The sequence below is a fragment of the Athene noctua genome, chromosome 1 (genome assembly GCF_965140245.1).
Source record: "Athene noctua chromosome 1, bAthNoc1.hap1.1, whole genome shotgun sequence".
Classification (NCBI taxonomy): Eukaryota; Metazoa; Chordata; class Aves; order Strigiformes; family Strigidae; genus Athene; species Athene noctua.
In genome coordinates this window covers 103949033-104070928 of record NC_134037.1, presented here as the reverse complement: position 1 = coordinate 104070928, position 121896 = coordinate 103949033, and the positions used below count along the sequence as shown (strand labels likewise).

The 121896-nt window shown below is 45.0% G+C and overlaps 5 protein-coding genes across 14 annotated transcripts; 2 read left to right on the top strand and 3 right to left on the bottom strand.

Annotated features, from left to right (window-relative positions):
* Positions 1-233: 233 nt before the first annotated feature.
* VASH2 (vasohibin 2) lies at positions 234-36980 on the bottom strand. Of its 3 annotated transcripts, none has more exons than XM_074897190.1 (7): positions 36387-36975; positions 31033-31121; positions 28659-28715; positions 19089-19163; positions 10739-11120; positions 8766-8881; positions 234-2725 (listed from the first exon to the last, which is right to left on the bottom strand). In XM_074897190.1, exons 1-7 carry the CDS (start codon positions 36681-36683, stop codon positions 2656-2658), a joined length of 1086 nt encoding a protein of 361 aa, XP_074753291.1. In that variant the 5' UTR covers positions 36684-36975; the 3' UTR covers positions 234-2655. The 3 variants fall into 3 exon arrangements, with proteins under 3 accessions (XP_074753291.1, XP_074753290.1, XP_074753289.1); XM_074897189.1 differs by lacking the exon at positions 36387-36975 and adding an exon at positions 31556-31637; XM_074897188.1 differs by lacking the exons at positions 19089-19163; positions 28659-28715 and having other exon boundaries at positions 36387-36980.
* An 8493-nt stretch (positions 36981-45473) lies between these two features.
* On the bottom strand, positions 45474-61732 carry FLVCR1 (FLVCR choline and heme transporter 1). 2 transcript variants are annotated; one of them, XR_012632918.1, is made up of 11 exons: positions 60966-61732; positions 57545-57689; positions 56909-57049; positions 56529-56596; positions 56181-56284; positions 54924-55034; positions 53853-53958; positions 53521-53632; positions 52769-52836; positions 49702-51365; positions 45474-48515 (listed from the first exon to the last, which is right to left on the bottom strand). XR_012632918.1 is itself a non-coding variant. In XM_074897187.1 (10 exons), the coding sequence occupies exons 1-10, from the start codon at positions 61614-61616 to the stop codon at positions 51303-51305; spliced, it is 1569 nt and encodes a 522-aa protein (XP_074753288.1). In that variant the 5' UTR covers positions 61617-61732; the 3' UTR covers positions 45474-51302. The 2 variants fall into 2 exon arrangements, 1 of the variants encoding a protein (XP_074753288.1); XM_074897187.1 differs by having other exon boundaries at positions 45474-51365.
* Positions 61733-80372: 18640 nt separating this feature from the next.
* Positions 80373-86882, bottom strand: TATDN3 (TatD DNase domain containing 3). 5 transcript variants are annotated; one of them, XM_074897184.1, is made up of 10 exons: positions 86695-86814; positions 86568-86600; positions 86397-86470; positions 86148-86232; positions 85417-85479; positions 84203-84312; positions 83741-83796; positions 83415-83527; positions 82162-82242; positions 80376-81809 (listed from the first exon to the last, which is right to left on the bottom strand). In XM_074897184.1, the coding sequence occupies exons 1-10, from the start codon at positions 86770-86772 to the stop codon at positions 81666-81668; spliced, it is 837 nt and encodes a 278-aa protein (XP_074753285.1). In that variant the 5' UTR covers positions 86773-86814; the 3' UTR covers positions 80376-81665. The 5 variants fall into 5 exon arrangements, with proteins under 5 accessions (XP_074753283.1, XP_074753280.1, XP_074753281.1 ...); XM_074897182.1 differs by lacking the exon at positions 86568-86600 and having other exon boundaries at positions 80373-81809; positions 82162-82236; positions 86148-86520; positions 86695-86882; XM_074897179.1 differs by lacking the exon at positions 86568-86600 and having other exon boundaries at positions 80374-81809; positions 86148-86520; positions 86695-86882.
* Positions 86856-99053, top strand: NSL1 (NSL1 component of MIS12 kinetochore complex). 2 transcript variants are annotated; one of them, XM_074897186.1, is made up of 6 exons: positions 86856-87067; positions 87328-87412; positions 91456-91586; positions 94074-94128; positions 96885-96952; positions 97567-99053. In XM_074897186.1, the coding sequence occupies exons 1-6, from the start codon at positions 86858-86860 to the stop codon at positions 97843-97845; spliced, it is 828 nt and encodes a 275-aa protein (XP_074753287.1). In that variant the 5' UTR covers positions 86856-86857; the 3' UTR covers positions 97846-99053. The 2 variants fall into 2 exon arrangements, with proteins under 2 accessions (XP_074753287.1, XP_074753286.1); XM_074897185.1 differs by having other exon boundaries at positions 86856-87076.
* Positions 99054-103241: 4188 nt separating this feature from the next.
* BATF3 (basic leucine zipper ATF-like transcription factor 3) lies at positions 103242-107239 on the top strand. 2 transcript variants are annotated; one of them, XM_074926138.1, is made up of 3 exons: positions 103242-103366; positions 104050-104073; positions 106623-107239. In XM_074926138.1, exons 1-3 carry the CDS (start codon positions 103289-103291, stop codon positions 106806-106808), a joined length of 288 nt encoding a protein of 95 aa, XP_074782239.1. In that variant the 5' UTR covers positions 103242-103288; the 3' UTR covers positions 106809-107239. The 2 variants fall into 2 exon arrangements, with proteins under 2 accessions (XP_074782239.1, XP_074782229.1); XM_074926128.1 differs by having other exon boundaries at positions 104050-104154.
* The last annotated feature ends 14657 nt before the right edge of the window (positions 107240-121896 follow it).

Genomic DNA, 121896 nt, shown 5'->3' with positions numbered 1-121896 from the left:
GGTTTAGAGACTTGTTTCAGTTTGTCTTTAGGTAACCATTAATGTGTTACATACAGGGTAGGTTTAAGGTCTTTACAATCAATCAGTGATTTCTTTGTAGAATAATAATGAGGTAGGTATTTAACAATCTTTTTAAAAAATCTGCTTTAGTTTGTTTAGTTTGATTTTAGAAAGGGCTTAGACCTTTTCTGGAATAGAACAACAAAAAAAAAGGACTCCAAGTCATTAAAAAAAAAAGACTACCATGATATTTTATTGAAGTTTCATGCTGTGCATAAACATACAAGTGATTAAAAAAACAGAACACCATGCATGTTTTCTACACTAATTGACCACTCTGCAGTAAGTTAGAAGAGTTACTAAGAACCACACTTAAAACAAATGCCATCATAAGCAAGTTTCAAGAGAATATTTCAGCTGAACTTCAAAACAAGAACCATTTGTCACACACCTCTACAGCATTAAGAAGTTGCAGTATACGTTAGAGGTTAAGAGACAGTAACACTAATTGTGCTGGACAATGGTAAAAACTGTATACCAACCACCATTACTTGAGCTGAAGTAACCCATGGTTTCATAGAAAAAACTTGCAACATATCAGATAACCTTGTGCTATAGGATACAGCTGATCAAAGTAAGCTTTTCACATCATTTTACCCATGAGAAATCTAAGGAATACATGAAAAAAATTGTTCAGGTCACAACACACTGAGCAGCACAAAAAACTTTAAAACCAAAACTCTGTAGCTGATGTCAAATTACACAAGAATTTCTACCAAAAGAGTGTTACCCTCTCTTCAATTTCAGTCCTGAACAACAAAAAAATTCCTACTGCAAACACAGGAGTGGGAAAGTTTGCAGAAAGAGGGATGGGGAAAGCCTCCTTGTAATTGATACGGTAATCTTATATAAAGAAGTGTAATACATTTGAATAGTCTTCTTTAGACCTTCTGAAGTTTAATCAGTAGAAAGCCTTTTACTGTTTGTAGAAGGTTGCTGGGTCTCAGTGTTGTCTTCCTGTCCTAGGTAGGTGAGATTCATTGCTCAAAAAAGTCAATGAGGTCTGTGTACAAGCAATCATCTCCTTCCATATCCATTCAGTTGCTGGTTGATATAAGTGTTCTAGGAGCTTAAATCATTCAGTTCAAGTAAGCATTATTGTCACTGTCTTACAATCTCCTGTATTCATTGAAATCCCAAAAAAGTAATGGCCCCAGAGAGGAGGTACACAAGGCCCATGGCAGTATCATCTATAAGCACAGCACAAAGGGTAGAGGCTGGACTTGTACAATAATCCAGTTTCTGTTTAGGCACCTAATGAAATATGTTCAACAATGCAGCACTCAAATGCTTCCAGAGAACTTCACTAATGCGAGTGGCGGACTCCAATGAAAGTCTTACCGCATCACTTGAGAACGCTGCTGTCCATCACAGGTCCTTAGCTAAGCCTTAGAACAGGACTGAGTAGGGAGGAAGCACACAAGCTTGATTTTCAGCTATTTCAGACATACAGGCTTCCTTATTCAGGTATAACTAAGCAGGTGCTACTACAACACATACAGGAAAAACTCCCTACAGCAGCATGGCAGAAGGTTAACTTCAGCCTGCGATGTCTGATCTTAATATAAGATGTCAAGGCATGATCATCTGAGACTGCTCAGCCTTTCAAAGACAAGGTTCAAAGTTACACACAAATGCTGAAAGAAAAGTATATAGACTCAGGTTAGCAATTCTGAAATTTTTTTTCCATTACTCCAGGAACATATATGAGAAAAACAGACCAATAGGTGAACACTTGTCTCTACAAAATGGCAATCTCTACATTTTGTGCTTCAGCAGTGTAGTCCGGAAAGACTAAAAGCTTGTGACAAAGTATAAAAAAAATTACGAAAGTTTAAAAATCCATTATTCATCAATTATCATCATTTTAAAAAACCAAAACCTCATATCTTGCCTAATAACATGTCAATGTTTAAGAATACATTTGCATATTACTATTCCTTAACATCTTTCAGCAACATGCACAAAATAATACAGGTGGCAGTAAAACATCCAGTGCTGTTTTAATACTACCAGAAATGCTGGGAAACAGTACAAATTAGTTACAAAACAATAATACTGACAGTTTTGCATATCTATTAAGTTTAGTGAGGTAATGTTGATACTTTAAAAACTCACGCCACTTCTGCACTGCTTGTTTTTATTGCTGAATTAAATATTAATGCTGAATATGTTGGGGGTTTTTTTAACTGCACTGCACCCTAGCACATCTTAACACTAAGAATATTATTTCTTAGTTATCCCAATGCTACTACCCTGCACAATGCCCAAATTCAATTAATATTTGTACAGGGAAATTATATTTGAAGAAACTCTCACACCACTGGAGTCACCTGCTACATGATGGAGGGAAAAACACACGTGTCCTGACAAACCTAATTTTAGGTTCTCTTCACTGATGCCTTTTCTGTAAATTGAAATAAAATAAATACTGCCACCAAAACCAAATTCCCCCTCTTCTATTTCCTAGGTAAAACTTTTCTTGTAAGAGTCCACAAGTTAATAAATAGTCCCATTCCTTTTTCCTTCCAACGGAGTGCAGGTAAAGTGCAGCGGGAAGCACCAGGGAAGCCCTCTGTCCGGTGTATGGCTTTGTTAGATGCGGAGCTGGTAGCCTACCTCGTTGAGCGTAGCCAGCTCTCCTTTCTTGTCCACCACCGCAGGCCTGCAAGCAAAGGAGGGAAGAGGGCACTGCTCACCAGCAGTCCCACACTGCTGTGCCGGAGCGGAGAGAGCAGTTGTCAAATTGGGAACAGTTTACTTCAAAATAGGACTGGTTAGATCTAATTTTCTCATCATAAGCACAATCCTGCATATCTGTCACACAAGCTAGTGTGACCAAGCTCCTCATGTGGGTTGCCTCTGAAGCCAAGCACCAGCGAAAAACAAATTGTCCTATCCTGGGGTCTGTGATCTGAGCCTGGGAGCACACACACACACCCCCCTCCTGACTTGAGAGAGGGCCTAAATGAGTAGCTAAGACTAGACATATCCTTCCCATGATCTACCGCAGAGCAAGACTCTGGCCTTCATAATAAAGTGGAAACAGCTGTTTGTTTGTGAGAGCAAACAGGCAAGGCCTCTCACATGGCCACAGCATGTTTGTCCCTGAACCTGCCCTCTCCCCCTGGCTAGGCCTGTATGAAGGGCTAGAGCCCCCCAACTAGAAAACACAAGATAAACTCCCTTCAGTCTCCAGGCATCTTACATTCCAATACAGTCCAGCAGTTCACTAGAGGAACCACACATACACATATGCTGTTAGGTCATTTAAGTGTATCAACAACCTGAACAAAATGAAACCTTGAGACTGGACAATCCGTCTCCCCCTGTTTAGCAAGAATGAAAGAGCTTCTGCAACAAAGTAGTCAAACCAAAACAATCCTGGGGATTTATAGTCTGTGGAAGTATCTAACCTGAATTTAGTTCAGGCTCTTACCTGTTTTCCCACTAAGGTGATGTTTACTTTTCTAAAGAAAGATATTGTTTAAAATACACATTTCTCCTCGTAGATGCTGCAGCATGTCTGCCTCACTGCAAAAACACAGCCAAAGCCCAAGTAGTACAATATAAAGCTGGTAATGGCTCCAGTGCTTTCCTACAGCTCCTCAGACCTGATTTCCAGCTCTTTTGCTTAATTCTTCATTCGTTATGCAGCAGATGCGACCTGTGATGTGGCCACACCAGGATGGCACTTACCTGGTCATCACACACTGCCTGCCCATTCCTGCCGACGCGGCCCTGGGCAGGCAGCACGGCCAGCGGAGAGGCAGCACGGAGCAGGCAGGCTGTGAGGCCAGGGAAAGCCCGGCCCTGCCTGTGCCACGCTGCTGGGTGCAGGCACCCATCTAAGGGATGTACCGCTGCAGCCCCAGGAGGCGGGGATGTATAGCTTACACATACACACAGCCTCAGAAACATATCTGGATTCTTTGATTGAGTGATTTTTTTTTTTTTTTTTTTTTTTTTTAAAGCAGAGCTGCTAACACCAGATCTCTGCTGAGAATTTGCACAGCCTCTGAGAGTTGGTGACATTGCTATGGATACCTGATGCTCTTCTACCTCGTCACACATTGAATGCAACCTCTTTGTTTGCCATTTATCCAAGCACCTCTATTAATAACCCCATCATCCTCTTTCCAGTACTGCCTGCACCCTGCCTCGTGTTCGTTTGTAAGTACTTCACAGGAGTGAAGAAGTCTTCACTGGTCTCTGTTACTTGCAGGAAGGGATCATGCCTGAAGAAATCATTGTAAGATGGTTTGGATTTTTCCACTTTTATTTCTTCAGAGCAGATGGGATTTGACTAGCCAGAAAACAAGACACAAGCTGCATCCCTCAGAGCTTGCGTAGGAGTTGGAGACCAGCATGAAGTTTCCAGTGTCCTTCCTTCCTCCCTCACTCCCTCAAATTTAGGGATCCCTCTTCCCTTCCCACCCTTTTCTTCCTCCCTCCCTTCCTTTAATCAGAGCCAGAATATGGTTTTAATTAAAGCATGCCTGAATGGTTCTACATTCCCTGATTATCCAAGAGAGATGGGGAGTCACAGCACACGCATGGCGACATGCCCGTTTCCACTACTCCATGACAACTCTCTAGCTTGTAGCTACAAACAGAATGTCCTCCATACGGTTTTAGGAAAAGGCAAGGACTTGTTGGAACAGAGGCACCGCAGCCCCTATTCTCCTTGGCTGGCAAATGACCTGACATCAAACATCCCTTCTGAAGCGAGGGAGCCGCGCTGTAGTGGCCCATCAGATTGCAGCTCCTGTCCAAAGTGCCGTGACGATGAACAGATGAATATGCTGTGCATAGGTGCTGGGTACACAGTATTCATTAGATCTGCCTGATTTTTGCACATCCTAGTATAATCCTGCCCCCTTGTATATACTAATATAATGGACTAAGAGAATTTTCCTTTCAACAGTTAAATTAGGCCAGACACAAGGCCAGTGTTACTATGACACAGAGCATGCATGTCTTAAACCTCAGTATGAAAAAGAAACAGATCTAGCCAACTGACACTTAAGAGCAGAGATTGCTTCAGGCTGCCACATGACACTCCCTTCCAAACTCATATCAATTCTCCCAAACGAGCACTTCTGTTGAGGATGAAACAATGCGTTGCCTGTTCCAGCACAGTGGCTTGCAATATACTGCAGCCTCCTCCTCTGGGATTTCAGAAGATAGACAAGTGGACACAGTAAAGCTTCAGACTTACTAGAAAGATTCACACCACCCTGTATCCTCTTTATTCATCCTGCCTGGCCACCCTTAGCAGGATCACACCAGCTGTGGTCTAAGAACACATGGACTGTTACATAGTTCAGTTAATGAGCTGCAATTTAACTACACACCCCTCTCCTAGACTGGCACGTACTGCTTATTGCATTGCCACCCATTCCCTGCAGTGTACCCTGTCTGCCTGGTAGCTGTGTTTCCATGCTAAGACACTATCGTGGCCTTGCTAGCAGCCACCACTGGCATTTACCTAAGAAACTAGTAAGGAATCAGGATGAGAAGTTAACGGCTTGAGGCTGTAAAATGCAATTCAGTCCTTAAGCACCACTTCAGCCTTTGTCCTTCAGAAACAATCCAGCAAAGACACTCCGGTTCACATATTTTTCACTGGGAGATTTCTCCCAGCAGGCCCATATAATTTTATTGTTGACAAAACCCAGGCTGTAATAACAGCTTGTCATCAGCAGGTGAAGCCTCTCAAACGAATGTGTTATTCAGCCCCTGCCAGCTCACACTAGAGCAAAACACTTCTCGCCCCCTCCCCTGCAAGCTCTAAAAAGCTGTAATTACAGCATGTGAGTTAGAGATCCACAAAGAAACAAAACACAATGTTGATAAGCACGGCCATTCTTTAGCTAGGATTTCAGCCTAGCAACCCTGACACACTTTCCTCTTCTATGTATAACACAAAGGCCTCTTACTGCAACTAGGTTCTCAGAGATCCATCAACACACAGAAGAAAATAACCAGTTTCCCCTCTTGTATTTCTCACCCCATCAACCACTGTACATGCTAGTATGTGTCATTCAGCTCATCCCTGATGAGGGGATGCCATTCCCCCTTTAGGTCTCTGAAATGCTGGGGTTTCAACCCCAAGCCCCAAATTAAGGTTGACATATGGGTGATTCCCACAGCCCTTCACAAAGGGGGGGTGAGTTTGCCTTTAGGCTTCCCTCCAGGGTGCGGCCGGCCTGGCAGGGAGAGCCATGAGGTAAATGAGCCCCAGGTGTCGGCATTAAGTAAACAAGGGTCAGGTGTCCCACTTAGGGATAAAAGCTGGGACCACTTGGAGGAAGGGGCAGTGTCTGTCTGTGAGGTGGATGCACTTTGCAGAGGTTCCTGTTGGGGAAGGACCTCCCACCTTCCTGGGACTGGGCTCCAGTCAGGTCTGGCTTTTGTAAATGCGGGCTGTGTAGAGATTCAGGATGTGGCTTCCTTGGTCTTATGTATTTGGCTTGTTGACTCGGTTGTCTCCCATCCCTTCTATGGGAGACTGCATTTCACCATTTATTCCACCCCTTGTTGGTGGTGTGGTGTCGTTGTTGAGGTCAGTGGGATTGATGTCAATTATGTATAATCTGACTTGTTTGTACCCCCAGTGCTCACCCATGTACTGACCCTTTTGTATCAAATACAATTTGGTTATTAGTTCATCTTTATGCTGGCTGTGTCCTTTATGCGAGGCCTAATAATTGGCAAAACAGTCTTAGACACCTCATGTTGCAGAAACCAGATGATCTCAATTTTGGAAATGGAAGGGTTTTATTACCAGAAGGGAATGCCCTACAGCAGCAGACTCCTCTGCAGCACTGCTCCCACTGGGGCAAAAGGCAGAGTCAGTCTTTGAACCACCAGTGCCACAGTACAGAAGCATCATTTTAACATCAAGAACCTAGTTCTTCTCCCTGGCATCACTATTCTAACAGAGATAGCCTTTTGGGTCTGCTCGAGGGCCCTGGACTGCCAAAAGCTTCTTCACTCCCCTTCTCCTTCCAAGCATACTGCCCAGGCTTGCAAGGGGGCTGTGCATGACCCGCAGTGCTGTCACACAGCCACAAGGCATGTGCTGCAAGAACTTCCACCCGCTCTGAGATGTTTCAATGCCTTTTGCCAAAGCGAAAGATGGAGGTCTCGTGTGTGGAGTCTGCTCTCCGTCTCCTGCTCCCTGCATCATGCCATAGCTGGGACCTGGATCTTGTATCATGGTGACCCAGGGTTTATTTCAGAATAACATCTACTTTGCTCTAGGCACAGAGCAACACAGCAGAACCACTGAGCAGGTGGTGAAGCCACTGCAGGGCCACCAGTACTTCACTTGTCTTTCTGTCCTAGAAAAGCAAAGCTGCCAAGGAAGAATCAGCCACTGCAAAGCAGCCACGTGCCCAGCAGCTCTCTCAGGAGACCAGCCCAACTGGCAAGTCTCCAAGCCAAGCAAGACATACATCATCCATTCCAGCAATTGCAGAAGCACTATCAGAAACCCAAAGATGAAACCATCCCTCGAAGCGAATCTAAGAGGTGAAGAAGCCTGGAGCAACTGAGCCCATTACAACTCTAATTATCCATGCACTAAACAAGGAACTCTCAGTGATGAAGCCCAAAGTACAGCATCATAGACTGACTGTGAATTCACATGTAAAAATAAAAGCATGCTGTGAAATCATCTGCTGCTAAAGTATCTTGAAGTTATCTTTAGAAGGTTAGTCTAATGTCTTTGTTAGCTGCTTTAAAATAAATAAATAAGTGCTGAGACAGTAGTCTGGGAGCCTATTTAAAAAGCGATAACCATAAATAAGTGACTAGTCTGGGTTACGTATAGGCTTTCACAGTTGTCAGCTTCCTGGCATGAAACAGTACAGCTAGAACTCAACTCTTCCACATCTAAGGTATGGGAGTGTGAATTGCCAGTGGCTGGAAAAGGCCCAGGATCTGGAAGCTCAGTTTTATCCATTTAGAGGTATTGCATGCAATTAGTCCATCTTTCCCCGCACAGTTCAACTATTAGCTACACACAAGGGAAGTGGTCTGGGTTTTTTTAAACTGATTAAAATCAAAGAATACCATGCAAGTCGTATTTCTGTTTTGGCAAGAAGAGAAAAGGTTTACTTTTTTACTGTCCCTGTAAGTCAGACAGTCCTCAGCAAAACCCACTCTCATCAGAACAGTTCTATACAAAGGCTCATCACAGAGAATCCAGTTTCTGTCTCAGTGACCATGACAGCAGGGCACTCCACTACCAATAGCAGATACATCCTCCCATTTTTAATACCTGTCTGAACACCCTTAAATCCGATCAAACTACCTTCCCTCCTGTACAGGTCCCATGCACGCCAGGCTAGGTTAATTCCTCCAGAAAGTGGACTGTATAGAGACTGAAAAAAGAAAAAGCAAAACCCACACTTCCAATTTCACAGTCATCCAACACCCTGTAGAACTGAAACAAGCAAAGGCCATTGGCACCTCCAAGGACACTACACAGCAGGGCCATGAATGGGGCAGCAGTAAGCACAGCAGTGCCAGGACATCAGCAGTACTGGCAGCTTCTGGAGCCTCTCTAGGAAATGGAGATATCTGGTGCAGTTTTCCTATATACACCAGTGAGCACATATAAGTTTTGTACAGCAGAACGGTATGTCATCACCCTCCATTTCTGACCCGTCAGTGATGGCAGCCGGAATACTCACGATTTGTCTCTTCTGCACACCCGTCTCTGAGGGCTGGCTTGCCTTCGGTGAGGGGACAACGACTTACCCCGTGATCTCTCTTTCATAGGAGAGTGGGCACTTGAGGGTTTCAGAATCTGTGAGAGATGGGGGAGGGAAGGAAAAGGCATTCAATAAAGGCAATAATTCACCAAAAATAAAAATAAAGAGCCTCATACAGCAGTAGGGACAGCACACAAAGAGCCTTCAATCCCTTGGGGCTTATTCAAACTCTGCCCAGGTTAAGAGGAGCCCAAAGCTGTTATCATGTGATAGTTGTTCTGGGGCTCCCTGATAAAATCAGTTGGCATCACCAATTCAGTTCCCAGCTAAATACTGAAAAGAGGTCTCATTCACAGCTCTCTTCAGAGCTGGCAACAGCAAGAGATAAGAAAAACAGCTTTGAGCCTTAGCTGAAGGAAACTCACACAGCTAAATCCCTCTCTCCAGCTTTCCTCTCCACAGAGGTAATTGTCTCCCTGGCTGGCAGTCGAACTCTGTGTCAGTGGGACTTTTCCGTAGGTCTCCAACTTGCCTGCAGTCCCCAGGCCCTCCAAGCTCAGAAGGCCATCAGCACAACACTCCAGGCTATTTTTAAGACTTGATCCTCCAAAGTCAGCCCCCTCACAATGGAAGCCCTCTGAGTCAAGTGGCTCAAATTCCTAATTAACTCAAGGGAAGAGGCAGATGTAGGGTCTTCAGCCTTCAAGGGTTCAGAGCTGTGGTCCCGGCCCTGAGGCACTTACAAGGACTGGACCTAATGTCACAGCTCAGCACACAGACAAGAGCTGGTCGCTCTATCAAAAGCAAATACTAAGTTCAGTGAGTTATCCACCCATAAGGACTTCTACAGCTAGAGCCTGCTTCAGCTGTTTGCTCTCTAGATGGTATTAAAAGTGCATGAATAGAGAAGAGGGGAAAAAAAACCTCACCTCATTACATCTGTAATCAAGCACATGTGCTTAAGGTGACAGTGTGGTACGAGTTGGCACTCAAAACTCCTTGGCAGAGCAGGAGAGGTAGCAGCAGGACATAAGGGCTATGATGACACTGGTGACACTCATTCCAAGGTCAGGGCAAGGGGGCAAGAGCCTCAGCCAAAAAGGCACACAGCTGCTACGCAGGAGCCATTCCTCAGCAGGGCAGGGGACGGGAACCCAGAATAACTTGGATGCGATGCTGCATGCCTCTCCACGAGAGCCAGCCCTATACTTAGCAACACACCTGCTCTGCTCCCACTGTCAGCAGCAGGTTGGAAAGGCACCAAATCCCCTTCCACCGTGACCACAACCAGCTCCTTGCCCACGCCAGCCCCAGAGGCACGGTCAGGGACACCCCTCAGCCCCAAGGGCAGCCAAACCCTCCGGCCTGCCGGCAGCCTGCCGTACCTCCTCATCGTTTCTCTCTGGGCTCTTCAGCCTGACCAACTAGCAGAGAAGCACCAGCCTGTCAGGGACTTGCTCTCCTCATCCTTCCCATGTAGCCTACTTTGCGATTTGGCCGAGGGTGGTGGACATAAGGCAGCGCAGGGCAAGCCCACTGGCATGCCCTGCAAGGAGAAGCAATCATTGACACAGCTGTCCCATGGCATCCCTTGCCATGGTGCAAAGAGTAGAGATCCTGCAACCAAGCCACCCACCCCACCAGCCCCAGCCACCTTCTTCCGCAGTCAGTGAAAAAAGCAAACTGGGCAACAGCTCTTTGATGGTCAGGGTTCTAGTGTTTCCTAGGCTGAAGGGAAGATCCTTGAATCAAAAAATAGCTGTAAGGGCTTGAAAACACACCAAACCCTGTGGGAGAATCACTGAGACAGATATAAGCACACCCCGAGTCCACCTGGTATCACCTTAATCTCAGGTCAGGGTCAGTCTGCTGACATGGAACAAGACCAATCTCTGCAGGATGAGACAAGGTACAGAGCCCTCCAACTCCACCACCCAGGCACATGGACCTACCTTCATCCTCATATCCCTGGCAAACTTTTCCAGCTCCTTCCTGACTTCTGTGCGCATCATTTTGGATACATTGAGGACCAGCTGTTTCCACTCAATGGGCTGAAAGCTGTGCGGCTCATGTGGGACATATAATCCGATTTTTACTTTTTTGACTGTATGCAAGTACTTTTTATAGGAGTCTTCAAATTCAAAGATGAGGTCGCTCAGAGTTCGGTAAGTTAAAGGTTTGTCCATCAGATCTGATCGTCTGCTCATGCCCAGCGAGCCGTAACGGCCGTTGCAGTAAATCCCGAGCACCACATGATGAAAATAGTTCCCTGAGAAGTGGGTTTTAAAGCTGATGGGGAAGCGCTCCACGGAGGGTTGCCCGTTTGTTAAGTATCTGGTGTGCACTGCATTAAGGCAACAACAGCGCTGGGAAGGGAGCATGCACAATTACACCTATAAGACATCTTTAGCAGATTTTTTTAACTGACAGGGCAAGTGCTTTCTTGCAAACACAAATTTATTCTCACTGTGCCCCAGAATCAGTCAATGCTGCCAGAGCCCATTTCAGCGCTTGGAGAATAAGGTGCAATAGTTCAGGCAGGGAAGGGCCTGACTCTTAACCATGCTTGAGAGGGAAGAAGAAAAACCACAACAGTGTTCAGGTCAGCACACCAGAAGAGAGACCACCGTCCCCAGATCTGTGGGAACTCCTCCATTTGATACCAACATCAAACTCCCACAGTCCCAAAAGGGAACAGTGTTTCCCTCTGTTTCATGTTGAAGCTTGATACAACTCAGATTATTGATCTTCCTATTCCCACATCTTCAAACAGTAGGAAAAATCCAGGGTGACAGTCTGCCCTTCCATCTGTAAACTGGCCCTCAGCACAGCCACTCCTCATACAAGAGTGTGTTTGCATGTTACCCTTGTAACGCGTTGCTGATAGGAACCAAGTAAAGCTCCCAGGTGGGTAATTAATTTGATAAGCAGAGACGTGGTCAGGAACAAACACTTTTAAAAAGCAAAACATGTCCCCTGAATCACTGGCTAGCCACTTCAAATGTGCCACATGCAGAGGCAGGGGCCAAGCTCCATAACATCATAGTAGGTGACCTCAGAGGGGAACTATGTGCAGGTCCCGGGTCATCTCCTCAGGAGGCTGCTGGCCCATATGCCAAGGGGAGGAGAGACTGAGATTCCCTCACACAGGCAGGTTTGCGTCAGCACCTACGTTGCACGTGGCTCCCTGCTGCTAATCCCCAGACAGCTGGAACTCACCCTGGCTCCACACGCCGACACCCGGCCCCTGGGTGACAGCAGGCGCCCTTCCCTGCTGCAGCTGAGACCCCCACCCATGCCTGGGGAACAGAGAAGAGATGACCAGAAAAGGCTGCAGCAAGACACTCCAGCCTGGGGTTACTCCAGCCAGAAGCACCTGCTGTAACGCCAGAGCCATCCCCAGAGGCAGACGCAGCCAAGACAGTCAGTCAGCGTGGTGCCACTACAAAATACACTGGCCCAAGGAGCAGCACTGCCTGGATAGCATCAGGGCAGCCTGAGGAACAGAGGAGTGGGGTCAGCTCCCACTGGAGCTGCAGGAACCAGCTCAGACCAGGGTCCTGCTCAGGGGATCTCCAGCATGCCCTCCTCCCCCTATCGCATGCCCAAAAGGGCCTTTAACAGCAGTGAAACAAGAGCCACTGCACAGCTGAGATGTCCTGGGATGTTACTGTGGCAGCCTTCCTCCCCCACCTGCATAGCATGGCTGCTCAACAGCTGCTGGGAAAATGAGAACACAAAAAGCTTTTTGTACCAATATTGTAAAACACAATTAGGGCTCGGTTCTGGTTCTGCTCTCAGCCTGACACCCCACCCCATTACCAGTGCAACTCCCTGGGATGCTGACCCCCTGCCTACACTCCACATTTCACCCCTTGTCTCTACAGGGATGTAAGAAAAGCATCCAGTGGCTCTCATCTGCCTCTAAAGCATTTTCTCAAGGGGATATTTCACCCACCTGATGCTTGTTGAATTTCACACATTCAAACTTTTGCCCTCCAGGTGAACACAGAAATCAGCTAGTAAGAGATTCATGAACTGCCCAGACTCTGAGGTCAAAAGCAAGCAGTTAAACCTCTGTACAAATAAAAAGCAAAAAAAACACACTGGCAAAAATATTTCAGAACAGCCACAGGGAAGCTTTTTGGTTCAAAGTCAAATGTATTTAACTGTGTTCAGTGCTAGATGTCATCAGCTTTAGCAGTCTGGAGAAAATGTATTAGAGGGCATAGGAACAGACAACATTGCAGGCTCAGGTCCTGGTGCACTTCACCTGTACAACAGTAAGTCTGGGCGAGCATGCAAAGCAGAGCACAGAGCGCTGCCACGCACACAACCCCTCGCCCAGCCAAGGCTGCGTGCGCCCACCTCTGCCCATCTGCTGCCCCACCTACAAACACAAACACCCCACAACAACTGCAAAAGCTCACCCCGATATCAACTACACCAACATGGAACAGAAATAGCTGTACTGCCTTCGCTGGTCTCGCTGGATCATTGTCACATTAGGGCCGGCTTCTCCAAGAAAAACCCCACACCACTGGTAGAATTAAAGGTTATAAATACACTGCAAGGTCAGAATGGGGCCCAGCAACTTTATAGCAACGGGAAAACTCAGCCCACACTCACCTCATTTAAAAGGTCACCTTGCTCCAGGCCTTAAAAGGAGCATCCTGTGTACATCAAAGTTACGTTACAATAATTTGTATCCTACAGACAGATTCTTGCAGAAGTCCATTGTATTTATCATTCTGTGTAACTGAAAAAGCAGTATCTTTTATTAACACCTATGAAGCTTTCAAACATCACCACTATTTTTCCCCCTCATTATGAAAGGGTTTTCTCTCTGCTCCCCGAGTGCCTTTCTATTAAGTCCACACAAAGCTTTGGTGGCCACCTGCCACACATACACACTTCTGCCACGAGGTCTCAGAGAAGTTGCAATTTAATCTCATTAAATACTAGGTAGGAGTAAAAGAATCTTTTGAGGATGGAAATTACCCACCATCAAATAACCCAGCAACAACCGCTGCGGAAATTAACCTTTAGGTACAGGTTGCTTCTGCTGAGTGACTAGTTAATGAGAGTCCCCACCCGAGATGAAATACACAGCAAATGGGCTGGAAAGGCACGTCAGATCTTCCCCGCCATCCATGCATCATTATTATTTCTTTTCCTTTCTGCTCTGCCCAAGGAGAGCTGTATTGTGGCAAACAAAAGGCAACGACACAGCAATGCCGCAGCTGTAATCACACTTTTGAGCTGGGACTGTACTGCAGGATGGAGAGTCGGGGAGTAAATTATGTGTCACAATAGAGAAGCAGCACAGAGCAGGAGAGGGCAAAAGCAGCTGTAACGAAAAGCTCAGTGGCCTCCCGATCCCAGGTCTTCGTGTAAATCAAAGCAGCAGAAAAACAGCACTGAGGGCTGCTGATCTCCTTGGAAATCACACAAGAGGGACACTAATCTTCTGGCCTGCCACTTCTTTCCCCAATACCTTTCCTCTTCCCCCACACTCAGAAAATGCACAAGGATGATACCTAGCACTCCACCAGGGCCTCAGGAATGGGTTGGTATGGTATGTCCCCATCACTCCAAGATTCCCAAACCCTGCCCACCCTGACTCTCAGCTCTTCTGCAGCCTCATACTAGTCCTTCAACCTCAATTTCTTCCATCCCACAGAGACACTAATGCCTGCCAGCCAGGGCTACATGTATTAGGCAGCTGATGAATTCTGCTCTTTCCCCAGGAGGCTGATTTTGAAAGAGACAGGTTTGTGTCAAAGGAGTGTGCGAAGAATTAGGCCCAAAGCATACAACATGCTTTGGAGGTGACAGGCCATTGGGGTACACCACTATGGCTCTATTAACAAGTAGGCTTTCTTGTGCACCCCAATACTGCTAGCAGCCTGCAGAAAGGACCACATTTCCCATGCGAGCATGCAGCTCCCTATGGATCTGCAAGTCAACACAAGCACACCGCCCTCTGAGCCACAGGTTGTGGTGCTTCCCATAGTCCCATCGCCTTCACCACCCAGGCTCATGCACAACCTAGCTTGGATACTTGGGAGACATTCAGATGCCAGACTCAAATAGAAGCAAGACTTGGGACACAAAACCTGCACTCTGGCTACCACCTGGACATTTCCTGAGCAGTGTGGCAAATGAGGACTAGCATCCTTAGTTCAAAAGTAAAGGGGAGAATTAGTTAAGGTGTTACCTGAGTCAACCCCTTAGCTTTAAAACTCTGGAGCAGAAAGCATGTGGATGGGTTTTCTTTAAACCTGCACACTCACACAACTCAACAAATACCCTTCTGCAGATTGAAGTTGTGTTCTTTTTTCTCCACCTCCTGGTGAACTCTAATATCAAAAACATCTCACAAAAATCCCAGCATCTTCCCCCCAAGTACAGACCCTTCCCTACATAGATGCCCCCACTGCAGAGCACAGACCAGTTCACAGCCAGAAGAAAGACTTGAAGCCCTTCACCTTGTTTATTTGTCAGCACTGACTTTTAGAAAAAATGTTCTCTCGGGTTTTGTTTTTTTCTTATTAATAAATAATCAGAGCAGGAATGTGTCAGCACTGTGACCCCAGGCTTTGAAAATCTCTGGAAATAAGTCTTAGCAGCTGACAGTACCCACCAGACGGCAGCTAGCTCCCTATGGGTAAGTGAGCTTGGGTTATTTGCCACCAGCAGTTTTCCCACCAGTGCTTGGAACCACAGGACAGGAGGGGACACACTGTGAGGACCTCAGCCCACCTGCGTCTAAACCAGCCTCAACAGGAGTTCAGCTGGGGGAAAAAAAAACCCTGGTGCTTTTGCAAAGCTAAGGGGCAGCAACTGTGCAAGGGGCAGATGAGGAGATAAGTGCCATCTCTGCATCATGCCCCTGCCCTGCAGCACCAACAGTGACTCAGGCCCACAGAGACCCCTGGGGCAGGGGACATGGGTAGACCCCTCCTCCTCGAAGCCCTGAAGGAAAAAAGCCCAAACATAAGACAGTGCACCAAGGCCCGGCAGAGCCATCAGCACCTGAAACAAACCAAGACATGACCAGGTTTCAGACAGAAGCGCCAGCATCAATTTTTTGACCAGAGCAGCCCACCAATACTGATGCCCAAGCAGGTCTAAGCATCCAGCTGTCCCAGCACCCAGACTCACAAGTTCTTCTGCTTCAGCTGCAGGAAGACCCAGCACCACGTCTGACACCTTCTTGGATGTACCTGCCAGGAAGGAGGAGCAGGAAGAAGGAGCCCAGGTCTCCAGCAGTGATAAACATCATCCACCAATTAAATGCACAGAAGGTATAGTGCAGAAGCTATTCAATAATTTCTCCCTCCCAAAGCACTTCTGATTTCCTCTTCCTCCTTTAATGATCTTATTGGACAGGGGAAGATCTAATACACTACATGGGTCTGATCATCACCTCACATGAACTGGGAGAGGCATACTGAAGGCAACAGGAGTGAGTTATGTTCACCTGACACACACGCTCTGCAAGACTCCCTGAGGATGGATGTACCGTGCCACTTCCCTCTCCTCCCTCTGATATTTTGCTTTCCCCATTTTAATAAAGCGAATACAGCACAGATAAAATTTCCTTGACACTTTTGGTGTACTATTCCTGAATACAAGTCATTTGAATCCTCGATCAGAAAGAATGGGCTGAATACACCATTACTCAGCTGATCTACAATTGAACTGTGAAGTGCCCTGGGGAAGACAGCAGAAGGAATGCCTCTGGTTAGGCACTAACATAGTAAGCAGAGATACAAAGTCAGATGAAACAGCTGCACAGAGAAGAGCCGTGCAGATTGCTGCAAAATAATATTGGAAGATCTATACGAGCTTTCAGTCATCTCACAGCTGCTGCTCCCTTGGTGCATGCACACAGGGTAGCTCAGTATTTTAACTCACTGACCTATAAAAACTCTTCAAGATCTAGTGTGAAGGCAATTATGCAAAAGTTAATTCTGCACCAGGAGGGATTACAGAAGCGTTTTATAACAAGTCGCACAGTAAAAGGCAATTGCACGAGCCAACAAGCAGCTCAATTAAAATGACATCTTGCTAAGCTGCTCTGTGCGAGTCGGCCTTTGAATGAAGACTCATGCCAAGGGTCCACTGTAGTGGGCTGTGCTCTTTTCAGTATCCAAGCAACATGGCAAAGCCTGCCGGCACACAAATTAACAGCAGTAACCTTATTTCCAGAGACAGAGAAGGGAACCAGAGGTTAACACACATATGCAAGGATGCTCAGCTCAGGCATATGCGAAGACATCGGTTTGACACTCTGGAGAGGGTAACGAATCTCTTATCTGGTAACTGTCTGACCTCGGAAAGCAAGTCACAGCTGCTGGCCTCACCATGTCCACATCCAGAGGGCAACGCTGAAGATCAAAATCTCCTGCCTGAGAAAAATCAGCAAAACTTCCCCATGTGCTGTTACAAAGATGCCTCCCAAAAACCCACATGGTGTACATGCAGCACGGCACCACAAGGTTCTGCACGAGCACAAGCTTCATACCAGCCACTTCCAAATCACACATATTCAGACAGCCCATTCACTCACCACTGCTACGCTCTTTTTGTATCCACACCTCAGTCAGAATACTTAGATTTTATATTGTGTGGATCTCTTAAACTTCAACACATCTGTTACTACACCACCACCCCAGCAGATAGCCCTGGTTCTCACAGGAGATTTCCAAGACAGCAACTAGAAGTCATAGGAAGACAGGCTTGTCCCATACCCTCCCCTGCCAAAGGCTTTTCAATTAAAATTTTCCATAATCTTTTTTTTTTTTGAAGTAGCAACTAGGGACAGAAAGATTCATCCAAATCTTAAAAGTCCAAAGCAACTTCAGATGACACCAAATGGTATAAACCATAGCTTTCAAGTATTTTGTTTCCCCCACCACTCAAAAAAAAAAGAACAAAAATCAGGTTTGAGGCAAGCAGAAGAAATCCTCTTTTCAAATTAAAATAAAATGGTTGAAACTTCTAGATCAGCAAGAGTACATATAGATTATCATGGTCATCTGTATGCCACTAATCACCCTCCGCTCGTGTGGTATGTGGAATAATCAGTTCAGTGCTAGAAATACAGCACCAGAAGCCACACTGATGCTCTCCAGTACTGCAGAGGAGCATCAACTCCACCTGGGGATTATTTTCCCCACTCCTTTGGTCCCCAAATAGTTTAGGACACAGCCCTGACACAAGGGCAAACACAACAGATCCACTGACACCATTTCTGTTTCTGGGAGGGCATCAGTTTGAGTTTGTTGCTGACATCAAGCCCCCAGGAACCCCCACCCCTCTAGCTGCATGCAGACCCTGCCAGCACGTGCAGGAGAAGCCCCATCAGTCAGAGCCCCCCCATTCAAACTTGGACCTGAAGCCTATCTGGGAGCAGCACCCGGTGTGCCCCACACACCCCCTAGCACAGCAGGGACCGCAGCCAGCAACCGGTCTCACACACCACACACTTCTTCAGCCCACGTCCCACTCCCACTCCACAGCAGCCACCCCTTCTCATGCCAACACCAGGCACTGCTGGCTCCTTCTTCCACGAGAGGGGGCAGCAGTAGCAAGTAAAATGCCGCAGAGACAAGCCAGAAGCTGGTTTGCATCGGGGTTTATTTTGGCTTGGATTTTTGTTTTGTTTTAAATCAAACTTGATCAGCTGTGGCAAGACGTATCTGGCATACAATTGTTCCTGTAACCCTGCCTTGCCCTCCTCTGGTGTTTTAGGATGATGCAGGTTGATGTATCAGTGACAGCACAAGAAGATCAAGAAACAAGTCAGTCTCTGAATATCTTCTTGGAATTTTTTCCGAAATGAATAGGAAGCAAGCATTTGGGTAAAGCTCAAATATTTAACTATAATACACATATGCTTCTGCACAAAGCACAGCTGGGGACTGAGAGACAAAAACTAATGTGACTTCACGTGTAAACATTAGACAAACATAGGACAGAACCTGTGTTCCTCAGGTGTTACCAACAGATACTTATCTGGGCACTTTGGGTCAGATTCTGACATTATGCAGATTACCAGGGCAGGAGGCAAAGAACTCACGGCCAGAGCACCACACTTGTGAGCTGACACATGGCATCCAAACTCCTACTGACAAGCCTAGGCAATTCAGCAACTTGTTCGTTGATCGATACCACGGCACTCTCCGAGCTGTTGGCACTCACCTTTGGCTGTGACCACCTCAAACACCATCCACAAAGGGCAATATATTAAAGTGTCACAGTGGAAAAAGTCACAGGTATGTGAAAGGATACATCCCCAGGATAACTGCTTCAAGGCATTTGATGGGTAAGGACTCCCTGGTCATTTCTTTTGCCGTCTCCATTAACCTAGGACAGAAACAAAAATGTTTTCAGCCCTTTCAGTTGGACCAGTTGACAGGAATCAAAGGGTCCTCTCATACACCAAAAGCCAGGCACCTCCAGTTCTTATCTCAGCAAGCACTGGTGAACTTGATTCTTCCCTTCAGCACCTTGCCAGGGTCCTCTTGACTTCTGGAAAATTACTTTAAAAAAAAGACAAAAAAAGACATCCCACTGCTTTCCAGCCTCTGAAGATGGGTTGGAAGAGGAATGCAGTCCTCTGCTGCTCCCAGCAACTCTATGAACATCACTTCAGACCGTAACACAAAGCCCCACTGAGCCGCAAAAGCTGGCAATCATGCAAGCTCCCACAGCAAGACCAAGTTTAGCATATTTTCAAAATAACCCTGACTCTCCTCTGCAAAAAACAGGGGAGAGAGGATGGTTACATGATCACTGCCTGAAAGCTACAAATACCTCTGTGAGCCTAGAGGCAAGAATTTAATGCCTCTATCGAAGCCTGCTCTGCAGAAAGCTCTACCAGCGCAGACACTTCACACCACTGCAAGCTGAGCTACCATTTTGCTGCTGCTCCCCACCTCCTGTGGACTGGGGAAGTGGTAAAAACTGGAAAACTGCATGCCCAGGATCTTGCAAGTTCACAAAGTTCAGTTACAATTCAGACTCTGTATTTGGAGTAGAATTATCTGACAGGGACTAACTGACAAGAAACGCAACGTAATCTCAGCTCAGCTGAGAAAACTGTCATACCAGATTGACACCACACTACCAACCAACTAGGTATCCTATCCCCTTCCACAAGCAGATCCTGAAATCCTGGAGAGTTTAAAAAAAAAAAACAAACACAAAAAAAAACCCAGAAGGAGATTAATAAAAAGAGTCATATTCAATGACACACCAAAAAAGAAGTTAAAACCAAACCAAAGGATGACTTCTATTCTGAAGTCTTCTCTATCCATATCCCTTCCCTGAGAAGAGCTTTGTAAACAGATCCCTACTCTAAGGAAACACAATATTAAGTGGTTTAAATATTCGTATTAGAGAAGATTATGAAAATATGCATCAGAAACCCTTAGTCTGTTTTTCCCACTTTCTAATTCACCCACCTCATGCATTTTAAACCTTGTATTGAGTACAAATACAGCTTCCACCACTATTACAGCCTGTCACAGCCATTCCATGTCCCATTTATCCAACTTAGAAATTATCTTTTCATTTGTAAACAACCACCCTTTACACTCTGCCTGCAATACAGAAGACAAATTAGAGTTAGCCTGCCTCCTACACGTTCACAATCAGCCACAGAAATCCCACTGCTGGAAGCACAGAGCTGCTCCAGTGAGGGCGCACAATGGGGCCCCTTCATCCCCCACAGTGGCTCCTCAGTGCTGGTCACTGCAGTAGCTGCTACAAAGCCCTGTCTCCATCCAGCAAAGTATTACATGCAGATGATGCATGGGAGGTATCCATGAACAAGATGATCCACTGAATTTCGTATCTTCTAACTTCAGGGGAGTTAAAAAAAAACCTCACAGCTGATTATGAATGCACATCAGAAATGGGAAAAAAGCTCAAGTTGTAAAGCTATTTAGCTTCAAGCCATTTAGTGTGGTGTATGCCTGGTGAACATGGTCCGAGGTTCAGGGCCAGCATCTCCTCCCTAGATCTACATCTACGCTGACTCTGCTTCCAGCTGGCAAACACAGTAACCACACTGGAGCTGCCTCGTCACCACATGCAGCATCAGGTCTCCTAACACCTGCTTTTATAACCTCACTGCTGTCATGATTTCAAGGTGCTGTCAGCATGGAGATAACAATGGCTCCACAGCCAGGGAGGGAGTCTTCAAAGTAATTGGCCTAAATAAATAGTCAAATTACTACTGACTTATGTGTGACAGCAACACTCACACTATTTAAATACTAAGTAGTATTTTAACATGCACTCTGTTTGCAAGCCACATATGCGTTGGTTCTGAAGCACAGCTCTCCAGGATGTTACATGGTTATTAAGGAAAGGCATTTTGCTTAAAAACATGCTGCCTGCTAGTGCACGGGCACCACAGCTGTCCCTTCCAAAGCTAGCGGCAGCCCTTCCTTCCCTTCACATAGCATCACTGGATAGCTGGGCTCAGAAGGGACCCTGGGAAGCCCTCCTGTCCCACCTCCTGCTCAAAGCACCCAAATCCAGGAGCTGTGGCAGGTGCTCAGCGATCACCCTGAACCTGGCAGCTCAGAGGTGGCCACGGCCTCCAGACCGTGACAGCGATGAGGATCTGTGCAAGGGGAGCATCGGTCAGGAGGCATCACCAACAAGAAGCAAACAGGCACCCATCTGCACCCAGAGAGCAGGTCACGCCCTCACACACATCCATCCCACAGTCCTGGGGAATACTCTGCAGTTAGTTTGCTTTTTCTCTACATTTACAGCACAGGCCACAGGGTTTACGTGGATGACCCAGTTCCATAGGCACTAAGAGTTTTTCTCGTGCTTTTAGCAAGTTTGAGATGAAACATGGCTTTGAACCCAGTGTCTGCGTTGGAGGCAGAGCCTTTGGAGAATCCCCAAGCCACCACTCTGTCCCAGGTAGCATAAGCTAAATCTAAATCACTTCTCAATGATAATTTTCCAGCCTACTTTTAACCGGTTTCTCAAAGGCTTGGAAATGCACCAGTTAATCTATCATATACTTAACCCTGCATCTAAGAAGGTCCCCTAATATTTAAACTAAATCTTTCCTTTTTTGCAATTTAAATCAGAAGCTATTTCTGCTGCAGGCGTGGAGACCATTTATTATCTCTGCTCAGACATTTGTATATGCAACAGGCTGTAATCTACCCTCTCCTCTGTAAACATAAGGAAGCAGACACAGATTTATTGCTTTTAATTATTTTTTTTTAAATCCCTCCCTCTCTCATCCCAGAGCTTCCCCCTTAGGTCATGTTTTCTAGACCTTGGGCAATGTTCATTGCTTTCCTTTTGGACTCTCTTCAGTCAAGTTGCATCTCACAGTCCTTCAGCTAAGCCCACCATACCACAATACAAACAGACCAATTTCTTTCTGAATCCATCTTTCAGTATTTATTTGCGACCAACCCAGTGTGCTGTTTTCCCTGTTGACCCACACCAAATGTTTAGAGTTTTTTTGGTTGGTTTATTTTGGGATTTTTTGAAGATCAGCTCCTTCTTTGAAAAACTAGCCTCTCATTCTCCACTGTGTATTCCCACAGCTGGCTATTCCCAAAACCCTCCTCTGCATTTCCTCTAAATTGCCTCCTGTTAGTTCCAGCTGTCTTACCCTTTGAGATCACTCTGAATTCCAATTCCACCTTGCAAAGCCTTGTCACCTTGTCCAGCCTGGACCACAAACAATTAGTCTTATCTATACCATTAATGAAAAAACATTGACCTGGGACAGAGATTACACACCTCAACTGACAAACTCTTGCTAGGCAAGAGCAAGCTATCAGTTAAGTTACACTTTCTAAGTGCTGCTTTTCACCAGGTTGGGTCCCTATGTTAAATAGTTTTATTTATAATCGAGGTCCCTGCCTTACCTGGAGGCTGCCAAAGGCCATACTAAAGCTAAGAGTTGTCCACAACTCCTCCCTGATTGACAAAAGCTCTTACACTCTCATAGAAGGAAATTATCATAAAAAAAAATGTGTCAAACTAAATTTACATCACCTATCACCTACCCTGAAACTGCAGATCAACTTGGAAAGTTCCTAGATTTATCTTTTCCCTTTTTTTTTTAAAAAAAAAAGGCTGGTATCTTTGCCTTCCCCAGTTTCCAATAACAGCACCCATCCTCCCCACAATCTCTAACAGAAATATTAGAGGTTTGGAGGTTGCTTGTCAGTCACCTAAGTGATCTAAGACAAATGACTGAGCATCCAGCTCATCTGAAAATAACTCATTACAAGTGTTCTTTGACTTGTCCTTTACCTATTTTCTTTCACTCCTAATTTCTTACCGTGCTGTCTCAGATGTTAATCATGATCAGAAAGTTTGCACAGTTAAACTTGTGAATGAAGATTTAAAGAATCACGGAATGGTTTGGGTTGGAACGGACCATAATGACCATTCAGTTCCAACCCCCCTGCCATGGGCAGGGACACCTTCCACTAGACCCGGTTGCTCAAAGCCCCATCCAGCCTGGCCTTGGACACTGCCAGGGAGGGGGCAGCCACCACTGCTCTGGGCAACCTGTGCCAGTGTCTCACCACCCTCATAGTAAATAATCTTCCTTATATCTAATCTAAACCTACCCTCTTTCAGTTTAAAACTGCTACCCCTCATCCTATCCCTACACTCCCTGATGAAGAATCCCTCCCCATCTTTCCTGTCGCCCCCTTTAAGTACTGGAAGGCCTCTGTAAGGTCTCCCCAGAGCCTTCTCTTCTCCAGACTGAACAACCCCAACTCTCTCAGCCTGTCCTCACAAGGGAGGTGCTCCAGTCCCCTGATCATCCCCATGTCCCTCCTCTGGACCTGCTCGAGCAGGTCTGTGTCCTTTTCATGTTGGGGCCCCCAGAGCTGGACACAGCACTGCAGGTGGGGTCTCACAAGAGTGGAGCAGAGGGGGAAAATCCCCTCCCTCAACCTGCTGGCCACACTTCTCTTGATGCAGCCCAGGACACAACTGGCTTTCTGGGCTGTGAGAGCACATTGCTGGGTCACAGTCAGTTTTCCATCCACTAATACCCCCAAGTCCTTCTCCAAAGGAAGGGCTGCTCTCAATCCACTCCTTGCCCAGCCTGTATTTGTGCTTGGGATTGCCCTGACCCATGTGCAGAACTTTGCACTTGGCCTTGTTGAACTTCATGAGGTTTGCAGGGTCCCACCTCTCCAGCCTGTCCAGGTCCCTCTGGATAGCACAACCCTGCCCTCCAGCCTGTCGACCGCACCACACAGCTCGGTGTCATCGGTGAACTCACCTGTGCTCAATCCTTCTGTCAGGAAGGTGGAAAAGAATTAAAAAACAGAGTCAAGCATTTCAATTCCCTGTCTGATCAGGATTTGTTTCTGGGATTTTCTTTAAATCTTTCCCTTATCTGAAAAGATTCCACATATATAGCTAATGCAGTACTTCACAGTCTTGTACCACATATCGCTGGGAACCCAAAGCTACCCTTCTCCACAGATTCTAGTCAGCACAGGGGCAGCCCATCTCTTCCAGTAACTCGAGGGAGTCTGCTACAGTCAAGAATAAGTAGCATACAGCTTTCCTCTTTGCGACATTTGCACCACTAGCTGAAGTCTGCCAGGCAGATCTCTATTCCCGACCATAGTGAACACTTCTGCCTCTAACAAATGTAGCCAATGGGAACAGGTTGCATGCTCCTCCCTTGAGATCTAGTACTTGGCAGATGGTGATATTTCCTTTCTAATTCACTCAAATTTCTTTCAGTGTTTTCAGGACCCCAACTGGATTAGCTCCCTTTCTTTCTGCAGTAAGAAAGGGCCTGTAGAGGAGTTGATTTTGCCTCTTTAGGATAATTTCTGTTTAAAATAGCAGTATCTGCAGACATCTTGTGGGAACCATGAATTCCTTTTGCTCCCAGATTTTCCACTCGGGCACCCAACTTCACATACAGGTTAGAAAAAGCTTCAAACCTTTTAGCATGCCCCAAACTGGAAAAATCTCACCAGCTGGCACCCATCACGCTGGAGTCACTTCAGAGATGACCATGCATTAGGAGGAGAGGTTAACCATTACCTTCACCAGAAAGATTCTTACAGACTTCAATAAAATTTATATTAGTGACGTTCCCCAGCATGTTTTCCACAAACGTCTCCTTCCCCAGGCCCCTGTACTTCCATGAGGTCCATAAAATCTCCTTCTCTCAAGTTTTTTTAAGGCTCCTGGCAGTTTTATTCTTCCCAATGAAGCCAAGATAAAAAGAAGATCAAACAGCAGAGCAGCTACTGCTCTCATGAATCTTCTCAAAACCAGTTTGTTTCAATGGCAAAAGCACTTTTACCACATGCTGAACATAGCACCATATATGTAACATTCTCCCTTTGTGCAAGAGAGAAGCAGATGTTCAAATGCTTTCTGTAGTATATTGTCTAGAAATGGTATGAGCCCATTTTTCTTTACAGCCCCATCAGGGTTCCTTAATAACACGGTGTCTTGAAACAGTATTGTTTTCTACACCCCCCCCATTGCTGTTATTTGGTTGCCTCGTTCCCACATGACTGCTTCTATCACACTCTCTTATTGCAATTGATTACCCCTTATATCTGCAGTCACTCCACCTTCACTGAGCAGCTTCTGAGCTGTAATTTCTCAAAGCCCGCTAGAACCTACCCAAACATCAGTTTTGCTTCAGTCATAGATCCCACTGATCAGCTGGCACTTAACTGGAGGGAGCATACAATACCACACCTATCTACTCCCTCCCCAGATACTCTGCGAGGGCAAAGATATTTGTTCCTCATTGTGGCTCATGCCTGCATCCTAGGATAGAAGCTTGCAGAGGGCTTATTGCTCCTTGTAAAGCAAGTAAGAAAAGCCTGTTGGTATTGAATTCACAGTTACAGATGCTACTAGATATCCAGAAATACATTTTTTTCTAAAGCTATTACAATATCTAAGCTTGGAAGTTTAAAAGAATGGCCACTTCAGTTAAAAGCACCATTTTTAATCAGATCAGTTGTACCAACAAAAGCTGTAATATAGGTTTTGCCAGCATAATCCTGTATGGGAAAAGGAAAACCAGCCCTATCGGTGCCTGAAACAGTCATATCACATGCATACACACGTACCATGGATCAGTAGAGCTGAATTCCACAGGGTGCCTTTTACCTACCTAATACAAAAGTACATCAGGAAGCCTATGTGAAGGACACCATCCCGGGTCGGGATAACTGTATTAGCAAAGCACTCCTGCAGTGGATGTACCTACAGATGTAAATCTGGATTTTGTGCAAATACAGCAAACTCAGGCAAAGTTAGACACAGACACATTTTCAGACAGAGTTTGCCAGTACAACAGGAACGCCACACACAGTGTGCAGGATCACATCTCTACCACCCCAACTCACACAGCTATGCCAACAGAAATCTAGCATTTTCAAAAGTGTTATCTGTAGTCTAGACAAATCCACAGGGTGTCTAGCAGTCTAGAATTAAGTTGATAACAGTGACTTTTTCTTAAGAGGGATTATAAATGCTGAATTATAGCAAGCCTGTGTCCCTTAATGTTACAAGTTCCTGTAGATAATTTATGCTCATCTTCCTAAGTGCAGCCACGCATTTTTATTTTCTCATGCATCACACTGATGCTGACAGTAAATCTCAATAATATCTAGTCCTCCCTCCATAATAGAAAAACTCATTAATATGCCCCAGCTGCTTTAGGACACTTTCATATGAATTTATGAATATTCAATTTCCATCTAGTGCTCAGCTTCTTTGTGTCTGGCCACTGCTCTCTTGAAGAGAGGCTGCCAAAGATCTCATAATATTTTCATTAGCTTTGAGCCCTCATATTACGAAATAAGCAGTATGGTTAATATCAATAAATCACAGTTCTGGGAACAGCCTCAACTTTCAAGAGCCAGTGGCAATTGGGAGGCACTCAGCATCTTGCCCGATGAACTTGCAAATACAAACTTTGTCTTGCAGCAAGTAAGGCCTTTCACACCACAGAAACTTGCTCAGATCAGCATTTGTCACCAGACTGGAAGCAGATTTCTTGCAAAGTGGAACACACCTTCCAGGAAAAAACTTGCAGGTGTGGGCGATTTTTCAGCTCTGATGAAAACTAGCCTGGCAGCAGGAGAACAAATGGCCAAGGACAACTGCAAAAGCAGATATCCTCAGCTGGTACAAACAGCCACACACTCCAAATGAAAGAAAGGAGAGCCCTCAGAGACACTTCAACATTACAGGGCCATCAACACGTTATTGCCTTTCTCAGAGTTGGAGAAACCAAGACAGGGCAAGTGCTCGAGCCCCACTGTAGTATGACAGGATCTGGGCAGCTAAGCATGCTCAGAAGAGCTCCACTACTCCTAGCACTCCTGTCCATCAGGTCAAAGAGCAAAGCAGCACAGGTCTTAGGATTTAACACTGTGCAAGTCCAGCATACACCAGGGACAGGCAACTGTGTTGGCAAGCTGGCAGCAGCTGCCCCGAGGGGTTGGACCATTTCCAGGGGCACTCTCCTTAACTCTGCAGAAGTCCTGCCACCACGTATCAAGTCACTCACAGAAATCCTAACAGCAACAGAACAAGGAGAGCAACCAGACATAAGTCCCCAGGCAAACACTAAGGCAGGTAAATAAAGGAAACAGCACCACTTAGGAGAGGATCCAAAGCCATGGGTACATCTCCAGCTGCGAGCACTATATTTGTTCCCTTCCAGGAAAGAGTACCACTCTCACGAGCCAGGAGTCCCATCATCCAGCCCAGGAGGATGCCAACCTTTCAAGTGGTGAGTGCTGAACACAACTCATTCTCATCCTCTGCTTTCTTGGAAAAAAGCAATGGGACAAATTTAAAAATGAGTGACCAGCCTGAAAAACTGGTTTAAGCTTCTGTAAACCCATCTATCATTCAAGGCACAAGATTTCTTCTAAATTAGTTCCACCAGTACAGTGAACATTACACAGAGAAAGGAAGTGGGAAAGATTGCTGTCAACAAGATAAAAATGTGAAGCGCAAAGCCGGGATGGGAACTGGAATTTACAGTGACAGACCATTAGATTAATGACAGACAGCTGGGGAGAGCTAGAGACAGGCCAGTCTACAGGAGTAATTATATTCCGCTTATCTAAATTTCACCCTAAAATAAAAGCATGTTGTCAACATCAGTTTCCACCATAACCTGCTAATTTACTGGGTCCTATTAAAGAGCTGTCCTAACTATGAAGCAGTTCTTACATGCAAGGGATCCCACCTCCCTGTTGCCAGGCTCCCTGTGCACGTTTGTATTTGTATTGCACAATTCATTGTCAACCAGCGCGATGTGCGTCCTCAGTGTGGAAGGAACAGCAAGATGAGCGACAATGGGAAAACCACAGCTCAACTCAAATGGTCCATTGTGATCCTCCAGGGGAAAGGTCTGCACCCAAGACATCGAAATTCCTGCAGCATTTTGCACAGTTGATCTCTTCCTACCATTAGCAAAGGGCATTACAGCACAATCAGAATATCAGGACTTACATAGTTTCCATAAAAACAGCCCAGCCCTCCCAACCCAACATCAATAAGCAAGAATTGAGAGTTTTCCCAGCCCTGTGCATTCAGCTTTGGCCTGCAGCTATGCAGCTCCCACACGGCTGCTGAGCAAGACCAGCCCTTCCACTCATCGGTTCTTGATGGGTCCATTTGCCATCTGGCAGCAAGCTGGGACCCTCCTTGCAAAGGCAGCCATGGCACAGAGGAGACAGCCCTCCCATGTCATGGTGCTACAGTGCTTAAATGCCCAAGGTAATCAGCTGGCATGGTGTAAGACAAGGGTTACAGTCCACTTCCAGAGACACTTACCCGCTTAGAGGTCTGGTTTTTCTAATCTCGAAGAACTGTGTTCCTGTGTGATTGTATCTGAAATTTGTCTGTTAAAGGAAAGTAACTGGAACAGTCAAACAATAAAATAACAAATGATCAAAAGGTGAATTTCAGTTATGATTTCCTGTTGAAACATTAAGCAGGAAAATCCATTGACTCTCAGAGGTTAAACCCTGGCATGTGAAATAAAGCAATTTTTTCACTTGTCTTTTTATATGACATATTAACGCATTAGGTGTAGAGTCAAGCAAAAAGGTTGTTAGTCTAAAATGACACTTAAATTTGGTATTTCAGGGTTATGAATTCTCTTTCCCTCTAAGTCACACTCACTATTGGGTTACAAGTTTGAAAAAAGTCTCCCATTTGGGCAAAAGAAAGCTTTTATAGTCTACCCAAACCTATCAACAACATTCATGGTTTGAAAGAACTTACTTCCCTTCTAAGTTTTTAACTCAGTTGGTCACATAGCTCACATATGACCCGTAACCAAAAATATGTCAGGTGCACCCATTTACACCTAGGAAATAAAAAACATTATCTAAAAGACACAATGCACTTGTAATGGAAATAACCAGCTAAGTGCAACTAAAGAACATTAGTTAACACCATGATCATAGGAGAAAAGTTCATCACAAAGGATGCCAGCAGTCACCCATCAACCAAATCTCAGCGCCACTTGCCGAGGAGTACAAGCTAACATGCAGCAGCAGTATCAAAAGCAGCCTCTTCCAGGCTCCTTGAGCATAGCTGTTCAAGCACTAATGCAGTAAATCAGATCAGGAAACCAACCTGTCCAGTAAAAACAAAATCTCAACAAATCAAAAATTTAAAAAAAAAAAAAAAAAAAAAAAAATCACACCATTTACTTTTGCTTACTTTTGTTCCCCAGCCTAGTTCCCAACACAGCCACGAGAGCATTCACGCCAGCAAAACTGTGGTGCTGATACCTGGGCAGAAACAGGTGACCCTACGGAGGCAAAGGGTACCTTGTGAGGCATAAATAGCACAGCTGCTGGCTGTATAACCATGGTCTAAATAAAAACTCCAGCACACACCAGGATGCTCTGAACTGACTTCAATTAGAGTTCAGAGTTCTCCAGAAATGAGGCTTTGCTTCCCTTCTGCCTTCAAAATCTAATTCATGAGGCCCTTTCAGAGTGCTCTGAACAAAGTATACAGGCTCTTTTAGCAGACCCTATTCCCAAGCCCACTTTGAAGCTTTTCTGAACTCACATCCAAACCCCATGCCTAAGGCCCACTCCTGCTATGCAGCAGAGCGCAGGATTTCAAAACCACTGGGGGCGGGGGGAAGGGAAATACAATTTTTGGAGTTCCATGCAACATGGTCTCCTCTCCAGCACAACCACCCTGAGCAGTGAGCCTCTCGTCCTGCCCAAGCAGCCAACATGCAGACGAGAAATGCGCCATTCCCCTGCAGAGCAGGCTGGCCCCAGCGTCCCTCCCCGCGGCAGCTGCCGCGGCTCCAACCCCTGCTGCCGCCTGATCCCAACCACTACTCCCCAGCAGGCTAACTGTGCATGCTATTTTTGGATGCTCTTCCAGCTGCCACCCATATCCGTTCTTAATCCTTAACAGGACTTTACATTCATTCCTCATCCCCACTGCTTCCCCCCCACACGTACACACACAAAAAGGGAGAGCTTAGAAAAAACAGAGAGAAGAGCAGCATCTGGGACAGCAACCGTCTCCTCTGACATCATCTGTCAGCAATGGAAACAGTCAGGTATTAGGCACGAGGCAGCGACAGGGAAGCTGGGTAGATGTGTACACCTCTGATGAAGCCCCCAAGCAAGGCAGGACATCTGGAAGGGGGCATTCCTTTGGTCAGTTCCTGTGTCACAGGCAAGCCTGCCCACCTCGGGGTCAAGACAGCTGCTTGCCCCCCACCCCAATGACAAGCACTCCCTGCAAGCTGAGCACGCAGGCAGTCAATAGGGAGCCTGCAAGGGCTGCCAGGGCAGAGGAAGAAAAGGTTTGCCACAACATCAGCTCTCCCTTAGGACCTTTATGATGAGGCGCCATATCATTTCCCCAGGCATCACAATCCAATCATAATATCCTCATAAACCAACTTCAAAATAAACATTTCTCCTCCCACCAGTGTCACTTCAGTTTAATTCTTCAGCATCATTTAAAGGTAATTACATCCCCCAGAGGACTGCTGTGACAAGTTCAGTGCTGCAGGTGCTATCACAAATCGTTAGAGGCGTCCTTTTGCCCCCAAATGATCCCAAGCCCTCGTGACCAGCTAGTGCTTCAGTAAAGCCCCTGTTAATTCATGCTGGGCACAAGCCAGCCTTCTCTCTGGAGACCACATGCTGGAGAAGGATACTGCAGCATCTTCATGTAGGTCTGTATTGACTGGAGCCATTCTGGGATCGACATGGAGAGCTTGTAGTTTGGCACTGGCGGCACTGAGGGCTGGACACAAAAAAAGATAAAGAGGTTAGACAGTTACTGGTCCCTGCAGAGCGGATAAGCAATTGACTTGGTCAGCAGTATGCGCTTAGTGCCACACAACACAGCAGCACAGATGGCTTAAACCCCACGTGAACTCAAGCATCAGACAAAGTCATCCCACTGACAACAGGGGCTGCCCATGCACCAGAGCCAGCCCCATCCCTGCTGGCTTAGAGAGCCCAGGGCAGGCCCCACCATGACAAGCTGCTCGTCACAGCCACCGAGGTCCCTCAAACACCACCCTACATGGGCAGGTAGTCCAGCACAGAAGGCCAATGCTTCCCATTTTTCCCCTCCAGCACAAGGCAGTTTGGATGAGCAGAGTCTCAGTCCTGGCTCTGCTGTCTTCCCTCCCCTGAGACGTCATTTCAAGTCTAATTTTTGGTTTCCTCTACCATGAGATAAAGATAAAAGGAGACAAGGATCCCAGGCTGCATGATTTCCCATCTGCTGCGCGTTAGTGGCACACTTGCTGGGCAGGAAGTGAGTGGTACCTAGAAGACCACCTGGGACCCAGATATTTAATGATACTAAGACACTTAAAAGATATAAACTGGCAACATAATGGGATTTTTCCAAAATCCCATAAGACATCTGCTTGTGCCTAAGCATTTTAAGAAGCCAGGCCCTCAATCCACATTTAATCCACACAGCTACGTGGCTCCTGAACCTGTAACCATGCAGGGAAGGGGCACAGCATTGTCCCAAGTCCTCTTACTTTAGGGGCAAGACTGCAAAATATGGAGTCAGTAGATGTTAAAGTGGGCAGCGTGGCTAAAAAGAAGTGAGTACAATTCTCACAAACTAGCACGGGAAAGAGTTTGTTTAAATATTAATGCAGACCCAAATTCAGGAACCAGCAACTTGGGCAGCCAAGACCTAAGGCACAAAGGAAAGTGTGCAGCTTCTGCGGGTCCATGACATTGTTACAATAGTTTAAAGATCATAAAGTGAGATATCACAGCTCTAAATACAGTCAGCAACTACAGCTAAGAAAAGCAAGTTCAGATGGTATGGGGCCATTTCTGCACATGCACCTTCCTCTCTGGTTCCCACCTCCACTGAGATGGAAGGACTGTGTTTACTTTCAGAGGGTAAGCACCGATAATCCCAAGACAACCGAAACCCAGCATTTACTACATGTAGTTAGTTACTACAGTCAAATAGTAAATATCACTCAGAGAAAGGAAAAAACCCAAAATAGAGACTCCTACATTACTGGCACACAGAAACGTATTTTAAGTGGCAAGCAGACAGATGGCCATGCCTCCAACTCGCTGCTGCCATCCCCAGCGCCACATGGGAGACAACCAGCATGCGTGCGTGAGCACATGGGTTTTCTCTCTTAAGTGGGAGGTAAGAGCAAGACTCATTAGCACTTCTTAATTGCAATTTCCACACCTAAGCTCTTCATTAGAGGCAATTTTTCAGTTTCACAAGTTTCTTCTGCCTCCAGCTCCTTTGGTCTGGACAAACTATTCACCTGTCCCTCCTGTCATTAAGGGAGACCTGGACTCAACACACCACATGGGACTTGAGTTTCAGGAGCAGCAAGCACCTGAAAGAGGGAATTAAGGCAGGCCTGTCAAATCCTTCCAGGGTGGTCATTCCTGCTCCGATACAAACACTCCTTTTCTTCAAAAGATAAAGAAACTCTAGGTGCACACATTGCACTTTCATTGCCTTGGCATGTCGTGTTGTGTGAGTCCCTGTGAGTGAGAGGCCTGGGTGCCACAGAGCAGCCGGGGGATAGCACCCCCTTCCCAGTCGTCAATAAAATGGAAGCCTCTACCTTTGCACAGCTGTGGGACAGGACAGCATCCCATAGGGACCACACCAGTGAGGAGGAATGCAGCCCTTGCTGTAACCCACAGCAGCCACCCTCGCCATGGGGGTCAGGTTTGGACCTCCAGGCGAGGTGCTTCCCCATCTCCAAAGTGGAGGATGATCGTGTCAGCCAAAGAGGCACACTCAGGTAAAGAGAACCAGGGCTTCCCCAATGGCTGACGCATATCCCATCACCTGTCTGTTTAAGTTACCTCAGCAGGCCTGCCAAGTCAGGAGGCCCGGGCAACAAGGGAGAAGCAGCCATCCATCTTCCCCCACACCAGACAGCACACTGCTCTCCTTTCCAGTGCTGGATGGGCAGCACACGGCACCATGCTGCCGGTCAGGCCAGAGAGCCACCCGCCACTTCCCACTCCCTCCAAACAAAACCCATGTTTTCCTCCCAGATTCCTGCCACAGCCACAGGAGCACCAACCCTGGACACCCAGCCAGCACAGAGCAGACAACAGGGCTGCATGATACCACAAGCGAAGGAAAGCGCAATGCTGTTGTTGAGGCTGCACCCCTCCAGCTACTGGTGCACATCCCACTGCAGCAGGCAGGAGCCAGCGAGGGTTTGTAGTAGGAGGTCAGAGCAGTCAAGAGAAAATGCAGACACAGCACTACAGACCGTGAATTTATAAAAGGACTGAAATTCAGAGTCCAGTCAGATGAAAGGCCTTGACCTTGTATCAGTATTTCCAAGCAGTGGCAGCTCCACAGACAGCAGAACTGCTGCAGGGTAAGACCTTGTGGCAGAGCTGGAGACCATCATCCTGTCACTGGAAACGTTGTAGTCACAGTTCACCACACGCATCCTGTGTGAAACTCATCTCGCCAGACTCCACTGTGTCTCATTTAATGACCAGAAAGTAATTTTCTTCTAGCTCACCCTGCAAGTATGCAGTTACTTAGCACAGATGAAGCTGGCAGGCTACAGACCTCAAAGGTGGTGAGAGGTTTAATTCATTAAGATCTACAAGTATCTCCAAGATCACAGGCCACATAAAGGACTGCACAGCCCTTCCAACTGGGAGCCCACACCCTTCTCATAGTTCAAGACAAAAGTAAGAGGTGGAGGTTGCAACCAAGGGACCCCTCAGGTTCTGAAACTGCCCTCATCAGAGACAAGCTGGCTTTTTGTGAGGACTCTTCCTCCCAGGAGAGATGCAGCCCTGCACCCCTGCAGTTTGCATTTGTTCCAGTAAGGACAACCTTACCAATACAGTAAGAAGCTACTTACCGCCCTGTGTGTATGATCGCTGAGACTAATACCAAGATGATTAGAGCAATCAAGCAGAGCTTCTTGGGGAGGGGATGAAAACTCTCTCCCATCACTAGGGATTAAGAACAGATCAGATGCAAAAATGGAGCAGTTGCACACAGCACTTGCTCAGCCTCCACCGTCTACCATTGCAAGCGGATTATAAAACATCATCTCACAGCCAAAAGTTTCTCTCATCACTCCTGATCAGTACTACCTAGTCTTCTGCAGAGTGCCACATACACAGCAGCACAAGCCAATTAAAAAAGCTGTACCATCATTTAAGGAACAACTCTCCCCTGGTACTTCTTCTCCCACCCAGAAATCACCATCACAACTTTGTAGGAAAGCAATCTGTTCCTAACCTTCATTTGCTCACCTGAGCTGCATTGGCCTTAATAAGGATCAGGTAGTCCTCAAACTACCCTCTGAGCCTGAGCTCCCCGGCTTAGCCAGCAAGAGCTAGTCAGTCACAGGGGACATGGAGCCCTTCCGCCCTTGAAGTTCTTAATCACTGCAACAGGGAGTTTGCTGCCAGACAGTGCTGGAGGAATGCAGTACAACTCTTCCAGCATCCTCCACTGATCAGCCACTAATAACTAAATCAAATGATTTAGCCAAGCAGATTTCAAAACATTTTTCCTCCTAAACAGCTTCAGCACATGCCACAGCAAGTCAGCCCTGTGCTTTGGCACTGAGGAAGAAGCCACGGGTGATGCTCTCTGGGGCACTCTGACAGGCAGCATGCCGGCACACTGGAGCCATTGGCATGTCTTGCAACAGATGCTTTGTCAGTCACTATGGGTATCACGAGTAAAAGTTACGTGCTTTGGAGCTGGGAAGTAAGGGAAGAAAAACAAGTCCAGCATATACTTTGGCATCTCTTAACACCGAACAGATCTGCAGACTATTTAGACTAGTGTGAGCTGGTCATGCTGCTGGAAGGATAAGTTCTGCCCTCTCCCCGCCCTTGCCCCTACATTTCTCTCTCACGCACTTGTGCAAGTATGAGATGAACCACACCAAGGCACTGCAAACAAACCCAGCATAATCAGATTATTCTTTAGCTGGATCTACTCCCCCATCCTAACAAAAGCTGGTGCCAGCACGAGGGAAGCAGGGGAACAGAGAGAAAGAAGTTGCCCCTTCCGCACTTAGCTGAACTGAACACTGCAGAAGAGAGATGAAAGGCCTTTTCAGACTGCATCTTATTTGACAAGCGCCTTTGCAAGACAGACCTACTCCATATACTTTCAACTCCTCCGTGTACAGAATATTTCCTTTCTACCCCAACGTCAAGCAAAGCATACATATCACTGACAACCTGGACCACAGCAACGCCAACGCCAGCCCAACCACCTCACCCCAGCATGCAGAGGGGTAGGAATCAACGCCGACTTCAGCGGTCAGCTGAGATTAATGCCGCTTGGTGGGAGGAACGAATCAAGCTCAAAGTCTGCCAAAGCCGACAGTGTTAAAGACATTGTGATCAGTAATGCAGCACAGCGGTGAGAAGCCTTGGAACATCAGCAGACAACAACAATTTATTTGCTGGCTGGAGGAAAAAGACTTGGGTCAGGCAGAGCTGTTTGGAGCTTGTAATGAGGAACGTAGGAAACAAAAGCGTTTGGAATCTTTCCACGTACTGGAAATGAAACATCTGAGTTTTAAATCCCTTATTGCATTTCAGGAGCAAGGCTGCGTTTTAGGAAATGCCTGTGTTCCAAAGAGCTGAGCAAAATGTGCTTTAGATTGCACAAAGAGCTTCATTCAGTCCCTGAAGACTTCTTTTAATTCTTGTTTCCCGCTTTTTCCTCCCCAAGACAAAACAATAATTTTCTTTCGACTTGTTTCCCAAGACACCAACTCTACAGCTCCCAACTATCCCGCGGCACACTCCCCCGTACCCCGTTTTGAGTATTTTCAGACAGCAGACGCCCCAGCTGTCGCGGGGGCCAAGAGCATACTCAGGTCGAGGCGTGACGCCCTGCCTGACGCCCTGCCTCCCGCCCGGCCCCGCTGTCCGCTCCCGTCCTCTCGACGCCCGCCGCACCCGGCAGCCGCGGGATGCCCGGGCCGGGGCTCTGCGGCACCCCCGCTTTTTTCACGAGGGGGACACAGGGGCCGCGCCTTACCCGAGCCAGGCGGGCGGCGCTCCGGATGGCCGCCGCCACGGCGCCGCCGTCGGGGTGCACCCGCTCCACGTGCCCCCACATCCGCTCCCAGGTCTGCCCGTCCATGGGGAAGCCGCTCTTGTTCACCAGGAAGAGGGACCCGCCGTCCCGCTGCTCCTCCTCCTCCGAGCCGCCGCCGCTCCCGCTCCCGCAGCCGCCCGCCGCCCGCGGCTGGGCGCTCCGCGACCGGCCCCCCGCCTTGCCGCCCGCCGCCCGGCGGGTGCTCCCGGGGCCGCCGCCCGCCGCCGCGCCCGTCATGGCCCCGCGGCCATGCCCGAGCCCGGGCGCGCCGCGGGGACCGCTGTCGGGAGGTGCCCCGCGGCCTCGCCGCCGCCCGGGCCCTCTCTCTATATATGTTTTATATAGATGTGTGTGTGTGTGTATTACGTGCGTGCGGAGGGGGCTGGGCGCGGGAACGGCCCCCTCCCTAGCGGCAGGGGCCCGCCCGCCCCACGGCACGGCAGCTCGCTCGTCCCGGGCGCCCCGGCCGGGCCCCGCTCGCCACGGCCCCGGCGCTGGGGGCGCGCCCCGCGCCGCGCTCCATGCCGCCGCGTTACCACGCTACCGGCCGGCCGCCCGCCCTCGCCGCGCTCCTATTGGCGGCCGCAACAAAGAGGGGCGGGGCTCGGGGGGCGGGACGAGTCGTGACTGGCGGAGACGCTGACGGGGGGCGCCCCCTGCCGGGCGGCCGCGTCACCGGAGCCAGGCGGCGCAGGCGGAGCCCCTCCGCCCGCAGCCGCCCGTAGTGGGGCCGCGGCTCCCGCCCCGCCCCGCCCCGCCCGGCCCCCGCTGCGTGAGGGGCGCCTGAAAATCGAGCTCTTAATCGAAGAGAGCCCGCTCTTCCTAGCTGGAAAATTCATTGTCAACCATTGAGTGTTACGGTGATGGCGGCGAGATCCCAGCTTGAAGGCGATGGCTGCTGAGAAAAGCCACAGGACTCTTCTGTCCGGTGGGCAAAGGAGGGCCCCAAGCCAGGGGCAGCACCAGTGCCAGCCCAGGGATGAGTGGCTGCGGGCCGCCTTTGCCACGGATGGCTCACAGAGCGGTGCTTGTGCTCCAGGAGAGTATTTCCTGCTCTAGTAGTAGGAGCACTGGGTGCCCGACCCCTGAGTAGGAGGGAGGGTGGTCAGTGTGACATCCCTCTGAGTCTCTCGCGGCCACGCAGACTGCGGGAGGGCCGAGCGAGCGGCCCACGCTCAGCGCACAGCCCGTTACCCAGGGGTACACACAGCAGGGATGTCCTGCCTCTATCCCCGGCAGCAGTCAGACCTACCTGCCCCACATGTCTGTACACACCGCTAACACCTCAGAAACAACAGCCTCTGCTCCTCCTCTGCCCGTGCCTGCTGCGATGGAGCCGTAAGTGAGGGCGACGGGGAACCTGTCTCTCCCCTAGGGCTTTGTCCACTCACGTCAGTGCCCTTGTAGCACCCCCCGGGCAGATGACTCCATGGCTGCTGCTGCCATCTCCACCACTCAGCTCAGTTCCCTGATACTTATTTCCATGCTCAGAGGGGTTTTTTTAGCTCTTGATATCAAGCTCTACAGTGTCAGCCTAATACAACTTCTAGAGCTAGAGGTGACCCCCCCATCAGAAATAGCCTGAAAAATGTTCCCATCCCCTCTGCCTATGCACACAGGTTACCACCGCCACTCTGATCTCCCCTGCTCCCAGCCAGGCTGGGCGCGTTACCTGTACATCTCCTCGGCAGCTGCAAGTACTGATTCTCATCTCTCATCATAAATAAAACTCTCCAGTGCCCTAATCAGCTTCCTGAAGGCTCTTGGGAACCACGGGTTTATGTTGAGTTTCTAATTGCTCTCTGCAGAAGTTGACGTCTCTGTGAGTCCTACCAGTAATATTCTCTGCCACATCCTGGCCGCATGGTATGGCTGAACCTCATCAGGAGGTTTAACATAAGGAAGGCTGGAGAAAGGCTGTTCCATCAGCTAAAGCAAACCAAGGACTTTGGCTTACACAGTTTGCCCAGTGTCAGCTTTCAGCCCAGGAGACTTTGGTCTAGGGAGCCCCCGAAGCTGAACATGGGGGTTCAGTGTGTAAATGGTGACACAATCTGGGGGAGAGGAGAAAAGGTCAGCGTGGGTTTACAGCTGCTGTGAAGTCCTCACCCGCTGCGACTAGAGGGTCCTCATGCTGGCCAGAGGGGAACTGCACCCCTCCACACGGGGTTTTGAAGCAGGATCCCAGGGGAAGCACAGTCCCTCTCTCCTTCTGGAGCGCAGATGAGGCTGCACATCGGCAAGATGTGAGAGCACTGAGATGAGCTCCAGATGGGAGCTGATGAAGCACAGAGACCCAGAGAGGCTGCAGATGGCTGCAGCCACAGAGGACATGGCTCTCAAGGAACAGAGGGAGGCTCAGGCAAGGCAGCATGAGGAAAGGGAGACTGGGAAAGTCTGTTGGCACACACAAACCCAACACACAAATTCTGCAAGTTCACTGGAGCAGAGCCAGGGGAAAGCTTGAAAAATATTCAGATGTGGATCTTAGGACTAATGGGACTGTGCAGGTGGTGGCAGCCATGTGTGAGCAGCCCAGGGGCATGCTGCATGTGACAGAGCCCGGAGCACTGGGACTGCGCAGCAGAAAGTCATCATCAAGGATGCTGATACATAAGCTGGCAGTCATGTATGTCCCAGAGCCTTGTTCACTGTTAGAACAGGCAACCATGGTGAGGCTGCCACAGCCTCGCCCAGTGCTGCTCCACTGCCCAGAGCAGGCAAGAACCCTCAGATTATGCTTTCCTACACCCACCCACTTCTTAGCCACCCTGGAGGGGTGAAGACCATCGTGATGCTACGCACTTTGCACTTCAAAGCCTTCTGCAACCACCATGCCAGGGTATGCTCTGTGCCAGAAGGAAGGACTCTCCCTGGCCAGACATGTCAGAGGCATGGAAAGGTTGGGACACCACAGCCCTATCTGCAGCAGCCCTTTGCAGCACCCACATCCCTTCTGATCAGAGCCAAAAGAAAAAAAAAGTCTCACCAGCTCCTTGATGTTCAGGCTGAAGAAGGACAAGTTGAACTCCCAGAGGCCAGCAAGTGCATCCAAGGCCAGGCTGTGGGCTGTAGAGGCAGGGCAGAAGTTGGTTGAGATCCTGAAGCTAGTGGCAACTTTGAAACAACAGCCTAAGGGTATAAAAGCAGAGCCCTCAAGTCCCTACAGCTAAGAGGAAGCCTTAATTACACTCTTCCTAGCTATAAATTAAGAGTAAAAATAGAAGAATGCTCCCTTGGTTTAGCCCAAGCCTCACTGGTATTAGTTATGAACAGACATTCAAGATGAGTAAGAGCAGGCTGAGATACATGGTGTGCCCGCCTACATACCCCCAGCATCCGATGGCTTTCACCTTGTGGGACCATCTCATTTTGATATTGTAACTCTCAGCAGAGCCACCTTGTTCCCTACTCTGCAGCCCTTCTCTTGACACCCAGGTTGCTGCCCAGCCTCTGCTCCAGAGTGACAGAGCCTTTTGATTTTTAAGTCCAGTCACTTTATATGGAGGTATCTTTCTAAAGATAGTTCTGAGTAACACCTCGAACCTACAGTCCTGTTCCTAGCGTGGAACTTGTTGCCACCACACCTGCTTTCTGGGTCAAAGAAACTAATTTGATCATAAAATCATGTAAGAGGGTTTTAACCTTCGTTATTTCCAATTGCAGACTAATTTAAATGCAGCATTCAAAAGGCCCCGCAGTGCAATTACACAACCAACTGCAGGAAAATTAATAGCTCTTAATTGTACCATGGCAGCAAGGTTATATCAGCATTGGCACTTTTTCCAAGAAGATTTCTTCTCCAAAAGTGTCATCTCTGCACCCCCTGCCATGGAGTCCCACTAGCCCGTTCCCCAGCAAGCATCTTCTTGCACACAGTGATAAATTCAGCCCTGACAGGAAGCTCTGTGATATTCCACATGCACAGAAGCTGTTAATTTATATATTTATTTGGGCTTATTTGGGATAACTTTTCCTCTAATACTCATTGTTTCCAAGCAGCCCGTCTTGCTGGCTCGGTGCAAATGCTAAGAGTGAGCAGGAGGCGGCTTCCCCGGCCAGCAGGGCCCAGCCTGACCCAGCCTCAGCAGCGGGAGCTTCCTCTGGGCTGGAGAAGGACCTGCTGGCTTTGCTGGGGAATGGACCACTGGTGTGATGAATGCCTGTGAGGTCTCAGGCACTGCTCATGCTCCCACTCCTCTGCTTTGAAATTCAGTGGTCTTCTGTTCTACAGGTCCTCCGCTAGCATGGCCCCAGCCTTTTGTAAGATCTTAGTAGGGCCTTGCCCCAACTCAGCTATCAGCAGACTCATGTTGAAATACATCTCTCAGTGCTGCTAGGGGACACAAGTGAAGCACCAAAACCAGAGGTGGAGCAAGACCGACAGCAGCACTGCAGCAGAAGATGGGCTGGTTGGCAGATCACCCCTGCCCTGCCCAGCCATCCCTGCCTCTGCAGCCAGGCCTGCCGACCTCTCCAGCCCAGGCCATGTGCTGGTTCCCCTGGTCCCAGCCCACACCAGCACCCTTCGCCGTGCCACAGCCATGCCACAGAGTTGCTCTTGGTGCATTTGCTTTGGTGCCTCTGCAGGCAGGCAGCGGGGAGCTGGCTCAGCAACCCACCTGGCAGGGGAAGGAGGCACTGCTCACCTTGTTCCAGCCCCCCTAGGAACAGCTGAGGTTTGCTTTTCTGAAAAAAAGGGTGCTTAAATCTGCCATCCAAGGGGATCTGGGAAGCAATAGCCAAGGAATGGCCTTGCAGCACCTGAGCAGAAGCTTGACAGTTTATCTTTTCCCCTTTCCTTCCATCAGATGAAAATCTGTGGCAGCATGATAGATCTGGACCTGTGCTGCTATCCAGGTCAACAAAGGGGGACACTAAACATTCTGCACTCACTGAAGGTCCCTGTACCATCACTGAGCATGCGAGAGGCAGGTTGGTTACTGGTAGAGCAGGAAATATGCCCAGTACCTTTGGCTGGCAGCAATTAGTGCAAAAACCTGAAGCCTGGGTACCTTACAAGCATCCCCAGCTTGGGCACACTGTTCTGCTAAAGCCAGGCCAAGTGATCTTAATGGCCTTTTCTGAATTTAGGAACCACTGTATGTCAAGAAAAGCAGCTGCAGTCTGAAATGGTTAATCCTACAAAGGTGCTTCAAGTTTGCAGAAGAGAAGCAGGGAAACACAGGTCAAGAAAGGTTACCTGTAAGTGCAATGTAAGTGAATTATGTTATTGCTATGCCAGAATAGCCAATTTCCTGAAGAGACCATAATGACCTCATTTGATCCTTGAAAAGGAAAATAAAACTTGTTTGTTTGGGGATTTTTCCTAAACTGGAAGTTATGCTGGGATGGGATTTGTTTGGTAATGAAATGCAAGGTTAAACTGTGGTAAGAATGTAACCATAGTAATATGGGAAGGGCTATTGATGCAAGTTTGCAGGAGTGATTTGCGTAACCACTTAGAACAACAACTTTATGTATTCATCAGTGTGATCATTGGGAAAATAAATATGTAAAGCAGACTTTAAAAAAAAAAAAAAAAAGCAAGCTATAAAAGGAATGCTTGAGGTTGTGCTTCCTTGGAGCTTTCCCCAAGGTAGCCCTTTCTGGAAACTCTAAAAACACTATTTATTTTGCAGTGGTCTAGCAGAAAAAACAGCCACCAGCTGTTTTGGCTTTAGCAACGAAGAACATTAGCAATATATTTAAATTTCTGCCTGAGCAAGTCCGGGACCTTCTGTATTAATTCTTTCTGCTGCAAATCATTATAGTGTTTATTTTAGACGGCTTTGGTTAACTGGGCTCCAGTTGATCTCAGCTGTATCCAACAGGCAAGATTTCCAGCATTAAAAATGGAAGTGGCAGGAAAATCCTATAAATCAGGCCTCCCCCAAAACTAGTTTGCAAGTTTTTTCTTTCCGCCCCCACTGCAGGTCAGCATGTCCCACCTGCCTGAGCCTTTGCTGACAGTGAAATAGCCCTTCCCCTTCTGTACTTATAGTCACTTCACTCTGACCTATAACTGATAGTGTCAGATACAGATGAAACTTGTTTCTCAATGGTACAACATCAGAGTCCCTATGAGTCTGCCTTACTATTTCTCTTTTGTTCCAAAGTTGCAATCTCAAATATTGCTGTGGCTTGGGAAAATATTTACACCAATATAGATTGCTGCAAAGGTCTGTCTTGCCAGCATATCACATGATTTGGTCTCTGCAGCAAGCTCTGCTTTATAAACAAGGAAACACTAATGTAACCTTCCATAAATCTCAGCAATCTATCTTTGGACTAATTACTTCTTCTTTAACCTTTAGTCAGAGGGTAAATTACCCAGCACTATCACCTTTTTTTGGGGGAACTTCATAATAAAAGTACAGGTAGTAAAGAAACCCAGTGGCTAAAAATATCTGCTGGAAGCAAGATCTCTTTTCAGCAATCATCAGCACCTGCAACCCTTGTCAGAGGGCAGCTACTAAAGGTGAGAGTCAGGACTAAGGTCCTCTGCCAAGTGAGCACCTAAGTCATCTCTGCCTGCACAGAGAGGAGTGTACTGCAGTAAAACCCCTGCCTGCTGAAGATTAGAAGCACAATTGTTGGTGCTGTTTAGGACTTGATTAAGCAATGTAGCTCTATTATTGGATACCCTGTGCCCTCTAGAAATAGTTAGGAAACGCTTTGAACAAATGTTGTCCTTACATATTAACATTCCTCAAATGTGGTGTCTTTCCAGGCAGTACTTGAAAGTGGACAGAAAAAGTTACTAAGTTTAGCAATAGAACATGTCACAGGCCCAGAAACCACAAGCCCTTGAATTTAGGTGCTTTGTGAAACCTGCAAAGAGAAAAATGCATGATATACTCAATGTCATGGTACAAGATGATTTAATTGGTGTTTTTCATCTGAAGTATCCCTTCAAGCATTCCTGGAAGGCAGTGCTCTGCAGATTAAGATTCTCCCTCCCTAGAGAATGATTGAACAGTAGTCAAAATACTGCAGAAGCACCTGAAGGTCTGAGTAAAGTTCAAATATTCTGGTCACTTTAAAAATTTGAAGCTCTTAAAGGAATTATAGTCATCTTCATTATTTGCCATCACATGAATGAAATTCATTTTTCAGAGGTAACTAGCAAACTCAAGAAGCCTACAGAGCATTTTCCAACTTTGTGGTGGTTTGACCTTGGCTAAATGCCAGGTACCCACCAAGTCACTCTATCACTTCCCCCACCTTCCCCTTTTTTTCTCAACAGGGCAAAGATGGGAAAGAAAATAAGATGGGGAAAAAAACCCAACCCTTGTGGGTAAAACAAAAGCAGTTTTAATATAAGCAAAGAGAAGCAAAGGTCTGTGCATGGAAGCAGAAAAAAAGAGAAAACAGATTTGTTCTCTACTTCCCATGAACAGGCGCTGTCGGGCCTTCTCAGGAGCAGGGCTCCAATACATGTGGTGGTTGCCTTGGAGGACCAGGGGTGACCCCACCCCCTTCCTCCTTTTTCCCAGCTTTATACTTGAGCAGACGTCATACGGTATGGAATATCCCTTTGGTCAGTTCGGGTCAGCTGTCCTGGTTGTGTCCCCTCCCAAGATCTTGCCCCCCTGTCCCACTGCAGGGGGGAAGATGTTGGAAGGAGCCTTGGTGCTGGGTAAGCACTGCTCAGCAGTAGCCACAACACCAGGGTGCTATCAACACCCTGCCAGCTCCCAGCATAAACCACAGCACCATGAGGGCTGCTATAGGGGAAAACCAATTCCAGCTCAGCCAGACCCAGTACAGAATCAAAACCAGGAAAGTTGTAAGTGCAATCATGCCGGCAACAGACTTCAAGGAGGTTCTATAATGCTTTCTGCCCTCTTCATGCACACAAACATTTCAACCCCCAGGAGATTCTTATAGCTCAAGCCTGGGAAGATGGAGTAGGTCAAAGGAAAATCACACGAAGTATGGGGTGCACTGCTCCCCAAAAGCTGGTGGACCTCCATTATATCCCTTGGCAACATTCTGGTTTGGGTAACTTTGTCAAGCTTCTGAGCCTTTGAGGGCTCCTCTACCCGTTTGAATATTCTGTGGAGCAGTGACAAGATGAGAAAGCATGGGATTTCTAGGCTTTAGGCATTAAACTCTAAGTGAATTTCAGGCTTTTAGCATCAGGCCCCTATGTGAATTTAAGTTTTTCTCTGTGAGCTGAAGATAACAAACATTCAAGTCTCGTGGAGCCAGTTAATCATCCAAGGGCGAGTCATTCTCACCATAGCAGGACAATGCCTCTTCATGCAGCACAGGGTGTAGGTTTTGTCTAAAGCCTGTAGGCTTGTTCAGAATTAGCTGATGAATTATTCTGAAGGAACTCGGTTACCTTCCAGGAATTAATGGAGAAAACAGTATGTACAGGCTTAGAAACTGCACTGTTACATTTCAGTTTCATTTCCCCTTGGCAGCAGCTGGATAATTTGATTTCCAAAAGAGTAAGTTAACTTTGCACTCATCTGCAGTCCCTCTTCTACCTTACCCAAGCTAGTGATCAGCATCTGAGAAGCCTTAGGACTGTCCCATTCTGAAAAGAAGAAACTGGGAAATTTCTGGTTTAACCCAGCACAGGATGGGAAAACTTCTGAAGCCTTGAATGCTTCCCTGGGATGTTTCCCAGATATTTTCACAGTGCTCCAAGAACCAGGGTTAGCCCCTGATGCCCCCAAGTCATGCTGCTCAATGAGAAGCTGTGTTTAGTACATGCTACATAACTTTAGAAAGCAGAGCAGATGCACAATTATGAAACTAACGTTCAGTTCTACTCCTGGAAGTCAGTTAAGGAAAAAAATTTCAAAATTGTTTTCTCGGGTGAAAGCAAATTTCTCCATTAAGGAACATCTAGATAGAGAACTAAACTATATTATAGAGATCCCATTCTTCCCCAGTAGGTTTACTCTTCTTACTTAGGCAAAGCATTTCTTTCCAGCTGTTACATCCAATAATGTCAATAATATTTTACACAACTGACTCTCATCTGAGACTCTTTTTCACATGGCTTTTACAAGATTTATTTTCAGGATGCACACAAAAGTACAGATAAAATATGAAGAGAGTCAAAACAGTAAGAAATTACTATTAGAGTGATAAAACAGATCTCAAAACCCAAAGTCACAGAAAAAGGCAGCTTCTAATTACACCTTCCAATTTTCCAAATTCAGCTTGCTAGGATGCACATTCACTGTCTCTTCTACAGACCTGATGAACTCTGACCTGTGGCCACAGTGACAGCCCTTCTGGATTCACATGAGGCATCTTTAACCAGAATTTTTTTAAAAATAATTGCTTTCATGTTTTCCATCTGGATGGGGTTTATAGCTTTTGTAGGTTCTTGGCTCTGTTTCTAGAACTTGTAAAGCAAGGCCACAATTCTGACAAACACCCCTTAGTTATTATGTACAACTTTTTTTAACAGCCTAAGCATTGTTACAGGCAGAAACGGTTTATTGAGAAAAGACTGGAAATCAGCATCCTAGAGGCTGAATTTTGACCACACCTGATATTAAGCATTAGTCAGCCTTGCAAATCAGTAATTATGCCTAACCACTGCCAGTACTTACTTTTTTTTTTTTTTTTTTTTTTTTACTGCAACATACCTGCTGAAGTCGTTTCTACAAAGTTCAGGATATTGTTTTGTCTCCTGAAAGCTGTTGTTTAACTGAAGATATAAATATTTATTTAGAACACGGTCAGATAAGGTTAGCTCACTGTGAAGTACAGCCAGAAGGAAATCCAGCAGGCTTCTAAGAAACTTTTTCAGCCTAGCAAGCAGCTGGACTGTTACGCACATGCATATTCTAGCCATGCACAAAACATATCACTTTCTGGAAGGGGTAGCACTTGTTACCTTTGGGTAACAGGGCCTGTCTGAACTATAGAAACAAACAAACAAAACAAACCCACAAAAAGCCAAACTCCTCCAAACCAGATTTTCCTTTTAAAATGGCTTTAACTAATCATAGTCAGGACCACTTCACATCTCCCACTTACCCGATGAGGTTTCAGGTGTTTTCTTTCAAGAAAGAACATGTCTGCCAAAAAATGAACTTTAAGGCAATAATGATTTGCTGTGATTGTTACTTTCCAGCTGTAGGAATGTTTAAATTGCAATGCTAAACAGGGGATATAGCCTGCAGCTTTTACAGAAATAGTGTTAAGAGGACCCTTCATTATGACCCTTCGTTATGACCCTTCAGCCCTGGCTGTAAAATGAAGAGCCTATCCAAAGATTCATCCCAATGCTGAACTGGGTGCTAGCACTGTTTTACAACAAAAGGCTTGTGTTTCCTGTGCTCTGCAGCACCTGCAGCCTCTTGTGAAGAATCTCTTCTACAAAAATAGCTCAGAGGGAAGCCCAGTTTTGTGGAGAAGGGAGATAAAAAAAACCCCAAAACTTCTTAGTGACTCTAATTCTTTTGAAGCATATTCTTCAAACTTACCTGGCTCACAGCTAACGTGCTGGGGATCAACACTGAATACCTGAAGGTAAGTTACAGAACCCTTGCAGAATGTTCACAAGGGTCCTACTGTGCTCCCACTGAGACAACTCTGGTTTTACAAACAAAAGTTGGGCCTTAAATGAATGTAATGTCTCTGCATATCCTCTCTAAGAAGTTACTCTACCCTCTCTCCCCAGATAATCTCTCTACAGCTGGGTGTTTTAATAAAGTAATATTTGCACTACGTTAAGGACATGACTTTGGATTGTTCTGCTTTAGGTGTTAACTGCACTTTCTTTTCCTCATAGACCTTCTCCAAAGCAAAGGAGGAGAAATCACTATGATAGGGCAGTGCAACTCAACTACTGATGCTAATGCTTTAATTCCATGCCCTGAGAAAATTTCTCTGTAAGCCAGTACGCTTGTGTAGAATACATTTATATACCCTGTATATGTGTGCTCCCCATATATGTGTGCATGCATGTTTATTAATGACACAGTATATCACTCACTTATAAAATTTTCCTACATTAAATGGCAGCTTCTAAGAAAAAAAATAAATCATTTTTAGATCATGAGCTGTATCGGTAGTTGTCAAAACTGGTAATCATGGAACCAGTTAAATTATATGTTATACATTTTATTAGTAATAAAGGAATGATGCCACCCACATATACACATACGTACAATATTACAATCAGAGAATATTCATAAGGAATTTTTAATTTTCTCTTGAAACAAAGAATGGGACACTAACAAAACAAAAATATTACAGCAAAAATCTTTGCTATCTTTGTAAGTAACATGGGTCTTACATGGAAATAAATTTCTCTTAGGAATGTTTTTTGCTTAATTTATTCTAGTTCATGCATTAACGTCACTTCTCCCTCTTCACAGACTTCAGAGGGAATGGGGGAGGGGGAAATCACATGCAATAAAATAAATTACCTTGTGGTCTATCAATCGTTAGTAATCTTTCACACTTAAGAAGGTGGTACATATACATATTGAAAGACAGAAACCAAAAAGGTCACACATTCCCATTCACACAGGAAAACTCATGAGTTCACAGAATGGAAAATTAAAGCAATAAATGCTTACAGCATAACCCAATTTCACTTGGTTGTAGATGCACAAGATAGTCCAAAGATTTCTTAAAAAGCATTTCTTCATTAGGCAACATGGGCGGGCAGCTCTAATTACACACTCCAGTGATTGTCTCTGAAACGACAGACTGTCTTGTACAAAAGAGATGACCAAGAGGATGAAGTCAGGAAAACCCTATTAACCTGAAATGATTCATATGTAGTCTTCCCACTTCTTCCCTTGTTCCCTCTTCCTCATAAAACATGAGCATTCACCAACAGAAAGATTTTATTAAAGACAAGCACTCATCTACAAAATAAATGCTCTGAAGGACTTATCTGCCAAACTGAAAAAGAAAGCTCCTGATTTCAGCAATTTCAGTCTATGCCTTACAGGTCTGATATTTTCACACCCAGCCAAAAGAAACAAGGGTTTTAAGGCCATGTTAGGAATCCTAAATAAAAGTGGGTCAATGTTCTCTGTGTCTCTCCCACCGAAGTTAGCAAAAGCTTAATAAGGTCTGGAAGAAACAAAGAAAGATAGAGTTATTTTAAAGGCTAATCTCTGAATTTTGTAGCCAAAAGTTAGAAATTATACATCTTGGTGGGCCCCTGGGAACTTGGGGTCAGCCCCCTTGCTTATGCTCACTATTACATGAGTTCTCTTGCATCCTCTAGAGTTCTCTTGAAGCACTCAAAAGAAAAACATATTGAAAAGCAAAAGCTGATGCATGGATTGGGATGCTTCTCCTCACTTGGTTTCCCACTCAATCCTCCCATAGTTGAGATATAATTCCACTCATTAAACGACTGCCTCTAAGCAGTTACGATTTTTACCCCCCACCTCTATTCTTACTGGAGGGCTGAGCCAGCATCTCAGGCTAAGAGAAGATTAATGTATAAAATAGTGGTTTGTTCTTTGTTTGCTCTTTATTTTGCTACTGAGCCTTTTATTTAAATACCATTGCCTGGAAATAGCTCACAGGTTTCCAACTTTCAAGCCCCCTTCTGAGGGGGATATTAAGTCCAGGATGTAATTAAGCCTTTATTATTAGGAATATTTTCTTTTCAGGGACCCAGCAGGATTTCCAGCATGCCAAACTCTTGTTTGGATCTTTTCAGAAGTAATTTGGCAGAAGATAAAAAAGCACAAGGAGCCAGAAGACCTAGAATATTTTTTTGGTAATCAGCTGAAGGTAACTAAAGAAACTGGAAACTAGTAGTGAAAAAAGGAGTTAAAAAATAAATTTTAAGAAAGAAAAAGAAAGGCTTAATCTTTAAATTTGAACAGTGTGTACTGGACATCTCAGAAAGCATTCTTGATACTGCCAGAGACTGAAAACACTTCCCTAAGGCCGCAAAAATATCATATTAAGATTTTGCAATGGCAGAAGTACAAAGCAACCACAGGCCATGAACACAAATATTTACTGAATCCGCATCTTGCCAAAGAATGTATACATTTTGGCACGTATTATTACCATTTTTCCAAAGGGAAAAGCCACCCATAGATATCAAAAGGAAGGAACTTCCACTTTGCTCACTCAGGCTGAAAACATGTACATCCCTTGATGGGGCGGCTTACATCACAGCAAGTCATTAAATGTAAAGAACTGACACAATGAAAGCATCTCTACTTCCACTCCCATACTCTCGCCTGCCATTTGAATATCTATGAGTTACTTTTCCTATATTCAGCTACCTCACCAGAGGACTCTTCCCGTAGAGCTCGCCTCTCCAGGAGCAGCAAGGTGTGCCCATTTTCTCTCTAGCACTGGACCTGGCAAAGAGACATGGACCCTTTTTGGAAAGGCAAGTTTTCCAAGCATGCTTAGCTTATGCCAGTATGTATACTGCTATTCAGTCTTCCCGTGTCTGAGGCATTTACCACACAGAATGTTAAATTAAGATCAAGTTCAGAGGCTAAGTTTAGAAAGCCGAGTTTACAGAGTCCTTTTTATATAAAAGGATTCTCCAAATCTACAGTGAAACAAAAAAAGAAAAGCATTTAACAATACTTATCATACTGAAAGACGATCTTGGAGTCAAAAAGTTCCCCATACCCAGCTGTAACAATCTGTGGAAAACTTCAAGTAGGATTCCACCTTCTGGATGGCACTACATCTCCCGGAACTCAAAGAAACAGCATCATTGATGGTACTGAACCTGTTGGCTCCTCTTAAATGCACAATATAAACAGCAAATATTTCAAAGTGAAGCACCACTATTCTCCTTTCAGTCATCCTTACAGCTTTTAACATACTGCAAAAGACATGATTTAAGTTATACAAGCACAAAGATTTCACATGAGGCAAATGACACAATTCATAACGCAGAGAAATAAATGCAAAAAAAGGATAGAACACATTTTCTGATACTCCACAAATATTCAGAGGAGGTTTAACACACCAAATGGAATTTCTTCAGCAGCACTGACTCAGCTCAAGATGAGGCAAGGATCTTCTTTACAAAGTAAAGGCACCAGCTCTTTGTAAACACATACTCCTCTCACTAACTGAGAAAGCGTTCAAAATATTCTGTGGAGGCAACCTGTGCGGTAGCATTCCATTGCCTACAAATATTTCACAGAAGAGATACCAAAGGCCTTTCTTCCTTTTTACTGTATTTAATAAGAAATGTTTATCTAGTGGGAAACTCATTACATCTCCCCAGAAATGTTACAATGAATCTACAAGACAGCGTTTTCTCTTATCTTCTGATATCTACCACGAAGTTTCAGGGCAAAAGAAATGTCAGATACCAGTATGAAACACACACGTTTGCAGTCATCTCTTGTTTTCAGTATTGTGCTATAGACAGTTTCCAAGAAGGAACTGTTGGTTTATATTAAAAATACAGATAGCTTTTTAAAAAAAAAGGAACTTGTGAACATCCTCCAGCTGCACGTCTACCTACTCTCTGGCTTTTCAAATGCACTAGCAAAGACTGAACAAGAATAGAAGATTAGGTACTGCTGATCATGATGACTGTACTTCAGGATCCCAGGTTTTCTTCAAGTATGCATCCTGACTGTACATGTCTCCTTAGCATGAAGAATATTCACACAGTTTTTTACTAATGAAACTGCAAAACCTGAAAACTGTTAAAATAAATATTCCATACAAAGGTGAACTGCTTGCATCTTGGGCAAAATTAGCTGAGTATCTTCATAGTTTCCACCGCACAACTATCACCAATATCACCAAGCACATTTTACTAATCATACACACAAATCCAATGATTACACTAATTAATATTGTTCAGTATCCAACCAAACTTGTGCGTTTCTAAGTCACCTTCTTCCAGCTTTATAAAGCTGACTGAATTTTTAAGGTAGTACTTTCAGGTTCTACAGGACTGTGGACCGGTACCTGCCAAGGGGAAAAAAAAAAAAAGCAGGAATTAAGCTGTTATTCAGCAGGAGCTGTACCCAACTTCAGTATTCTTGTGTAATTATTAGGTTACACTCCAACAGTGTATGTAGTTAATTAGCCAAATTAGGCATCTATAGAAAGCCCTATTTTCCGTTTTGTCTATAATGAAAAAAACCCCACAGCCAAACCACAGAACTGACTTTCTTACTATAACCCTAAATTATATATTTACTTCATATAGTTATTTTTCATGTGGAGATTAACTTTCAGGTTCTTTTCTCCATTACATTTAAACACGATAGAATCTTTATGATCAAGGCTTGGTATCAAAGTGCTATTGTACCTTATTAACACAGGCAGCCCTCAATTATTTATGGTAATATCAGGGTGAGGACTCCAGGCTTTTGTTATATCCTGGCTAATATAAATGAATTTGTGCAACAATCCAGGTTAATGAACAAGGTGACAACAGAAAGACAAGTGATGGACCACTGCCTATAGTCAGCATGTACAGCCCCAAGACAGCCCTGGCCCAGGCTGGTAAACCCACAGGATGCCATACCGTGCACACACAGCTGCACAGGTTTCAGGTTCAAGTTAGCTCATACAGCATCAGCTTGGAAGTTTCTGAACCTTATGTAGACACTAACAGTGTGCATTTATCGCAGATGATCAAAAGCTGCTATATATGCAAGACAGATGCACATAAAAAGAAGTGTGACAGAGGATCTTGCAATATCTGACTCCAAAAAGCTGTCTCATTACCTTGATCCGAATGATCAAAAAACCCACAGCACTGAAAAACGTTTCCAGTGCCAGCCTTATTTCTACTAGGAACTGTGATAATTTGGAAAGGCTGCTGAAACATGTTTTGGGACCTCCTGAACAGCAGAAAGTGCTGTGCTCACCCTTCATTTAAACTGAGAGGGGACTCAGCAGAACAGACTCGGCTCTTCATGCAGCACAGTACAGAAGCTGCAGCATGGCTTTTGTTCATCAGACACTGACTTCACTCAAAGGGACTCCAGGTATTTTAATTAAAATATGTAGTCTATAGCACAGACTCCTAACGCAATACACAAAAATGCTTCACAATTTACGATGCTATCTGCAAATATGAAAAAGCAAGATTCAAGCAATAAAATCAGAGATTAATATAGGCCACTTAAAATTCAGGAAAATCTGAGAGCAGGAAGTCCTTTAGATTTCTTCATGGGACTTAAGGGGAGAAACAGATATCTGAGGGGAGCATCCCATGTGGCTCTGCTGTTCAAAACGGCAGAGGAAACAGTCATATTAAGTTTCTGTCAATCACTCTTTTGCTATTAATATTATTATGCCAATGGAAGCCAAGCATTCAAGTATGGTAATACAATCATGGTAAAAGAATCACCACTTACAGCTTTAATATCCAAATTCATAATGCCTGAATTCACATTGTGTCTTCGCAAATCTGACTTTATTAAGGCTGAAACAAAGAAATAAAGAGAAAGCTGGTTCACAACTTATGTTTAAGGGGTGCAGTATGCTTGTATAGTGCAAGCAAATGGAAGCTGCTTTCAGCACATATTCAAAATACCTGTGTTCACTCTTTTGCGATTTGAACTTACTGACAATTTGAACTTGGCCCTCACAAAGCACACAAATAAAGCAACAATAAAAGCTTTTAAACGACAAGTACTTAAAGCATAGCTTGATGGGTTTTGCACTTTCAGCACATTTTTAAGTATCAGTATGTGTAAGTCACTGGTACAGTTCAGGAACACATCAGCAGTTTCTTGCATTTGGAATACTGCAAACTGTCTCCGTTTATGTATTTGTTTACATTTATTATCCTACTCTGGTGATAGACATCTGCCTCAAATTCAAGACATGACTCAAGAAACGGGTGATAGATGGCTGTCTAGATGTTAACAGCATTATCCTTAACACAAAGGGTGTGCACACAGCAAGTATTTAAAGTGATAAACAAAGCAGAAAAAACCAAATCAAACCATGCACTTGTAACTTCTGTCAGCCCAGACAGAAAGTCACATATCTAAACTCTTGATGTCCAAGACATTTCAAAACTACACAGAAATTCACTTTCTTAAAAAACCCTACACATTTTTACATTAAAGAGAAATCATTACTTACATTTCTGATTAATTACCTGTTAAGATAATGCCCACAAAAATCCAAGCACAAAGAAAGAGGTTGCCTGCACGAGGACTGTAGTCTGTTGTGAGTTTGCCTTGAACAAGTGTAAAGACAATTCCAAATATCTATGAAAAAAACAATTTGCTTCATCAGGATCACACAGAAAAGAGTCATCATTTTACTGTGCAAAGTTTCAGCTCACATCTTATAGAAGGGAAATTTAAGACATTAAGACTACAACAACAGAATAGAGACTTAGCTGCCAAGTCTAAGAAAGCTTTCTTAGATTTGAGCAGAGTGGCCTTCCTGAATGTTACTTCACTTGAAGAAATAAAATTATATAACCTGTGCTGATGCATTAAGGAGACCTGAGGAAGTGCCTTCAGACTCTGGGTATGTAATTTCCACAGCAAATTCAAACCCAAGTGGGAGATAGCCAGTCATGAAGAACCTGTTGAAGATGAGAGTAAGAGGATAACAGGTGTGGCCTTCACCTATTACTACAGCTAAGAAAAATCAAACACACACACGGTATTATGAACTGTCTGTTTTCAAGACCTAAAGCGATTCAGTATTTGCTTTGCCTGCTTCATTCCCTCAACTTCATAGAGCAGTTTGATCCATACATCTCTCTTTTTAGGAAAAACATGTTTTAACATATTTGTCCTGTTTTCCATAACCTCCTGCACTCCAGTCCATACATATGAAACATTCTTCTATGAGCAGTCCACAAAGCACTCCATAACTGAAGCCAATTACTTTCAAATGAGAGACATACTTGAACATCATCATTTGATCAGCTCAAACATCCATGCTGGAGGATAAAGAGAGACAATCAGTGAGGAGGAAGGCTAGACACTGGAATGTCTGCTAGAAGCTGCCATGGAAGAAGCTGAGGGGACAAACGGGTGACAGGTAGAACAGGAACTTAATGCAGTTGAGGTTGGTTGATTCGATTTTAAACTGAAACTCTGGCTCTACCTTGACTCCTGTGTCTAGATACAGCACTATTCTCTCAGCACCTTTCTGGGCTTTTAGATTACGTATCTGTGGGAAGCGCTCATGCTCTTCTAAGCGAACAAAGCACCCAGCACGTTGCTTGGGCTATCAAAATATAGATCAATCAAAATGCACAGAAGAATCAAAAAACTTGGAATCAAACAAATGGACCACATACAGACTTCTGTTAGGTCCACAAAAAAGTTAAACTAAATTCACTGAAAAGTGAGTTACTTTATATTTACTCTGATGTAACAGAAGGTGAAACCCTAGTAAACCCTATCTGTACTTATGAGCTATAGGTATAGGTTGAGAGCATGGCGACAGAATATACAGTAGAATTATTTAGTTAAAACAGTTAAATATTGTTTCTGAACACAACTGCAGTAAGTCTTCTAGTCTTCTTTAATTGCTCACCCAAGTACTCCTCCAGTCACGAACACTACTATAAGGTATCCGAGGTCCAGGGTGAAAGTAAATACCAGCAACCCAATGAAAGAGAGAATGTAAACAATCAAAGTAGTTTGCCTGCAACCCAACCAGAGAAAAAAAAAAAATTAACATTGTTAACATAAGGTCATAGCACATTGCTGGAGCATGAAAAACTAACATAAACGTTACTTACTCTCTAATAACTGACATTTTACAGCTTCATATCATTCTGCCTCAAACATATCATGCAGTGAAAATGTATCCCTTCCTGAACCCTTTATTGCCTTGGTTAAATGGCTGCTTCACTCAAGGCTAAAAAGACTTACTCAGACTCTCAAAGAATGGACAACCACAGCAGATACTATCACCTTAAGACTATTTTAGTTCTCTGCTATGTTGTACCTCTTGGCCATTCTGCAGCACTGCCCATTATAAAATACATCAATACATGAGCAGCCAAATCAAACACTACTATCAATAAAAGTCAGCCTAAGAGGCAAGTCAAACAAATCTTTATTTTTAATCTGGAAAAAGAGATATCATCCAAAATATTAAAGCACATATCACTTATAAGCCAAAACACATGCAGAAACAAAGCTGATCTACAGCATTAACATCCATTAGGTTTCTCGAGCCCTTGCACATAATGTACTAAGAGTCAGAGGGGAGAACTACTCCACCACAAGCAGCGCTCCAGGGCACTGCTCACTCCTGGGGGGCACTACACCATGGGTCATGGACCCGGGAGCTCCTAATCCAGAACAGAGTTCCACTCCATGGTCATCCCCTGAATTAAAGCAAATGTTACGCTTACTTATAGGACCAGGAGTAGGATTTTAAAAAAAGATAATCCATCAACTGTCCATTTTACAAAACAATGCAGAGCAGTTTTTGAGCCTTCATGCTTTCCGAGGAAAAGCAGCCCACTTGGTCACCTGGCCACTGTATGCAGGACATACAGTGCTTTCCTTGTTAGCCTTACACTCCTGAAGAGACAGGAGTAGATGGAAAACCCCTTCACATGTTTGCGTTCTCCTCCCTCATTTCTTTTGGCCAAGAACCAGTAAGAGTCTCAAGCTTTTGCTGTAGCCTCAGAAACTAGACTCCATCAAGGCCACTAAAAAATCAGGGATGAACCGCATTTCATCACCAGTCCGCTTCAGCCCTTCCATTGCAGTATTTTTCCAATGCAACTGCACCGCTCTCCTACCCCTAACCCCATACATGCCTACCCACACTTACTTGTATGTTTTAGTGTAATCCAGCCACAAACCACAAATAATCGAACCCACCATTCCTGCCACCACCAGTGTCAAGCCAATTCTCCCAGCGTTCACTTCTTCTCCCTTTCAACAAATATTTATATGGTGCTCATTAATAACTTGCTTCCACTCAGAGTCAAGTTCAGACCTCTCGGCAGTCATAAGTGCAAACAAGCATGCCTATGACTCCCACAACTGTATGGTGCAAGAAACTATATAGGGGTATAATAAAGGAAACCAAACGTCTGAGCACACATAGCACCTACATAATAAAACATCACCTCTGCAAACATACAGTTAAAAATCTCCAAAGATCCAAGAAACTTACCTTATAATGAGTTACTATCATCTGGTTTAATAAGGTAGAGACAGAATAAAATGCCCCAGTCATAATACCTGCAGTACCAAAAGAAAAGCTTCAGTGATTCCAGATGTAGCCACACAGACCTGATACCCTAAAGAGTTAATCTTCTGATATCTAAGACTCACATCAGAGGCAAAACCCTTTTATCTGCCTGGTGAAATCTCTTCACCAGACCTACAAATGGTTATTTTGAATCCTGCCAGATTTTCCAGCACTGGCTGCTGAATAAGTAAAAGATTGACACTCCCTCCCCCATAAAAATCACCACCACAACTAAAACTCCATGTGCTTTTGGCACACATTTGAACTGTTCTTCCAGACTACAGCCAGACAGCACCACTTACCGTAACTGATCAGCAAAAGTACAAATGGAATATTTTTGAACAAGTTGATAATCGACTGCTTGTAGGAGTAATCCTCAGGAGGCATAGTTTGCAGGACTGCTTGAGAGTGACTAGGAGGGTATTTGGGCTTCTCTTCAAACACTGAGGAAAAAGAAGGAACAGTTTTGATTTGTCTTTACCAGACTAATGCTTTTTCTTTTTTAACTGTTTCAGTTTGATGCATTGCAGATTAACTTGTGGATTTTAACACTTCCATGATAAAAAAAATCTGGATTTTCTCATGGAAAAATCAAGTCACATCTGATTACTATGGTCACAGCACACAGTCAAAATCTGCAACGTGACTAGACCTTTGTATCTGAATTGTAAGATTAACAGAGAGAATTTGCCTTATAGCATAATGTCATTGTAGCAAAAAGCCTAAGTGAACAAAATATTCTGGGAGGGGTCACCCGATAGGAAGCACGACATACAGTAAACTGGTTGTCGCATAACCCTGGCACAACAGGTAAGTGAACACAAATAAACTGGACAAAATATAACCTCAACTACTTTGCGCAAAGTCAGATGCTTTAAGTGAGATCTTTTAAACACCCCCTAAGGTGACCATTTAAATCACAAGAATGGAACACTTACCAACTCCTGTTAAGAAGAACAAAAGTGTGGACACTATTGCTGTTCCATAGAACATGATGCTGATGTTATGTGCCATTAGATTGATATCGTTAGGTGTATTTGGAACCAGAACAGGTGGCAACAAAAAGCCAATTGCAGTCCCAAGCTGTCAGGCAAGAAAAGAAAACCAAAAATCATTTCCCTGTGAACATAAAAATTAACAGAAGTGAAAAGCCTTACCAGGCAGAATTCAGAATTTATACCATAGTAAGTATTAATAAAACTACGAAGGAAAGGTTTTCCCTTAGTATCATACTTTTGAGCCACTTGCTCTCAATGACATTTCACAATCAGGTCTTCCATAACTCACATTTTAACCTTTTCATTTCTCAATTAAACTACAATACTACATCTAGCATATACCACATTTAACAATTAAACATTAAGGAAGGTTTCTTTCAGAAGAATCTTTCACAGGAAAATACTGTGCATGCACGTAAATTTGAATCAGTTGTCCTGCAACTGAAGGCCTAGAGATGACAGAAGACTGCAGCTACTCTTGTAGAAACGTTCTTCTCTCTTTTCTCGATCAAAACACTCCACTTGATGTCATGATCCTGCCACTACCATGCTGACATGTAAGGTTTACTGCAGAACTGATAGAGCAGAAAAGAACAAGAAAAAAAGGGGTGTCCTTCTTAAGAAACACAAACCTAAAACCTACATGTGCAATTATTGCTAAGGAAATATAGAAAAATCACAAAATAAAGTAGTAGTGGGTTTGTATCTGGAGTCAATTCCAATGTAGCAACTCATTTAGTATTAAAAAGAGACTGAAATTTTGGGTATATATAAAGCATTTTAAATCATGAAGGAACAACAGTCTTGGACTACTCTCCAATTTATTTCTGCTGCTCCTCCAAAACTAAATTGCATTTTAAAAACAATAAACTGTTCTAACACTTTAACTAAAACCAGCCTGCATCTATTTCAGGTTCAAAATTTTTAAAAATTAAAAAAAGAACCAAAGACTGTTAGAGTAGCAAGTCCAACACTCAGAAAGTACTCAAATTAAAGGTGTGCCAAAGCACTGACAAAGCGCCCTTTGTGCATATTCCCAACGAGGGCTTTGCTGCTTTTTTTCCCCCTACAGACCATCAGATTTACGCAGTATCCAGTACTCAAATGAAGAATTTTGCCTCTTTTTATCCTCACCGTTCAGTATATGAACTCTACAAACATGAACGGAGTACACAATCACTTTTTTTCTTCAGGTATGTTTTTTCCTCCCCCAATGTAAGCCAACACAGCACCCACAATATTCCAAGAAAGCCAAGTGATACTGTTTTTCACCTTTTACATCTAGAGAAGTTACGGTCAGAAGGACTGAGAGTTCCAATGAATCTGGTGCGTCCAGTTTAAGATGCTAAATACTTGTGGTGGAAATCTGGCACTCCCATCAACCCTTGCCAGGTACATCACTGCATTTCCAGTGATTTGTGTTACAACTGAAAATGATCAGCATTTCAAGAAATAATGGGTGCGATCTGATTTTTGACAATTACTCTGCCCTCCCCTCATTGTGGTCCCAGCCCTGTTTGCTGTAGCTCTGAAGTTACACAAAGCACCTGAGAAGAAACTGGATGACCAACAGCTCGGTTATCACAACCCAATTCTGTTACACAGTTCACCTCGTCCAGTTAAACAAGTACAGCGAGACTGTATCATAACAAATATGCAGAAGTGAACTGCATCGGCATGTACAGGCATTGCTTCTAATTTCCAAGGGCCTAAATTGTCATTCCACTACTCTTTCAATCTTAACTTTTGAGGAGATTTTTTTAAGAAAGCAAAAACTGAGAACAGGGAAATTCTATTGTTTGACAGCAATATTAGTCTTCATGGGTCACAAGCAGGACTGGAACCTTAAGCCCTAGGCAGCACACAGCTCAGCTAGCAGGGTACGGCACAGCTGCAGAGTAAGCTGTTACCCTTTGCGCGGGACTGCCAGAGGGAAACGAAACACACTTTGTCAGTGCACTTCACAGGTGTTTCCCTGGCAGAGGACCATCAAACACGGCAGCAGACTAAGATCAGTCCTAGCTTCTGAAGAGGAATACACTCCAGAAATAACTAAGGTTTATTGTGTTCGCATCTCTGCTGCTGTTTCCCTTGTCCATCTTCCTCACGGTTCCTATCTGCACAATCCCTGCACTCCTGCTCCTGTCCCCACCCCTTCAACCCCCACATCTCAGCATCCGAGCAAAGCATCACTTTCACATCCGAGCTGAATCCTTGGCACTGTATTATAGAACTGAAACCCCAGTAATTCCTCGCTACTGGGAGGACTGGTGCATGTCAAGAAGAGTGGAAATTTAGCTGCCAAAGAAACATTTAACCTGATTCTGGGATGCAGATGCAAAATTATTGCTTAACTGCTAAAACAACCAACCAGCAACCCCCAGAATCTTCAGTCCAAAAGGGACAGCTGACTCATCCACAGGAAGACTTCAATGCAAAAAAAAATGTTCTCGAAAAGCACTGGGAAGCCTGTAAACAGCCAGGTATGAGCTAAGGAGCAACCTTAATTGTAAATAGGTAACACTTATTACTGCTGTAATAATCCAAAGTGCACAAACATAAAATCATTATGACTCACATGAGGAAAAACAAATCCACCGTCACCTTAATTGAACTGTACCTACAACCTCAACCTGTGCCAGTGATGTTGATTAGAATCTTAACAAAAGATTCCACAAAAAAGCAGGGACATTGGCAGTGGACAAGAATGAGGTTATGGGAAGAAAAAAACCATCACCAACATATCTTCACCCATGCTTTTAGATACGTCTGTTCCAGCTCCCTGAAACTGGCCAGGACCAGGGAGCTTGAGGAGATCGGTGACTCAGTTCTCAGCTCCCCACAGTGACGCGAACTATCACAGCATTATAGAAAACTTCATGGGTCACCAGGGCATTGATTATTGGCACTTAGTGCTTCAAGGCCACACTTCAAAAAGAAAGAACTAGTATTACTCTGGCATGGGAGACTCTGTGAAAGTTCACGTATTTCACCCCCCTCCAGCTGGGGGTGGATTCAGTCAGGCGAACGATGCTAAACACCAAGAGATAAGATGCCGAACGCCAGAGGAAGAGAAAGCGGAACAGGATGACTTCTGAAAAGGGTCTTGACTGATGTACTCCGGGCAGCTGACAGAAGCGCGTGTGCTGCTACACGCTGCCCCACGGCCAGGGTCCTGCAACGCACGACTGGCCGCCGAGGGTGGACGTAACATCACCTTCCGCGCTTGCTCCATCACTCTTCCCCTCTCCGATGCCGCCGCGTAACCACTTCTTGGAGAACGCTTCTTCCCACCGAAACGACTTATTCTGACAGCAATGCCCCCTCCTGCAAAGCCTCCCCAGCCGCGCTCCGCCCCTACCTGGTTGCCCAGCACGGCCACGGCGCAGGCGGTGGAGACCTCGGTGGGGCCGAACCAGACGGAGGCGATGCGTGAGGGCAGCCCCAGGATGAAGACCTGGGCGACGGCGCAGACGGCCTGGGCGGCCAGGGTGAGGGGGTACCGGCTGGGGGCCAGGCTGGCGCACTTCAGCCAGGCCCCCAGGCCGTTGAGGCCGGCGCCCAGCAGGGCGGTGAGGCGCAGGCCGCGGGTGTCCAGCAGCCAGGTGGCCGGCAGGATCAGCGGCACGTAGGCCACCATGTAGACCATGGAGAGCCAGTCGATCTCCGTGAAGGAGACGCCGTAGAAGCCGGCGAAGACGTTGCTGAGGATGCTGTACTGGATCCACTGGAAGGCGTTCACCAGAGAGTAGCAGCTGAAGACGGTCAGCACCGCCAGCCGCCGCCGCGACAGGCGCGTCTCCACCCGCCCGCCGCCCGCCGCCAGCATGGCCTCGGCCTCCGCCGCCGGGGCCGCCCGCCCTCCGCCGCCCGCCGGGGCCGCCTGCCCGCCGTCCTCGGCCTCCTTGCCGGGGAGGAAGCCGTTGCAGCGCTGCGGGGGGGGCGCGGCGGCGGCCGCCGGCATCTCCCCGCTCTCCCCCTCCGCCTCCTCCTCGCCGCCGTCCTCCACCATCTCGGCCGTCTCTCCGCCCAGCTTTCCCGCTGGCGGCGGCGGGCGCAGCCCGGATCGGTCTCGCAAGGTCGCCCGGCTCCGGCTCCCCCGGCTTCGCCGCCGAGCTCCACGCCGCCGCCGGCCGCCCACCCCCGGGGGAGGGCCTCGGCGGGGCGGAGCGGGAGGCGGGCCCGGGAGGTGGTGCGGTCCTCTCCGGGAGGGGCGGCACTGGGGTGGCCGAGGGCGGTTTTCAAAGGGTGTTGTGCTGCAGCAAGGCTGGGAAGCCTCTGGGAGTGTGTATGTATGCATGCATGTAGTGTGTGTGTGATGCGTATACATATGTATGTATGTATCTCTAGATGTACGTGTATCTATATACACACACTGTAAGAAGCGTGTGTCTATATACAGTGTGTATATACATGCACACACAGTCTTTTAAACTGAGCCCATAAAGGCTCTCCATGAGTGACTGTCAGCCATACGGAGACGGGAAGGATGTCAATAATCTCCGCATCACCCCCGAGGCTGAAGCAGCATAATCTCATTCCGTAACCGCTTTCTTGGCCGGTGTGTCCTACGCAGGCAAGGCTGAGCGGTCGGTCACAGGCCTGCGCCCGGTGGCTCACCCCTCACCTGCCTCCCTTGGGCACAGCGCAGGCTGCGTCGGCTGCTGCACAGGCCGCACCACTCCCAGCGCGTTCAGGGACAATCACCAGCCTTCCCCTGCGATAAAAAGATTTGTCTCTTTGCAGTGGTGGTGCCGAGAAATGTACTGAAGTGATAAGTGGCAGATGGGCAGAGACAGAGGCCCGAATTGCAGCGGAGGGTGGCCAGGACGGGTGAATCACGAGGGCCTGTGCATCCTCCCCAGCCCTTCGTTGCCTCCAGAGCCGCAGGCAAAACATTCCTTGTTTCCACTCGGCCTCTGAAATCTGATTTGACACTTACCCCAGAAAACTGGCCATCTGCCTCACGGGTGGAAGCGGGTAGATATCACTTGAGTAAGCAATCTTCCCTCAAACCCTGCTCAGTACGCGTCTGCACAAGAGCAGTGTCTGGCAGTCCCTGTTCTAGTTTGTAATTCTGCTGCTACAGACACCTACCCTAATAAAAAGACAGATTGTTCTCCAAAGAGCATTAGGAAAATACAGAAATATTTCAGTTTTTTAATGACATTAGAAGCATTTTACTGGCTTCTGTGGGAAATCGTGTCAGAAAATAACACACTGCACATTGTTCACAGATACGTCAGAGCCTAATCGGAACTGTGTCTGCATGGTAGATGTGCTTAGCTGCCAGTCTTAAGTTCCCTCATTAATTATGAGTTGGTATTTTACTCAAGATCAGGTGATCTACATAAGCCACAGTTTCTGATCTTATTTACAGCATGAATAATAATATGAACACATGCTTCAACATATTCATTTGGCTGTGTTTGCTTTCCCTGAGTGCTTAGCTGAGCAATGGTAGTGATGACTGCAGGCACCATGGATTTTTAGAGAATATTGGAAATGAATCCTGAATTTGCAGATCACAGGCGTGGTTTAAAAACCTGCTTCTTAAAAATAGTTACCTATGTCAGATTTAGGCTCTTCTTATCTCTTTCATTCGTACCAAGAATAAGCCTGATGTATTTTTACGTTTCCTGTGTAAGATCAGATGCTGGGTAAATTCTTCTGAATTCCCCTGCCTGACTTCACAGTTCAAGTGGTATGTGCTGTGGCAACAAAATATTTTTTAAAACGGGACTTCAAGAGGAAGAAGTGTAGTGGAAACTGAAACAAACATCAAAGCAACAGAGAAGCCATCTTAGGAACTTATATCTGTGTTACACATCGGTAGAAATATGCTGAAAACACACCTGAGACTACATCTACACTAGTACTTCCAGCAGTGCCTGTTCACGGTCAGTGGGACCCAGTCATCCACACTGCTGAACTGCTACAGCAATCCCTGGCACAGGCCATGGGCTGGCCTTGGGGCCAGGGAAAGGACTGTGATGCTATAGTTGGGTCGTATAGATGTAGCATTAGCATCCTAAACAACTCTTGTTTGTTTAGAAGAAAGTGTAAACATTGATCTACAACTGATTTCATTTAACATTTTTTCCCACTGAATTTTGGATGACCTCAAAGTGGATCCAAAGGTAACAATTACTCTTTAAAAACAGAGGGAAATAGGCTTTGTTCTTCTCTCATTCTTCCATTTCCTTGGCTCAGTGCAGCAGGCAGAGCTGCTGCCAGCTCATACTCTCAGTGAAAGGTTCAAGTTCTGCCTGTCTAGACTGGCTGGCACGCCTTAGGTTACACTGCCACCACGTCTGCAGAACATCATCATCTCTATCTGCCTGACGGTTCAGCTCACAAGTGTTATCTGCTTCCTGCACAGGGATTCTGCACAGGAAGAAATAACTAGACATCAAGGAACTGTAGAGAAAAAGAGGCTAAGCCTGGCAGTGGAAGGAGCACCTGGATGAAAGCTACCTCCCATAAGGAGACTTCTTCCAGAAGGAATTAAGTTTATTTACAACAGATCAACACAATGCCAAGTCCACCTTTGCTACAGCTGCACTGATCTTGGTGAAATAAAACCAGGTTGATTTTGATGAGGTATGGTCCATCATTGGGGACATTTATCTCCAGAAGTACCTTCCTAAACAAGAAAGGAAAAGGCAGACCAAATTGACAGCATCAAGGCAAAGCTTTGATACTTATCTCCTGACTTTTTACACTGCTGTATTTCATAGGCTTCACAACCATTACTTCTGATTTACACCCATTTGTATGAGAAGCAGGGCCAAGGATGTAGTGGCCCACAAAGAGAAAGTTATGCCATGAGAAACATCCATTGCAGGAGTTCACATAAACTGTGTGTCCTTCAGTTTCTCCATTTCATGGACACTTTATTAAGCTAAAAACAGAACACTGATGCCAAGGTTTACAGCACAAGTTTAGCATAAAACCACTGCGATCCTTTTTCAATCTACCCTCTAAATGAAAATTTAGGCTGTCCTGAATTATTATCTATTATTATCTATTACTGATAGAGCCAGGAATTGCTCATGTATACCCAAATGTTAACAAAGTTGTTTTCTAGAATGATGTGAAAAGGCTACAATATGTCTCATGTATCAGGCAGTCACTGAGAAGTAGCTGATGCTAATTTAACTCCACAGCAATTATTTTCTTGTGCCCAAATTTCAGAAGTCAGTCAAGAGGCCAAGCACTGAAATTTTCAGGCTGGAGAAAGTTAAAAAGCAATTAGAAATACAATATCCTCATTTGGAGTGATGTTACTGTTTCTCCTGTAGTATATGTTCCATGTATAGAACAATGCATTCTCATAACTATTCCCAAACTTCAATTTTATTTTGCAGATAATGCCATCCTTATACAAAAAATGGCTCAGGAGTTGCCTTTTTGTTTCAGTCTGGGGGATTTCACAAAATAAAGGAAACTCAGCTATAGAGTGATGCTTTCAGGGTAGTTAGCTCTCTGACACTCATAGCTGGATTATTTCAGTGATATCAAGTCATAGTTATGTCCTTCTTCCAAACCTCAAAATGGTATCTAAGCCAGCCCCACGCCCCCATCCCCCCCAAAAAAGAGAAAAAAACCAAAACCAACACAAGTCAATCCATCTTTGTAAAGCTTGAGCCCAAGGTCAGGAGTCTGAAATGAACGATGTAGAATGTTGCCAGAATACGAACACTTCTAAAATAAAACTAGAATTTTTATGTACAGCAGGCACACAGTTAAGACTTCCAGATTTTCTTTTTAGTGTTTCAAACCACATATTTCAGTCTCTAAAGGAAAAAATTAAACATTTTTTTATAATGCATTTAAATCTTGGTTATGATTTTCAATGCAAAATTTGATCTCTTGATATAGAGAAAACCTATATGGCAGGAGTGCACCAGGTTCTTGTCTTCCAGATGAGCTGTTTAAATAAGAAAACTACAGTAGTTTAAGAAAGGGATTTTAGAACAAAAGATCTGAAGTTCCAGCTGAGCTAGAAATGAACGGTTTTAGCAGGATATTAAACAAACCTCAATAAGCTGGACTTGAAAGAAAGTCGTTGGAGAGTCACATGTTTAAGTTTCTTGATTGAAAGCTCTCAGAGAATACAGGGGAAAATGTAAACATCCTCTTCCTCTTCTGCAGTCCTCATTCCAGCAACACTTGCCCACTCTCCCCACAAGATAAAACCATAATCCCACCTAGAGAATGAGCACTTGCAACACAAGGCACTTAACTGAAATTTGTTTGTAGCTCCAGGGGTTTGGCCACCTCAGTTTTGGAATACGACTGCCCACAGTAGGCATGTTTGCCAATGACCTGGATTCAATTTTTGATGTACTGACAGGAATATAGAAGTATACTCTTGAGTATCAGAGACAAGTTCTGAATTTTAAAATATGGGTAATGAACTCCTCTACCGTAAACAATAGAAAATCGTGTTTCTGGGTGTCTCAATCCATATAAAAGATGCAAAAAGGTACATCTGGTACTTCTGTTGGGCTGCCATCTGGCCTTCCTTTTGTAGTCAGCTATGAATTTCATACGCACAATGGAATTTTACCCCTGAGTTTCTTACCAAAGAAAGCGGGGGGGGGGGGGGGGGGGGAATTATTTACACAAAATAGATTTTGTGTACAAAAAAATAATCATGTGTACAAATACAGTAGGTAAAATGTATTGTGTTCTTATTTGCCAAGATTAACAGGCTCTTCATATTTTACAAAAAAATGTGACTTTCATGTAAATCTTTTATACACAGTAAGAAAAGTATATATATCCACAAAGATTAATAAAAAGCATCATCTGCAGTAGGCTTGTCTTGGATGTACATTCTCATTTCTGACAAGCGCTCATTCATTCAAAGGTTGGTTAACCTTGGGGAAAAGCTTTGAAGCATTTTTGTTGTTAATTCACAGACTCCTCCCACTGATAGGCCTTTCACCATAGCAATGTGCGGGCAGGCAATCCTGATCTTCTCGGGTCCATTTCTTCCCTAAAAGATAATCAACAAAGCTCTTTTGTGAGAGAGATCAAGTCACATCAACCTGACCCATCAAAGGACAGTGGGACAGAAGTGATTAGAAAAACCACACAGAAGCAGCCAGCTGCATCTGAGCAGGTTGTCTCGGTTCACTTATAGCCTGAGGAACTGCTAGGCTGCTGTTTATCCAATCCTAAACAGTACACCAGGGAGATACTGCAGGTTTCCACTAACACAGGCCATTCATCAACTCAGTGTATAAGAATTAAGTTACATGAGAGGAATTGCTCCCTCAGAGTTTTCTCTACTGCCTGTAGCAGGATCCTAAGTGACTAACTCAGAGGAGGCCACCTGCAGATGCAGAATGCCCACTGAGAGCTTCCACTCCCTGTCCCATCTACATAGGAATATACAGCAGTGTTGAAGCAATTAGCTGGTAAAACCACCATTCAGGGCAACAAGGATAAAATGTTCTTTCCAATTCTAGGAGATCTCAGATAACTTAAGAGTTACAACAATTTAAAGAACTATACTCGTGAAAAAACACCATGATGTTAAGTTAAATTTTTCAACTCTTTCACTACCTGATTCATTGCAACTTACCTGCCTGTTTCATGCACAAACATCCTTTGAAAATTAAATGGAAGGACATGTGAATTTGGAGTCACTAAGAGCCTAGTACGGAAATGTATTTTAGAGGCAGCTTGCTCACCCAAGCTTGAGAAATGTTGCTACTTTTACTGTTGAGGAAAACCAAATATTTAGTAACAGCTTGAAGTTCCCAATTTCTCTCTGAAGAGGTTATCAGCAGGAAGAGAGCCATGTTCTTTAAAAGTCTACATCCATTCGATGGGGAAGATGCTGGCTGACCTTAGCTTAACTAATAATCAGCAGGAATTTTTTTGTTTAGACTGAATAACAATAAAAGATGCCTGCCCAAGACCCTGGCTGTGGCAGTACATTATGGAAAATGCATTAACATTCCAGCAGCGTTAATCACTTTAACAGGAAGTCAGCCAGACAGACACCAAGAGGGACTCTCCTTCTCGGAGGTCCTGTGTTGGGAAAGCACTCCAAGCGTTTGCCAAAGACCCTTTCAAATAGTTGTCTTTTGCAGCACACCTAGCAAGATATAAACTATTTCAGCTTAGCTGCAGACACAGAATGTCTCATGGAAAATTCCCTCCCTTTTATTATCAGGAGAGACAAGCCTAGTGCCCCTATCAGCCATGCTCTTACTGCCACACCGCCAGCCAGCAGGCAGCTCCTCTGCTAGGACAACCCCAGAGCACCTAGAGCTTTTTTGCACATGAATGGTAACATCTACTTCATCCAGATGTTTAGAGAGCGGGGGAGGCCCTGGCCTTCTGCTTCCACCTCCTGCCTGCACACTGACCCACTCACCACTATGCCCAGCTTCTGATGGCACTGCTGGGAACGGAGGGCACTCAGCACCTCCAGCATTCACCCAGTACCTGACATCCCCAAGGTGTCCATGAATACATTCAGCAGTGTGTTTTACTGGAGCAGTCATCATGACGTTAGCCCAATAGCTGGAAGTGTTGACTTACAAATTGTTTACCTTGTAAGATCTCTGTGGTTCTTACAATTATACATAAACATAGAATCATAGAATCATTTAGGTTGGAAAAGATCCTTAAGACCATTGAGTCCAATCATAAACCTAGAACTGCCAAGTCCACCACTAAACCATGTCCTTAAGTGCCACATCTACACATCTTTTAAATACCTCCAGGAATGGTAACTCAACCATTTCCCTGAGCAGTCTGTTCCAATGTTTGATAAACCTTTCGGTGAAGAAATTTTTCCTAATATCCAATCTAAACCTCCCCTGGGGCAACTTGACGCCATTTCCTCTCGTCCTATCACTTGTTACTTGGGAAAAGAGACTGACACCCATGACAGCCACCCACATACGTATATGAATATTAGGGGGTTTTTTAAATAGTAAGACCAGGACAGTAAAAAAGAGCATATGTAAATGTTACATAGTAAATGCATGAACTTTAGAGAGAATATAGGAAAAGGATTTTAAAGGACCATAAATGTGGGGACTAATCTACATGTTTCTGACTATACCTTTCTTTGGAGCAAGGGAATCAGTCTCCAAGCAAATGTTCTCCAGTGGAATCTGTTTAATTAACTTCTCTCACCAGCCTTGCAGCCGGGAAAGTAAACAAGAGAATAGCCCATGAGAAAGTCAGTCTCACTACAGCAATTGGTACAGCAACATGTAAGTACCAGCTCTGCCAGAATGGCATTCAGACTGTTTAAGCCTTTGGAAATAATCCTATATTTCCAATGAACTGCAAACAGAGGCTGAACAGCATATTTATGTCCCTTAAGACCTCAGACAGTACCAACAGCTTATAGCTTTTAGAAACCTTAGGACAGGAATGAACATAAAATAACTTGGGTCCTGATAAAGTAACTCTGCCTTGGGTGCTTACTTCTCTCCACTGGTTGTACAACAACCCTGGGCTCCTAGGAGTTACGCACAGGACAAAACTGATGTTGTATGCCAGAAAGCAGACTCACAAAACTGCTGAAAAGACACGGGTCAGTTTAACACACTGGTGAAAGAACACCACACATCACACACCACAGCCACGACCCAGTTGGCAGCTCGGGAGCACCGTGCTCAGAAACATCCCAGCCTAGGTGCACGAATAAGGGGAGCTCATTATTGCCTCCTTTCACCTAGGCAGATTTAGTGACTCCCTCCTCAGCTCAGCTGTTCCCAGGGCAAATGTCCGAGTGCTTTGTGCGTCCAGCAGGCCAGAGGGAGGTGATGAGCAGCAAGAACCTGGGGCAAGAGCAGAGCTGGGCCAGGTTTGTATGGATGGTGGTGGAGGTGAAGCTCCCACCACTCCCTGACAAGGGGTTGGCTTGGGAGAGGCTGCATTTTTGAGGGACCAAAGTTACTTTCTCAAAGTTTAAGAAACTTTCTTTCATCTATAAACACAAAACCATTTCACTGTAATTTCATACATGAGCTTTCAGTTAAAAAGTATTGAAATGTTTGATTTTACCTGAAAAACACTGAAAAAAATATCAGCCTCATTTCAAAATGGGCAGTTGTGTTTGAAAACAACAGCCTGTGGGAGGCTCAGCTTCAAACTGCTATGTGAGATCTCTTCCTCAGATTTTTTTCCAAAATCCAAATCCTTATGTCTCATTTTCACTGCAAAGGAAAACACGTTACGGGGGCACTGGCACTTTACATGGCATGGAAGCCACCCCCTAGCCAGCTGCAGCCAACCCCTCATCCCTGTTAGTATCACTTTTCCTTCTGCATTGATTCAGGTACTGGAAAATGATAGTTGGAAGAGAAGGCAAAAGGCCAAGGCTTATGAAATCCAATTACAACCCTGCTGAAATGGCTTCCAGGAACTCTGCAATGGCTAACCTTGTAATGACCAGAGGAAATGAAAAATAATAGCCAGCTTGTACCCCTTCCAGAGTGACAGACTATCTCCCAGCAAAGTTATAGAGCAGTACGTCCTGAACACCTACAATATACGTAAGAAACCCAGGGACATGGGATGAGGCTGCAGAATTGAGCAATCTAAACACTGTGTATCAGGTTTTCTTAGAGCAGGACAAGAAGACTCCAAGATTATAGTCAGTATCACAGTCACTGAAAAATGCAGAGCTTGGATTTGTTAACCCTGCCCTCCATATGGTGAAACGGCTGATGATGTTCCCTCAGCCCACTGGCAGGTAAGCAAGTACCACCAAATTAACTTATCAGTTACCAAAGGACTGAAACAGGGCACATTTTTCAATTAGCACCTGCCTGGTCCATATTGGGACTTGCAAATACAGGAAAAATCTTTACTGTAATTGCTCAGCTATCTCTCTTCCAGGCCCTTTTTTCCTGCCTTTTTGTCTTCTACCATGCCTATATTTTAAGGTACACATAAACCTAATTTTTTAAAATGAGCAAAAAGGATATACATTTTTTCCCCATTAGATAAGTAAAATTTGGAATACACACATCTGCTTAAAATAGTCTACAGGGAGAAAAAAACCCTAATGAAATCATACTTTCTCAATCTAATTCAAAAAACCCCACCATACTGGGTAATGCTGAGGCAGTAGCTGTTTCACTCCATTACCTTCACCATTCCCCCAAAAGTTCCTTGGTCTCTGTTTACTAATTCTCCATCTGAAATACTTGTTCAGGTGTACTTTGCTATTACTTCTGTTACTAGGTCAGTACTAAGCAGCACCCCTGTGCTTTCCACCCAGCTCTCTTGACATGACTGAGTCTTGAGACGTACATTCAAGGCAGAGACACATTACCATCACCTCTGTGTAAGCAGAAGCAATTGGGTGCAGTTTTTTGTATGTCAGTAGAGTCATCTCAGAGATCAATTCCAAAAAATAAATTATTTCTAAGCCTGGGTTCTGTACCCACTGTAAAAAAACCAATGCCTATCTTCCTCCTTCAGGAAAGCAATTGCTTGTCTGCCAGCTGAGCAAGGATGCACATTTCTGCTCAATGCAAACACATGCCTTAGAAAAGCAGAGTGACACTGCGCCAGATCATCGTTTCTGTCTTAAACACTAGTTTCTTTACTTTTAGAAAGCAATAGCCTTCCATTAGCAATAAAGAGCAGCTGGAGGTGAGCAGAGTTAAACCTGGCACTCGGAGCACAGTGGAGCAATAGGAGCATGGGTCACTTGGGAAGACAGCCACGTGCAGTTCAGATGAAAGCTTTGCACCTGCTCGCTGCCAGCAGCCACAATAGCTGTGGAAAAACAAGGCAGAACTGTTCTTTTTCCTTCTAGTTTTCCTTCTACTTCCATCAGTTTTGGTGGTGGTGCACCTCCACCGAACACATACTAAGATGACAGCACTGAACAGTTACCATGGAGGGCACAGCTTGATCTGCATCCTTTTGCTACTGGAAATGCGAGGGAAAGGACGTCACCTGGTTTTCAGTTGCGGATTGACTCCACAGGGCAGGCAATCTGGGGTAAGGATACTATCCTACATTGATTTCCCAAACCAAACATAGACAGGTCTCCCTTTTGATGGATCCAGATCCCTATTTTTTGTGGCTTTAGCAGCATAAGACATGTCAGAAGTCGCATGCAAAGGTAGTTTCAAATCTTTACACTGACTCCCTCCTGATGCTGTTTTGAGCTGGCCCTTACAGCCAGAGGGCACAAAGTGAGCAGGGGCTGCTCTGACTCACCCTGGACTGGACAGAGACAAAAAGCAGCAGGCTGGGATAAACACTCAGCCCTTTTTCCCAGCCCCACCTTTGTATCTGCTATGCCAGTTCCAAAGGGTACAAGTAGAATAGCTGGCAGTGGACTATACCCAAAACACCCTCTCCTGGCCACTCAGGTGGGCTTATGGCCAGATTACACAGATGGTGCACAGCAAAGCAATAGTGCTCCAGAAAATCTGATCCTTGATGTCCTCCAAATATTTGTTTTCCAGTGATCACTGCTGGCCATGTTATTTCATTTTTATTGTTATTTACATGCATCTGGAGTTTAAGAGAGTCTTTCACAAGTGTTGGGTTAAATTTAATTTTTATTCTGTCAGTGCCCTGTGAGCACCTATGTGAATACAACTATGACCCTTCCCCATGAATATAAACTGCATGCAGCATGCTTATTTATATTAATAAGAAGATAAGCTTCTTGGTCCCATCCTCCTTCCTCCATTGCAAGTTACATATATGAAGGGCTGAAACCTGAACTTGAGTCAGGAAGGAATTTTTAAGTGTAACTGGACAGGAGGCACATCTATCTGCTCCTGAGTGTCATGGGCAAATCACTAGCCAAGTTCCTTGGAGGTGAAAGCAGGCCCTCTTTCACCTTTCTCCCCTTGTTTCAATGAGATCCCTTCCTTTGCTACGTCATGTAGCATGGGAAAGAAAATGAAGCCTTGAGCGTAATTATCACAAGTCCTGAGTGGTCCTTTTAGGCAAGCATAAAGCTATCAGTGAAAGGATGGTGTGGGTACTAACAGAAAAAGTTGAAGAACCATCAAAAGAAGTCTCCTCTGGGAGAAAGGCTGGGAAGTCTCCCACATCCTTAGCAGAAGCACAGCTGGACAGGAACATTTTTCTAGTTCACGTTTGGCAAAGACACCACGCTCGTAGATGTAAGTGTTCATAAATAATGTTATTTTTTCATCTCAAGCCATTGAACACTTGGATAAACTTAAACTTCAAAACAACCCATAGTGATCTTTAAAGGATGCCTGTGGAGCTGTGATGCAGGAAACAGGTGTCGAGCCTAGTTAAAGTCTGATGTATGAAGGAGACACTGTGTGAAAGGTTTCTTGCTCATACCAGCAAGTCCAGTTGTTTTGCTGTGGCCAGCTGCAGCACAAGGACTGTCTGCGGCTACTTGTATTGCTGAGGTGTGGACACAAGCCATGGAGTGAAGTCCAGCCCAACCCAGACAAAAAGCCAGTTAATACTCCTGGTGAAGATCTAAAGTAGCTTCTTTAGCTTATGTACAGTGTCTTCATTGCAAGAAAACAGCACCTCCACCATCTATCAATACGCACCCCTTGTCAGATTTTGCAATTTTCATTTTACTTTTGCATGGATGTTTAGCCAGGAAAACAAAGTTTTAGGTTTTAATCCCAACTCGTTTAGTATCTATCCATGCAGAGGAATGTAAGCAGTCAGAGATTACAAGTTACATGCAGTTTGCATATAGTCAAATCAAGCAAACTCTGGTTATGCAGAAATCAGAGCAGATTACCTGAAATAGCCACCAGCTTAACTTTGTATCTCTTGAAGAGTGGAAGGACAGATTCCATGTCCTGTAATAAACCAACTAAGGTGCTTTGTGAAAACTTCTGGATGCTAAGCTGAGCCATGGCAAACAAAACTACACAGCTTGTGAATAACCAAATTACTCAGCCCTTTAAGAAGAAAATTAAAAGATAGATTCAAAGGGAGTTGGAGGGGTGCTAGTCCAGGTAACTCTGCTAATGAGCAGAGGAAGAAAGGCTCCATTCTTTCTAATTTGGCTGAACTGAGCTTCATCTTCTAAGAGTTGTGAGACCTCTGAGAAAGGCATCTTGGCAACTTAATAGGTCTCTGACAGCCTGGGTGGTATCCTTCCCAGGGGAAAGGCAGTTGTCAGTGCCAGGGAATGGGTCTCATTGAACCAACCCACCAGCCCAGTCCCATGGATCACTGTCTCCTCAGCCAAGCCCTTCATCACTCTGGGCTACTCAAGAGCACAGGATCGTGTTCAAGAGCTGCACCAGCAAACAGCATATGGACACAATAATTTCCCATGCTCCCTGTCCTCAGTTCTGGTAAAACTTCACTGTGACCTTCCAGCAATGAAACAAACACTCATCCAGTTCCATGTGGGACAGAGGGTAAGCGAGAAGGAGAATTCTCCCCAACCCTGGGAGATGGGGGCAAGACAGCCTCTACCAGCAGGGCTCCCGTTGAACCTCAGCTCTATCTGTCACTGCTGGCAACAGGGTCAGCACTTGCCCTCCTTGAGTGATGCCCCAGCGCTCACCCTGCCCTGCCACAATCTGCATCCACTAAGACAGCAGGGATGAAGCAAGACCACTGCATGTAGCTGCACCTCTCAAAAAAAAGGGCAACCTAAGGACTCTGAGAGGAAGCTCTAAGCATCCTGATACCACAGTGTCCTCCAGGTGGAACAACCTCTTTGGATAGATGGTTCCACATACACACAGAGACTGCCAATAGATATGCTGCACTCATTGGGAATGCAGAAGGGATGATTTTGGAGAGCGCTGACATCTGCTCATGCATATTATATACCACGTAAGCCCACTACACATGCACTTGCCATTGCCTCAAATCAGTATAGTGTAGTACAGAGCTTAGTTTCCTCCCAGGGTTTCCCACGCAGGAATAATGATTCCTAAAGAGAAGGGAAGTTATCTAGTGATGCTTTGAATGGAGTTCCCCACATAGTGTTCCATTTAACTTCTTCCCACAGCGGTCACTCCATTTGTTTGCTTCCTCCCCCTTTGTTGTGCATTCAGAAATGTTCTGAACACAAAAATGTTCTCTATATATATTTATAGCAATAAGCGAGTGCCAATCAGGACTTCAAAGCTGCCCTCTCCGGGCAGCACACTTCACAATGAGAGGCCTTCCTGCTAGATAATTCCAGCTCCTTTCCATTTCATGGGTTCACCAGTGGTCACGTGCAGAGCAGACCAAGCAGCAGGTCCAATTCCACCTGGGAGGTGCAGCATCCAACATAAAAACATGCCCATAAAGATGCGTTAACATGGTCATACTGTCTCCTAGTCTCTATCCACAACTCACCATTTTTGACAATGGTCAACAAAATTTGGCAGACGGACAAAGCTCTTGGACCTACAAAGTTCTTACAAGGTTTATGAGAGTTGGTGGCCATGTAGATGACACCAACCCTCTCCATTCCCCCTCAAGACTACCAAGAGGAGACACATACCCAGCTGCTGAATCCGACACCAGCAGCTATCCAAACACAACCTGCCTCAGCATGTGCTATTTCTTGACTAAATGGCAATCCAACAAGTGCAGGGAGGCAACATGAAAGAGAGCTAGGGAATTTCAGGGAGGGCACAGGGACAGAGAAGAAAGCTGAGGTACTGTGGCGGGCAGAGCCCAGAGGGTATGTGGAGGAGCTGGTGGTACCATAGCAGGGATTGGGGACACACATAGGGAGCTGGAAATACAGCACCTGTAGTGCTGGGCCATTATGGGAGCATCACAGGACATGGGTAGGAGACCGAGATTGCTGTGGTGAGGATGTCATAAATCCCTGGGGGAAAAAAGCTTTATTGGTTGTGCTGCTTGTGAGATAACTTGTCTCCTATCAACATGGGACACATGTACTTTAAGCTGTGTTTGGGCACTGACAAGGAGCCAAGTGTCTGTTGGCACTCTTTGATGACAGAGTATACAGCCTTGGCACAGCAAAAATAGCAGATGCAAGATCTGAATGTGCATATTAAATAAGTTAACCCAGTGTCCACACCCTGTCACAGAAATACAAAATACACATGGGAAGGAGCCAGGCACCTCACCTGGACCATGGCGCTGCACTGCCCATCTGCTCCGCTCTGAATCAGATGAACCCCAAAACACACAGTGATGGAGTCACGATGCCTTTGGGGGATGGGAGGAGACAGGGACATGTCAGATGTTATTCCCTGGCAGCAAGCGTGGTCCAGCAGCTGCGGGGACCTTGCAGCAGATGGAGTGGACACCCATCACAGTGCCACAGGGCACAGCTCTGCTTCTGTTTAGCACCCTGGGCTTTGTCAATAGGGACTAAGTAGGACGGGGAGCACAAACAGCTCTCCCACCTCTGCAGGCAGGCTTTAACTGCTAGCCTCAGACAGAGTCTGTGTGCTGACCCAGCCCACCTGCCAGGTGATACCTCTGGGACATCACAGGTTCAATCACACCATCAATGTTCTGACTTATCCATGTCTCACTCCCAAAACAGGGGGATGTGGCCCTGTTTCCCCCTGTGTTGGTGCTGCTTTGTGGTCTTTCAGGCAGCTGTACTCACTCCTGTGCCAGGAAGCTGAAGGTCTGCTCAGCCACCCCACGGTGCCAGTGCTCTGCCGTGGCAGGCCAGGCTCATCTGTATGCAGCCACTGACAGTGGATGTCATGCAGCTGACCTGCCTGCCCTTGAAGGCAGCGTACATAGACATATTGCCTCACCCAGTCACTGCAGACAAAATCCATATATTTTGATGTTGACTGTTGCTTTGGTGGGACATTAGATATGTCCCCAAGTGCTGTCACAGAAGTAGCTCACTCTTCAGTCCACAGCCTTTTGAAAATAGGCCAAATCTTCCTGTTCTATGCATGTGCCACCTCTTTACACATTTTTTTTTAGCTTTGCCCTAAGTTCCTTGATGCCACCTGCACACTCACTACCATGACAAGTGCTCCACATGTCAGTAGCTCCATGCACTAAAGCCCTCTGCAGTGGCCAAGCCAAATGCCAGCACAGCTTGTTACGCTGGTTTGTAGGGCAGAGAGGGGCTACACCTTGCTCCTACAGACTCTTTGTCCCAGTGACTCGTTGTTTCTGCTTTTTCAGGTGAACCACACCACCGTTTTCACCAGCAGACCTTGGGCACCGCAGTGGCACTGATCTCCTGTGTTTGCATTAAGCGCTCTGTCGGCAGCATCTCTCTGTGACCAGCACCCAATATTTGGGGACATGGGTATCAGTTCCTGCCACAGGCACGGGTTCATCGGGGCCATGATCCTCACTGTGTTTTCCCACTGTTTTGTTATTCACAGCAGATCAAAGAGGGGCATAAAAATTTGCCAGGCCCTGGAGGGGCTACTTTGCCCTCACTGCATGGTGGGGCCACCATACAGCACACTGATAGAAAAGCCAGTCCCAGCAGGGGAAATGAACGGATGGATAACCACCCGCTGAAGAGGAAAATGCTGAGACAACTAGGTGCTATGGCAATTCGTATCCTTTCTTTGATCTCAGCTGTATCTTTGTACTATATATAGAAAGCAAAGAGAAGAACAACAAACCTTTCTGCTAAATGACTCTCAAATCCATTTTCCTGCTCTGTAACAGGAACAGAGGCTTGAACCCCAGCCTGCATTAATGAAAAAACAAACAAAAGCAGAAGTTCATTAGGGATGAAAGTTGCATTTCCAGCCCATTATTTATTTGCTTTTGCCTCTAAAGAGCCTATCTATGCATTGCATAGGAGCCTGTTGGAAGCACCTCCAGTAAAAGTCTTTGGTCAATTTGTTAAAACTCTTATCACAATAAACAGCAGGACTAAACAGCATATCATCCCCTTGGCCTCATCACCATCTCCTTGCTTGTTCCCATGTTGAAATCTGGAAAAACAAAATCACTCTCGCAGTTTGCCCCAGAGTTCAGCATATTCATGCCCTGTTAGTCCATGACTAAAAACAAGTTTCAGAAGGATGGTCCAACCTGCAGCCCTCTAAAAGCTATTTGAGTGAACACAGGTGGAGCCGTTAGACAGACTCTTAGCTGTCAGTCCTGAACTCAGAGGGGATTTCCAGCATCTGAGGAGTTCAAGAGACTGAACCTTTTAGTTCTACTATACCTATCCCGCTCTTGCAAGTCACTTGGCCTTCAGGCGAAATCACTTCAGTCTTGTGCCACACAAGTCCTGTAAGCAGCCCAGCACAGGTAGCGAAAGGGCAATGACACCAGCCAGCCAAGGAATTGCAATTTTAGTGTCCTTCCAGCTCCTGCTATTGATTCAAGGTGCTCACTGAACAAGGAAGGTACAAAGTACCTCCATGTGATTTCATAGCTGCTGAGGCATACCCTGGTCCACTATTTTGTCTCTGTCAACAGAAAAATCCACTTTAGAAGTTCTCTAGATCTACAAGCTCCACATCCCAGTCTGTGGAAAGTACCTTCACATTATTACTGTCACCCTGCATCCTCCTCATTATTTATGTCTCGTGTTAAGCTATGCACTTACTCACTGTAAACCCTTGCACATGTGGGAGTCCCTAGTGCACACAGTGCATCTGCGTGCATTATTTTAAGCCTGGAAAGAACTGAGTGACATGGGGCTTTTTTTTTCTGGCAGAAGCTGTACCTGCCAGAGCTGCATCAATAATGGAGTAGTGACTAACAAGCAAGGCCCTCTGACAGCATGAATTATGTCAAAGAAATCACAAATCTTTCTTGATTTTTTTCTATCACATCACGTACATCCTGCAAGATAGAGACATGAGGAGTCACATAAAGTGCAATCCGATCTGCTGTTTGTAGAATCCCAAGGAAAGGTGATGGCTAAAGGTATCAGCTGGAGCTTGGGACTTACGGCTTTCCATACTGTTGCAGACCACCTGTGCCATTCCACCTCTGTGAGACAAAGGTCACCAGGGCTGTTAGTGTCCACTAAAATTAACAGCATGACTGAAAACGGGGGTCTCCACTAACTCTGTGTTTTCTTCTTTATTTCTCCTCAGGTTTCCCAAATTTAGCATCCAGTTAAATTTGCATTGTGTTCTTCCCCCAGTATGTCCCTGGCCACTCCAGTGTCCTACTCTATGTAGGAGGGGACATGGCTTGTCCAGACAACCTGAGAGGCTGCAACAGGATTCAGCACACACACTGATACTGCCTAGGCCAGTGTCTGTGGGGACGGAGGGTTTCACGGTGTGCAGCCCCACAGCTCATCCATGAGCCATCCTGTCTTCCTGAGCTCCTCTGGGACAGGTGTTCACTCAGGACTGCAGGTAGAAATGCAAGCTCTCTCTTAAATTCCCCTTTCAATGTAAAGACACAGGATGACTGCTAAGGGATCAGCAATGTTTTCCAGCTTGGAAACAACACGTCCTCCTCTCACATATTAGCTACCACCAGTCCTGAGTGAGCGCCTTAAAAGTTGGGTTTCCTGTGCAAAGTAACTTTATTTCCAGCACCTACTGCCCCCCCCCCCGATGCTGACTGCAGGGGCTCAGACACAGCTCTCGTAGCAAAACCAACAGCCCTGGGGAGCGGCTGCTACTGCTGACTTGTTTGGCATTAGGGATGCCAAGACTGGGTGGGAACAACTGCACTTTCCTCCTCTAGAATGCCAGGCCACCTACACCATGACTCAGCTGAGGTGCTGCAGGTCTGAGAGGACAATGTCAGTCTGTTTTGCCGCAGGCACCCTGCCAGGCTCACCCTACCCATGGCTGCTGCAACGCCAGGTTTCTCTCGCCTGCGGGAAAGCAATCCCGTGCCTCCTTCTCCAGCCCCAGCCCCACTCCCACGCACCACAAGCATTTCTGGGCTTTGCTGCTGCAGAGACAGGGGGCCCAGGCTGTCCCACAGAGGCACCCGTGGCCCACGCATGGGGCTGGCCACCCTCAGCAGCACCCTGCTCAGCTGGGAGCTGCAGGATGCCAGCGTGTCTACACGTTTTTGCAGTGCTGCAGCAGCAAAAGGGATTCAAGAGCTCAGGCCCGATATCAACTGACAGGCTAAGCCTGAGCCAGAGCAACTGTTAGCCCCTTGCACAGAGAGGGATTTTTGAGCAGACTAAATACTTGATATTCCCCTTATTGCAAAACCAGTGTTTTCATAGAGAATAATAAGGCCAAAACTCTACAAGTATTCGAACACTGCTTGACTTCCTACTGGGAGCATCTTCACATAACTGCATTCCCATACAATACTGGGAGCCTTCCCATCACACAGGCAGCAAGAAGCACACGCAAGGCTGCCTGATATCACCCATTTAGAGCATCTCCAATGACAACACAATTAGTAATTATTAATGTCAACCACATTAAGATTCTTAAGACTATCGCACACCTGTTCCCTAGCACCATCTTGAGGCAAACTCTGTCCTTCGCCTAATTTGGTGGAAATGGTGCCTGTAAATACAAGGTAACATAGCTCTAACTATTCTGGGTCAAACATTCAGCAAAGATTCAGGTGTTTGCTGCTCTGAATACATGTCATAATAGAGGCAAATTATTCAAGTTCTGTTGTTTGGTGCAGGCCAAAAATTGTTTATGAACATATGTTTAAACTTAATAAGCTAACTCTAGACAAAAGGCAAAAACACCACAGCTTTTCTGCTAAAGACAGCAAAAACACCTCCTGCCAATTTGGTTTTAAGAAATAGAGGAAGAAAATGTAGAGGAAACCAAAAGTTTAATATCACTCACATTACAGCTTTTGCTCCTTTTTTTTTTCCTTATCTGGAAAAAATTTTTCTACCTGCATCTTCCTCAAAACAAGAGAAAAAAACCCAACAGTTGCCTTGGAGTCCTACACCCCAGAAGGCAGACGTCAGATCGTTTCAGAATAGGGCATTACAAACCATTTTGCAAAGGAGCAACCGCTAAGATGCTCTAATCAGGAAGACAGGAATGAGTCTCATCTGAAAAATTACATAGGCACCTGAGACACAGAAGACATGCCCAAATTTTAAAGCCAAATGCTGTCATCATTGACTAGTATGATGCATGATTCGGTAGCAGAGGTGGTCATGGACCAAGTTAATATCTGTGCATTTTCTTCACTGAGCTAGTAAAACTCCCCATTGGGAGACAAAGCCTCCACTTCCCTAGCAGCCCTCAGAACGATTGAGTGTCATATGTAACTTGCCTTGTTCTTTGTTGGTTTATAGTCAGCAAAGTTTTTATTAGTATTTCAACAGGCCCACATCCACACAGGTGCTGACGGAGCACAAGATTCAGTTTTGAGGACACTTGCCCATGTAGCAGAATCCACAGCTGACAGGTACTGCCAAGATTGCACAGAATTGGTTTCACATCTCCTGTCTCCTGATAGTGAGCTGTCAGAAGAGTAAGTCCTTGAAATAAGATCAAACTCAGGCTTTTTCCCTTGAATAAGATTCAAATAAATAAAATACAAAAAAAATCAAAGCAATTCCTTCTCAGAATAACCAAGATCTGAGCAACTGTTAAGCTACTGTATACAAGGGAAAAGGCAAGAAGGAAGAAAAGGGCTATAATTCTCTCCAATTGTATTTTGAAGGAAATAACATGTGTTGCTTCTGCACCACTCACAGAGCCCAGTCAACAACAATATATATCCATCCAGCTGGGGTTATTTAATGGCTTAGAAAGGGATGTGCAGTCTGCAAGTCTTAACAGAAACTTTCATATCAGGAGCGGGCACACAACCATGTGACTTTCAGTCAGCAGAAAGTGAAGGAATGAGAGCAACATTAAGCACCACACTGCAGTCATCTCCCAGACTAAGAGCAGCTGAGCAAGGAGCTTGAGAAACTAAACTGACAATTTTATGGTGCTCTTCTTCACAAAGTATTCATTCAGAATGCATGAGAGATGAAAATAAACAACCTGTCTTTATCATATCCAAGAGATGACAATGGTGCATATCAAAGGTCTTTGAAAAATTCCCTATATTAATCCTACGCATCTACGTAACACTCTGCTCGCTTCTTGAACTGTCCGACAGCAAAACTCCACTTAAAGATGCATATTGGTTTTATTAATTACATGATAAATAATAGTTTCTGAAATATCATATTTTTCAGTTTCTGAATCTATATCCGAAGAAAGTTCCGAAGTTTGGGGAATACTTTCAGCGCATTCTCTGTAGTCACTTCTATAACTTCTTCAACTGGAATTCCTTTAATTTTGGCAATATATTCTGCAGCGATATAAATATTTTTTGGTTCATTTCTCACCTGAAAACAAACAAAAAAATGCAGACCAAATTACAGATCACTAGCAGATCACAGGCGTTTCAGATTCAGTACTTCCTGACACAACTTCAGTCACATAGTAGCATGTATGCCAGAGAAATTACATGTATTCATTCTTTTTGGATTATTTTCCCCTTTGCCCATTTCTAGAATTTCTTCTCCTTTCCTAGCCTCAGGAACACTGACTTGTTCATCTCAAAATTTTCACTTGGCAACCTCCTTTGACCCTTGTACCCATGCTTACACTACTTCACTCTCCTGTGCCAGTATGGGATCTCCATAAGGTGTGGGTTTGAATATACATACATAGAACTCCTTTCTCCCCATCATTTACCTGTTTTTCAGGCCCCAGAGCAGGAGAGTCAGTTTCCAAGCACATACTTTCGAGAGGCAACAGCTTCACAAGCTTCTGCTTCTTGAAGAAAATAAGACAGCTATTAAACGCTTTATGCACTTAGACCTGTGTGGAAAAAACATATGAGGGGAGAATATCCTCTGCTTCTAAAAGGATTGTCAAAAGACTTTGGTGCCAGTGTCTGCATTTTATCAACAATTTCAGAATGGAAGCAAGAATACCAGGAGCTGCTCAGGAAGTCCCTTCAAATTAGGATTATCCTGTTTTCTGAATATCTGAAGTACTATTATCTAAACAGTGAATCCATTGTTATTTATTAAATCATGTAGTCATATTGCACAAAATACCCTACAGAGTCGCCAATGCAATTTTAATTTGCTCTTTTTCTGTATATATATTTGAGTACCCTTTTTCCATCTCTTCTTTCACACCTCAACCTCCAGTTTGCTTTCCTTTCTCCATCCCCATCTACATCCATCCCCCAAACCCCCTTCCACCTGAATCATGCCTTTTCCTTTCTTACATTTCCTGAGCACAGGAAGTGATGATGGCACAGGATAGAAACCAACTGCTAGCCCAAAATATGAAGTTAGTATAGCTTGTGGCAGCCCAGAGTAGAAAAGAGCAGCCTCACCAAATCAAGGACCAAACCTGACCAAAGCCATATTTAAGCAATTTAGCTGCTTCTTCGCTGGGCACACCTTTTTCAAAGGTCTTTAACTTAATCAACTGTGAGCAGATTTTCTTTTGAACCATACGTGCCACGGCACTGATATAGAAACTAGTCCTTTTCCACGTGTCATGTCCCTACTCTATAAGAGTACAGTGATAGAAGCTTTTAAAGAAGAGTTCATCAGAAGCCAAATTAAAATGAGAAAAAAGTGCTTATTTTCTTAACTCCTTATTCTCAGAAACAGCTGAACTGTTTTAGACAAGTTTTCCCCGCAAAAGTCTAGCTAAGGCAAAAGGCCCAGGAAGAAATATAGCCTAAGTGAATATGTGCAGCACTATAAGCAACAAACTTCTGCTGAGAAGTGTCAGGTGACAGCAACTGTACTCAAGAATTGCTAGTCCCACTTCAAACTGTGGGATTAGCGGTACTTCAGACTTAAAAAACAAGCATATTCTTGAGCTGCATGGTGAAAACAGTCATGTTTGCCATCATGATAACCTGTCTTCTATTACCTGCAATCCCCAAGCCCTGAGAAGGGGCAAACCCCTTTAACCATTACCTGTTCACTCCTTATAATTGAAGGAGGAATGGAGAAGAAGTATCCAGCTTTCACCCCTTCCATTGCTACAGATGGCTTCCCATCAAACGCATGGAGCAACACCTTTGTAGCACCTCAGAGAGAAGCAGCAAACCAAGTCATTAGCAGTGTTTACCATAGATCTGTGATGTCAGCGTACAATGGGACCTCAGTTTCATAAAGAATGAACACAGAATCTCTGCACTGTTCCTCCCAACTTTCGTGTACACAAACTCGTGAGGACATGGCACAAATGAAGAAATTCTATTGACAAAAGCCATGATGGAGAAAATGCATAAAACCCATACCTTGTTCCTTTAAGAGATTAATGGTTGGTCTTCCAGCTGAGCGGGAATGAACATTTCTGCACAGCAAGGAGAAGCCTGGCATTAGGAAATTCAGCAAAATACTTTTTTTTTTTTTATAAACACAAACAAACTAACAACAGCTTGGAATGAACATAATTAATCTGTATTACACCTTTTATCAGGAAAAAGTATCTAGAGACAGCATATATGAATCATTTTAGCTACAGTGAAGATATAGCAACAACACAGCAAGGACAGGACACATAAGACCGCTGTATACAAATGCAAGCATAGGGAAAATTCTATAATAAAATCTCAAACTGAAGACTGACAGGACGTTAATGCCAGTTTAATCCAAGTAAGAGAAGATCTGTGGGCTCTTGGTAACTATAAATCCTGGGAAATATTTTCAGTTGTTATTGGGTTCTGGCAAATTCTCCTACTAGTATAAACAAAACCTACAAAGGCAAATCCAGTCTTCTTGCTAACTCAATCTGCTTGATCAAAACCTGTCTTTGTCCTTCCTTCTGTTCATCCGTGCTGGCAAATCTGGGAGTGAAATCTAGTCCAACCTACAGTACAAGAAGAGAAGTGAAAAAATTTACAGAGCTAACACTTGACTAAACCACAATACCACACATAAAAGCAAAAAATGCTTCAAAACTGCAAAGCATTTCAAAATACATATATTAGAGGCTGCAATTAAAATGAGCTCAACTGTGGCCTAACTTGAAAAGGAATCCATTCTCAACTGTAAGCTTTTCAACTACGAAAGCCTTTACGGGCAGACAGTTACTAACAAGCATATTTAAAATTTTAATCTGTAACTGGCTTTCTGGGGGGTTATATTCTATCAAATATTATTTCAGATTAAGTCTCAAATCCGTATCTCCAATGCACGTAAAATTTCAGGACTAAAGCTACAGGTTCAGGTCAATCTCCAACAAAAAATACCCATAAACTCTGTACTTTTTTGATTTAAACATGTTCAGGCTAAATTTAAAGTTTGTCAAAGCAGCCCCATTCACAGTTACACCAACCTAAGTCCTTGATATACTGTACAAGTTTAGCTACAAAGCTCTGCCAATAACTGCTTTTCCTGCAGTCAGTGCAGAACCAGCCATAAGTCTCTCCTGTATCAACACAGAAAAGGGGCAGACTCCACCCTAAAGTTTTCAAGCCTCAATTAGTTTATAAACAAATGTAAGACAGGAGACAACACATGGATACAGAGAGATGAGGGATCATAACAAAAAGAACTGTACAAGTCATTGAGGTATACTGAAATCATAGCTTAGCCTGACTTTGTCAGGGAAGAAGACAGGAAGGATCTGAATGAGGATAAAAATGTGTCTCAACACTTCACTGTGCCAGAGAATCGGTCAAGAGACATTCGGGTATAAGATGATATAGCATAATAATGCAATCTAAATCCACCAGCATAAACGTCATCTATTTCCTAATAATGATAATAAAAGAGAGCATCAGGCAAATATATTTAGGAAAGCTATTTAGGAAAGCATGTTAAGAATTACAAATCAGACTTAGCACTTGTTCAGACTGACAGCAGTTCTTATTGCATACACAAAACCAGGTATTCTCTAAGTTTTTGTAATTCTGGTGACAGATGCTGACGAAGCCATTGGCATTTAAACAAACTACAGAATTCTACTTACTTCTCCAATCCCCACCAATTTATCTTTGTAGAGTTCTATAAGCGGCAACGCAGCATCCAGATCCTGCAAGAACAAATTAAAGATGCAACCCTCACTGCCCTTATAAGATGAAAGGGGCATGAACTCAACATTATGATTAAATTGGCATTTCCTTCATTGTTCTTAAATTCTCTACCTTAAAACTTGCTATTACTCTAAGTTGTGCGGTCAGAGAAATTTTAGAAACCTTCACGATTTCCCTTCTTTACTTAATGGCCTTTCATTTCAAGTTATCTTTCCACAGGAGCAGAGGAGGTAATTAAAACAAGGCCCATAAAAAGCGTGGTAACATTAAATAGCTGCAGACAGCTCTGCAAGTTTTTCAGGCTAAGGACACAAACGGTCACCTTCCACTTCCCATGCTAACAAGGGGACATGTGCAAACACACACACGTGCTGTTCGCTGCAAGCAAAGCACTCACTTGGGATTTTTAAAGCTGTTCCACTGCAGTAATATGGCCAGATGACTCCAGTAAACAATTCTGCCTTAGGACTAAAACGGACAAATGAATGTGCTGAGCGACCCTGGGATTTGGTCTGCTGGGTCTTTGGTCTTTTGTATTACAGAAGCACAGAAAAATCACTGGGCAAATCTCAAGATAAATCAGGCAGACCAGAGCACCCCGTCGCCTGCCGTGAGCGGTCCCAGCAGTATTTTATAGCTGCGCCAATGTAACGTGCCTGGGTTTTACCTTCAAAGTAACGCTGCGCGGCTCCTCTGGCGAAACCTCTTGAACCGGGTGCACTCCCAGGCACGGCAAAACAAACCTTGGGAATCTGGACACGGAATTGGTATCAGCGGTGCGAGAGACCGCACAGGAGACCAGTTTAAAGTCAGAAAGAGCGGCCGGCCTGACCAAGGAAGAGGGCAGCGCGTCCCCCGGCAGCTCCCACGTCGCCGGTCGCTCCCGCCAAGCCGCGGACCCGCGCCGGCCTCGCACCTTTCCGACAGCGCCACGACGCTCCGGAACTCCCCCGCCTGCTCCGACACCACCACCAGCGCCGACACCGCCGCCTGCGGCAGACAGAAATCCCCGCCCCGCTGAGGCCAGGCCGGGCCGGGCGCTGGGACCGAGCAGGAGCGGGGAGAGGGTCACTGCCGGCCGCCTCACCTGCTCGGCCGCCCGCACCACGGCCGCCACGTCCTGCAAGAGAGGCGCACCGCCTTAGCGCCAGGGCTGCACCGCCTTAGCGCCAAGGCCGCGCCGCCGCCACCCCGCCCGCCGCTCCGCGCCTCACCATCTGGAAGCAGGGTGCGGCGAGGTGGCAGTGGCAGTCCACCGGCCCCACCACCGCTGCCGCTGTTGCCGCCGCCATGCCGCGCCCGCTGCTGAGGGGAAGAGGCGGGGAGCCGGCGGGTTTCGTTTCCGGGCCGGCATTTTCCCTGCATCCGAGGCGGGAAATGGCGGCCGCCCCGGCGCCGCCATTGTTGCCGCCGCCGGGGGAGGCGGGCGCGGGGCCGCCGCTTAGCCCGGCCGCTGCCGCTCTCCGGCGGGACCCGCGGGTGCGGTGCTGCTCGCGGCGCGGCCTGGGCGAGGTGGTGGAGCTCTGCGCGCCCTTCGTGCAGGCCTTGGCCCGGGGGCAGCCGGGCGGGCCCGCGGCCGCGGGAGACGCGCTCTGGGTGAGGCTGATGGGGGGAGCGGGGCGCGGGAAGGCCCGGCCCGGCCACGGCGGAGTCTCGTCTCTGAGCGCTTTTGCCCGCCCCTGCGGGGGCCCGGCGATGTCAGCCTTTCGCCAGGCGGGTTTTGGGAGAAGTTTCCCCCGAGGTGGCTACGCCGGGCAGGGCGGGGAGGCAGGAGGGGCCCTTCCAACTGCAGGCGTTGCGTGGCCGTGCCCGGAGGATGGCTTCTCAAGTTCTCCCCTCGCTTGCAGAACTTCGAAACGGCGGTGAAGGAGAACGTTACCATTAACGGGCAGCCCTGGGAGGAGACTTCGGATGACTCCGAGCTGCAGAGGGGTATGCGGTGGTTTCCATAAATTTCCTTTTGGGCGGTCGTGTTTTGGCTTCTGCATGTGGTGTTTTTATCACCTGGGCAGTTCTTCCCCACGCTGTCTGTGGCGGTAGGGATGCTCGCGGGGCAGGTGAGCCTGCCTGTGTAAAGATCAGATGTGCCTGTGTAAAGATCTGAAGTGCCGCACGGCAGGAGCACGATTCTACAAGAGCAGCATTCATAAACAGGAGGGTAACCAAGATGCTCAGGGACCTGTATCCAAGAGAATAGGAAAGGGAAAAGTGTTCTGTCTGAAGGACAGTTTCTTGCTTGACACTTCTGTCAAGATCCTTATAGATATCGGGGCAGAAGTTCCAGCTATCACTAGTATGGTGCTTACCTAACTTAAAGGATCTGCTCTTGACTACTAGAGAAAAGCCGCTTGGAGACTCCCAAAGTATCTCATATCGACATGGGAAAAATAAAGGTTTAACTAAGTTTAATGGCAGCTGCCTTGCTGGAAAGTCTACAGCAAGCTTTTAGAAAGTTGGTATTTCAAACCAAGATTTTTCATTTGGGAGGTTAGGAAAGAGCATGTACTATTTTGTCAGCTTCTCTTATCAGAACAAAGAGAGTATTCAACATTTCATGGAATAGGGTAAGGTGATCTATTTTTAAAGCTAAAACACAGCAACAGGATCCAAATCGGCAGGCTTCCCATCCTCTCTGGGCAGTCAGTTTCTGCATTTGACTGCCCTGATGGTGCAGATTTTCATTCCTGTGGCATATGGTAATTTCCTTTACTGTAATGTATCTGTTGCTTCTCATCCTTTTCCTGCACACCTCTGAGAAGAGCCCGCCTCTGTCCTCTTTAGAACCACCCTTTATGTAGCTGAGGGTAGCAGTTCTATTACACACTGGACTTCTCCAGGCTGAACAAACCCAGCCCGCTGAGCTGCTTCTCATACATCACGTACTCCGGATGCCAACCCTCTTGGTGTTCTTCCATTGGAATTGCTCCAGTACTTAATGACAGTCTCCCAGAGCATCCAAGCTGGGATGTTATCATCTAGGTAGGTGAGAATCCTGGCTGGATCATTGAGCTCAGAGGGTAGTGTTTCATGGTTCATACTTTTACCTCATGGCAGATTACGAGCAGAGTTCCACAGGTGTCTGTTCTGTTCTGGGACCCATTGTGTTTAATGTCTTTACCTGTGAGCTGGAGGAGGAGATGGAAGGTGTCTTCACCCACTTTGCAGGTGACATCAGCCAGGATGTCATGCAGTGAATATACTGAAGGGCAGGCCCTTTCAGGAAACGTAAACAGGTGGGAGGAACAGATCTGTGGGATTCTCATGAAATGCAACAAGGACAAAAAGCAAAGCCCTGAATCTGAGAAGGGGTAACCCCCTGTAGGGGTACAGGATGAAAAGGAATTGGGGGTCTTGGCAGGTTAACTCTGGGCCAGCCTAGTATATAGTGCTAACGAGTGTAGTCGGTAGATCCAAGGAAGTGATTATTTGCCTTTACTCTGCAGTTACTAGAGCACACCTGGAGTAGTGCACTCATTTTTAGACTCCCTGGTATAGAGAAATTGTTGATAAACTGGAGTGAGTTCATCAGGGGCTGCCAAGACATCCCAGGGACTGGAGCACTTGCCCTGTGAGTTGGGTCTGAAGGAACGGGGCTTGTTTAGCACAGAGAAGACAAGCCAGCCTTCCAGTACCTACAAGGAAGTTACTGAGAATATGGAGCCGGGCTATTTATTGAGGTGCACAGAGGCAAGTGTCATAAATTTAAAGGGAAAGTAAAAATTCATTACTGAGATAACTGAGCATTGGAAAACGTTGCCCAGAGAGCTGTGTCACCTCCAGCACTGGAGGCTTCCAAGAACCAGCTGGACAAAAGTGCCCTGAGCAACCTGGTTTGAACTGGGTGTGTTGACCCTGCTGTGAGCAGGAGGCTTGTGTTCCAAGAGCCCTCTGGGGGCTGTTCCACCTGAGTAACCTCATGCTGGGGTCTTTGGCCAAGGTCTCTTCCTATCAAGAGACCCTAGTAGCATGTCTGTTGCTACTATTTAATATACAAATTAGGTAAATGTTTAAAATTGCTATATCATCTATTAATATGTAATATATACAATGTGTTTAGAATTACTGTCTTTTGAACGGTAGCAGTGGACATTCTTGGTAGTCTGTTGTCCAAAGGAAATTTCAGTGTGATTCATTTGCTCTTCTCTGTTAGTGTTAGATGTTCTTTGCCAGCAATTTGATGCTTTTTACAGTTGCACAAAGTTGAAAATAAAGATGTATTGAACTGGCTATGGAGAAAGAGCTTGAACTGGTTTTTGGTCAGGAAGCTTCTTCAGTTGTAGTTCTAGAATGATAAAACTCCAACTCTTTTGACTACTGGTGTCACGATGCAGAATGCTGGACCAATTCAGGCTCACTTTGCTAATTCAAATTTGTTCAAAAATTCTTAACAGGAAAACATTGTCCAAATGGATGTTGTTTTCAGTACATTATCCTTTGTCTGTACAAGTATAACTTTATGCCAGCTGAGATACTGTCATCTTCCTGCAGCTGGCATAAAGCAGGTGTAAGGACTGTATTGTACTTTTTAATTTGCCATACATTTACTCATGTGCCTGTCTCTGATCCTGTTTGAATCACCAGGTGATTTGGCATTTTGTGCCTTCAGTGTTTACGATGACCAGTGGCTCAGGACTTTCCTCTCTGTACTTAAATGATTCCATGTTCTAAAACAAACACACAGACTCTTTAAAACCTTGATTTTGCCTAAGGTTTATGATCACCTGATTCTGCACAGATTGACCAAGAGAGGGTGCTCAAAATCCATTCTTTACCACTAGATTGAAAACATTGTATGACTTGCAAGTTGCTTTCAACACATTAGTGGGAACAGTAAATTTAAATGCTAAGGAGTTTTTAAAGTTAAATTTTAAAATAAAAAAGCAAGACTATTGTCAATGTTTCAAGTCTGTACTGGGGAGAAAAAATATAGGAGTGTGCAGGTGGAAGAATATAGAAATACGCACAACATTTCAGTTACAGTTATAAGATTAAGCAGTTAATTCTGTTTTCTTCTATAACTTAGTTTTTTATAGTTTGTAATGATGGCATGTGATGTCAGGAAGGTGCAGGCATTTACTTGTCTAAATTTTGAAACCAGCTTTAAAACAGTATCTTAAACTTTTAACGTTGTTACGTTTAATTGCAGTCTCAGAGTAGCTAAGTATCTTTAGTAGCGTAGGAGTACTAAAACCACTAGTTGACAGCTGAAAATGTATTCTAGGTGTTTAGTCTAATCTTATGATTGGAAAAGCAAGCTATGAAGTTAGCTCCTGCTACGTACAGTCCCTTGGGCCTCAGATGTTCAAAGCAGACGTGTTTTGATTTTTGCACACTCCTTGTGACTAGTAATTACAGATGTTGTTCCAGGAACTGGAAAATACTCTGAATTTCATTAAGGTGACAATATACATATTGTCACAGTAAACTGCATATTTGTGCTCTATGTGATATAAAATCAGTTAAGCTTCAGATTACTCTTTTGACAGTTGGTGTTTGTTTAATGCTCGTAAATTACACAGATAAACCATTTTTCTTGTTGCATCTTGCATTGCTTTTCTTCACTTGAAAAACAAGTTATCTCAAAAGATAGCCATTTCTTTGTGAGACTTTCTTCATAGATTCAGAGTTCTTAGAGAAAAAAGTTTTTGATTTTTTTTTTTTTTTTCCCCAGACAGTTCTCTGCCTCCTCACCCCCCAGCACATTTGCTTCGACAGTAAATGGCCAACATCAAGTTGTGCTCCAATTTCTGTATCACCTTAACAAGGAGATTCAAGACATTTATATATGTTATATGTGTTATATATGTTGTATATTATATATATATGTTATATATTCAAGACATATCTTCATTGATAATTGCCCTTGATTTCTTGTTTCAGATCTAAAGCTTTTTTTTCTTTATAACTTTGTCTCAAATTAAAAAAAAAGTTGTAGGAGAATTCCTACAATAACTTTGCATGTTTGTCACTTTTAGGTTCCAGCATTAAAGTGCTTGAAGATCAATTTGATGAACTAATAGTAGAGACAGCAACAAAGCGTAAGCGGTGGCCTAGAAAGATAATGGTGCATGCTATCCAGACCATGAAAGCAGAGCAAGAGATGTTGGTGAGTAACCTAAGATTTTCAGAAAACCTTGTGGAGCTTGAAGAAATGTCATCTGTTTTGATCTTTAAGCTCCTTCCTGTAGTTGTTTTTAATTCATTGTATAATTAAATTGAGCTTTACATTAATTGTTTCTTCAGTAAAATGAGGGTTACTACAAAGTTTTGTGACTATGAGTGAATTGGGCCTATGGCACAGTTCAGCAAATTACTTAACCAGTTACTTCAACATGATGACTCATGATTTACAAGTCAGGATGCATCTATTTACCTTGTCAAATCCAGGTTTCTGAAATCCTTCATTGAAGGCTGGTTGAAGTACTAAATGTTATACATACAGATAGCTATTAACGTGTCCAGTATATGACTGTTAAAAAGGTGTCTGTGTTTTCCTAAGCACTTTTGTTGAGCTGATAACCACATTATGTACTTCCAGTAAAGAAAGAAAAAAAAAGTAATGTGGATTATTGAATAGGTGCAGTAATTTCTCTGGGTTTTTTGACACTGCATGTAAAGTAATTACTAGCATTAAACAACCCAGTCATGTACTTGGTTGCATCTTTCCTGCAGTTACGTTAGGCCTGCCTTTTGCTTATGTGCTGATGAATTAGAGTCAATTTCCTTTGGGGGGGAAAAAAAAAAAAGGCCAAGAGACAGTGGGTACAAGTGGAAATACAGGAAATCCCATTTAACCATTTAAAAAATAAATTCAAAAAAAGAACTGTGAGGTTAGTCAAACACTGGCACAGGTTGCTTAGCAAGACTGTATAGTATGTCCATCCTTGGAGATACTCAAAACCTGACTGGATAATATCCTGAGCAACCTTCCTAGTTGGCCCTGCTTTCAGTATGGAGTTGGACTAGACCATCTTTAGAGGCCCTTTCCAACCTCATTCTATGATTCTAAGCTAAAGAAGAGAGGGACTTTTTTTAGAAAGTTGTTTAAGAGCCTGCAATGCATTTCTGAGAACTAAAATTGACAAAAGTCAATGATGATGATTTACAGATAGTAAAAGGGCATGGGCACATATTTGTCTTAAGCCTGAGACATTTTTCTAACATATATATTGCCTTTTGTGATCTCTCTGTTTTGTTGATACACCAAGTATGCAAAACAAACAAAAAATCAACTAAAGTAAAATAGCTATTGCATAACACCAAGATCTAAGAAGACCTTTTGATCTTTCTGCAAAGGGACTATTCGAGTCCCAAAGTGGATTGGTTATTCAGAATGCCTCTCATGCTACCTTTTTGCTCTTGCTTACCTCTTCAAGTTTTACACTGCCACAACTAGATGATTATTTTAATTAAAAGTGTCTGCAAAATAGAGCAAGTTTTTTAGTTTATCTCCAAAAATGAAGTAGCTTTTTTCCTCTCTCAGCTACTTCTGTGAAAATACTAGTGGTTTCCCTGCTTTGAGTTGAGGAATCTTTATGTTCTTTTTTGACCTTAGCTACTCCTGTGATGCATGTTTTCTGAGGCATATAGAGCAGATATGCAGATGCAGTATTTAACTGCAGTTTATCTGGAGAGAACCACTCATTTCATGTGATGATCTCCATGTAATTCCTGAAGCAAGAGATCATCCTGTAGGTTTTCAGTCAATAAATTCTGTTATGTGTGAGGATAATGCAAGCCATGTTTGTTCTGCTTGGAGCTGTTACTGTAAACTTGCTAAGAAGATATGTGAGCTGTGAAAAACTCGCTCTGGTAAAACTACAGGGAGGAATAATTAACTTTCGTCCTACATGGTTTAAGATTGAGGGAGGACAGCTCCTGAAGTGGAGAAAAACACTAACTTGCAGATGATAGAGCTTACATTCCCATGTCTTTGCTTTGTTTCCTTCTTCCCTGGTAGTTACTTCTAATTCCACCTTTAATATAACTAAATACTAGTTTTATTCATCATTTATTATTAGTTAACTTCATGTCACAATTAACTGATGTCAAGTCACGAGACTCACAGTAGGACCAAAGAGCCAGAGAGCCTGGTCTGTGAAGGAGAGTGTTCTTATTCATGCATAAATAAATACAGGGTTAGAATGTAGTCATTTAAATAGTTTTCTTTTTCTTAGCTTTTTGTCTTAATGTACCCTTTGTTCGAGTTTGCTCCTCTGTGAAAGCGTACTGTTTTTGTGAATGGCTTCTTGGAAGCCAGAGCAGCTCTTTTTCCTCAGTTGTGCAGCAGGTGGCAATGCTTCTTCCAAAATGCCTGGATTTCAGCTTAGTTCTCATGCTTTAATAATTAGAATTCTGCAAACTGAGGCAGCTTTTGGAGATGTTTGCAGTGAACTTCACTGTGTTAAGCAGAACACTGTTTCCAGTAACTGAGTATCTATAAACTGTACCTCTAATACATTCTTTATCTAAATAGTGCTACCACCATCTCCTTGTATTAGCTTTTCTCTGTTGCTCTGACTGCTATCTGTATAGCAGATATCTATTAAACCAAGAATGTATTTCAGAATGTTTATTTTTTTTTAATGTGCAGAAGCTTTACCAGCCTGTTGTGACACCTGAAGAGATAAGATCACAGCCTTCTCAAGGTAAAGATTTTGTGGGGAGGGCAACTGTGCTGAGGAAACACTACCTACCTTACTGGCTAGCTGTAAATGTTTTAAGAATCTTTCTTTAAACACATTTAAAATTATTGACTCTTTAAATAATTAACTAAAATAGTTTGTCATAGCTGAACGTATTGCTGCATCAGTTTGTTGTACCCCTTTCTCCTCTTCTAAGTGCTGCCTGCTGTTAGGCGCTATACGTAAAGGCAGAAGCTGTCTGCTGTGTGGGTAGTGGATAGAAGTTGTCACAGAGCTACCCTCAGTAGGTTTTCTTACTTCTTTCCTTCACCGCTGGTGGAGGCCAGATGGGGAACTAGATGTATCGCTGACATTATACTTTGACCGTTCTTGTGTTCCTTTTACATGAATACTAGAAATGCTTCAGTCTCTCTTCCTAATCAGTTGGTTTCTCCAGGGAATTGAAAGCAGTTGTGTAGTACTCAGGATAGCAGCATTGACTCTCCTAACTTGCAAAGTAGGCATCAAATTTTATCCTGCCTGTGTCATTTGTAAGTGTTGATGAAGAAACAAAGCTGCAAATGAGATCCTAAGTTTGCTACACGCTTTTGAAAGATTCCTTATACAAAGTCCTTGGAACAAGCTGGTGTATTTTGCATTTGGTGGTTGGGATGTGCTTTTTTGAGGCTGGTCTTAAGAGATGGAAAGTTTAGTCTTGCCTGTTCACAAGTATTGAAAAATGACAGAATTGACCAATGCTGTTCTAAGGTGAAAAGTGTGGTTACAGAACCCTCACTACAGATGCTGCACATGATGTAAAGCTGGTGTTGCAAGCAGTGGTGTTAAAGTTTGAGAAGCTGAGCTTAATCTTCTAGTTCTCACCCTGCTGATCTGACTTGACTCTAGGCATTGTTTCCTCTTTGTAAACAGGAGACTGCTTCCAGAAATGCCAGCCTGTGCAGCAAAGCAGCTAACAGGAGCAGTAAAGAGCCTCACTTCATACCTGGGTTCCTTTTGGTTTCTGGTGTCCAGATCTATGCTTTTCTATGTGAATTAACTATGTAACAGCTTACACTATGGTACCACCTTTTTAGGTTGGGTAACAGCAAAGTCTAGCCAAGATAGAATAGAGTTTGTGCTGAATTTTAGTATTATGTAGTCTTTGGGAAGTTTATGTATCCCAGTTTAGCAAGTACAGTGGCCAGAAACCAAAAATGTTTAGATTACTCAATACTTTTCATTTCCTTTTTTCATTTCCCTATGTTTTGGGAAGCCTTGAACACTGAGGAATATAATGCTGTCCATGTCAAGCTGAACTCCTGCAGCCAAATTTCATTTAACTGTGTGTCAGTCTTTCTGTATAACTGGAATAACCCAAGCAGTTATTTTTTTATTTAACTCCTTCCTTGCCATTTCATAGGGTCACTAGTCTTCTAATCCCAATATTCTGCTCTAAGAATGCTTCACTATGGACATAGACTTCTTTTAGAGGATGTCCATTCATAGGCCTCTGTGGTGTGTTTAAAGAGACTGCTGTTGGACTGGTTTTCCTTCCAAACTCTGAATGCTGGTGCATTTTAGCATCCATGCTGATAAGTGGGATTATGCGTTCCTAAACCGTGTCTGATCAGCGCATTGGACACGCAGGCAGACAGTTTAACAAAACGCTGGCCCTTGCTGCTTACTACGTTTCACCAGGGGATCACTGTCAGCCTGAGCTAGAATACAGTGATTATCTTAAGTTGTCTTCAGTAGTGCTATTGAGATTGACTTCAAAGCAGAATACTGTGTTTAACCCTGAGAGGGTTTAGGAGGGTGTGTACCATCTAACACTGTACCCTACTGCAGGCACTGGTGAAACCCTACAGAAAAATAATAGTAGTGGTGGTGAGGCAGCTTAGTTCCCAGGGGCATGCTTGCTTCTCTGCTGATTTTAAGTCTTTGTTGATGGCATAGCACTGCAGACTGAACAATGCTGGAGAACATTCAAAACAGTTTTATAATAACTTCAGAGTTTAATTATTGAGTAAAGAATTATTTTTGCTTGTAAATCAATCATCAAAAACATATACTGTGTTGATAATCTTATCATATTGCTACTTCAATCAAGTATGTGCCATTTTCCCCCTGTATTCTGCACCTGCTGCCTGCCTCAGCATTCCTGAAAGCTTCTTTTTGTTTCTTTCCTTATTAACCCAGCAGAATTAATACAGTTCATGTTGTCTGTGCTTGGTTCTTTTTTATTCTTGGTGTTAATGCTTGTTAAGTTAAGTCAGGAGAAAAATGTAGCCTTCACTGGAAAAGCTGACTTGTTGGAGCTGTAAGATTATTTTTTCCCCTCCTTAAAATGGGTTTCCTTAATTTCATTTTCTCCACAGTTGTGTTTAGTCTCCTTCTTTTGTGCATTTTTATTAAATGTAATAGGAACTTGAAAGGTTTGAAAACATCTTTTTTTTGTTTATAACTGTTCCTTTATGTCAAATACTGTCTTTGTGTCTCATGTTTTATACAAGCTGTAGGTTTTCTAGTGAAGAACTTTGTGGCTTGCTGTAGTTGAGACTGCTAGACGCTGCTATGTTTTAAGTGATAAAGAGTAACCATAGTAGGATTAAACATACAAGGTGTTATCCTCAATGCTATAATGAAAGGGATGTGCTGTAGGTTTGTTTTGTACAGGAACTCCACTGCTTTTCTGACTGATATTTAAGAAGTTGATAGCAAGTATTGGGGGGAGGGAGTTATGTTTTAGAAGTTTATTTGGGCTTTATGTTTTTCCGTAGATGCTTACATCGCAGATCTGAAGCAGGTGACAGAAATGGCATCCCAACAGATCAGTGGAGCAATGAAGGTGAGATCTCTGTGGTCCAAGAGGCTTCTTTTTAGTTTCTTGATCTGATAATATGTCACGAAACAGGAGTTCTGACTCATCTTGGCTATAGTTTTGTACAAAAAAGCCCGCGTGTGTACTTTTGAAGCAAGTACATCTCTAGGTTTGGACTGCTGAAGTTGTATCTGTCAAGCATTCCTCCTCACTCGGTGGTAAGGAAGATTATCCTATGGCTGTAGGAAATGTTTTTTACAGAGATTTTAGAACCTGCAGCATCTGAAAAATAAAACAGTTTTTGAAGACCTGTACAACTTCATACAGCATACGACATTTATTACTTCAGTACCAGCTTAGACATGAACCAGGGTGTTCCTATGATGCTTATTCAGCTTAGAGATGTGACAAAGGAGCATTTAAACTTGGCATGCTCTTTGCATGGCCTCTTGAGTGCAGGCCCTGGTCGCTGTTTAGGCTGGTAGGTAGCTCTGAGTTCCCAACCTTCACCTGACATCCTCAGGATCATCTTTGCAGACACTGAAGCTTTTGTGCCTGTCAGAATCTAATTAACATATTTCATTCATTGTGGCCATTACTTTTCCCATGTAACTTGAGATACTTGGGTTTGTTTTCTGCAGTCTCTCCCAGCGCTAATAGAAAGAGCAGAAGGTTTTTCCCAAGCATTAACTTGGCAACCAACCTTGGAACTCTGCAAGCTGCGACAAGAAGTCTTTGCTGGTTGCAAGACGAAGGAGGAAAATAACATCCAAAACTTCATATCACCAGGAGAAGTCACACCAACAGACACTGACACTTGTAAAAGTCCTTGTGTTTTGCTAAAAAGAAAAAAAGCTGCCAGTTCACCACAAAGACGACGCTATCCACTTCGACGGAGGAATGTTACTCTCAGCACATGAATTTCTCATTTAGTATTTCCAGATTGAAATCTCACTTGTACTCTTGTTCAGTGTGCTGACTCTTTTTTTCTTAAAACTTCGTCTCCCCTTTAATTCAGTGCTATATGTGGGAGCTTCCTTAACTACTTAGTCGTCAATCCTTTTAAATATTTGGTTTTACTGTCGCTGATGCTATATGAAAGCCTACGCATACCAGTAGCAGCCGATATCCAGCCATTACATTTGCAGATTAACTCTTATTTTTTGCTCTTTAATTACAGCACTTAGCTGGAGTCCTTATGGTTCTCAGAGTTTGTGCATATGCTTGATGTATGTGGGTAGTCTTTTAGTAAACCACTAAGTGCTCATTTACATTAAGCATGTTGCTAAAGAGGTTGGAGAATGTCTAGTTCTCCTAATGCACCTTCATTTATTACTGGTGACTATTTTTTTAATAAAAAGAAATTCACACTGGAGCATATTGATATGATGTTGCAGTTTTCAGAAAATCCACACATAAACGTGACACTGATCCCTGCTATTCCACCTTTCTGGAATTTACATCAGCTGGGCTTATTTATAGACATATTTGTTTAAACTTGGATTTTTAGTAATCGTATGTATTTACTTGCAGTGTGCCCTTCTGAACAAGGATTCAACCTCTGCATCTTACCATCTGATATTTCGTTTCATGTAACCCAATTATGCAGTCTGGGGGTTTCCTGGACAATATTTCTACACATTACAGGATCTTGACTTGGGTCATGTATGCATTTGTGATGTTTGACTAAACTTCAAAGATCAGTAGGGACTACCAGTAAATGGTATTAAGTTGAGCTAGCTTAGTTTATTTTTTTCTTTATACTTTAGTACCTAGACAACTGCACAGTAGTACTAATTGTACTTTAACCATTCATAACTTTTTCTAGTTTATGATTGCATATGTTTGCAGTAAATACTCCTGTCTAATATGTAACATATTTCTCACACTTTTTTAGAAGCTTATTAATGAATTGTACTGTGGGAAGAAGATGGGTCAAACTTAATGTCTAAGAAACTGAAAAGTTTCAGGAAAATGTGTGACAGATTTTAGCATCATTTATTTTGTAAAGGTTTACATCTGTATTGAGACTTTATATATTTAATCATATGTAAATATTTGTTTCTCATCGCTGTTGTATATACAAATGTGTTTTTATACAAAGGAAATTAAATCAATTAAGATCAAAGTTTCAGATAATGTTGTCAGTTCCAATCCTGGAATAGCTGGTGACTGGACAGTGAGCGTACTTCAGAAGACATCTGTGTTAAATTTTGGCTCGAGTAACTGAAGTAGTTCCATTTACTGCCTTTGAACTCACAACTGTTATTAATCTCAAGGCTACAAAGCGTCTAATGTAAGAGAGAACAGGATGTGAGAGGGGCTGGAGCTGCGAAGCTGTGGAACGTGTGACTGGGACGGTTTTTCACACAGCGACTTGCTATTCTAGCTGGTCTGAGTACGCGTGCTCTTTGCTGCCTTGAAAATCCCCACCATGGCTTTCTTCACCAAGATCCACACATACTCTTTAACCTGAGTGTTCCCAGACTACGATGAGCCCTGCAAGATTCTGCATGGCTGCTGTTACAGTATTCAAGCGTTTTCTATGTCAATAGGAAGATTCCCCGCTATTCGCTGCAAATAATAATAGGCAAGTATAGAAAATAACTAGGAATAAGCGCATCTCTTTGCGGGGATCCCTTCAAAAGGGCCAAGGTAGGAAAAATGCCTTAAGAAATAAAGGAGAGCACTGCGGATTAAGACTTAGTAAGTGAGTTAAGGGATTCACCCTACAGTGTGTGATAATGTTAAGAGATTGCAGGATACGTGGGTCCGTGTGGATTTGAAGGAAGTGGGAATGCTTGCCCTGAGCTAGGGCAGTTGGGCCTTGTTCCATGGCCCTTGTTTCAATTGCAGCTGGGTGGAAACAAAACAAATGCATCTGGAAACAGCCAAATAAACAGTGTAAAGAAAGATAAAGCAAGCAAGATTCCAAGTGCAGCACATAAACTACAAATCTACAAATCTCCAACGGCTACTTTTGGCCAAAAGTAGCCAATGGAAGGTGTCAGAGGACCTGCCTTTAAATTCAAGTTCTGTGATGAGCTAACCTTGACACCTGAATATTCAGCTGTTTTTCAAATTATTTAAAAAAATTTCTACAGCAAGTGATACATGTAACTAGCTGTGCCTGGGATCTGTTCTTCCCACTGGCAGAAATACATAAATGTCAATTTTCTTCCCATTCCAGTAGCCTTTTGTCCTTCAGTTAACTTTTCATAGAAATCAGCAGTGTTGTGCAACATGAGTGTCTAATGGGGCTTCTAGTGAAATGTCACAACATCTAAACTTCTTATTTTTAACCTGGGGCGAATTGGTATTGCATCAAGAAATGTCTGGTAGTTTTTCTTTATATAGCCATTGAATTTTGTAAGACAGCTCAGTGGTGATGGATACTTGGGAATGTTTGCAAACCGAGTTTGAATTTCTTGGCTTTTGGGGGTGAGATGGAACATCTTGCTGTTGTTAGCATGTACTGTCAGCGATCTGCTTATCGCTCACGAGGCTGGGCCATCCCTACCCAAGAAAAACTCGCCAGCTGGAGCAGTATTCACACACCCTTTTGCCGTGTGTTGCTGAACAGAGGGGATTACAAACAGCATGCAGGGAAGCTCCTCTTCCAGGAATCTCCACGTGGCAACTGACGTCTGTTTGGAAGCTTGGGGCGCACTGGTGCTCTGAAACCCAGCTCTGATGTGGCGTTCTGCAGAAGAGCCACGCTGTGCTAAGCTGCCTTCAGCAACTAGTCTGCGTGTGTGTAGGCTGCTTCACTGCAGACAAAAATCACTGATAAACTGCCATTATAAAGTGTAAACTCAGCTGACTAGACTGCTTGCTGGGCTTGTTTTCTTTCCTGCATAGAAACACTCTGCCTTTAGTGCTGCGTTACCTGGAATTACTGTGTAGGCATTTCGACAGATGTACCAGAGATAGCTTTAATACTAAGCAGAAACTTGTTCCCACAAGCAAATTTTGACTTTTCATTTCCTTTGCCACTTTGAACAAGAGCTGACTGTGATCAGGCTCAGGGGACCGTCCTGTGACTTGTCCCATACTTGTGGGATCCTGGAAGGCTTGCTCTACAGGTGCCAGGAGTTACTCAGTGAAGTAGATACTTATTCAATACTAATAAATTCTTGGTAAGCTGCTCGGGACTTGATGCAGCTGGATGGCCTGCTTGTGCAGTTGCTGCTGGCACAGCACAAGAGCTTCCCGTGGGGTCAGTTCAAAGTCCCTCTGGGGAAGGGGGCATTTTTCCCCCGCAGATCACTCTGAAGGGCTGTTGTATTTTGTCCGCATGGTTCATAGATTTTGTTGCAAGAGAATATACCCGTTCCCTGAGCTTATGGAAACACCAGCTTCTAGTCCTGTTTATTTCAACTGTGCTTAAGGCATAAAGATAGCCCAGACCTCTCTTTTTAAGCAGCTGTCCCACCTAAGCCTCTGCTCATGCCTTTATTTGCCCTCTTTAACTGCTGATGTGATGCAAGATTGGACTGTTTCAAAGGAGCGGTTAAGAGCAATTCACCCTCTCATCGCTTCCCACTTGGCAGCTGGAGCTGCCTTCCAGGAGATGTTGGTTTGGATCCCCTCAGCTGGAGAACAGCAGCGAGCCCACACCTTCTGCCACCTCCACAAGCATCCCCTTGGTGAGCATCCTGGTGTCAGCACGTTGGGTGACAGAGGAAGGGAGAAGCAAGACTGCTTTTAATGAAACGGGGGTCTGGGAACTTCCTGCAAGATGCTTGGGAGACCCGGCACAGTCTGGGGACGCAGGTGAGGTCAGGGCAATTTGGCGAGTGTGCTTGTCCATGTTGTGGGTCCCTGGCATGGGGAAGGCTCACAGGTCCTCAGTCCTCAAGGGTCAGAGAGCTCTGAAAAAGTGGAAAATGCAAAGGTGTGGGTAGGCTGGAAGGTGGAGACACAAGCTGTTTTGAGGTGGAAGAGCTGGGGAGAAGCACTTCCCACCGGAGAAGTCCTGCTCAGGTTTTTCAGTAATGCTGATGGTCCCGGAGCCTACCAGGAAACCTGCGGCAGAGCACAAGCCTCGTGCGATGCCTTGGGCAGCACAGTTCTCTCACCTTCGGCATGAACTGTTAGCCAGATCTTCCTGAAAGGATAGTCTATATTTACTCGGTTTGCAAACTTTGTAGCCTCATCGTCATCTAAGCTGGATGACTCGAACTTCTGGGGAAAACAGAAAAATAGAGAAGTGTCCGATTTATTACAATACCTGACTGGTTGCCCTGCAGTTTCGGGGGCACTCGACCCTCCCGGCGCAGCCATGGCTGGTCCTTTGCCCCACGGGTTGGGCACAGCCGGGAACGCACAGACACGAGTGGCAGTTTTTCTTTATATCTCCGGTAGAGCAGGGGTGTCCTCGGGGTACCTGTCGGTGCAAACACCTCCCCTGCCTTCAGAGCCGAGGGCCAAGATAACGGTTCAATTGAAATGTAAGGGAAGTGTTTGGAGGGGAGAAAGAAACATCGTTCAGTCCGTTAAAACACTCGACGGAGTAGTCGAACAGAGAGATTTTTGCTGGCGGCAAGCGTGTTCTCAGCAGTCCTCGCCTGGCTTCGCCTTTACAGGAAGCCTGTGGCGTTTCCTTATTATTTAGAGGAACAGGGCGAGTCGCGAAAGCGAAAATCGCTTTATCCCAGCACCCGTGCCGTGTCCTCAGGCCCCTGAGCCCTGGCCGGGCCGGCTGCGTTCCGCCGCCGCTCCCGAGAGCAGATGTTTGGCGGGGGGGGAGCAGCCGGGGCTGAGCCTTGGGGCGGGGGGAGCCACGGGCGGGCTGGGCCGGCTCCCGGGGCAGCCTGGGTCCCCCGCCCGCCCTGCCCGGCCCCGCCGCCGGAGGGAAGCCGAGGAGGAGAGAAGCTGCGGGGTGGTTATTTCTGCAGGCGAAAGCAAGAGTCGGAACCCCGGAGGGCCGCCGGGCCCAGCCGGCCCCCGGGGCTGGGGCTCTCCGGGAGTTTTTCAGGCGGCTCCTGCCCGGCAGCGCCGTGCCCCGGGGGTGCGGGTTTTTCCCCCGGCTCCCGGGGGCTGAGCAGACCCCGCAGCTCGGGGGGGGGACGGGCACCCTTGCCGGCGCGGGAGGCTCAGACCCGGGGGGGGTGGGAGTCTGGGCGGTCCCGGGGCTCCCGGTGTCCCGGGCGCGGGTGCCGCCGAGCGCCATGTGACGGCCATGCGGACGGCCCGCGGCGGGGCCCCGGTGGCGGCGGCTCCACCTCCGGGGCGGGGGGTGCCGGGTGCCAGGTGCCGGGGCGGCGCGTTCCCTGCCCCGCCCCGGCCCGCCCTCCCCTCCCACCCCCCGCGGGCCGGGGGAGCCCAGCGGCGCCCCGGGGCGGCTCCGCAGGCGGCGGGATGTCGGGCGCCGTCCCGGTGGCGGCGGCGGGGGTCAGCGCGCTGCCTCGGAGCGCGGCGGCCGAGGGCAGCCAGCAGGTAGGGGCAGGGCGGAGGGGCTCGGCTCGGTGCTGCGGGCGGGCACACGGGGCCGAGTCACGTCGGGCAGCGCCGTGACGGGGTGTCCGCTTCCCCCAGCCCCGAACCCGGGCACCGGCCGTTCCCTTTCCCGGCAGGCGGTTGCGGTGCCGGCGCGTCCAGGTGGGAGGGCGGGCGAACCGCCGGCGGTGCGCGGGAAGCCGCCCGCCACCGGGGCCGTCGGCGGCTGTGCCCCCGCCGCAGGCACCAGCGCCGGGAGGGGAACGGGGCTGCTCCGCCGGCAGCGGGCGCGGCGGGAACCCGGCCGGCTTCCCTCCCCGCCGCTCGCACCTCCGGCTCCTCGCTGGCGCTGGGGCGAGGCGGGTGTAAAACGCTGCTCGTCGGGTCCCCGGCGGGGGTGCCCAGGCTCCGCTCTCAGCGGTAGAGCCCCCCCGGGCATCTCCGCGGCATCCCTGGGCCTCTGCCCGCTTCCACCGCTCCGCCTCGGGCCCCACCTGTGCGGTGTGGCGGGGGAATGCGCCGCCCTTTGCAGGCACCGCGCGGTTTGGCGGGGCCGGGGGTAGGTGCTGCGAAACTGGGAGGGAGTATGTGCTCCTTCTGAGAAACAGTCGCAGCCTGGCTTCAGGCGCCTACCGCGTGCACCTTAAAAACTAGCGAGGTATTTTCTGGCTTATGTCTTCCAGAGTCACGAAGAAGATGACAGGAAGGTAAGGAGGAGAGAAAAAAATCGAGTTGCTGCACAGAGGAGCCGGAAGAAGCAAACTCAGAAAGCAGATAAACTTCACGAGGTGAATGGGTACTTGATGTTTCGCAGGCACGGCTTGGGTACCTGGCGCAGGACTTTACAATGACAGGGTCTTCTTCGGCAGGCGTGGGCCTGGCTCCACGCTAGTCCAGCTCAGAAAGCTGTGGGTGTGTGGCAGAGACAGGCGTGCTGTGGGGTGCCTGCCTGGGAACTCCCAGACACTGATGCTCCACGGTGGACAGTGGAGCTCTGCCATCGGTGTCCCTGACAGGGAGAGAGGGACGTGGTCCTGCCCTCGCCTCACCCTCCTTCTTTTGCTATTCTTGTGACCACCCAGTGAACTGGACCACGAGGCTCCTCTGGGCTAAACCAAATCCATTTTCTTCTGGATTAGTGTTAAGCTTGTCACGTTTGCTGTGGCAGTGGATGAATGCTCGCTGCCTTACGAGGGAGGAGGTGACGGAGGAGGAGGGGACCATGCTGCTTAGTGGCGGTGCTGGCTTAAGTCAGTTTTAAAACTATGGTGTGAGACAGAAATACCCAGCTGAAAAGGCTTCTTAGGAACTTCAAAACCTCAGTTCAGTTAGCTGTTATACTTGTATGCTCTGATAAATAACAGTGGGTGTTTCCAAAAAAACATGAAAGTAACCGATTCTTCCAGAAACTCTTAATACTTCTTCTCAATATCACAATGTGGTGTAGTTTTCTCTGGTCCCCAGTGCAAATGCTGGAGGACAGGAATCCCCTTTCTCTGGTTTAGGCTGTTACCTCACACAACAGTGCTTTTGTTGTAGCCACGGCTCTTGGGGTAAATGTTAGTTCTGCTGCTGTGATTGTGGCTGAGCCAGCCAGTTGTTCAGCACAGGCTCTCCTCTTTCTCAGTGTGGAAGGATCTGCCGACAGTCAGCAGAGGCCAAGAGAGGGACAGTGTGGGGAGTTTTGGGTTTGGTTTTTCCCAGTTCTACTCTGAGTCAGCGCCTGAGAAAGCCAGGTGCAGGGTACTTCTGGAAAGGGGTAACCCCTGGCTTTTATGGAATCATTTCTGGGCCCTGTGCCTTCCTGCAGCCTCTCTGATGTTCCTCCTGAACTTGAGGATCTTCCTCATGCTGGACATCTTCATACTTGGGCAGGCTGGCTTTCCCAGGTGTAGGCAGAGCCAGCTGAATAAGAATTCATTCTTAGCAAGAGCAATTTGATAGTCTCATCCCTGAAAATGAGACAGAGCAATGGGAGAGTAACACTTCAGAACTCAACCCTGTGGTGTTTGGGGCAACAAGGGGTGAGCAGAGGCAGAGATGGACAACTTTTCTGGAGCTGGGTACCATAATTTGTTAGGAGGACTGTGCCTATTTTACTCTGTGCACGAGAGAGGCGGTGAGTGGTGGAAGGGTGTGAGGGAGGGCGAGGGGATCCAAACTCCTACAGCAAAGGGCAATAGAGGCAGTCCGAGGCTGCCCAGAGGAGCATTGCATGAGAGGCTCTCCCTGCTGCCTGGTAAACAGGCCTTTTAAGGCATGTGTAGGCTTGGCAGTTTGCTCTGCAGCTTTCCCAGGGAGGTGAGATTGAGTGGGTGAGTGTTGAGCCCTAGGCCGGCAGTGAGGTGCAGACACCTGCAGGTTTTCCGTGGGCTGTCTCTGAACCTCTAGAGCTCTCCTCTTTGGGATGAGAAGGCTTGACAGCAGGGACACTTGAGACATGCAGTTATCAAAAAATGTGACACACGAATCTCACATCCGTCACAGATGTATGCTGCAGAGCATCTCAAAACTTCCCTGCAATTAATAGCAGCTTATTCATGGCCAGAGAAGCCTTAGCTCAAAAGCAACCCAGGTGAGGGATAACCAAGGCAATGGTCAGGCCTTCTGGTGATGAAGTGGGGCTGGGAACAAGTTGGCGTGACACTCCCCTCCTCCTGTGCTAGAGCTCCTGGGCATCTGAGCAGGTGGCTACAAGCCCTGGCCAGCCTGGAGGAGAGTGGCTGGCACTGGACGTGCTGTGCTAGGTGTGCATCTCAGCTGGCACCTGGGTAAATGGCCCTTTCCTGCACTGGCCTGGGGCAGACACTGCCCTTGCCCTTTCCTCGCCGGTACTACCAAGCACTGGGCTTTCCCAGCACCCACCTGCAGTCGGTGCTTTCATTTGCTCTGCTCTGTCAGTGCAGAGCTGCCCTGCTTGGCCCTTCCCAGCAGAGGCAGCCCAGGGCTGGAAGAGGCCACCACGGAATGCAGCTGTCTACTCCTGCAGTCCTGGGCTACTGAGGACTCCTGAGGACCAGCAGCACCTCCTGGTCTTCAGGGCCATGAAAGGAATCACAGTATGGTCAGGGCACAGGTCGTAAAGCACTTGCCCTGTTCCAGCACCCAGGCTCTGTCTGTCTTTCCTTAGCATTTTGCACATTGTAGTGAGAAACCACACAGCTTTTCTACAAGTTACATGAATATACTCAAGGTGGAAGCACTGAAAGGAGTGTTTTGACTATGAGTAGGCTTTTTTTTTTCCCTCTCCTTCCAGGAATACGAGTCTCTTGAGCAAGAAAATACCTCCCTGAAAAGAGAAATCGGAAAGCTAACAGATGAAATGAAACACTTGAGTGAAGTGTTGAAGGATCATGAAAAGATCTGTCCACTATTGCACTGCACCATGAACTTTGTGACCGTACCAAGGCCTGATGCACTCTCCAGCTGCCTTCCAAGATGAGACCTCTCCTTGATCACCTTTAAATGCGATGTGTAAAAGTGCCATTAACAGGGGAGACTTGAAGAACTGCCTACTTATGGTGCATGTCTTCCATCAAAGAGGGCTGGACTTGACCATGCAGTTCTTCTCCACGTTGAAGTGTGATAGTCTTCTGAATCTCAGGAAAACACCAGTATGAAAAAAAGACAACTTGAACTGCGACTTCTTATTTGGTAGAATCTTTGAGGCATGGTTTTGCATTCAGAAATGCTGAAGTGCGGTGCAGTCCACCATTGCACGATGGAATGTAGACAGGGAAAAGTACCGACCTTGGGCTGGGATGCCTTTCTCCCACACGTCCACTGCCAGTAATTCTTTGTCACTTGTCATCCATGTATATCATGGCTGCTGTTTGTTTTTCTCTAAACAGGTTTGGTTAATAAAAGCAATGTCCCATCTTTATGATGTCCTCGATCTTTTTCAATAATCAATGTCTTTATAACATCTCTATTTTACTGGTCAAATCCAAAGTCTAATGTTAATCTTCCTGTCAGTTGTTTTATTATTTTGCTTATCACCTCTTCAATGGTTCCTCTTCTGAAGTGTGTGTGAGTTTTCCCAGTCTTCATTTCTTGATTATCCCCAGCCCTGCCAACATTAGTTCTTGGAGTGTTTTTATATCCTAAAACATGGCTTGGCCAGTTTCTAATGATGATTGTCTTCTCTGTGTGGAAGAAAAGCAAAACAGAGTTTGCGGGTTCTACATGTTGTTTTAAAAAGCAGATTTTAAAATTTAATGTTTTAATGCATCCACTGGAAATTAACAAATATCTTTATCATTCATCTTGCATATTGCTTCTGGTAAATTATATCTGTGAATACAACAAATTGATTTTAGCTAAGCATTTTGCTACATGTCCACACTGAAGATGTCTGATAAAGTTAAAGAAAACTTAATTCTCTTCCTACAAAAAGGAAGAATTATGATGATGTTAGTGAGAAATACACAGGGAAATTACTTTCTATGAAGATTCTTAGTAGTGTCAGGCTCTAGAAATGTGAATGCTATAGCCTGGGATTCAGCAAAGCATGTTTTTCTCACAGTATTTCCCAGATAGAGAGCACCTTTGCATAATAAAAAGCTCCACCCCTTTACCAACTCTCTCACTTCAGCATTTGGATTTTTTTCATTTCAACTCATGGGGTTAATTTTTCCGCTCACCAGGATCATAGTATTTATCACGAGAATATGATCTGAAATTTCTAATTTTTTTTTCTTTTTTAGATTCTTTAGTAGAATGATGCTTTGCTGATCACTGCCAGGATAGAACTGGGGAAACTGTATAGTCAGCTCTGCCTTCTAAAGGGCCCTCTCATGCCCTTGTCTTAGGCTAGAAACTCAAGATAACAGGCGTGAGCTGTTGTCTTCTTTAAAATTTTTCATTAGGTTGTCCCCAAGAGAATTTTCAGCATTTGCAGAAGCTATTGACAGCCTAAATGCAGTCTTCAAAGTTTCTTATGGACCTGTAAGAACTGAATCATTCTGCAAATTAAAACTGCTGTAGTCCCTGCCAAGGAAAATGAAACTTTCAAGACACTTCACATTATGCTTTTTGGATAATGTCCTTGATATGATTCTGTGTGTCACCCTTAAGAAAGGAAGCTATCTTAAGCATATTTATCCACCCACCCACATTTCCTCAGTCCCTGGATGCCACTGTGTAACTTGGGCTGGGTAGAAGTCTAATGGAGAAGGAGGAGCACAGGGAAAATGAACAACATTCACTCTGGGAAAAGTCATTATAGCTTAGGCTGGAGAGGGAGAGAGAGAGGATGTCTCACAGCTCTTAACTAGGTATGTGCAGCTGAGCTGAGGCTGGGAATGGTTGAGGTCAGGGCTGGTGCAAAAGTATGATCTCTCCTGTGGAGCCCTGCAGACCCTCAAAAAGGGGAAGGTCAATCACCTTGTCCAAGACAGTCCATCCCACCAGAATCCTAAGGATTTTGTCCCACGGGGGCTTTCTTCTAAAAGAGGTCTGGTTCGCTGTGTAAAATCGTCCTTCTTACACATACATTCTTCTAAACATCTGTCTAGAAACTGGCTCCGGCTTATCATTCAGTAGCCCAAGATGTATTGTACGTTCTTCACCAGTAAGACCACCGTTTCTGCATTGGACTTTATTAACTGTATGTTTGTGCAGGGTGTACAAGGGAAGACAGCTGAAATCACAACAACGTTGTGTGCTGGCAACAGCAACCTAATTCCAAGGCTAAGCCACTATTCCTTGGAAGGGCTGGGAGCCCTGCAGGGACACTCATTGCCACCAGTTCCTTCCCACAGCCACAGGGTGTAGCTCCAGCCTGTGCATCATATCCATTAGTAATAGCGGGCTCTGAACCCTCCAGAGCCTGGGCTGCTTCTTCCTCCTGCATCTCTTGCATCATTGTTTTTCCCATCACTATTTCCAAAGGGCCTGATGCATCTTTAACAGATTAACCAAGGCATCTCTCATGAACAGTATATCATGTGACTAATGTTCAAAGACAGCTGGGAACCCCAAGTAAAAGAAGTGAGCAAAATGAGTGTCCCAAGCCAAATAAAGCCAACATTCTGATTTCTAAACATTTCTAAATTTATTTAATCTAATTTATTTATCTAATTTTAAATCATCAACATTTCTAAAATTAATGTCGTAGCTGAATCACGGGTCAAAAGGGACAATGAACTGTTAAAGCGCAGGCTTATGTATCCCTAAGCAAATGACACGTATACAGGCTGATTACACTCTTTGCAGGGGGTGTTTGTAGGGATATTGTTTTACAGAGTTTCAAAACCGAAAGTATGTTCTGGAGCCTGGGATAATTGTTACATGAATAGGGAACCAGAAAGGAGAACAGAAAGGAAAAGGCCCATTTGTTAAGGAAGCGACAGAAAGTTTGTTTTCAAATCCAAACCTCTCCTTTTGCAGCAGGGTATTACACCATCACAAAAAATGTTTCATACCTATCTATGGCTAAAATACCGCTTCATGTTTTCTAGCTTCAGAAAGCTTCCAGTTAGATTGACTTCTGCCCTGAGACTGTGGTGTCTATTACATTCACATGATTTTCTGACGCAGGTATATAGGGAAGATCTTTTCTGTGTTCAGATGGTGGTTCATGTGAGGAGTCCTGTGAATTGCAGTCTTGTTTGTGGATGCGTAATGTAGATGACGGTTGCCAAGAAAGCTGGATTTTGCCTCTTAGGTTCACAGTGAAGGTTACAGTTTGTCTAGATTTGGTTAACATGGATTTCCTTTTTGTATTTTCTGTGAGTCTACTGAAGAAGCAAAATGCTCAGTGCAAATTTACCCACAGATAAAAGTATTAATTCTGGTTAGCAGAATAAGTCCAATTCAGCTATTTGTCTAGTCATGTCTTTCGGTTGTTGTTGGGTCAGATTTAAATTTATCATATTTTTAAAAGATAATTCTAGCCTCCAGAGATAAAAAAAATCAACAGAAAGAGAGTCAAGCTTCCCCAAACTGCTAGTGTGAGTATAACGGAGTTCAACTATTATACCTCAAGAGTCCTGCTCCTTCCCACTGATGTTTTTTACATGTATGTCTGTGAACATTTCTAAGCGTTTTCATGTACTCATCTAGAACCTTGCTAAAAATACACCTTTTTAAAAACATTTTAAACAGCCTACTCTACAGACCTTCTGTTCTTTTTCCTGCTACCTTTCACTGTCGTCTGCTCCTCCTTCTGTAATATCTGCTATTCTCATCTGCATTTGCTATTTGCAGTAGCCTTTGTATTCTCTCTTTTATTTCAAATGCCACTATTTTTCCTTCTTTCTGTTTCCTTCTGTTCCTATGCAGCTTGGTGACAACATCACTTAATGTTATTGGTATTAGAGGAACAAGGCTAATCTGTAGGAGCATATCGAAATAGAACTTCACTGGTACACCCTGAATATGATTAAAGGCTTTTCTGTGTGGCTAGTTTTGTCAGTTGAATATTAAGAAAGGTGTCTGTGCAGTCTTTTAAAATGTACTTATAAGTGACATAACCTTTACACTAGCCTATAAAACCCATACTGTTTCCTGTCCATAGATGAATGCTTTGCTGCATGGCATCTGGGGTTTCCATCTGTGAATCAGTCTAGAATTTCTGCCTCAGTGAAAGTGATAGATAAAACAACCATTAAAAAAAAAAAATCCCTTTTCTCTCCTTCCCATCAGTGCGGTGATATAATTCCTGTCACAGGAAGGAAGCATGTCTGCTATCAGGAGAAGTGGTGGGTTTATTTACTGTTACGAGTACTGTTATTCTCTGTATAGGAGGGTAGGAGTTTTCTGTTTGTAAACCCTGGGTTACTGTCAAGTGATCACTACAGAAACATTTCACATGTACACACAGCACGTGGTGTGGGCACACATCTATAAGGGAATGAAAGAATTTGGATTAATTCTTTGCAGAAGCAGGGGTTTTACATTGATTTAACTGGAAGCAGAAACAGTCCTACAGCTGCCTTAGCCAACATGTGGCACTACGCTTACTAACTTGGGTAATATTTAACCCAAGAATAGCTACAGGCTAACCTGAAGTGGGTAATTCTGAATAAGGAAACCATAGTAACAATTATCCCTGTGATTGCATGCTCCTTTTCTGGTACTCATTCAGGTTTTTTCCTGACGGATAATTCCTATGGAAGAAATCCATAAGAATAGAGTAGGATTTTTTTCTCCCACTGTAGAATTTTTAAACCATGACATCAAATGTAAGGGCTTGCCTATTCTGGAAATAGCTGGCACAGTTTTTGCAGATTAGCTGGTCTCTACTAGTTATGTGTTTGGTCTGCTGTAAGGGAATCATTACAGTTCTCTTTAGAAGTGGATAAGCTAAACCACAAAGGGCTGTCTTGGTATAGAATGAAAACATTCATTTTGAGGAGCTAGTACCAAATGACTACTGTGCTTCAATTTCACAGCTTATCTCATCCTGAAGCAGCTTATTCATGTAGCCAGATAGAAAATTTTAGCTCTAATAGGTGTGTTTGTTTTAAATGTGCATTACAAGAGTTTTTATTGTATGTGTTTAGTAAGTTCTATAGACTGCCAGTATAGCTTGCTGCACTCATCTGGGTACTGTCCAATTAAGATTACCACAGATTGTTCCCCTCAGAACTCAGTTCTGGATAGATGTCTCCAATTAGCTGGAAGAACTTTCTCCTTTAACTGTCTCATAATGAACTTGTTGTCATGTTTTCATGAATTATAAATCATTAAAATGTCAAAACTTTTGATATTCTAAGCAAGGGTCATAATCTCCTTTGGGATTAACAAATTATTAAGGTTTGTCTTCCCATTGTAAATGTTGAGAATACTAATTTTTTATCTGTTTTAGGTAAAATCATTGAGGATAATGAATAAGCAACAAGACTCTGCTTAAAAAATTTGATGCAATGCTATATAAGATACAATTACTTCAGCTGGAAATGATGGACAACTGTACAAGAATTGAAAAGCAACCAGAGAACTATCTGAAGGAAAATGTCAATAGTTTGTTTTGAAAAGGGAGCTGTCAGGCTAAAGAATGGTTTATAAATTGAGGTTCTCAAGGATTGATCACAGACTGCTCTTGTTTAGTATCTTTGGTAAGGAATATGGATACGAAGGAACTATTAGTATAGAAGAAGATTGAAATATCATGCAAAAGAAACTGCATGACATTGCAGAAGAGAATAGAAATGCCATGATAAATAATCATAGGATCATACATCACCCAGGTTGGAAGGGACCTCAAAAGACCATCTGGTCCAACGTTTTGTGGGAAAAGGAACCTAGATGAGATTATCTAGCACCCTGTCATGATGCAAAGGATACAGTCACAAACTTGAACTATTAACAAGAATTTCTGTCACAAGGTGGAGACTCATCAGTTGGAAATGACAGTAGAATAAACAAACAAGGGCATATTAGTCAGTAATTGATGCTGAGGCACCAATGCAGTGGCGCAAAAAGGAAGTTAAATAGGAATTTAGATGCATGGTAATGAGATTATTTCTTTATCTGTGCTCTTAAAGAGAGAAATATCAATGTAATTATGCAAGGCTCTGGCAAAACCTCATCTGGAATTCTGCATATATTTCTGCTTAACCATGAGAAAGAAAGATGAACCAAAACAAGTACAGGTGCATAGAAGGGTTGCTAGGAAGATTAAGGGAATGAGGAATCTAATTTTCTGAGACCTCATTTTAGACAAATAAAGTCTGATCACTGTTTATCTAATTACAGTAAAGACCATATAAGGGAAAGACCTCTCGTAGATAAGAAGTAACGTTAGTAGAAGAATCAATAGGTATAATGTCTACATATTTTTGAGCTGTATATGTGAAGAAGTTTCTACCTGTCAGAAGAAAGATGTTCAGGAATAGCCTTCCAACAGAAATAGCATATGTGAGCAACGTTGTGAGTAGGCATGTACACATGCCACCTGCTTAGTTTTAGGATGAAGCTTGATTATTTGATGTGAGACCAATTGAGTACACTGGTGATCCAAAATATTTCTTCCTGTCCCAAGACTTTATTCTCTTAGGAGAAGGCCTGCAGCTGATCTTAAAAGGCAAGAAAATCTTAAAATAAAACAAAGCACATAAAAATACCCCCCTGAGGTCCCTGAATCATCATCCAGAAGCTTGTTTTGATAGGAGAGCTAACACAGGTGTAAGGTTTTGTCAGAGGTAGAGTCTCTCACCAAACTGAAGTTTTTGATAACATCCAGGTAAGGAAGCCACAGAAAACAGCCAGTTTTCCTCCTCTAAATGCCTACCATTGAACCATGGCATGTTCCCGAAAAAACAGAAAACTGTTCACAGAGAAACAGAAACAAAATCTAACAGGGATTTGGGGAATTTCCCAGACTGTTTAGTTGATTGCTTTAAAACCTGAGTTACTCCAGCTTTGCAAATATGCATTTGACAAAGGACTGCAGGCAATTTTTGTTTCTCTTACATCCAGTTCATTGATTAAATATATAAACAGGATGTCTTTAAGAGCAGAAGGTTTTAAAACAGGATTTGATACTAAGCAAGAGATCTGCTAGTTCCCTTTTAGCTATTTGAGTTTCATCTTTGCTTATCAGAGCCGTTTTAGGGTACAGTAATTTCCAAGTGCACTATTAGGTTGAGAGGTAAATAATCTCTAGAGATGAATATTTTTTTCTTTCTTTTTTACTGTAAATGACAATAGTACATAGGCTAGAAATTTCCCTTGTAAATTCTGGTCATCCCATTTGTTTGCTAAGTTCCAGTATGGACTCAGGACCTATTCTGTCACTGCACTGAGAGGTTATGCACCCTTGCTCATGCCTTTCTGGGTGTAAGTGATCCATCAGCTGTGTTTAAGGACTTGATTAATGCCCAAGAACCATCAAATTTGAAAAAGACTTTTTGATCATACAGGTGAGGAAATTAATGACCACAGCTTATGTATTGTTTATAGAAGAACAGAAGTCCCTTTTTCCAGCTGACTGAAATGCTGAGGGAGCCTGCCTAGATTTGAACATTTGTCCTGCCGGTAGTTCCACACTTCTGCTGTCTGGAGTTTCAGATAACTCACAGGGAGTCTTAAACAGTCAGTGAAGTCAGCCCACACAGAGCAGGGACACGATCTAATTGTGGATACAATTCAAGCAGAAGACTATAAACATGGATATGGGTGAAAGAGAGCTGTATTATGAAGATACATGACTACTGAGGCTTTTAATGGTCAATTCTAAATGACACTCACATGTCAACACATATGTATTTTTACCATCATGTTAAGAAACTATGTGATCAAAACATTTCCCCCACAAATTATTAGATTTTTAGCTTTTAATATAAATCTGTTATTTTACACAATTCAAAATATTCTACTTAATTAATATGAAAACCAATTTATACAGTTTTCACTAATTGGTTTTCCATCACTATTTGTTTCCATTTATTTTCTTTACATTTCCAACTACAAATTCAGGAAACAATCACAGAATCACAGAATCATTCAGTCTGGAAAAGGCCCTTGGGATCATCGAGTCCAGCCATCAGCCCCACTCTGCAAAGTTCTCCCCTACACCATATCCCCCAACATCTCATCTAAACAACCCTTAAACACATCCAGGGATGGTGACTCCACCACCTCCCGGGGCAGCCTGTTCCACTGTCTGACCACTCTTTCTGTGAAAAATTTTTTCCTAATGTCCAGTCTAAACCTCCCCTGTTGCAGTTTAAAGCCATTCCCTCTTGTTCTATTGCTAATCACCTGCGAGAAGAGACCAGCACCAACCTCTCTACAATGTCCTTTCAGGTAGCTGTAGAGAGTGATGAGGTCTCCCCTCAGCCTCCTCTTCCTCACACTGAACAGTCCCAGCTCCTTCAATCTCTCCTCAGAGGATTTATTCTCCAGGCCCTTCACCAGTTTCGTTGCCCTCCTCTGCACTCGCTCCAGCACCTCAATATTCTCTCGAATTGAGGTGCCCAAAACAGGACACAATACTCCAGGTGGGGCCTCACCAGTGCAGAGACAGGGGGACTATCACCTCCCTACTTCTGCTCATCACGCTATTTCTAATACAAGCCAGGATGCCGTTGGCTTTCTTGTCCACCAAATGTACAATTGTAGTCAATTACTTTGAATTCAAGTTATAGCTTTTATAATGGTTGGGAAAAATGAAAATTATTTCACTTTTAAAATACCAGCTATATATATTCCAAAGAAAAAAACATGATGTCTTTTCAATTTCACTTTTATTGCAATATGTGACATCAGGTGCATAAGAAGAGACTCTTAGCTGTCATTTTCTTGGTTTGCTCTCACAAACTGCAGGAATATATTACTGCAAATGATAACACAAGGATATTAAACTGTTGCAAGATTTCTTAATAAAAATCCCATTACACAGTCAGCATACTTGTTTTATACCTAAACAGTAGTGTTTCAAGAGCAATAATTCAGTTACTGAATGCGTATTAAAAATGAGTGAGAAAACAATAATCTATCCTGTCAATATAGAGTCTCTACTTTGCTTAGAAACATTCCGATTTCCCTAATAATAATGACTGCTTTATTTTTTCCCATTATACTATACATTTTCAAAATGCTGTTTAATGAACAACTGCTCTTCATTCAGGTCTATCATGCTTTGCAAGATGCATTGCTCTTGGTCGTTTACCATGTAAAATGTTTCTCTTTCCAGCGCCATCTGCCCATTTTTTACCGACTAAGAATATAAATTCTTCAAGGCAGAGGATTTGTTGCACTGAGTGAGTAGCGAATTCAGGGAAAAGTTCCAGTACTTTCCTGGTCTTTCCATGCACCGATACACTTGAATAAAACTCCTTTGCTATTATTCATGCTTTGTCACGCAGTAATGACAGCTGTGGGAACATCAGGCTGTATCATGTGGCCTGAAATGGTCAGTTCTGTGTTTCATGGGTTGAGGCTTCCTAATAATTCAGTGATGCTTTCCAAAGCCACTTGGGTTTTTATCAGCCATATGCCCTGCCCTGTGACAGCTGATCCCCTGTACACTTTGCTTTTAGTTTTTCTTACCGTCCCTTCAACATACATAATATCTGTTCATGCTTGGCTCAGGTTGGGATATTTCAACTGTAATAATTCAGTGTGATTTTGTTTTCACTTAGTATTTTCTTAACTACACCAGAGTTATGTCAGCATTACACACATCTATGTGCATATTTCCTCAATTTAACTCTGCTCTTACTTGGAACCCCTTCACCACTGAGTTCAGCAATACTGTCATCAGCCACATGGCACCCAAAGGGCAGATGACGGAACATGGCATTTCACGCACAGTGATTACTAAGTGTTAAAAAAATGTGTCCAGCCCTGCAGCATGCTCAAGAAACTCGAGGCACCTGCATGGTGGTCTGTATTGGCAGAATCTACTGCTCCATTAGAGGACCATAGCCTGAAAGGTGATCCCTTAACGTGAGAAATGAAAAACGTAATTTTCTGCTTCAGGTTTCCTTTTTTGTTGTTTAGCAGCTAGATTCCTGCATTATATCTGTTCTCTCTAAAATAGTTTTATAGCATGCTATGTTTGCCAGCACAATATTAAATGGTCCCCAGACACCATTTTAACTCACTTGTCATGTTTTCTACACTATACCTCACTTTGTAATTAGTGCCTCCCATTGCCAGTAATTCATGCCCTCAAGAAGGCCCTGTTTAAGACTGAGTAATAAAATACTGTGAGATTAATATTCAGTTGATGACAGATCATTTAATGCAACTCTTACCAAAACTCTCCAGCGTCTAGGAAATTGGCAGAATATGGCCAATGGCTGCTTTCTGATGTCATTCAATTAGCAACCAAAGGTTAGTTCTCTGAGGTTATTCTCTGGAGTTTAATGGAGCTGATTTCTTTTCAATCTTCAGTTGTCTCAGGGAATTGTATGAGGTGAGTTTAATTCATGTGTATTTGGCATGAAAGTGGATCTTCTTGGATCGCAAACCAAGACTTGCATTACCATTTCAGCACTGTAGTTAGTAAATTTAAATATTTTCATTTAATTGTGTGCTGATACTCCCAATGAGAGCACAAGAGCTTTGTATGCATCAATCCATATTCAGGTTCTGAAGTCGGACGTTGCAGTCTAGATTTTCTCAAAATCTTATGGGAAATTGTAAATAGCTGCATGTGTTGCCAAGCTCTTGGATGATTTGCCTTATTGATTTCAAAATCATAGTCCCAACAACTTTGCTACAATAGAATAAAACATCACACCTGTTTCTTTCCCTATACCCCACCTTTATGCTGTCTTGGCAATACAAAGGAATTTTAAAACGGGTGGGGATGACATTTATCTAATTTACAAGCTGATTTCAGTAGGGGTGTTCATGTACATTCCAGCTGAGTAAGAGCACTGGCAAATTGGCTCTGGTAAATTTAGCAGCCACAGGTTTTACTGCAGGGATGTCGCTCTGCTCCTCTGCCATTGATTACCATAGCTGACAGAAAGGGACATACTCCTGCCTAACCTACCTCATTCCTCACTCACATGCCTTGGCTCCTTTGAAAGGCCACTGATGCTTTAAGGTAAGACATTGCAGTATGCTTATTTGTGTTTTATTACTGCTGGAGTCAAAGAGTGAGAGATTTTGCTTTTAAACTTGTGAGCAGTTCTGGAATGAAACCTGTTCCTCCCTACCCCCCAAGTCATGGGGATTTGTCATCAGGGACTGCCTTTCTGCCAGGGTTTTGACCAAGGTGTCCTACTCTGTGTGGGGAGAGAGGAAGGGAAAGGGCAGAAACCAAGACACCAAGAGTTAAAATGAACTTTGGTTGTCTCTGAAGTCTACCTAGGCTAGAATTTCATGGCATATTAGTGCTGTTTGAGAATATTTTCAGGGTGTATGGATGCAATGTGTAAAAGCACTAATAGCAATCCTTTGAGAGAGTAGGCGCACATACAGTTTGCTGGGTGGCAACAGCATCTAAAGCAGTTTTACCCACTCACCCCTACCCTTCTCCCATATTGCTGCCTTCCCTGTGGTGCCAGCACAGGGCCTATGGGCTCCATAATAAACCCAGCCAGTGAACTACAACTGACTGAAAAGTAATCTTGTGTGACAAAAGACCCTTTTTTTGAGTGTCAGTTGCCTGATCCTGTTCACAGAATGGCTTGACAAACAGCAGGAATGGCACAGCTGAAAGAGGGGAGCTTGCCATGTCAGAGAGACAGAAGTAAAGGCAAGGAAATGCCTTGAATTGGTGGGTCGTACTTGCTATTGAACACTTTGTGTCATGAACCCCTTCACCCTCATTCGGCATCCAACATTTATATGCATAAACAGGACAGATTATCTGTCATTTGATAGCTGCATACATCTCATCTGGCTTGTTAACATGCTTTAGTAATAGTTGAACTCTTGGACATCAATAGGTGGTTGCAATGCTATGATTCATTTCCTGAATTGACCACTTTCATGCAGACGAAGAAGGCAAGCTGGTTACTCAGAACTATCTTCTTAATGGTCATAATTTCTCTGGAACTTTATTGATTCAGATGTAATAACCTGAAAAGATTCCTCTCCTCTGCTTTCTTTTGGGGATAAACAAGGTAGAGAAATCATTGGATGAATTCACGATTGATTTTGAAGTCTTCCCATGATTAGAATGATGAACTTTTAAGTTCTGTATATGCAGATATTCTTTCTGGTAGTATCTTCTTAGGTATTTTGTGAACCTTTGGATGTCACACCTGTCTTTATTTTTAAAGAAATCCATGCCTTCAAGGGAAGGCATTAAGTGATAAATCATTTTCACCTCTATCTCGATATTTGCTAAAGCAGTACTGGTTTGATACTCATTAAGAGATTGCTCTTTGTAATTGTTTTTAGCATTTCAAAACCCTAAACTAGCCCTTGCAGTAGTGTGAGCACAATATGCGCAATGCATTTGAGTCCCGTAAATCAGGCAGAATAGGCAGTCCATCCATACATCAGTTCACTCTGTAGAAAGGTTTGCCATCACCAATAAAATGGAATAAGGTCATATGGAACTGAGTACTGCTTGTAGTTTCCTCATACAGTTTTTATTACAGAAGGAGTTGCATGATGTACAGTAGTGGAAAAATAATGTCTTGAACAGCATCTGATGTACAGAACAGTGGTTCCCAAGCAGTGAGGCAGGACTCCCAGCAAGAAGTGAGTCTATGACATGCAGGAATATGCTCCACAGGACTCCTCTGGAGCTGCAAAACATTAACAATTTTCTTAGGCGAGGTTTAGCTCCCAAAAAGGCCACTGGGAATACTTCTTACTGAATCACATGTAATTTTCCCTTACATACCCCATATTTCAGTTCTGATTTTTCCGGTGACAGTCATGTCAAAAATTAAACCAATTGGCTAGTATCAATTCCTTTAAGACTTGCCCATCATAGTATTGGTTAAGAGTTTGGAACAATCACGTCAAAACCGATGATGAGGGAATCCTTCCCGAGTTTACACTAAACTCACTGTCTTGGGGGACAACGCTTTGTGTGACCAGTCGCTGAATGTGTAGTATTCTTGCTGAGCAGGCAGGATCAGTACAGTCCAGGATTTATGCACCTCTTGAAGAAGACTCCAAGCCTTGACTGAAGAAGGAGCAGTGTAAGAAGTGTTGGCTACAGACTGGACAAGTAGATGTAAAATACTTTAAAAGACTTCAGATGAAGCTGTTTAAAAGAGAAATTGCACTTGATATATGTTCTGCTTCCAGCTGAAAGAATGATTTGGGGTAACATTTTTCCAAAAGTGCTTAACCATTGTTAGCAAGTTTACATGCCTGCTTTTTAAAAGTTGTTACATATTCCTTTGCTCACCATTTCAAAGACAATGTGGCTTGTGTTGTGGCAGCCATTCCTGTCAAGATGACCTTAGAGATGTTTGTAACCACCTGCTTGTCAGAAGTTACCAGTTCTGTAGCAAAATCAGCAGAGCAGATGATTCTTGTCTACTAACGATCAAACTATGCCTTGAGCCGCCTCCAAGTCTTTGTACTTGTGGCTACAGAGAACTTATGTGATTTGTTATACATACTCTCTTCTGAGTTGCTTACTTTTTAAATCACTGTACATGCTTGCTTTCTTTGTGCACGTATAAACCCAAGAGTATATATGTGCGGCACAACGCAGCGTGCCATAACTGAAATAACTCTGTATGGGCGGGAATGCAGATGAGGTGACGGGATGGGATAGTTAGCCTTGCTGAGCATCAGAGCTAATTGCTCAGGTTCTTATTATTCAGGGTTACGTTGGAACCCTGCCAACAGGGAAGATGCACGACTGTGCAGTGTTTTCAGTTACGTGACCTGAGCGAGATAGACGTGCCACAACCCTCTTGTGCTATAGAAGTCAGCGCTTGCTAAAATGGCCATCCCGTTTGGGGGATCTGAGTTGGCGCTTCTGTGTGTGCTCTGAGGACACACGTTCCAGGTGTTGGCTCAGAATTCTCTGACAGCTGAGTGTAACTCTGTGGCCCGCTGCTTTCGCTGGGTGTTTCCATATAGCGATAGCTGCGCGGCTACGGTTTGAAATGCTCGCTGCCACACCTTGGCTCTGGTATCTCCCCTGCGCAGCGGAACAGGTTCAATGGACATTGCCTTCTCTGCCTTTCACCCCTGCCATCTTTACGTTCTGCTCTCATACAGGCAGCTTGCCCGAAAGGCATCAGAAAATCCCACTGACCGTATTTTGTTAGTCATGAAATAGGCTCTATAAATTGCCTTCAGGGACTCTCCATGCAGACGACTAGCAGGGTCAGAATTTTCATTTACAGGATCTGGGCTCGCTGAACCGAGGGGAAGTCCCTGCACATACCATAACGCTGCGCGGCTTCGGCGTGCCTGGAAGTTACACGCCGAGACGCCCAAGGCGTGTGCGCTCATCACCCCGCTGGCGGACGCTCACCGGGGCAGCGTTCGGCCCCGGGCCTGGGGGCGGGCAGGGCGCCACGCCACCCGCAGAGGAGCGGGCGGGCGGGCAGCACCGCCTCCCCCCGCCGCCCCCCCTCAGGCGCTTCCCGCGCCGGCCGGGCCCGGGGCCGGGGCCGGGGGCGGTCCCGCCGCACGCGCCCCCAGCGGCCGCGGAGGGCTCCGCCCGCCCCGCCCCGGGGCAGCCCCTTCCCCCCGGCGGCCGGGCCGGGCCGCGACTCGCCGCAGCCGCGCCGTGGGGGCCGTGCGGGCCCGGTGTCTGGCGGGCGGTGGGCTCGCTGGAGGGCGGCGCTGTGGAGCCCGGCCGCGGCCCCGCCGGGCGGCCCCGTGCCCGCTGAGGCTGAGCGCGCCTCGGCGGCGAGGGGCAGAGCGCTTCCAGCCCCGGGCCCACCACCCCCCCCACAGGTCCCCGCTCCCCGCCCCGGCTCCGCCGGCGGAGGGGGCCCGGAGGAGGAGCCGCATGGCCGGGGTAGCCGGGGCCACAGTGTCCCCTGGCGGCGACGCGCCCGCCCGGGCCCGGTGGGCAGCGGAAAGTGAAAGCCTTTCACTGAAAGTCGAGTTTCGGGATTACGGTGGAGGGCCCGGCGCTCAGCCCGGCGCCTCTTTCTGGCGGGGCACAGGAGGAGAGCACGCACAGAGCC

Excerpts from the sequence above, each read along its gene's own strand:
- FLVCR1 (XM_074897187.1), bottom strand. The coding sequence starts at position 61,616 with ATGGTGGAGGACGGCGGCGAGGAGGAGGCGGAGGGGGAGAGCGGGGAG. Across the intron at positions 56,285-56,528 it reads TGATAGTAACTCATTATAAG|GGAGAAGAAGTGAACGCTGG; the intron begins GTAAGTTTCTTG and ends ATTTGTTGAAAG. Across the intron at positions 53,959-54,923 it reads GTGACTGGAGGAGTACTTGG|GTTCTTCATGACTGGCTATC; the intron begins GTGAGCAATTAA and ends CATCTTCAACAG.
- TATDN3 (XM_074897179.1), bottom strand. The coding sequence starts at position 86,882 with ATGGCGGCGCCGGGGCGGCCGCCATTTCCCGCCTCGGATGCAGGGAAA. Across the intron at positions 83,797-84,202 it reads AGAAGACTGGATTTGCCTTT|AAATGTTCATTCCCGCTCAG; the intron begins GTAGGTTTTGTT and ends CTTGCTGTGCAG. Across the intron at positions 81,810-82,161 it reads CTCTGGGGCCTGAAAAACAG|GTGAGAAATGAACCAAAAAA; the intron begins GTAAATGATGGG and ends GTTTGTTTTCAG.
- VASH2 (XM_074897190.1), bottom strand. The coding sequence starts at position 36,683 with ATGACGGGCGCGGCGGCGGGCGGCGGCCCCGGGAGCACCCGCCGGGCG. Across the intron at positions 31,122-36,386 it reads GCGCCGCCCGCCTGGCTCGG|CCCTCAGTGCCGCCAGTGCC; the intron begins GTAAGGCGCGGC and ends TTTTGTGTCCAG. Across the intron at positions 2,726-8,765 it reads GTGTGCAGAAGAGACAAATC|GCCTGCGGTGGTGGACAAGA; the intron begins GTGAGTATTCCG and ends CTTTGCTTGCAG.
- NSL1 (XM_074897185.1), top strand. The coding sequence starts at position 86,858 with ATGGCGGCCGCCCCGGCGCCGCCATTGTTGCCGCCGCCGGGGGAGGCG. Across the intron at positions 94,129-96,884 it reads AAGATCACAGCCTTCTCAAG|ATGCTTACATCGCAGATCTG; the intron begins GTAAAGATTTTG and ends GTTTTTCCGTAG. Across the intron at positions 96,953-97,566 it reads AGATCAGTGGAGCAATGAAG|TCTCTCCCAGCGCTAATAGA; the intron begins GTGAGATCTCTG and ends TGTTTTCTGCAG.
- BATF3 (XM_074926128.1), top strand. The coding sequence starts at position 103,289 with ATGTCGGGCGCCGTCCCGGTGGCGGCGGCGGGGGTCAGCGCGCTGCCT. Across the intron at positions 103,367-104,049 it reads CGGCCGAGGGCAGCCAGCAG|AGTCACGAAGAAGATGACAG; the intron begins GTAGGGGCAGGG and ends TATGTCTTCCAG. Across the intron at positions 104,155-106,622 it reads AAGCAGATAAACTTCACGAG|GAATACGAGTCTCTTGAGCA; the intron begins GTGAATGGGTAC and ends CTCTCCTTCCAG.